Genomic DNA, 144,179 nt, shown 5'->3' on the forward strand with positions numbered 1-144,179 from the left:
GTATGTATGGTTAGCTGATTGCTTGCTTTTTAAGCAACAATGGGGAATTACTGCCCCAGTGTGGTGGATTTTGTTCTTGCATATTCCTTTAAAATTGCAGGTATTTAATTCACTAAACTTTTTTGTCACTTTTATTTTTAAAACATTTGCATGTTGATAGACTCAAACAAAGCTTTGGTTTACTTTGTGCTTGTAATTTACCTGAAACTTAGATAATAGGTTCACCTATTAACTAAACACTAGTAAGCAGCTTCTACAGTGCCAAACTTTGCTTTTTTGTTTAAGAAGTCATGCAGATGGAAGGGTCCGTTTAAACTGCGAAGGAAATATAAACAGCTCAAAACATATTTTTCAGAAGGCTTGAAACTGAAAATTTTTTTTGTGATTTTCTGCAGTTTGACCATTCAGTCACTGTGCTCACTGAGATGTTAGTTCCACTCAACACTGTATTTTTTTGGGTTTTTTGATGGATGTTTCTCCTGAGTAACATGATTGTATCATAGACACATATCACTAAAAGCATGTGCATTGGCACATTCTGTGCATCATTGCTGGCCTTAGATGTCTATAGTCCTTACATCTGTGTAACTAATTAAACCTCGTTGTACCTGACTTTGAGGCTTTTTGTCCAATTTATCTGCCTTGAGCCATGTGGAGTCAAATAAAGGCATTGTGAGCATTATAACAGTGAACTCAAGCCAAGGAAACAGCATTCCTATGTCAGGTCACTACACACTTCAGCTAGAAACATTCTTCAGCCTACTTTGGAGGTATGTGTGCCTGACCTTTTCTTAACACCAGCATCCAGATAATCCGAATGAGAGGCAGGTTTGAGCTTGAATTATGGCTCATGTTCATGCTTGGAAGGCAGGCTACTTGCACACTCGGATGCCTGGTCCCAGGAAAAGAGAGCTCATGGTTTGAGGGATACAGAGAGACCCATCAGTCCATCAGTGACTGATTTGTTGTGTTAACACTGACACCCATCCAGGTTGTTCCATTGTAAGCACTGCTATTACAGCCAAAGAAAGCAAGTAAAATATGAACGTGGCTATAAAGTTTGATTTTTATAGGGGTTGCATTGTCAGAGCTGAGGATAAGCAACCCAAAGAAAGTGTTTTGGTGTCCTCACAGTTCTGGGTGCTCCCAGCATCTAAAGAAACACCCCTTGAAAATTAGACTGTGGTGGGGGGGCCTCTGTATTACAGTAGCATTCCTGGGCTTCTTCTCTTAAGTCCTTTTTACACTGTAGATAAGTATAAATAAGAATGAGGACACTAGTTCAGGTTTCCAGAACTGAGTTTACTCAAAGAAACTTTTTTTTCCTTTTTTTAGCAAGATTTCTGGAAAGCTGATGTACCTAATGTAATTAGCCATGACTCTGATAAATGTGCTGCACAAAGATAAATAGGTTATATTATAATCATTACCCAGTCAATACATCTATTTCCTAACTGGACTTGTTAATTTAGACCTCTGGCCATGGTATAATGAGTTTATGTTGGCAGGGACAAGGCACTGCTGTGGGAAATTATTGTTATTCAAATTCATTGTTACTTAGGAGAAGAATAGATGGAGGAACATAGAAATGCATTCAGGAAAATAAAATTGTTAAAATATTTCCTTTATTGGAAATAGAATAATATTTCATGTATTTATGTACCCAGTTGTGACATTTATGGGGATGGGCTTAGCAGAAGATAGGCTTTAGTAGCAATAAAGTAGAGCCTGTTAGAGGGCCTAACAACAGAGAACATAATTCCCATAAACTGGAAAAAAAATGTGATATTGTAGAAACCACATACGTTCCTAGGTTACATCAAATCCTCTCTTTGTTCCAGACAGAAAATATGCTTAGTTTGGATTACACTAAAAAAAAAAAAAAAGTGTTGTTGAGGCTCAGTAATTAATGGCGAGTCATCAATGCTTTCATTTCCTATCATCCACATGCAGACACGTACTGCCATATGTTTTTTGGCAAAGAAGCAAATTATGCATCTAAGTTTCTCCTGAGATGTCTGGTAGCCCAATTGCTTCTGAGAGGTTGTTTGAATCTGTCTTTCATTTGGACGGCCACTACTACTTCAGTTATATTTGAACTATACTTGTTTTTTTTTTCATAATTTTTAGGACTAGAAATTTATAATAGTTATTAAGCCATGTCTTTAGAGATTCCAGAAACATTCCATTCAGGGCTCTAGGGTCCTACCCACATAGCCCTGCAGAGACTTTGTCTTAATTCAGCCCAGATTTTAACATCCCTCTTACCCACCAAGTTACCTGAACTGAGAAATAGTATCTTCCCAATAGCTGAGATTGCATTTGAAGACTAGTTTCCCAGGTTGTTTTCACATTTGCTATTAGACTGAATTTACTTTGGACAAACAACTAAAGGTTTGTATGGCAGAGAACAGCATGCATAAAGGTAATTTTCAGTCCCATTAGAAAGCTTTATTTAAATTGTCTGGGTACACAGGAAGGCAAATTAATTCTTTGTATAATGCCATTGAAGTCACTGTGATTGATTAATTTGACTTAGGGTCTGTGAAGTCTGGAGTGGTAAGAGTACCCTAATGAATTTAATCATAATTTACCTACCAGAAAGTTCAGGCTGTCTTTGCTATGGTCCGCTAAATAAGATGGATCTCTACCACCATCTGTCTTCTTCTGGCATGCATGCTGTGGTCTCCATGTAGACAGCGGGCATTACCTATCGTTACATGAACTATGTGATGTTATTTATTGCTCATGGGAAAAGCTTAGTATGACAAACTACTGGCCAGCAGCTGCTGGCTATGCTACTACAGCACTATAAAATTTATAGACATTGAAAATGATGACTTGGAATATATTTATTTCAATCAAAAGGAGTTGAATTCCTGCCTAAACCAAGTATGTAAACCAATAAAATTAAAAATAAATGGTAGGCTTAATAATTTATGTTTCAAAAGAAGTGTAAGAATAACAGAAGGGATAAACTCAGCAGAAACAGTTTACTGGAGAGGCATGCATATAGCAACCTTGCTGTGATCAAGACTACTTGTAGGTTGTTCAAGTCTTTTGTTTGATATAGTAAGGGCAGAGCTGGGATTATTTGTTCTAGAGATAATGCAGTAGAACAACTGTAGGCCTTTGGCTTGGGTACAGTTGCCTGTATAGAATAAGCAAAAGAAATTCATGTATTTGAAGCAATTCTAAGTGAGCTTGACAATAACAGTATTTGTAAAAAGTAATATTCATTTATTTTAAATTGTGTTTAGCTTTCCTCTCTCCTATCCTTGAGCTCCTGAGGAAACTCCTGAAGACCATGACACTCAACCATCCTACCAGATGTTGTTAGGACACAGAGATGGGGATACCTCATTGGGGTCAACACACTTCACATTCCCTTCACCATCTCCTTCAAATTAAATTTTGAGTAGTGACTAGAAATTTTACCCATGTGAAGAAGAACTACTTAGTTAATGCAACAATTGAATAATTTGAGGTTGAATGACCAGTTACTAAGTCAACTGGAACTGCTGGCTTTTATAGCGTAAAGCCAGTATCATGGGGATTAATTTGTAAGAGATACAATAAATGATCTAATACAGGAATTTTACTAAAGTGTGTTGTTTGAAGCTGTGAAACCATTTATACAGAAGAGCACTCAGCATAATTTGATGTCTCTCTCCAAGTAATTCCTGTCTAGGCCATGCCAAGGCCAAAGCACTGAGGTAGACCTCATTGGTGACCTAATAAGGTATACCCATTTTCTCAAGATATTCAGCTACAAATAGACTGGGCCAACACTGGGTCTCTGTGTCTACTGAAGCAATATGGCTGTATCAGTAAGCCTCGTCTCCTCAAATAAAGTGCAAAGTAAAGTATAAGATCCATTACAGATGGAAGAAGCTCACAGCATTCTTAAATGATGCTGATGTTTCTTAAATGATCCTGCAGTTTCTGAATTAGAGCAAACAGTGATGTCTGGGACAAACACTTGCATTTGAAAAATACATCAATCATTCTCAGGAGAAATTATAAATGCTTTAGCACAGCCATCCAAAGTAATCTTGAACACTTCTACAAGATGATTTGATAGCTACCTGATACATACCTGATTTTCTATTCAACAGAAAGACTGCTGTTTGTGACAGATGATATTTTAAAATATTTACTGTGTTAGTGATTTTTTTCCGCTCAAAAGTGAGTATCTCATGAGCCAGCTGCAGAGCTCCAGCTTATGACGAGGAAGTGGGGATTGAACAGTAGGGCTACAGACTGGACAGGGTCCGTGAGTATCTTAATTGGAATTTTTAGAGTTCTCATGAACAGTTCCATAGCAATGCCTTTTGCTGTGAAGACATTTATTTCATGAAATTTTCTGGTTTTTTTCCCCTGTTTCAGTGGATTATACCATTCAGGTTCTGCATATAGTTGTTCAAAGTCTTTTCTGAAAGCAAGAAGATACTCCCTTTGAGAAAGAACTAGTTTTCTCTTTTATCAGTTTCTCCGACTACTTATTCAAGCACGTTTGACAACAGAGAGCACAGTATTAAGCACTTTACATCAGTTAATATCATTTTGTCCTGGCATGAATGGGGAAGCTGAGAAACAGAGAGTTTAAATGGCTTGACCAAGGTCGTGGGAAAATACATTTATTTGTATAAAACCATTCACTAGTTGAAAGTGAGTAGTTTTTTCCTACAGTCAAAAGAGTTTTGGAGTGATTATCCTTTTATTTATGCCTTTTTTGACTGACTGCCTTTTTGACGGCTCAGAGATGACTCATTTGTTCTTCTCCTTCTGCTCCTGGCTGCTCACTTCATAGAAAAGCTTTATCTCAACTCAGACTGTCCTCTTAATAGTTTTTTTCTTTATTTCATTAATAATTTTAAATATCAGTTATTAGCTATCCTGTTTGTATATACATTTGGTTCATGATAGTTTTAGAAATATAACTTTCCTGTGAATGTGACCAAGAAAATATATTTGTGCCCCATAAAAGAAGGTACTAATTTTTGAAGTTGCAAACTGCTGCAGAAAACTTGTTTAGGACTTTGTGAAGTTGGGGTCATGTCCCTGCATTGCAGCCAAGAGATGCCTCTAAATAGAAATGTCATACCTTCACTGAGCTTATAACCCTTGCTAGGCACACACATAGCTCCTTCTCAGCAGTGATGTGTGACACATGGACCTAAAGACGGTTTTTGAAATATGCCTGCTAGAAGCATCCATGACAGGACTGCACCCTGTAGCCTCTCACATGTTGATAAAGGAGAAGCAAGATCAGAGGTGGGTATGAACCATAAAGTTTGGATAGAATTGTCCCAATTGGGAACAATGGAGGACTGAAACTTTGAAACTCAGGTTATGAAATATTTTTTTTTGGTAAGTCGGCATTGCTATAGAATGAATATTCTGCTTTGTTTTGAAAAGTTTTATACCTTTATGCCTACAGATCACAATAGCTCATAACGGCATTGTAAACAATAATTGTTTAGTGCTAGATTCCTTGTGATTTTGCCCACAGTAATTAGTCATTGCCCATGAGCAAACCCAGAGAAACCAGCAGAGACACTGTGTGCAAACCTAACAGAATATATACTCCTTGTTGTTTATAAAGCACAATGAAATATCAAAGCAGTAGAAAAGTGTTTATATGTAAAAGTGTTTAAAAGTATTGCTATTAATATCAAAATGATTCACCTCCTGAACTGTACTTGCACACTATACAACCTGACCTTTTCCAATAACTTTGATTGGAGGTCCATTGATTAGACGAGCAAAGAGTAAATGTCAAGGAGCTGAAACACAGAATATTGAAAAGGTTACAGCACAACAGGATCCTACTAAAATACAGTTGCCTGGACATAGAAAGTACTGCAAGATTGTACCTTGTGATCACTCCTACACTGTCACATTAAAGATGGTGACAAGAACAGAAAGAGAAGTCTGTTGGGTTTTTCAACAATGGAAACAAAAAACCCCAACCCAAATATTTTCAGCTCTTCAGGGTCATGTACACCAGAAAAGAGCAATGTATCATATGGGATTCCTTATCCTTCTAAGATGGTGGAGTCTGGAGGTCATTCCTCAGTCTCACCCTAGCTTTTCTTTTGATATGAAAACCTGAAGTGTGAGTATTTTTCCGTATAGAAACTTTCTAATTTATGAGTTCTATTTTCCACAGGCCAAATTAAAATTTAAGCAGGAACATGAGCATTTAGAAATAAGAAATATTATTCACACCAGGAATTTTCTAATGAATTAAAAAGTATTAAATATTTACATGAAAAATGAGAAATTTTCAACATAAGGAAGATTTCTACTGTTCTGCGAATGAGTACAGTTGCACATTATGTGGTCTATAGTGTATTAATTATAATGTTCAGCTACAAATTTCAAGCTTGAGGGATCTCTGTGAGAGTCAAATGAAAAATTTCATTGGACTAAAGTGTGTTTTGGGACAGTGCAGTCATGAGAACATGTTCTTAGTAAATTATTTGACACAGCTGCTATAGCTAAAGTACTGCCAAGATCAAACTGTATGTTGTAAACTTTACTTGAAAGACATAATATTGAAGATACATGCTCACCACAATGTACTAAAGCATGGGATATGAACTTCTCTTTATCATAAAGCTCCTGGCTCATTAACGAGAATTTAGTTGCCAAGTGCACAGTAAGTTACAGTTTTTCTCATGCTGGGGTAGATGCAGTTAATGGGTATTTTCATTTATGCCTACCCACAGTTACACTAATGAAGAAAGAAAAAATGAAATATTGCCTCAGAGTTAAGAAGAAACTTTCCTATCCATCATCCCTGGGGGATAGGTTGGATTCTTCTCGAGACGGGTAGGATCCTGCCCCTCTGAAGGACTAGCCTAGCTGGCTCTAGCTCTCCCAAGCAGATGCGTATTTGTGTTCACAGCTCTGCAGTGTATAGCAGTGCTAATTTCTGCCAGCTGTGGGGGATTTCTCACACTTCGTTATAGACATCTGTAACAGAGCTTCAGTGGCTTCTTTAGAGTAATTGGAGAGAAATGGTCATTTCTGGCATATGACTCATCTGGCCTACTTTAGTTGTCTACCTTTAGATGAAAAAAATCAAGTCTCAAGTTCTTTCTATCCACTGAATATAAACAAAGTCTAGATGAGCTAAGACATAGATGTCTTCATGGCTGGCATCTAAAATCAGATGTGCCTGTAGATCTCACTTTTAAAACCAGTGGGGTTCATTGGCTTTGCCCAGCAGTGCTCTAAAATAGGGTGAAATACAGCAGATTTTAACCTGGAATACCTGAATCTGTATATGAAACTCTGTATCTCTTATTCAGGATCTGTTTCTGTAAATCCTGAGAACCTTAAACTTGTATTGCTGTATAGCATCCGCAGTCCTCCATGACGTATAAGACTTCTTCCCAATAACGAGGCCTTATTTGGTTTCATTCAGAACACTGTGAGAAATCCTTGTGCAAAGCTTTGTTAGTTTGGGGATTTTCTTACTGCATTTTCTTCTATTCAGAATTTCTTAAGCCCTCTGATGGGCGAGTGAAGAGTTAACAGGACTGAAGTTTGTCAATTGATATGCAGAAGAACTGAGAGCACCAGAGCTGACGTGCGCAAAGCTGTTGAACAGAGGACTTAACAGGACTAAAGTCGTCTACCAACCGATATGCGCAAGGACTGACATGCGCAAGGCTGCGGAATGGCAGCATTAACAAGACTGCAGAAGTGAAGTCTGCCACCTGGAATCTGCACGGACCCCCGGGGAGGGAAGAAACAAGACGGAGGTGTTGTGGTCTTGCCTCGCTAGCAGGGTCCCCCCAAGCAGACAAACAAACAGTCCTGTGATTGTGAAACTTGCTAAAAGTCAGCAAAAGCAGTGTTTGCCCAGAGCCCCAGCCGTATAAAAAGAGACTTGGGAGCTAGGAGAGTTTGAGCAGGGACGGGAACGTGACCTGACCATCCTCTCCGGCTGGACCGTGAGTATCCCCCCCCTCCCCTTTTCCTGGGACGCTGGGTTAAGGTAACTCCTCGAGGCTGAGAGCCCTCTCACTAGGAGAGTGAACAAGAAAGCTTTCAAGTAGGGATAAGCAGTCCTTCCAATTAATAACGCAGTAATCGACGGTTTCAGGTTATCCTTTCTAAATTAGTAACTGATGGTTTTGTGTTATCCTTCCTAAATTAGTAATCGCATTATTTTAATGGATGTTACTAATCCACGAACTTGTGTGAGGAAATAAACATCTTTTTTATTATTATTATATTACTGTCTCAGTCGTTGCTATCGAACCTTCATAGCATGACAGCGTGACACCCTCTCATATTTTTTTAGTGAAATACCTTAGTAAGAACAGAAGAGAATGGAGAGGGAGAATGGATTAGGGAAGATGTCTAAGAGGTGACTGATTCTACTCACACTGTGATAATACCAGATAAAGAGATATTCAGAAAAAAAATTGATAAAAGCAAATACTTTTTCACACTAGGTCTCGTTTGGATGTTGAACCCCCTACTGCAGAAACTCTGAATTGCTGAGCCCAAGAATGGAACAAGATTTAAAGGAATAGTTAAGTAAGTAGCAAAGTTATCTTGTTATCCTAATAATTCACAAAAAAATTCTGGAAACACTTCTTCATCAAGGCTAATGTAAATCTTTTGTTATTAGAAACCAGTGGGAGAACTATGTAGAACACAAATTACCTGTTGCCTACTACAGGTTTCTTCAGACACATCAGACAAGATATTTGACCGTGAGTCTAATCCAGTATGACAAGTTCTTTGTTCCTACCGTGAAATATTTTTATGTAGAAGTGTTGCTAGAAAATTGAAATATTTTACCATATTTGTCTTACTGCTGCCTTTCAAGCAAGAGTAGCCAAAGTTTCCCAGGAGTGAAGGACCAACATATTCATACAATGCATTACAAGGTATTCTGAGTCTGGTACATTTAATTTTTTATCAGAATAATATATTTGGTATAGTGCTCATTTTAAATACTACATTGTTTGTCACACTACATTTGGCATTAGACTTCTTCAAATATATTTAACAAATTGTTCCATAAGTAATAACTACATATAAAATATCTTCATTGAATTAAAAAAATCCATATGTATTATCTTCATGAAATACAATATATACATTATGAACCTATAGTTTTAAGGTAATTCAAAATTTGGGCTTAAACAAATTCACAGTGTCCATTTTGCCTCTGTAATAAAATCTTAACTTTAAAAGTGCCTGGATCTTAAACTGTGTTTACTTACCTTGAGTGCCATTTCCTCATATTAGGTTTATGGAGATCTTTTACTATGATCTAGCACTAGACTGTGTATCCAAATTGTACACTATAATGACCAAAAAGAAAGACTTTCTCCTACTGAAAGTGAGCTTTGACTATAATTTTTACCTTGAAGTTCTGGCCAACAGATTTTCAGAAGAGCTTGTCAGAGGTGGAAAATCTGCGTTGAGATTTCTCATGTGGTCGTTCACTGGAGCTGTAAGTGCTCACTGCTTCAGAAAACCAGGGCCAAAATATTTCAAGTGGAAACTCAAAATCAGTGCCCAATTCTAGCCTAGAGAGAACTTGCTAAGGTGGGAACTTGCTAAGAGTCCAAAGTTAGCTTCACTTTGACTTCCAATGTGAGATAACCCCCAACTGCCTTCATTTTCTACACTGTGGCTGACACCAAAAGCAGAGCATTTCTGCTTTCTGCTAAGATCAACCAATAAGGTCATCTCAGAGTCTGCAGTACTCCCTGTTCATCACTATAGGAAATACTGCAGGTTATGAGGTAATGCTTTTTAATAATCAAAGGCAAGTTATTAAGTTGGCTGTTCTGTAGCCCATAGTTTTCCAGCTCAACACGTTGTAGTTTTTAATAGACGCTGTTCTAGTACCTTTGAAAATCTCATTTTTTCTCCTCCCTCAGAGGAAGAGTCCTTAAAAGTTTCTAAACCCTGAGTTCATTATGCCTGAGGCCCACAGTACGTGGCTTGTCCCACATGCTCCATTACTGGCTGAACTAATAGGCTAAGCATAAGGCTAAGAACTTCCCCAGAATCACGATAAATATCTTCTGGGAAGGCCGACCTCCACAACAACTTAGACTGCACTCCAGGCAGGACAGAACCCCTCTCCTCTATGTATTTATATGTTATCTGGTTTCAAAGACAGTTTTAACCCACTTTTTTTCCCTGAAAATACACAATGACTTCACCAACAATTTTAAAAAAGGACTCTCAGTTAATTCAGCTAGAAACTAAACTAAACACTTTAAAAAATAATCTTTTTATACCTCCAGTCTAAAAGGGAGAGGCGAAAACATTCTGACACATTCCACAATAAATAAGTTTCACAAAGCTAATTTAAAAGCAATTACTGACAAGCCATTTTTAGCCTTGTTTCCTAAACATATAAGGCTTTTACAGGTGTGTTACACATCTTGAAGTTGCTGTTAAAAAACTTCAGAGCCCTTTCACTAATTTTAACCAAATTTAAAGAGGAGTAGGAATCCCTAAAATAATATGTGCTAGGAAATACAGCAAAAGAATTGAGATTTCTCCAAAAAAAGGCCAAGGAATGCAATTCCATAGAATATTAGCTTTCATAGTCCCCACTGCTGTGGAACAACCTGTTTTCTTTTGCTAAGGACAGATTTGAACAAATTTCAACTATTAAAACAAGTTTAACTGTGAAGAAACATTGTCCCAAATGCACAATATTCCTGGAATTCAGAGTAAGGGTTTGCATCTCATGGTTTAGTTTCTTACAACTTCAATAAAAATGTTAACAGATTTACATTCAAACCTCCCTGCACCTTGATGGTTTTAGTTCACAACATAAAAGCTGGAGAAGTCTGGAATTCTTAAACAGATGAGAACTTCAACGATAAATTACATCTGAGTTAAAGGAGTTTTCTTCAGGCCTCAGCAAGAGCTTTTCAATAGACCTGGTGAAAAATATTTCTTTCTTAATGCACTACCTCCCATTAGAATCTAGGTATCTGACAGGAGAGTTCAGCAGTAACAGAGAGATAAGTAGGGAAGAGTATAACACAGTACTCTGCATATCCAACTACCTACCTCTTCAAGGAAACATTCAAATAAGTTACTTCAATATCCCGCAGATTTTGAAGAAAGGCAGTTTTTGGAGGTTTTTTTGCTCGTTGGGAATGATTTCTTTTGAAAAACTAAATAGATTTTGATAGAAATATCTAAAAGTCTGGAATTTTCCTCTTTTGCTTCATTAAACTATACGCATGAATGTCTACAAACGGAAATTTGCAAAAATAACCGGCTAATGTAGGAAAAGTTTAGCTTTATGCTTTCAGCCTTCAGTGACTGGGCTTATCAAGATTGCACTGGCATTCTAAAAGAGGTAAGCTGAATATTAGAATGAGCTAAAATTAACTCTTCTTCAGCAGGCAAAGAATAAATAAATACCTTTACTCAAGTGGTATTTCCTCTCTACCATAGACACAGAGGATTTGCCACTGTGTTTTTTTCCATAAAGAGCTGAAATGATTTAATTTCTGAATCTGTTGTAGAAATGTGAGCTAGACTTGAGAAAAACAGAAATATGGCTTTAAGTGAATTGTTAACGTTTTGTTGCATTTCTAAAATGTTTAGGCTATCTCCTGCTTTCTTCTTCCTTAGAGTCAATTGACAGTTTTTCCCCAAGCTTCCTTATGAGCTCTGCCAGGTCCTCTGAATTTTGAGTTTTTTCCTCAAGGAGTTCGTAACGGAGACTCGAGATGTCCTGTTTAATTTCCTTCAGTTCACCTGTAGGAAACAACAGATCACACTGTTAAGGAGCGAAGGAAAAAATAGCATATCTAGTCTCACAGTTACCATAGGTTATTTCTGTATTTCTTTGCTGAACCAGAGAAAGTGAGACGTTTTGTGGCCCGCTGGTGAACAGTGGCTTATGGATTGGACTATGAAGATGCAGTACAGGACACTGACAAGTCTGAAGGCTTGTCCGAAGGGGAGAGATTGCACCAGTTCACCAAGCTGCTGCAAGAGAGGGTGAGCAGCCTGCTGGCATGCAGGAGCCTATGGGTGCTGAGTCCCTCTGGCCAACAGCAAGGCCTCGTGCTGTCAGGAATAGAGCTGTCCTCTGCTTTTCCTGCTGCACTCAGTGTTTCTCCAGCATCGGAGGGATGCAAACAGAAGAGAACATTTTGTGAAATGCATTCACTGGGGAACCGTGAAAGGTGCCAATTCTGTGCTTCCAGCTGATAAACCACACCAAAAAGAAGGCTGAAGTATTTGAATGCTTCCCTTATAAGCACACATGTCCACACAAGGGAGAATTCATTTGGGAGTGCTCCCCAAAAGTCCTCAAAAGCCAGAAAGACTGCATTAAATGTAGCCCCACTATAGGATACACATGGGTATTACTCGAAGGGGCAACACTCTTGACATGTGGGCACCAGGCTGGTGATAGCTTCTGGTGGGACAGCAGAGATCCACAGCTGCATCTCTTCTTTAATTTCAATTTCACATTAATTTTACATCTTCCACTTGTAAATATGTCAAGCGTATTTATAACCAAGTATTTTGAAAACATGTTTTCAGGTGGCATATGTAACTGTGTTAAGTAGTTTGTTTTGATTTTCTGATTAGATATAAACATGCAATCATCAACAAGCTCACCTTCATTGACTTCATCACTTTCTTTATCTATCTGAGCTTTCAGTACATATCTTTTAATGAGACGCTTCATTATTTTCTGTGGAGAAGAAAGAAAGAAAGAAAGAAAGAAAGAAAGAAAGAAAAAAAGTTTTCCTAGCTGGACTTTCCAGTGTTGCTATGAAATTTCATAATATGAGCTCTGTATTCTTCTCCTGCATTCAGATATTTCAGTCTAGCATTTGCCCAGGTAAAGGAATATTTCATAAAAATCTCTGCTTTCATCTACACTAGATATTTAAATTTTATTATACAAAATATATACATGTATATTAAGCTAGAAAACTAAACATATCTTACTATGATTAGTATTTGTAAGCTTAATTTAGACCACTACTGGAGTCTATGAGGATGATTAATATCAGTTGCAGCTTGGATCTCCATGCAGGTGAAAATATCTAGTCTTTATTGTTATCAGAAGATGATAATGACTTTCATTGGCAGTGCTAATTACTAAATCTTTTTGCAAACAGTTTAATTTATTTATCCAATAAGTTATTTTTTCCCAACGTGAGGCTTAGAGAAAATGGGACCCACATTCTCAGAGTCATTTAGGCACCTCAGCTGGGACTCATCTGACCAAATACAGATACTTTATAAAGTCCATATCTATGGCAGTCACCTTAAACTCCCTTTATGGACACTTGAGAGCACAATTCATCTCAGACACCTAAAACTGATCAAATAAAGCACACCATTTGAATGTCTACCCCCCTCCACTAATAAGGGGGACCTACGCCAACCAGCTCAGGTGTAAATTTTTACCATTCTAGGACAGTTGAATCCTGCCCCTAATTCTGCCATTAGTTCAAATTGCTTGAACAAGGAACAAGATATCTAACTACCTTTGAGGATCTATCTCTGGTTTTAATAATTTCGTATGGTGTAACCCATGACAACACAATATTTTCTGTTTTTCACTACGAGATAGAAAATATACATAGGTTCATGTGTCTGCTTTTGTCTCCACAGTAATAGACCTGACCAGAGGTCCTTGTGAGGTGAATCATCTTAGATTAGTGGTTCCAGAGCATCATTATAGTCATGTTTGCAAGGTCAATAGCTGTCCTGTTTATTCTAATAATCTGAAAACATTTCAAATACAAAGCCACACATCCTCATGATTATGGGCTAACTTTGTAATCTTAATATCTATCACTGCACCATAACGTAATTGGCTATGAAAAAGTCAGTTTTTGGAATAGGCCTGTACAGACACTGCATAATGTAAGAGCGGTGCAGAGCTATCCTGCCCAAGAAGGCAAATGTTTTTTATCCTATGGTTAAAAAAGACATTGATACTTAATTCCACACTTTTTTCCATACCCTTTTGCAGGATTCAGATGGACCTATTCTACTGACCAAGCAGCTCTTGCTTGTTCCTTCCCACCTGCTTTGTAGTACTATGAGAAGAAGGAAAGAAATAGCCTCTTGGCCAGAGTAGCTGGCCTTTCTGCGGGCTGTGCTGGATCTCTTTACGCCCTCACGCATAGCTGTGCAAAGGCACCTTGCATGTGTGCCAGTATCAAAAAGGACTGCAGAGAAACCAGGCTGCAAATTACCTGTAATTTTGGGGTGTTGGAGTATAGAAATGTGGCACAAGAAGCTAAGCTGCTTTAGCAAATTCACTGGGAAAAGATTTTTCATTGGTTTTGGGGTTTCTTAATTTGTACTGTGCAGTTGAGGACTGAGCCTATGAAAGTAAAATATCTTTTTCAAGCTCTTTAAAATACTGCCTTATGAGGGTGGCATTTAGGAAACAATCAAGAAACAAACAAACAAAAAATTGTACCGTAAATACCTAAGTCATTGCATTTATTCTTGATATACACAAAGTCTGTGCATCCATTCTCAGTTCACATTAACATAAATTCAAAACAGTCCTCGTGCTGTCAGTTTGACCCATCAGCTGTACTACTTCTTTATTTTGTTTAAAAATAAACATTAAATTAAATAAACAATTTAAATGTTAAACGTTAAAAATAAACAATAAATTTTACCTGGTACTGTCTTGGAGGATTGTTTAAACTGTTTAAATGAATTTCATCTGAGCTTCTTATACTTGACTGCTTCCTTTGACCAAGCTGAAATAGAAACATTATTTATAATAAGAAATAAATACAGGAAAAATACATTTAAATTACCTCATGCAAATATTTCAAATATGATAGAATATTAACTTTTTTTTTTTCTGGAAGCATTCAATGATTGTTCTAAAGTTTTGTACCTTTGCAGTCAGAATTTCATCGCGTGAGTTCAAATGAACTCCTTCAGACTGTGACGTAGCAAAATCAGGAAACGGGCAGCTTTCTTGCTCTGCATGACAAGCACTGCTGCCTCTGTCCGTGCGCAGAGGAGCAAGAGGGAGCCCTACCTCATCTCATGGCCGTGCCGGCCGTGCCGCGCTCCTCCAGTGCTGCCACGGCGCAGCTGCGGGAGACGGGGTCAGCACAGGGAGTGCGAGAAACCCGGGAAGGGAAGGAGAGGTGGCAAAATCGCCCCTTTTCCTTCTTTCTTAGCACTTGCCTGTAATGAAGGTAACCTCCCCTACCACAAAATACATGAGCTTGCTTCTCCCCTCACTTGCACTAATGACTGAAGGTTAGTGCGGTTCATGTCAGCAACCACCAAATCAGCGGATATTTTTGAACAGCATTTTCTTTACTACCTGTGCTGAAAGGAAGGGACATCACTCTGAGATGGAGCACAGCGCATGTACTAGCTAGGACTCATTACTGATTTACAGCTTTGAGAAGGACTATAGCATCACAAAATGATGAACTGAGACTCAACTGCAATGGTTTGCCTGCAATAAGAGTCAATAGTAACTGTCAAAATGAAATGGATCATATTAGTTTTGATTGATATGAGGCCAGTTCAATGAACAGCATTGCAAGAAATAATAAAAAAAAAAAGTGAAATATAAATCATGATTGATCTGGATGAGGAATAAGTGGGACCGCCATCAAAAAGTCAGTCCTCTGCAATTTTACATGGCACAATAAAATTATTACTTTTTCTAAAAAGGTAGGGCTATGATTGCAGTGTCTCAGATCCTGTGGGTTCCTCTTGTACTTCTAGTGATGTTTTCTGTATTGGTTATGCTTCTGTTTTACTGTATTGAGCACTTAGAGCTAAGCAAACTGGAGCACTTGGGAGCTTGGTAGGTAACAGCAGGGACACGCAGGGGTTTGGCTGGGTGGGGAGGGAAGCAAGGGAGGGTGAGATACTCATGCAGCCGCACAGCCATGGCACGATGCAGGAGCCGGCGCTACAACGCCTGCTACCAACGAAAGCCTGCAGCTTCCCTGTAGCCATTCCTCCTACGACTCCAGTCATGATATCCTCCTGATGTATAACTGGAGTTTGCCTGTGGCTGAGCTTTGAGAAGAAATGGAAATAGGAATATGGAATATATGATAAATATACACCTCATGTCAGTTAGAAAATGATAAAAATAAATGTCTAAGCAGAAGGCTTTATTAGAGTTTAGTTCTAATTTCCATTACACGTACTAATACAAACCAAAGCTAAAAATCACAGATTTGGGAATTGTATAGGTACAAAACTGCTGAATGAGCCATCAGATGCAGTCCCTTAATCAGCATCAAGGACATAATTAAAATTCTCAATTCTCCTAGGTCCTGCGGAGAGTCCTCATTAGAAGTTTTCCGGTTTTCTAGATTCCAATGACTTTATTTTCACTTTTACAGTAAAGCAAATAAGACCAATAAATAGTCTTCATAAATCTCCAAATAGGGAGCAATTTAAATATTTTTTCAATTCTGTTTAGTATTTGTACTTTGATTGTTTTTCCTGAAGAAAAGATTACTCTTATTGGTGAAACATATTACATTGTAATTAATGTAAAATTCACACTGAATTTGGAAATTCTTTGTTCGTTAGAAAAGATTCACAACTTTTATACAAACGCACTTTTAAAATCATTATATATCTATTCATATTACATTTATTTGAAATATGCAAAAATAATGACTGAAGATATATACTACTTGATTAATATTTATTCCTGACATATTAAGCTGAATTTGGATGAAAATTGAACTAAGGATGTATAAAAAGAGCTATTTATTTTTGTTTTTTATTGCTTGAATAAAGCTACCTTAAACGTTTTCAACCAGTATTGGAAAAAATAATATATTTAAGTATGCTTTCTAACTTAACCTATGTTTGATTTATTTTTGTAAAGTAGTGGGTAGCGAGTTAACATGACTGTGTAATCACTAAGTCTTTCAGGATTTCAGAATTCATAAATATCATTCTCTTGGGCCTCCTGTTTTCTTCTGCTCCTGGTGTCTTAACTGTAAATGAACTATTTTTGGAAATAATATGGTAGAATAAAATGAAGAGTATGCTTCCTCTGCAGAAGAAGAGTAAAGTCTTCCTGGCCAAAGTTGCCCCAGGACGTAAGCTTTGACTCCAGCAGCACAGCCAGTGACCCAGCTGTTCTGGAGTTCTAACTTTCTTTGCAATAGTGATACTATTCAATAATATGTTACTTACCACTTTACACATAATCTGCAAATGCAAGTGCAATCTGTAATACTGGCTACCAGTTTCAAATTTATTTCAAATGGGATCATTTTAAAAGTTTAACTAAAACATCTGCTTTAAATAATAATCTTGATTTTTACTTGAAACAGCAAAATCAATGATTTTCGGTGAAATAAGTAAAATGAGAAGTTGTAAACTGGCAAAAGCAAAGACATATTATAACATTCTCATTTTAACCTTGACACTTCAGAAGTCTGCATTTTTTTGAGTTGAATAATGTACTTTTAATTAACTAAGACGACTGCAATTTGAAAGTAAGCAAGTAAATCAGAAGTGTGTAACTTCATTAAATCTGCCTATGTATAGCTATAAAAGGAGAGAACCTTTACTGGACAGTACTGAACGACCACTTGGTGGCAGAGATTGCCAAGATTTCATTATAACTTTGTTTCTATACAAAATTTGTAAAGTCTCTTTAAACTTCATGCGTATGGCTTTTCCTCTCCAGAAAACTACTACAGGAGTAAACTAAGTTTGCCATATTAATGGCTGAACTGGTATTCATATTTTTAAGTTAATATCCATTGAAAATTAGCACATAAGAAACCGGAGGGAAAAAAGGTAATTTAAATACTCCAGTGATATAAATCCTAACAAAAATAAATCTCCTCCAGGAGTACTGTGAGAAAGGAGAAATGCAGTATGCATGGACCATTGCTCTTAGAAGAAAACTTTTTTGTTTCAACTTGCTTCTCATCAGGTCAGTCTCTAATATTACTTGAAAATCAATGCAATCACTTAGAACAGTCATCTGTAATTACTGTAGCTGTTTTGTGTTGCACTTTGTTAGCATTTTAAATCCAATTGTCAGAAGCAGTTGATGACTTGGAATGCCAGTAAATTGTATGGACTTAGACGAGAAGTGTGGATTCCCAGAAAATGACTCAGTTTGAACTCCCAGAACCAGAGGTCACTTGTGAGAATTTCAGCAACTGTGTTGTATATTAGGTAAGTAAAAATAACAATTTTTGTATTGTTTGAGTGAGGGTTTAGAGTGATGGTTTGAGTGAGGGATTTTTAATAATTAATTGTTCGTTATTTTTTCTGAAGGGCCATGTTTCAAGAAAATGGCTTCTTATAGGATATCTGCCACTGTTGATTTTTAGCTCAGGAGGATGAACAAGTTCTGCAGCTCTCAAACCAAAAACCTTCTCCTTCACAAGGCTGTTTTTCCATTTAGAATGAAACTCCAAATAGTTTTTTTTAAAACCTTCTTTTAAAAACCCGTCTTTTTTTCATTTATTTCTCCCCTTTTCTGTTTTAGTTTCTTGTAGGCTTAATGTGTGAAACAATAATTCTAGCCCCAAAAAGAAGAAAGCTCAAGGTTTCAAACAGCCTGTAAGAAAACATCTTCAAAACCTTTCTGCAGATATGTAGATATGTCTCGAGAGATGAGTTTCTGGTGTACTACCTTCTGAGTGCAGCCAGGTAAATCACTTGCCACTTGGCATTATCAGCATCTGGCTTTGTTTTTCTGCCTGTGAAAATCATGACAGAGCTGGCTTCAGGTGCAGAATTTCCACCCTTCCTCCATTAACTCGACTTGTTACAGTCACGCTGGTGCTGCTGCTTCCACACTGAGGGACTCTGTAGCAGAGAGACGCCAGCTGGGTCTGTGTCCATGCATGAACATTTCTGACACTGCAATGGCATTGCTTCTGTCAGTGAACTGGTAGAGTCATCCCGAGTATGACTTTGGCCAGAACGACTAGCCGTCTCCTTAAATGCTTCTACACACAGTTTGGCAACTGGAATGCTCTGGGGACAACTGTATGCAGCAACCCTACTTTGGGGGCAAAACTGTTTGAATAGGGACGAGCCATTCCCAAGTTGGCCTCGGTGCCCAGAAATGCTCCCAGGAACTTTTAATTTACTAGCATTGACAAAGCCACCAAGTCATGGGTCTGATCCTGCCGGATCTTGTCTGATCTTCACACAGGTCATTTTGCCTGCAGCAGCTCCTCACTTGAGTGTGGCCAGCTCAGAAGTCACAGCAGGATCAATCTGCTTAGCATTGTGGTGAATCCAAAGTCAAAAAAACCAGGAAGCCTGATAATGTCTTTGAGACGATGCTCCGAAAGCCCCACAACAGCAATAAACTATCAATAGCAGATCAAAACGTGGCACAAAAACATTTTAGTTGTTTTTCAGAAGTGCAAAGGATTGCATCTAATGGATTCAGGTAAGGTCAACTCCACAGCAGGTGGCACTCCAAAAGGTAAGTAAAAATGTAATCATCTGGCAATATCAGTCATTCTGCTGGAAAAGCTGAGAAATGAATGGTTGTGAGTCCAGCTGCTTTTTGGTTTTTCAGTGTAAGAGTTTTGTTTTTTTTTTAATTTGATTTGAAATTTTATAGCTACTTTGGCTGGGGAGTAAGCACATTTTCATTTAGTGTTTGATATTCTAGAATCTGCAGCTAGTGGAAAGCATTAATATAGAAGACTAAAAAGGAATTAAGAACTAATTCAGGTTTAGAAAAAAATTTGATAAACCATAGTTACATCCTCACAGCACTCCTTCAGAGATGCTCCTTTAAAACTAGACATAAACCTTACTTAGGGTTCCATCTAGAATTGGTAATTATTTCAACCTGCATCTTTTTAGCCACCTGAATTGCTAGGTTTGAATGTGATTTGGGAGAGGAATGATAAAAACCCAGCTTCTTTTCTTAGGGTGCAAGATTGGCATGTCAAGAGTACCTAAGTTACGTAGGACATAAGTTTTATTAAAACCACTCATTAAAAGTAAGGTTCTAACTTACTTATGTGCTTTAGAAAGTCATAAGTGAAATGCATAAGAAAAAAACCCCCATTGATTTGTCATTTCTCACCGTCACCCAGGTTGAAATTTTTATGTATCTCCTTAAAGTCATGACTTTTCAGTGACATGCTTGTCATCCACTGAAGTTGTAAAATCAATTTACATCAAGCAGCTTTAAAAATGTTTTGCAAATGTTGGAGTCATTAAAAACTCAAACAAACGCAGTATCACCTCTGATGAGTATTAACCACATTATTAGGATGAGATTTCCCAAATAAAATGAAGTAAGATCTGTGAAATGCTAGAAAAATTACCAGTAGTGTACACGAGACATCTGAAGTCAATAAAAAGCTTGATTTTAGTGCCAGTATTTGTAGTGTCTGTGTTTGTTTTTATAATCTATTATGTATTTAGCCAGAGGCAGAAGCTTGTAACAGGCACAGACTTTAATGTTTTTCCATATAGCTTGATTTTTTTTTCTTCTAGGATTACAACTATTTTTTTCTCTTTTAGTCTTCAATTAGTAATATTAATATACAATATGAGTGAGGACAGGGAAGACCACAGAGCAGGAATGCAGAGAAAACATGCAGAGAAGGAAAAAGAGCAGTGACAATGGATGGAAGAGAGCTAAACAGAGGAGATATAGCAGAGAAGGGACAATCTTGAATATATGTCATGGAAAAACTGCTCGTCGCATTTGTAACAAAGAACTGACACAAGCACCTAATTTCTTTACTGACCCCCAGTCAAATGACTAGAGCAAAAGACAGATACAAGGATTAGTCTACTGGCTTTTTTAACAAACTCAAAAAAATTCCAAAAATGACACATTTGATTCTGCCACCTGTATTTTTTTTTACAAACCTGTCTTTTTTTTTTCTTGTGAATGTTATGTTACCATATGCTCACTTGCCTACTTGTTTACATTCTTCCTTTATGTGTTATAATGCCAGTCTGCACACTTCTAATATCACCTAATGTGATGTGCTATGCCCTATGTTCTCACAAAGTAATTAATTTAATTTAACCAAGACACTGCAAGGAAAAGACACTCGCTATAAACTCTTTACATAAGCCTATTAGAGACAGTAATGAATCAACTCAAGTGCATTTTACTGTACTTGTCATGTAAATAAAACAGATTACAGAATGCTGCATTCTTGGTGGAAGCAGAGACAAACTACAAAGGGGGAATTTAGAGACATTGCCCAGGCATGTAGGGATGGTGTTAGCAAAGCCAAAACTCACCTAAAGCTGGCATTTACAAGGGATATGAGGGCAATAAGAACCTCTACTGTTTCATTAGTAGCAAATGGCTGAACAAGGAAAACGCAGGCCCACTGCTGAACAGTGCAGGTCATGCAGTGACAGGGGACAGGTACAGCCGAGGTACTCAATGCCTTCTCTGCCTCGGTCTTCAGTGACAAAGTCTCCCAGGCCTCTGTGCTTAGTGAAGGAGATCAAGGAGGAGGAGAACAACCAGCAGTGGATGAGGACTGAGTCAGGGTTTACTTGAAAAAACTTGACCCATGCAAATCCAAGGGACCCAACAGGCTGCATCTAAGGGTGCTGAGAGGGCTAGCTGACGTCCTCGCAAGGCTGCTCTCTATCATCTTTGAAAGATCATGGAGAGTGGGAGATGTTCCCAATAGCTGGAGAATGACGAATGTCAATCTCATCTTCAAAAAAGGCCAAAATGATGATCTGGGCAATTACCGGCTGCTCAGCCTCACTTTGGTACCTCAGAAAAAAATGGAGTGAGTCCTCTTGGAGCACATTTCTGGGCACATGGAGAAGAAGGTGTTTGGGAACAGTCAGCATGGATTTACCAAGTGTAATTCTGCTTGATCATCCTGATTGCCTTCTTTGAAAAAATGACTGCATTTGTCATTTACCTTGATATAGCGGGGCTTTTAACACTGTCTTGCACAATATTCATCTATCTATATTAGGAGGTTACAGTCTAGATGGGTGGACAACCATATGGGTAACATACTGGCTGGACAGTTGGGGTGAGAGGGTAGTGGTTAATGGGTCATCTCTACCTGGAGGCTGGTGACAAGAGGAATAGCACAGAGGTCCATTCTGGGACCTGTTCTCTTTAACATCTTTATCAATGATGGGGGAGGTGTCAGAGCATACTCCTGTCAAGTTTGGGGACAACACCAAATTGGTGGGGGACAAGTTGATAGGCTCAATGACAGGGCTCCCATCCAGAGTGAAGGATGGGGCTGAAAGGAACCTTGTGAAATTCAACAAGGACCAAAGCAAAGTCCTGCACTGGGGAAGAACCCCCTGCCACAACACTGGCTGGGGACTGCCTGGCTAGGGAGCAGCTCTGCAGAAAAGGCTCTGGGTGACTTGAGGGAGAGCAAGAAAGACGTTCAGAAACTGCAGTGAGTTCAGTGGAGGGCCACCGAGATGGTTTGGGCTGGAGCGCTTGCCCTGTGAGGAGAGGCTGGAGAAGCTGGCTTTGTTCAACCTGGAGCAGAGACAGCTTTGGGGACACCTTACAGCAGCCCACCAGTGCCTACAGGGAGGACATCAAGGAGACGGAGCCAGGCTCTTCACAGCAGTGCATGGTAGGAGGACAAGAGACACCAGGCATAAGTTGAAATATGAGAAGTTGAGACTGGATATAAGAAAACTTTTTTTTCTCTGTGAGGACAGTCCTGCAGTGGCACAAGTTGCCCAGAGAGGTTGTGCAGTTTCTGTCCTTGGAGGTTTTCAAGACTGAACTGGAAAAAACCCTGAACAACTTGGTCAGACTTCATAGCTGACTCTGCTGTGAGGAGGAGGTTGGACTAGAGACCTCTGAGCTACCTTCCAGCCTTACTTATTCTGTGATAAGAAGCAGGAAGAACTCTAAATTTGGAACAATATTTTTGAACTTAAATGATTATAAATGTAAAAACCTGTTTACATTAAAAAACAAAGTAAGAATTTCAGTCTGTTTCTACTGACTGACTTCAGAAGTGTCACTTTGGACTAAGTAGATGGGAAATTCACCAGAAAAACAGGTCAACACCAACAATGAAAAATGAAAATTGTTTTTGTCTTTTAAAATTAGCATACGCACTATAAAGTTACCTTGTTCATCTCTGCATCTTCCTGAAAACTTTTCTTTTGGCACAGAAATGGTTTACAGATCCATTTTTTGATTCTCAGTAAGAGATACAGCAAAGATTTTGGGCTTGGCACTAAGTTGAAGGGTACTGGAAGAGTTCTCCCTTCTTCGAAGTAAGAAAACCAAAGTTTAGCCCTTGCAAATTTCCACTCTACATCAGCATCATCCTGTAAAACCGAAACATTGCTATTTAATACAATGTCAATACCATTCTGACTATTGAAGAAGCTGCAGGTAAATTTTATGCAGGTTTTGAATGGAATTGGCTGAAGTTAATCTTAAAAAGATCAAGAGCTTGTTTATAATCTAGGAAAACCAAACTTCAGTGAATGGAACTTTTTTATTAATCCATATAAAGTATTGCAATCACAGTAGAACAAAGTGGATTTGAATTAAACATTTCTTACTCCAGAGTGAGTGTTATTAGTCTGCAATATAGGATCACAAAGGTAGACTTTTTGTTTGGTGCTCTTTGTAGGCAGACTGATAAGAACTAAGGCTCTAACTTATAGGCACACAATTCAATGCCTGATGTAAAGCTTGATGGGAACACTCAAACTCATCCTCTAGTGCTTCTTTGACTAGTCACATGCTTTGATGCTGTCTTGTTCAGTAAAGAACACGTAACAATTCTTTGTTAACATAATAGAATGTAAATGTCTCTTTGAGACTACAAGCTCTGATTTCTTATCTTTTTGTCTTTTCTGTCTCAATTCATTTCCTCCATTATCTTTATGAAGAAGACATAGCATCAGATTTTTAAATAAGAATTTTGGTCTAATATTTTAAATATGAAGTTAAAAAAGAAGATAGTCAGATGATTCTTACCTAATTCTTTTCACTTGCTGAAATATATGATTAAACCAGGCATACTGTCATCACCATGCTTTATCTTAAGCATTTACGATGGCCAAAGCACTGATTTTATCCCTCCCTGTAAAGCTCAAGAGGGTTTTCTGCAGAAAGGCCTGGGGTCATGCTCAAGGACATGACTCAACATTACTGTAACTGTTTTTAGAAGCTGTTTGTATTCAGTCACTAGATTTTTTTGGCTAATAGCCTGGTTTTTAGAGCTCTGAACCTGATTGGTCATTCTGTGGCCTCTTTGGTCAGAAGAATCTGAACCTCCCTGGAGAACGTGCTGTTCTTGCTCAAGCTGGACGACACTGTGGTTCCAAACCAGAGCCCAGAAGCCAGGACCAGAGCAGTGTCACACAACCAGAAACCTGATTCTGCTGCAGTGAGGCAAGGGCATGCCATTGGAAAGGTTGGGATGGCCTGAGGTTCTGAAGATCTGCTTCCTTCTTCTCTAAACAACGATATGATTTAGCCCTTTTTTCCCCCACGGCATACAAAAGTTCATACTGATTTCTGTGTCAGATGATAAAGTTTTATTCACTGTAGAGGACCAGAGCAATGGTTGTTTAAGTGAAAAAAAAAGAAAACGGTATATTTAAGATTTGCTTACAAGGTCAACGCATAGGAACGAGAACATCCTTGCAGCAAGAGGGACACTACTCAAATAATAACTACAAATGAGGCATAGGAAAGATTCACAAAGTCACGTAATGCAGCACATCCCTGTTGGGAACATAATATAGTTCCACAACAGTCTCTTACAATAAAAATGGACAGTGGGATTAATATTTTTTGCTAATCTACTCCAAAAGCCTGTGGTATTTTTCTCAAAAAGTACATTCATAAGATGACAATAAAAAAAAAAGATTTAGTCAATTAGATGTAATAGACTAGACTGGACTAAGAGACAAACTGGGTTTCTTTTTTTATTATTTCATCACAAATGGAATTTTTACCTCAATTTCCTGGAATGAACTGTTGATCATTGCGATGAGCATGTTCAGTAAGACAATGACCATGGTAACATTATAGACTCCATAAAGGACATAACCGATATTTTCAATAAATTTATGTTTATAATTGATGACAACTGATTTAACTTCTGAGAGTCCAAATATAGCCCAGAACAATGTCTTGAAACTTTCTTCAACACTAAATGGAGAAATTGAAAATATGAATATGTTACTGAACAAAAGTTGCATATTATTATTGTATAAATTGCCAGTTACCATTTTTATATAATATACAAATGTTTGTTTTATCATAACATTGAATTCTATCACAGTGATATTGTGCAGAGTGAGTATATTACTTAATTTCACATATACTGGCTATTTCATAATATAAGACTCTAAACGCTTAGGACTGACAATAAAAGCATCTCATTCAGTTTAGGAATTACACTGTACATCCTCAAAACAACATTACAGTGATTCACTTATTAATTACTTTAAACTACATCCTACATGCTTACCTGCAATGTGAATGTAAATTACAAAAATAACTAACTTGTAAATACTTTATTATAATTGTACTATTAGTTTACTTAGTATGAACTATTTTACCATTAGCATGAAATAACATTCTGAAATTGTGAAGGAGACAAGATTACTGAGTTTCAATCAGCATTTTGCAAAAAAATCAGTCTTCCAGACCCTAATCCTCCAGCTGAGTATTCACTATTCCCACACCAATCCAGGGTAAAGGTAATAAGCCACAGGGTGGTGATGTTTAATTTTTCAGGTTAGTTCCTTTAAATATATACAAATATATTTCCTCTTTATCATTTTATATGTATAACTTCTAAGATATCTTTTCCCATTTTCACCCACTTGCAGGCATATTTTCTTTTGCTTTGATGAATAGGTGTCAATTCCCCATGACCCAAATGCAGTAACATTGTAGAGCACGTTTTTGATATTATTGCATTATTGTTAAGAAAAAAACATTAAAAGAAATTTGTCATTTTGTAGTTGTGAAGCTATCTCTTTGCTTATGATTTATTCACAGTCCATCAATGAATTCAGTTTTAGGTACTTTACATATTATGTGAACTAATAATAATGAAAGCAATAATTACTTTTTTCCTTCCTGGCAAAGTTTGTTTTCCTGGCTAAGTATGCTTCATAACAACTGCTGCTTGAACACCCTGACAGCCAGAAATTAAGTGGGAAAGGGCTGTAAGGCATAGAATAGAGTGAGTTTCCACTCAAGTGATTTATCTTAAAATTACAGCTAAAAAGGCAAGGCATAACAAAGTATACCAAATGACTTCTGATAGACAGAGAGAGTAGATTCAGAACCTCTGTTCTTATGGTGGGAGAAGAACGAACAATCAATGAAATTAAGAGTAAAAAAAGTAAAAAACTGACAAAAAGGAAATATATTTTTTTTCACAAGGTGTAACAGTTCATTGTTATAGGAAATTACAGAGTCCCAGAGCTTAAAATAGGGATTAGACATTTTTTTGGCTAGTAAGAATATACAGAGTTGTCTTAAATGAAACATTTTTAATGAGATTTTTTCCCTCATATGATGGCACTTAAGCCTGCTTCAATTACACATAACAGTGACACTTCATGAAGAAATCAGACTTACTCCCACATGCTGCTGACTGCTCTCACTGGCAGGACGTTGTCCTGTAGGCCCAGACCCAGCCTATGTCCCCAAATTCCTGAACAACCCCTTACCCATGGAGTGCTAAATTACACTTAAAATTAAAACATTAAAAAACTAAAATTTATATGTTTGAGGATCATCTGACATATGTACAGTGCTGTATAAGGGGTTGGAAGTGCATCTCTTTTTTTTATAAGCCTCTCCAGCACAAACATCTTGACACCAGGCTGTGGTACCCTTCAGGAGCTGTAAAGAAGTCACCTTATTCTTGTGGTAGGAAGCTGCCAAAAAGGCTGCCTAAAAGAAGCATAGTTTATAAATATAACATTGAGACTTGGGTCTTAAGAATCTCACTGGCTTCCTCTTCCCCACCCCACAGGCACTCCAGATTCTTCACAAAATCACTGAATTTTTGGCTGTGGTTTCCCTAACCCCATCCTTTCATGCTTGGACAATGTCTCTGTACGCCTCCAGGGTCACCTGTCCCTGCTTCCACCTTTCATATGCTTCTTTTTTATGCTTGAGTTTAGTTGGGAGCTTCTTGCCCATCCATGCAGATCTCCTGCCACCTTTGCTTGATTTCCTGCACATCAGGATGAACCAACCTTGAGCTTGGAGGTGATCCTTGAAAATCAATCAGCTCTCCTGGATCCCCTTTCCCCCAGGTCCATATGCCATGGGATTCTTCCAAGCAGGTCCCCGAACAAGCCAAAGTCGTTCTCATGAAGTCCAGGGTTGTGATCCTGCTATTTGCTTTGCTCTCTTCTCTCAGGATCCTGAACTCCACCATCTCATGGTCACTGCAGCCACGGGTGCCCCGACCTTCACATCCCCAGCTGGTTGTTTGCAAATGTCATGTCCAGCAAAGTGTCTCCCATCGTCAGCTCCTCAGTCAGCTGTGTGAGTTATACACTCCAGTAACCTCCTAGGTTGCTTGTGCCCTGTTGTGTTGTCCCTCCAGAAGATATTGGGGTGGTTAACGTCCCCCATGAGGACCAAGGCCTGCGACTGTGAGGCTTCTTCCAGTTGTTTGAAGAAGGCCTCATCTACTTCTTCCTGATCAGATGGTCTGTAGCAGATACCCACCACAACATCACCCACCTTGATCTGCCCACAAGTCCTGACACATAAGCTCTCAACTGGCTCATTGTCCATCCCAAGGCAGAACTTCATGCATTCCTGCTGCTCTCTCATATAAAGAGCAACTCCTCCTTGCCTCCCCAGACCATCCTTTCTGATTTATCAGTGTTGCTGGGATCAAGAGCTCATTCTCTGACTTCAAATATATCATGTGAGCACCAGAAGAAGAAAGACAATTACCACTTGATCCAATAGGAAGGGATTTTATAAAAGATGCAAACCTTATATAACAATTAGTAAAATGAATACATACAATACAAGCAACTGACTTTCCATAAAAGTAGCCCATGATCACTGCAGTTGTACTTACGTTGTGAATGCTTCATTTTTTTTTGCTCCCAGATAGTAGGAATAGAGATTAAACATCCCTATCATGAAAGCCACAAACACCATGATAAATATCACCATGAACTTGAAGATGTCTTTCACAGTTCTGCCAAGTGATATCTGCAGAGGTCCAAAGCTTTCATTAGCTGGCAAGATGTAGGCTATTCTGGAGAAACTTAATACTACTGCAATTGCATACAGGCCTTCAGATATGATCTGAGGATCAGATGGATCCCAGTTTATCCTGGCTAGAAACAAAAGATGAGAATTTCTGTCAGATTTCCATGCCCACCTTATGTTGCTCACTTAAGTATACCTTTTTGGTAAGTAACAGAAGAGTAAACTGGAGACAGCGTAAATTGGAGTTGAAGGCAATGGCAGACTGCAATGTATATGCACACACTAAATAAGAGGTTCAGCTCTGCTTAACTGCAAAACAGAGCCACTACTCACGACTAATGTCAACAGAAACTGCCTTGCTAGGTGATAAAATATTGTGTTGCATAAATGAGATAAAAGACTAGTGCTTGTCATGTCCAGAAACTGTGAACATAAACAGCAATCCCTGTTTGCAAGCTTTTCAAGAGGGTATTATTTAAAACTGAACTAATATTTAACTAGATGCTTTATAACTTTCTATCTGAAATTCTAAATTAGAAAGCAAAATTTAGAAAATTGCAATTTAATGAGTTTGGAATATTTATTAATTGCTCTGCTTTTTCTACAGTCTGGATAATGAATACTACCAGAAATAGTATTTGAGGTATTGGTATAAATTAATGTAATGCAATATCTAGAGAAAACTATTGGAAGAGAAATGTGTCTGTGTGAGCACATATAAACAGAGCTCAACCTTTTCTAATTTGGGTTTTATAGCTTCTACTCATTTCTCCTATATGCCGAGCAAGTTTATTAACATTTTTATCTCCTCCTGGCAAAGAGAATAGTTTTCAGAAATATTAAAATAGTATAATGGAGTGTCTAAGTAAAGAATTAGGCTGTAGTTAAAAGATACATTGGTTCTGTTGGCAAGGACAGTTTACGAAGTTCCTATGTCTCATTGCTTAGGTCTGTCTCTGCATTACAGTACAACATGATCTCAGCTCTGCCAACACAAATGTTTGCAGGACAGGTTTGTGGCTGAATCAATGAAATGACCTGGATTAAAAAGACCTTAAAAAAGGGTGTGGGGTAAGGATGGGGTTATTTTAACCTAGATCATTTCAGTGCTTTGGTTTCTAGAATAGCCCCCCAAGAGAGATGCATGAGCATAGCAAAGGGAAGAGTGATCATATAACAGCGATGAGAGAGAGAAACAGGGGTGGGAACTTCTTAAGCAGCACATTATGGAACCACAGTGTTGGAGACTTATTAACAGAAAATCAATTCTTCTTGGTCCAAGAAGTAAATTTTAACCATGTGCAATCAACTTACCCAAAGTGTAGTATTTTATGTTGGGCTCCAGTGTGGGACTTGTCAGATCTTTCATATTTGCATCAACGAAGTTCTGGGCTCTGGATGCATGCCAAAACGCCATAAACCTTGCTATGAATGATGCTGCAAAAATTGCTAACATACCAAAATCAAGCATATTCCATAACTCAAAAAGGTATTCCTTTGGACCTTGCGACCAAATTTCTTTACATTCAGACCATATCATGCCTGTGTAAGACAGAACAGAGAAAACTGTGTTCGTTTTAGCTTTGCATTCATTTTATTTGATATTTTATTATGTATAGGATATGCCCTTGGTTGCAGTCAAACTCAAAACCACTTTGGTCAGTGGGAGTTCGAATGCACATTAAAATCCTTGGACCAGCAAATTCATATACATGCCAGTACTTCTTTCTCATGTGAGTAATAATAACAAACTTTCATAGTGCTTTTGCCTGTATAACTCAAAGAGAAGAATGGGAAGTCAGTATTCCCCATCCATTACAGACATGGAAAGAGACTGAAAGAGCAGAAATGCTGTGGCATGGTCATATAACAGTGGCAGAACAAAAAACAGAACGAACATTTCCTCATTGGCAGCATACCCTGGGTATAGTCTGTCTTACTGAAATTGCAAGTATATGTGACAAACAAGCATGTAAGTAAGAATCAGACCCATTGCTTCTTCAGTAAGGCAAAAGTTGTATTTGTTTGATTCCTACCTCTCTTGCATTAATAATCAAATACAGGAATACGATATCTATTTATTGTATCCTTTCTACTAGGCAAATCATTTTCCTTTTGAATATAAAATTTTCTTAATCATGAACTGAATTCCTAGGATTCTAAAGAGAGTTAATTAAAAACCTAAATTGGAATAATGTCACCATTTTTTTACAGTACTTAATGACATTGTCTGGAGGCCCTTTTAGTCATTTTTCTGGTAAGGCCAATTATAACATTAACTACAGCAATTAAAATGTAGTGCTACATTTGTATGCACTGAGTCACTTTTTCCAAAAATCTCTACCTGCTTATGCATGACATCATTGAAATAAATAAATATAGATTAAATCAGCAAACTAAAAGTTCTCAGGTTGAAAGATCATTATTTACTCCCTTATTAACAGATAAAATCATTGATACTTATAGAATACTTGGAAATCTAAGTACTATATTATTCCCATAATACATGACCATATTCATTTATATTCAGCCAAGTGATAAAATAAAGCCTGTCAATGTCTTTTAAAGCCATACAAATCAGTTTCCGTACAGATGGCTCCAATTTCAATTGTGGAAAGTTCATAAATCAAAAGGTTTTATATGCATAAATTCTTGAATGGAAACAGATTTTACTTAGCTTGTTTTTAACTCTCCCATATTACTGACTTAACCAAAACCCACGTCCTCAAAATATTTAGGTGCCTAAACCCTACTGGAATAAATGGAATTAGACCTGTAAATAGCAATGAGGTAGCTAAAATACTTTTGAGGATCTGTGCTCAGGTTCTTACTCACACTGAACAGTAATGCATCAGCAAATTGAACAGGTCAACTCAATACTTTTCACAGTATTCATTTCGTGCCTACTTTGGGAGAGAAAAATCCACCACTGAATACTCAAGGATCTAGATTCTGCTTCTCTTTTGTCAAATAAAAATGCATTCACCTGTATTCTATTAACTCTGAGGGAATATTTGCAAAACAAGAAAACCTTGGCAGAAAGGGACAACTGGACACAAAAAAACTTGGCCCACAATGTGGAAATCTTTCCCCTTGGGAACAGACACTCAGTCAGAATCAAGCCAACGAAGAAATTGTAGACATTTTTCTTTTATATTCATAAAACTGTATTCATTCATACTTAGCTGTTGTGCATTTCACCTATGTCCTTGACCTGAATATTTCTTATTAACTAGGCACACTGAAGGCCTACTGACACCCAGGAAGAAACACGAGGCCATGTGGGAGTGCAGCCACTTGAATAAACTGCCTTTGTCGCAGTTTTTACACATAACATTGCAATGGATTAAATAGGAGTCCAGCTTCACATGGCAAGACAGATTTAAGTGAAAAATAATCTTTACCTATTACCCAAGAAATAATGAGCATCTCCATCCATGAGAAACAGGACGTTTTCATTCTAAACAGCTGTTTTACATTGCCTGTTGTTTCATTGGGTCGGAGTTTAGTGCCATCAAATCTGTCAGCTGCATTCATGACAAGCAGACCAAGAAAAATGGTGAAAGAGGCTGCATGGGCTACAAACTTCATAAATGGTCCACGCATGATCCTCCCCAGCTGCAACACAGGTTATAAAAAACAAAGAATTGTATCACCCTCTTCCAGAATACCCATGTATAAAAAGAACAGTAACACAGAGAAATATGTATTTAGAAGACATACGTGCAGTATGACGCCATGCTGACAGCTGCCTTTAAAAGAAATATGCTAATTTCAGAGGGATAATTTTGTTACTTGATTTCACCATATACATTTTTTTTTAACTCAGTGTTTTCAGATAATTCTATAATTCTTTTGGCACAACTTTATTTTAGATAATGAAGAGAAATATTTATTTTTATTGTTAAAATTGTTTTAATTTACAGGCTAGCAACCTTTAGGAGGCAGGAAAGAAAATGGGATTTTGACGCTTATTAAAAACATTAAATTACCAGCGGGAGTAAATTATAACTGAAGTATTCTGTCTCCTGACCAACATGATATACAGCTGTTTAGTGTGTTTTTGTGCATTTTTTCCAATCTATCCTCATTTTAAAAAAATGTCAGTAGGCCTCAAAAGGTTTTGTTTATAGCTCTGCAGTATCTTGCATTCCCTCCCGACTCTTTCAGTGGAAACGTCCTCAGCCTTGTGGTGACTAAGCAGAATTTCACAATGGGGTAGCGTGACACTTAAACCCCCCCAAAGTTCCATGTAAACTCACACAAGGCTGAACTTTTAGACATTATTTACTACAGGGGATGTTTTGAGAATGCCTATATTTATAGTAAAAGTCTTAGCTAATACATTTAGTTGGCAGCTGCAGAAAAATGTTCCTGTGTTATTTTCGATGAAGACAATATCTGTATGTGACAAAAATGCCATGTGAAGAATTCAAAGCGAGTGTCAGGGATCCCCCATAAAACAGAAAACAATTTGTGTTCATTGGAAAAGGGAGGGGAAGGCAGAAAGATAATTTATTGCTCTAAGTGTTTTTGCTACACTTGTTTCAATATCAAAGTCAGAATTCTGCTGACTTTACATCCAGCTTTTACAAAAACAAGGAAGAGGATGCAGCAGAGGATGCAGTAGTAAAGTCTCAAACATGGATAACACTAAAAAACCTAGACAAATATAAAAATAAGATACTACTAAAGGAACACTGTCAAGGTAAGCAGGCCCAAAATTTGAGCTCCCTACTCTTTTACGTATTATTTTGCAAATCCATGCCATCCATGATATTTCCTCCATTTAATAAAATGAATGTTTTATTTTGTAGTAAAGAATTCCTTCAGCCTCATGAGATGATCTTCAACAACTAATTGCTTTGTGTGAACTACAGGAGAACACGTGTTTGTCACAGGAGATTTTATTTCAAGCTAGCAAGGGGTAGTCATAAACAACAGAAAATAAAGCAGAGTTGGAAAATGATGAAGTACCTTGACAGTGTCCTTTTAAATGCATTATGCTTGTGTTCACAAACGAAGATGGGTTAGAAGATAGATGCCAGAAAGAGACACAGCCAGAAAAGAAGAAAAAATATTGAAGGAAGTAATGTTAATATATCACTTATCAAAAATATTAAATCTATAAGACTGAACTCCTATCCCCCCACATCTCAAAAGAGACAGCAAAGTCCTTACTATATATGAAAAAGACTTCCTGGAAACAGGACTGATTACAGTTGAACTGATTACACAGATGCTGGAAGTTATGATGACACTGATATAGAAAAATGACCCAAGAAAATCTTGAAAGGGCAGTTTTGTAATTTTGAATCTCTTTATGGAAAAGATAAAGGTCAGAAAATATCAATCAGGGAAAGAAAGAGGAAAATGTAAAGACAAGGCACAATCTTGCAAGATGCTGAGAGTTTTCTGTAAGCTAGAGTCCCTCTTTAACATGCTCTCAGTGCACACTTTGACATAATAAATTCCCTCCCGCTACAGAGACCAAGGACATGAAGTTCTGAATGTCCTCGATCTCTTTCTGCAACATAAGTTGCTTTTTTTTTTCATGATTTCTGATCTTTTGTGCTTTAGTTTGTTATAGAGTCTTGGAGACTGTTTTATAGCTTGTGTTGTTGGGAAGGACAAGACATAGAGTAGTTATTCTGTGAATCCTTTTTATTAGTCTATTACAGGATCACCCGAAATTGAAGGGGACTGGAATCAGTGATTCACATTATTCCCCCTTCATGTGACTTTGCAGAAACATTCAGAATTATAAAATTATGGAGAATGGTATTGATATAAAACAGATAAAATACGACTCTAGGTGGCATGTCTGTCAAGAAGGAAAAAAAGGCCTAGTAACAAAATGGGTTAATGTATATACTTTTCAAGGAGGAACAATCCTCAGATCCTCATATTTTGGACATCATGGTCAATCTTATTTCCTCTGCCACAGCGCAAACCCTGAGAACACTGTTCCTGGAAGCAGGGAGGGACTGACCAAATTATTTCTTTAGGAATCCCAACCCCACGCAGTTGGGAACAGGGAAAAAAGACTGAATTTCAAATTCGGATTCCTTGTCTTGGCCATGGGCTGACTGAATTACTTATAAGTTCAGAAAGTTAAAAAATCTCCATTCTATTATTAATTATAGCTAAACGGCTCTGTCAAAGGTATTGAAGATTCTTGGAGACAACAGAAGATCAGTTTTACTCTTTCAAAATGCCATGTAGCAAAACAATATTCTAAAAGTTTGGGGTTAATTTTGTTTGTAGTCACACTGAATTATTTTCTAGAAAAAAAGAGCAAAGAGTTGACAATACTTTGGAGTGCCTCCAAGCGGAACGCTGGCCGAAAGTCAAAGCAGGGGCAGCCTTTGGTCCTCCCAGCATCCGACACTAGCGACCTCCTGCCAAATCGACTGGATTCTGTCCACAGAATGCTACCAAATTTCTTCATGATGTGAAACTCTCCATTCAGCAGCTGTGGTCCAGGCTCACATTAACTAACTGCTTCCTAAACAGGAAACTGTTTAGCAAAGCAGGTAAATGACTGAGCTGCTGTAAGTGTTCTTGTGAGGACAATAAGGCTGCTCCTTGTTTGCCTTTCGCAGAGCCATAGCATGAGAATTTAAAGAAACACATCAGAATAATTCCACTGATATTTTCACCATTAATACTGTGACTATTTTCTCTCTCCTCCCCCACTGTGGCCTTTAGTGCCAAAGTTGGAAAAAGAAAGGGCACTTTACCTCAGTAAGAGTTAGAAAGAATTAATAAAATTCCACTAATTCATACATTGGTTGGACTGTGTTGATACAGAAAGTGTTCTGTAGTGGAGCCATGGAGTCATGGCTTCTTTAATTTTCCAAGTCATATTAGATCCATCCTGATCAAACAGTGAATGTTTTTGTCTTCAAAAAACAAAAGAAACAGATTTTTGAGTGAAGCATGAGATAACAAATTGTGACTGGTGAAAAAGGTAATTAGTTTTTACATTTGCAGAATATAATGAAACAAAAAACACTCAACATATAGAGCACAGGAAAAGATGATTAGAAAGTAACAGATGATGTGACACCTTAAAGGATGTTGTCCACCGAACCTTGACAGTTTTTCCAGAAAGTAAGATCTCTTTAAATGACTTTAAGATCTAATAAATCATTGAAAAAGAACAATGACAAATAAACAATTCACTGCCGTGTTTGAAAACCAGTACCTAAACTACTGTGATTCTGAAGGCCTGTTTTTAGACAAAAGTATCCATAAATACCCTCGTCACACTATAGAAAAGCAAAAATGATTTAACTGATTTTTATTGTCCAGACTGAAAAAAAAAGAAAAACATGACCCCAAAGCCCCCAACCCTAAGCCCTCTTTCTCCTCTCACAGAACAGTAAAAAGAAACACAAAGACCTCAGGTCTCTCTTTTGACCTTCCTCTTCCCCTGCACTCTGTATACGTACATAGGACTCTTCCACCTGCTTAACACATGGACCAGTATAGCATCTTTAAAGCATCTTTATAACATCCCTTTTTTTTTTTTTTACCTCTGATATACTCTCCAGGCAAAACTTTCATCAGTGTCCACTTAAAACGGACAGTGACCAACTAAAATTGAAATTCAATACAATGTTCTGTGGGGTCAGAGATTTTACCCCATCCTCAGCGGAAGGGCACTCCATAGTCCACTGCCTCCAAATGGAGACACAGCGGTAGGATCCAAATTCAAGCACCAGCACGTTATAAATGGCTGCAGGCAAGGCTGGGTGGCTGCTCCGAAAACCTCACGGAATATAATGCACCTTAGCACTGTATTGACAACCCAGCAAGTCATAGCTGAGAGAGATGCGATCAGACATTCACTTACGCATGGCTGGAAGGAACTGCATACATTGTATTTGTGGGAAAAAAACAATGTGAGCGATTATTCTGCAGTCTTTAGAGAACTCAACAGCTTTCTTCTACTGAAGTTTTGGAAATAGACTTCAGAGAAAATAAGATACAGCGTGGCTGCAGAGGGTAGAGCTTGCTAAATTCCAGAGCATCTAATATTAAGTTACATTTAACTCCTCATCACTCCAGTGACTCCAAAACAACACAGTTCTTCCTGGTAAATGCATGACTTCTGGGAAACTGATGACGATTATTTTAATTTCTGGCATTCATGTTTCAGCAACTTGTATCTATTTATTTTAATCACCAAACATAAAGATAGGGTCAGCTTTATCACATGGAAGTTTCTAACCTGCCTTTGAGCTAATTAGAATCAACGCATAGCTTGAACTTAGTCTAGCTCTGAGTCAATGGGATATGAGGATCTTCAGCATTTGTCAGGATCAGGACCAGCTATCTTTCTGTTATTACTTTTCAGGCAGTCAGAGCATTCACAACAAAAGGGGAACCAGAGACATTCACCCAGCTTCAGAATTTAATTACAGTACTGTAAGAATTCTTAGAAAGGTAGTTTCTTACTTACAGGGAGAACATTTACTTTTTGTAATATTCTTCCTTCAGATCTAGTGGAAATATTAATTTATTTCTTTTTGATTTAATTAACATATATATCTTATTAATGCAATAACAAAATGAAGAATAGTTTAACTCATTGTTTCCAAATTACCATTTCTACAAGGCAACTCTTGATTAATCACAGTAATTTCACTTACTATTCATTGTATTTAACACAATACATTTACCTGTTTTAATTACAATTGCCAGAACATGTAATTCTGCAGCCACTCCATCATCATACAGCATTAAATTAACATGTATTACTGAAGAACATCAGTAATTTATATCCATGCTTTGTCTTTGTGAGATAGGAAACTACATGGAGATGATGTCGATGTCACTAGAAGGCCGTTACAAGATTATACAGACTGACCTTACTGCAAGGAGCAATCCAGTAAGCCATTGACAGGAACGGCAGTCCCACAGCAACAGCAAGAACAACTAGAAACTTCACTGCCATGGTCTGTTGCCGTAAACCTGACAAATTCTCATACCAGATTGAGAGAAGTTGTTGCTGGCAGTTTGGATGTGCTACAAACTATGACAAAGAAAAGGAACACAACAAAAGAACATTATTGTCTGAACACCACTTATTAAAATAATAGCTATATGGAGCGCATTAAGAATGTGGGAGTAACAACAGCTCAGCTAATATTCCAAAGAGCATCAACAAGGGTATAGGGAAAAGTTTTTTGATGAGACCAGTCTCCCAGGATGGAGGCACTTTCCTATTAGCAGCAATAAATCCTTTAATGTTAAAAAGTATGATTTTATTGACACAGTGTTCCACCACAACCTAACAATTTCCATCTAAGAGCAATTATCCATCAGCTTTACTCTGGGCAAATTCCACTGGCTTCTGACATTTATAATTTTCATGTTACTATTTCAGATGTTCTAAAATTTGAAGTCTTTCTGCTCTGCAGAGGATGCCAGATAGTCTTCAGTTATGAAAGAAAGAATCTGCCTTGTTTTCACATGCTAACGTAGAAAATACCAGGTTTTCAGCCGACATAAGAATACAGCTGTCACTACTGCAGGAAATCAGCTAAAGGCTATTTATTACTCGGTGGTTCTGGAATATTATGGACAAACATTGCAAAACTGAGAAGTTTGGCCTATAACCCTCTCTTTTGTCATAACCTCTGGAGAGTATAAGAAGCATGTTACAAAGGCAGATATTAATAGACAGCGGGATTCTTTTGCATAGTAAACTTTAAGCCTAAACCTGGAGTATTTATACATACAAAAATTTAATTGAATCCAGTCATTTTTTCCAGCATAATTCTCTGTGTTTAAAAGATGACTGGCTGAAGGTGAAAGAAATGTCCTTTTCATAGAACAGGGAGGAGAAAGTGTTCAAAGAAAGTTCACATTCATTAAGACTCAAACACTGTTAAGGACAAGGTCAATGTGACATTTTTCCTTTGAAAGTTGTTTCAGCTAACTTTAGCTTGTAAACTTAGTTTTCCAAGTGTTTGTGTTCAAATGCTGCAGCCGCTGATACAAAATGGTTTTCTTCTTCTTTTCTTCCCCTCATGAATGCAATAAATACTGCTTACATCTAAATATTTAAAATTTCACACTGAGAGGTGAACAACTGGGTTCTGGTAAAAAATCTGTAACTCTTCCCAGACAAATTGGATCTGCATATTCATTTAAGAATTCCGATTCCCTTCTCCTTTTTTGGCTAAATACGAGCTGTTTTTTGTTTTGTTTTGTTTTGCTTTGTTTGGTTTTCCCCACAGCGTTTATCTGATCCATTCCATTATGGAGGAAAGCTTTACCAAAGGTCTTGCTGCTTTGCCTGGACACAGCTCCGCTCTGCAGTAGGCTAATCTCCTTTCAAAGCATGTTCCTTTGCTGAATCCACCTCTCTCTCATTTTTACACACTTCTTCATACAAATGATTTCTCTCTGGCTCACATATGCTTCACCTGCAGCTCCGCAACCTCCCTTAACCAAAAGAAACTTTCCTGGCAATTCAAGGATCTTGGTGTAGCTCCTAACTCAGCTGGATCCTATTCACTGAGTGCATTCCAGGTACGGACCACTGGCTTAAACTGGCAATGGAAATGTAAAGTAAACCAAAGAAGGGACATGTGTTCAGTGCTGCCTGGAGCCCACTGCTCTTCAGAAGCAAGAACCTCATGTAGACTGTGACGCTGATCATCTCTGCGGAGAAATGCACGTTTCCTGTGAGCTAAGTTTTCTGGACTTTCTGAATAAGCTGTAACAGCGTAACAAAAATGTGTATTTGTACACATACAGTGCACAGGACTGCTGTGCTGTCCTCTGTTTCTTACTGAATGCAGTACTTTTCCAGGCTTCAGAAGTGGTGCAAATTTCTTCCATCTTCTTTAAAAGTAGTTTAAAGCCACAAACAAGTAAATATCTGCAAATTATGCATCTAACTATGCATTTTCTCAGAGCCAGAGTTTTCATACTCACTGCGTGCAGTATCCACCCTGCATGTCTGCTTCCTGTTTATATTGCAAGTTATCTGGGGCAAGAACTCTTTTGTTTGAAAAGCACCCTTTGCAGAAGGGCCGAAATGTTCATTCAGTGGCAGGGGCTACTGTAACATAAATATTTAATAATAGTACAGTATAACAACACCTTCACTACCTTACATTTCTGTCTGATCAACAGATTGGCTTACTTTTTTTACTTCATACTTAATGGCAAGTTTTAAGCGGCTAAGGCTGGGGCGGCCACACTCTCCATTACTATGGTTCATCTCGACGTCACCATTCAAAATTGCTTCCACTTCTTCTGTATTTCTGCACAAATCAAGGAGTCCAACTACAAAATCCTTGCATTGCATAGACAATTTCTTGTAATCATTCTGGAAAAGAAAAGAAGGAAGAAAAGGACTTGCTGAGCTAACACAAGAGAAATAATTCTACATTTCAATTTTACATTTGGGAGCATCAATAGGTTTTTTGCATCTTGTTATGCTTTTGTCTGGTAGACTAACAGCACTTTGCCATCAAGCAGCTACTTCCCCTGAGTGTTCACAAAGAGTAGGACTCATCTCACCTTGGTCACCTTGGACACCTGCAATGTCAACATTTGCATCTGACTTACTTCTCTAGACTTGCTTTATAGTCAATCAAAAGTAACAAACAGCTTTACAAAGATCGTATGACATATTTTAGCATTTATTCCAAGTTGAGATGAACAGCACAGCAGAAGTGATTTTTCTATTCACTGACTTTCACAGAAGTTTAGATAATTAGCTCAGATGTAGAAGGTTATGCTGCAGATATCTAGAACTGGACAAGACGAATATCTTACAGATAGCATGACTAAACAGTTTCTTACCCTTCTTGCAAATTAGATAAATATATTGTATTTTCTTAGGTTTTGAATTATTCTTGCAGATCTTCTCTGAACTCTTCATTTTCCAGCATCTGTTGTAGCTTGCAAACACAAGAATTTATTGCTATTTTCCAGTAATGGAAGCCAGTGCTACAGATAGCACAGTAATACCACATCTCTAACTTCAAGCCAATGTTCTCATGTTCAAATATCTCACGACAGACTTTGCTGCGTTAGCCAAAATGTTGCTTTGTGATTGCAGGTTCAGTAGCTTATTGCTTTTACTACCAAGTACTTTTCTCAGTCACTGCTTTCAAAAAGGCATGCCTCTGGCTCCTAAAGTGAGCCATACACCCCAACAAATTGAAAATACAAGTTCATATGGTCAGTTAGTATTAGACAGAGAACTGGTAAATCCTCTCCTGCTTTTTTACCATTATTAGATCATATGACTGAAAGGTTATTAATTGGCAAAGGACAAAACAAAAAAGAGATTTTGATCATCATAACCCACACTTCATTAACTACTCCTTACTTGAAGCTGTGTTTGGGTGATAAAATATTTATATGGATAGATAGATGGATAGATATAGATATAGACTACTTGAGCAGGGGGGTTAGACTAGATGATTTGCAGAGGTCCCTTCCAATCTCAACCATTCTGTGATTCTGTGATATAGATATAGATATAGATGTAGATATAACTATAGCTATAGCTACAGATATAAAGCTAAGCTACAGACTCAGACATATTGCTTCAGGCCTAGATCTTCTGAGAGATTCACTCATACACGTATCAATGACTTTTGATATTCTTATGATCTAAATTAATTTTAGTAAGTCCTAAAAAGATTGATTTATTGTAGACTTTTCCCCAAACAAAAAGATGGAAAAAAAAAATCAACCACCCATGACTGTTTATGTAATCTCTAGGTTCCTGTTCAAAGTAACTTTCTATGAATGTTTTTATTACAGCGACACATTTTCCCTTCATCCGGTCTGTTCTTCATAGCATTCTCCCTTCGCCCATTCTCAGTCTTTGTTCAGTCCCTTCTTTTGACTACTTCTTTCCTGTCATCCAATACACACTCTGGAAAACAAATCATTATCTTGAGTATACAGAATATCCTAATTTATTTGCTGAGAGGATACATCATGCATGTTTGTTCTTTATTAACCACAATAACACAATGCCAGTTTACTACCCAGGCATATTAACAGCTTGCATCTGAGGTCTACATTTCACTTCACTTAGATGAATGTAAACATTCATAGACAAATAGTTATACACACCATAGTATGTCTGCATAAACCTGTTTGTGATTTATTTTTTTAGTAATGTAATCTAAGCAAGATATCTCTGACCTGTTATAAAAGCACAAGGAATTTTAATGTAGTTTCTCTACAAAGATGACAGAAGCCAAATACTAAAATGAACAATTTCATGACAAGTTGTAAATTTTATGCATGTGCAAAGCATTTTCCCTGTCCTCAGAAGTATAGAGCTAACAAAAATCCTAACTCCTTGGCACTGCAGAAAGAAAATTTTTTTAGATTAATATATCATCTTCTGTTTGACTTACAGTTTTCTACTGTTAGATAAGATTATATTTAGCATTCAGGCATTTTAATACTAAAACGTTCTCCTCAAAATTAAAGAAAAGGTAGCCATTTGGGACTTCCAGGCAAAGGAAAACAAAGTCAAGCTTGTACCCCTGTATAATTAGGCACTACGAGCTGTTCTAAGCTGATGTCTGACACTCAGATATCAAACAAAAAAGAAATATGTTTAAATACTTTGAGCAACAAAATAATTTGGCCTTCATACATAACTGTTTTGTAATGTATCAAAATATCCATATCTTCTGGTATGAGATACATACATATATACATGCATACTCATACACACAGTCTTTAGCATTATTTTCCAGCTCTAGTGACTGAAACATGGAATGGATTTTTAAAATAGTACAGAAGAAGACTATTCGTCCACAGTGGAGTTCAACGCCTTTGGGTATTCTCAAAACAAAAGTCAGATATGCTAATTTATTCCAGTGGAGAATATAAATTTTTCTGAGTGTTCTCCTTTTCACCAAACCAAATACTGAATGGGCACTTCCAAAACAGCCAGATACCTCTGTTCACACTTTGCAGAATCATCCCATTTGAATTTAGATTCTGCGCACAGTACCACTGTGTGTTTTAGCACGTAGTAAACTCATCAGTAAACTCCACCAGTTTATTTTCTCAATTGCAGCCCCAGTAAAGGGGCCTCCCCTCCTGCGCAAGGCAGCCGCAGCTGCGATCGGTGGTGCAAGCAGAGCTGATGGCCCCCCCAGCGGAAGGGTTACAGCAGAGGAGCTGTGGGCAGCACCACCGCCCACAGCCACAGCTTCTGCCGGAAAGGGGTGTCACCCTTTATTTTATTTATTATAGAGTCAGTAGGACACAACGGACGTCACTGTTCTAGGTTACTGCTTGCTGTCTTGAGACATAGTCTGTTATGAAGAAATTATCCTCTTAGAGAAGGTCATGGAAGACAGGTCAATAATGTCTTAAACAGCTGCAGGAAGATCTGTCAGAGTCCTAATACAGGCGGAGGTGATATGGTCTAGCCTGGAAAATTAGCTTTGAAGAACTGAAGTCTCTTAGCTTGCAGAGGCTACTGCATGGACCACCTTTTGTCCGTGTTTCCTTGGTCTACTTAAATGTGTAGTGACAGCAAAAATGATTAATTTTAATACACTCTTCTCACTACTGCAGTGTCTCTCTCTCTTCCAGATACCTTCCCCTCCTGCAAATTCCTGCATGTCTCTTACCATTAAAGGGGATCAAGGAAAAAGGATAGGTTTGTTTGGCTTGATATATATATTTTTTAATTGCCAAAGGCACACAGAAAATTGCATGAGTTCTCTTTTACTGCAAGTTGTATGCTTATGAATTAAAAAAGCATTCCTGAGGGACTGGAGAAGGTGGTTTGCAATTAATAACTTCTCTACATGGTCTTAATTACCAGTTTGGAAGCTCTGTGAAGAATCAGCCCTTAATTCCACAAACAAATATTCATGAGCTTTATTTTATGCATGTACAAAGCTGGTCCAGAGCTCCTCAGCAGTACAGGAAAATTTTGCCATGCCAAGGACGAGGGAACAGTGCCGGCTGCTCCCACCCTGCAAAAGGAAGGTGACGATTTGGGGAGAGAGCGGCAGAGGGTAAAGAAGCAGGGGACCAAGACGCCGGCACCAGAGGAGGGTGGAGGTGGCAGCGGTGGTTTCTGAGAGGAGTCACCCGCCCTCGGTGGACGGGAAGAGCGGCAGCCTGTCTTAGTGTCCTGACCAAGCCGACAATATCTTGAATCAGCTCTTCGCCCTCCCTCTGACCATGTCAGCAGAGCAGCTGAACCACGCAGATGAGGAAGAGCAGTGCTCCAGACCATGCCCTGCCTCTGGTTAGGAAACTGTAGGGGCCAAGACCAAAATCAGAGGTACCCATGCATAAGGATGCAGGATTTTGCTGGGCAAGGCCTAAATGTTGCACTTAGGCATCTTAATATATAGATACACACATTATTCCCTTTACAAATATCACCTTACTCCTTTCGTGCCTCAGTTCTTCATCGCTAAAATGTGATGATAACTTTTCTCTAAGAGAGGCAAGAATGCACATAATGAAGGTTCGGCCCTGATTTCTGTAATGCAGGCTGTATGCTAATTGCAAACAAACAGAAAAACAGACCTAGAGATGATAATTTGGACTATGCTTCTCGTCAGAAAAGCAAACTTGTAAGACTTAATTTTTGGTATTAATTTACATCAAACAGTAACATATCTACACTTATCTTTTTCCGACCCATCCCACTATACAACAAAAGATTTGTTGCCATCAGAGCTGCAGGGGGGTTGCACTAAATGCAAATCTTATGCATTTTGTGAACAGTGCGGGGCCACGACTGTCCCTCTCAAAACTCCAGACCACATCTCTGCCGGACAGCATTTGTCAGATATCATCAAGATCCTTATTGACATAGTAGAGATATTAGCTCTAGGGTGGGCAAACAGTTTAAATGAAAGAAAATATTGACGCAAGCCCAAAAAATAAAAATAATTTATATACTCTCAAATCTTGTAAAGCTGCATATTTAGCCATGTGATACAGAGCTAAATTAAATGGCTTCCAGCAAATCGTACAAATTTCAAAATTACTCAACTAAGATTGAATTAGTTGTTTGCTTGCTACAGAAATATTCCTACTCTGTGCTTGACACATCTGTCTAGTTATTCTCCCTTCATAAGTCATTCTCTACTTTTCTTGTATTTATTCCTAACAAAAAGTCACTACCCATAAAGCATTTATAATAAGAACAATATCTGTAACCAAATGCAACAGCCATGCAATGCTAGATAACACTGCTACAGAGTCTTGAAACAAAGAACAGTTTATTTCAGAGAACAGTGGTCTGCTAATTACAGTACTTCCTATCTCGCATGAAACACAGTTTCATGTTCAGTGTTATTTCTAATATTAATTGCTGGTATAAGACAGGGGAAAGAAGTAATTTCTCCAGATAGTCATAATTCAACTAATATTCAGCATCAAACCTTTTCATTGCCTCTGAGAAAGATCTGGGAATCTTCCGTATCATAGGCTGCTATATGCACTCACTAGCAAGCTCCCTTGAAATAACACTCTATCAAGACTATAAAATATGTGTATTTTAAAGCAGTATATTGCCATCAAATTCAGTCTTCATATAGGCAGGGTTATACATACTTTAAATGGCTCAGGTAAACTCTAGGTGGAGCTAAAGATTTACCATGCACGAGCCAACCTATGCACTAAAAATATACTTGTTTTGATTACACTAACACATGTAATATGTTTTAACCAAAACCATATTTTTGCACAGGGACTACACTGTCTGCGTAATTGTAGCAAACTCCCAAAATAAATTAAGGGTAACAATTTCCTAAATAAAGTGCTGCAAGTAGGAATATGAGCTTGCAGGAACAAAGACAAATCTGGACTCAGTAAATGACAACCGCGGCCATTTCCTGCTGCCTGTAAATACAACATTTGTACTGTCTGCATTGAACCTAAGCCAGATACTTTTCAGTCAAGCCCCCATCCTGTCTAGACATTGTAAATGTTATCACCCATCAATAGTGTAAATGTTATCACTCGTCAACGCATGTATAAATGTACTCCTGTCTTTGATATTTATCCAGAACCGCCGTATGCTTTTAGTGCCTACAAAAAAGTTCAAGAAAAACCCTTAGGTCGTTAGCTGCCTGCTCCTGATGAAATGTTAAATTAATGGAGACTTAAATTTCTGGCTATTTTTGTGTTGCCATGTGCTCCTGTTCCTCACTGTTCCTATTCAGTTTTGGTCTACTCTAAAGAGCATGCCTGTCCCTAGGAGACCTTGGCTGATCTTTGCTCAGTTATACGGAGCTGTTTGGTCTCTTGTCTAGTCCCCTATTTTTGATGGGTGACAGCGTCTCAAAACCTCTGTTGCAATTCTTCATATATCACTATCCTAGAAGCAGAGTTTCTAAGACAGAAGCTTCTAGGATAGAAGGAAGTAGAGATTTTAGAGAAGAAAACTGAGACAAAAGAAGAACTAAAAGTCACACAGGAATGAGCCAGGTCATGCATCCTCATGGTACATAAGTGAAGGCTGGAGAAACCTGTTTTCTGAACAAGTCCATCTTTTTTCATGTGTGTCCCATTTCCTATCCTGGTGACACCAAGGACAAACTACTGTGCTCCCAGTTCATCTACCCAATTGTGCATTGCAGCATACATTTGAAGGACACTTCTTGCTGACATTTGAAGATCATGATTTTATTTACCCTTATCATAATCTTAACTTGTATGGCTCCAACTGCGGTAAAAGCAGTTATACAGTTGCTACAAATCAGACATGGTATTTAATTCAACATTGCAGTGAATTTAACAGGCTGCATTTATGAAGTATAAAAAATGTTTTTCTGTTCTGCTCTAAATTTACTTCCCTTTAAGTTAATCAAGTCCTTTTGTTTGTATCTTCAACAGCTGCTAAAGGGAAGGAAATAGAATATGTGGTGTAAATATCTTCTCTGAACCGTACATACAAACACAGAAGTCATAAGGATTTCTGCCACTGACCTCACGGTCCAGACGGTCCAAGTCTGGAGCAAGGAAGACTTAGCCTTGGTGAAGGAAGATCAGGTTAGGGAACACTTCCACAAACAGGACATATGGAAGTCCTTGGGACCTGATGCACCTACGAGTGCTGAAGGAGCTGGCCAATGACATTGTGAGGACACTCTTGAATATCTTTGAAGGTTGTGGTGAGCAGGGGATGTTCCTGAGGACTGAAAGACAGCAAATGTCCCTCCCATCTTCTGGCAGAGCAAAAAGGAGGATCCAGGGAACTACAGGCTTCACCTTGATCCCTGGGAAGGTGATGGAACAACTAATCCTGGATACTATTTCCAGACACGTGAAGAACAGGAAGGTGATCATGAGCAGTCAGCACGGATTTATGAAGGAAAAATCATGCTTAACCAACCTGATAGCCTACTACAATGAGATGCCTTGGTGATGAGGGGAAAGCAGCGGATGTTGTCTACCTCAACTTCAGTAAGGCTTTTGACACTGTCTCCCACAACTTCCTCATAGACAAGCTGATGGAGTATGGGCTAGATAAGTGGTTAGTGAGGTGGACTGAAAACTGGCTGAACTGCTGGGCTCAGAGGGTTGTGATCAGGGGCAGAAAGTCCAGCTGGAGGACAGTCACTAGTGGTGTTCTTGAGGGGTCGATACTGGGTCCAGTACTGTTTTAACATCTTCATTAATGACCTGGATGATGGGACTGAACGCACCCTCAGCAAGTTTGCAGATGATATAAAACTGGGAGGAGTGGCTGAAACACTGGATGGTTGTGTTGCCAGTCAGAGGGATCTTGACAGGCTGGAGAAATTCCTCAATAGGAACCTCATGAAGTTCAACAAAGAGAAATGCCAAGTCCTGCATCTGGGAAGGAATAGCCCCATGCACCAGAACAGGCTGGGGGCCAACTGGCTGGAAAGCAGCTTTGCAAAGAAGGCCCTGGGGATGCTGGTGGACAAGTTGACCATGAGCCAGCAATGTGCCCTTGTGGCAAAGAAGGCCAATGGTATCCTGGGCTGCATTAGGAAGAGTGTTGCCAGCAGGTTGAGGGAGGTGATCCTCCCCCTCTACTCAGCACTGGTGAGGCGACACTTGGAGTGCTGTGTCCAGTGCTGGGCTCTCCAGTACAAGAGAGACATGGACCTGCTGGAGCAAGTACTGCGAAGGGCCACAAAGATGATTAATGGACTGGAGCTTCTCTCATAAAAAGAAAAGCTGAGAGACAGCTGGCACAGCCTGGAGAAAAGAAGGCTCAGGGGGGATCTTATCAATGTGTATAAATATCTGATGGGAGGGAGTAAAGAAGACAGGGCCAGACTCTTCTCAGTTGTGCCCACTGACAGAATGAGAGGCAATGGGCACACATTGAAACACAGGAAGTTCCACGTAAACACAAGAAAACACTTCTTCACTGTGAGGGTGGTTGAACATTGGAACAGATTGCCCAGAGTGGTTTTGGAGTCTCCAACCTTGGAGATACTCAAAACCTGACTGTACTGGACATGGTCCTGGGCAAACTGCTCTAGTTGACTCTGCTTGAGCAAAGAAGTTGGACTGGATGATCTCCAGAGGTCCCTTCCAACCCCAGTTATTCTGTGACCCTGTGAATTTAGCTTGCATAAGTGACCAAACTGTCTCACTTCAGTCTTTTCTGCTTCCCCCTCCACTGAGCCAGCTTCTCCCCTAGCTGCTCAGACTGAACTTCACTAGCCACAGGGTTGAAGTTCAGGTTCTGCCTCCTTTACTATGCTGCCTGACAGGAAATGGAAAATGAGTTCACTGGCACCTTCTACCTATGCGGCACAAATTACAATCAGCACACAGCAATAAGTTCCCAGAGATTTAAATCCTCCATTCATTAAGCAAATACACGTTTATCCACATTATCTTGCTAATGTATGAAGATAATGCTGATCTCTTACTGTCCAGGGAACAGAAGAAAGACCTTTAATTGAACTTTATAACTCTGTGCCTGTCAGAGCTGGTATCCCTCTACTTACCTTAAATTCTTTTTCAATGTTGGCAAGCACCGCCAACTCATTGCTGAGTTCTAAGGCAGTCATTACTGGGTCTTCACTGGACAAAGACAGATAAGCAGGGCTGGCCAGACCTTTGTAGGCATTGATTCTGGACCTAGAATGGCTGAAAGAGTCATGCTTTTGCTTCTGATTGCATTCACTGCACTTGCAGAAATAGTCATGTGGCCTATCGATCCGAGCACCTTTCCTCAGCAGAGTGTGGACAATCTCATACTCATGGCAGTGAGCAGCCAGAATGATTGGTGTAACATCGTGGGAAAATCGTGTTCCATCTTCATCATATGCATAGAAGTCATCATGCTGGAGCTCCGACTGACTAGGACTTAATGCAAGCCTCTTGCCTTCAGCAAATGCGGGGTGATTTAGGATGGCTTCTACTATCCGAACGTAACCTTTGCTAATAGCCAAAAGCAAGGCATCCCCAACCCGAGACAGGTTCTCCTTCTTCAGCAGAAGTTCTGTGATCTCCAAGTGCTCATTGGCAACTGCCAGCTGCAAGGCGTTCTGCCCCATATAGTCCACACAGTTTACATTGAGTGAGGAGCATTCTTCCAGCATTTTACGAATCACTGGAATATTTCCATATTCTGCTGCATCCAAAAAGCGCTCCTCTTCAAGAGAAAGACTTGTTGAGCGGTCATTAAACATATATGCCGGCCCTCGACTGGCCTGCCTCCTCCCCTTCTCCCGGAGAATGGTCTGTCGCCGTAGTGCTAGTCTGTTCTCATTGCTTCGGCTGTGTGGAAATAGAAAAAATAAGGGAATTAATTTATTGTATGCCAGGGTATGTGCATTTTAAATAATAATTAATAACAACATTTACTATCATTTATCTGCTGCAGCTTTTTAATGAAGTAGGGAGACCAGAAACCCTGACTTTGCTGCACTTTGTAACTGCTATTGCTACACAGGTCTGAACCAATAGTTAACTATATCTTATTTCAACAAAAAAACAGCTAAATCATAGGTTAAGACTACACCTTTTTCATTATTTCCTCCTCCACAGCTTTTGCATAATTTAGTGAACTGAACTGGATGCTGCTTTACATTATTGCAGGGTAAGCAGGTAGAGTAACAGTTTTACGGGTAAGGCTCTTTCTCAGGTTTATACAGAGATCCTTCTCTATTTTTCTAGTACTTTTCTATCTACCTATACTTTTCACCTTCACATCATCATTTCATGTCCCACACTTCCCTCTGATACAGTCACTTCATGAAAAAAGCAATTCTTACTACAATCTGCAAAGGAAGATAACTTTAGAAAAATTTTACATGCTAAGATCTCACCTTCTGGTTAGAAAAAGAGTATTTTCACCACAAATCATTCAGCAAAGTTTGAGAATCTCTTCAGGAAGTGTGATACTACCTTTTTTTCTGGATTAATGTACTATTTTCTAAAAATATCTTTCCCAGATCTAACAAAGGTATTTTGAAGGACTTCACTGGAACAGCTGTGTATCAAAAGTGAACTTCAGATCTCAAGTTTATTGTCTAAATACAAATTTTAAATACAAAGATGGCCTTGAAATTAGTAATGAAATGAAACACATGCAATGATTGCCTCAGTCCAAAGACAGTCAGTATCAACAGCACATAGCAGTAAGAATAGCCCACGTTCCCAGCTGGTAGGAGAATCTGTCTCAGTGACCCCACACTAGTGCAGGTGTCCTCAGGTGGCCCTTTTGCCCATCACCTCCTCAGGAAGCTCTTTACTTGGTGTATTTTGGTGCTAAGTCCCTGAGATAAACCAAAGCTCAGACTGAAGACAAGTCATGGTGGGAAAGAGTCAGCAATCACCTGTGAGGGATGATGGATTGCACAACAGGCCACAAGAACATGGAAATTCTTTAAATTCACAACTGTTTCAGAAAATCAGGCCGGCTGACTTTGCTTGTTCGTATTATTCTTATTGTCATCACTACAACAATTATCTAACCTACGTTTTGGCTCATGTTTCTTCTCTTCCCCTTGCTGATGTTTTTTGACATCTATAGCTAAATTTTCAGCTACAAATTAAATCTACATCATAAAAGCATATTTCCTACAATTGTATGACATTTGCTACCTCTCGTCTCCACCACCCTTTTAATTATTACAGTTCACAGCCCTGATATCGTATTAATCCTTCCACTTAGTGGCTTGCTACTAAATCTTGCCAATTCTTGCTTTATATCTCTGAAATGTGAATTACTCTTCTGTTTCTCCTACTGAACACTCATTCACTTCTCAATCACCTTGATTATTAAAACATAAAATGAACCATTTCAACAGAGGTTGTTCATACTAAATTTGCTGAGGATAGCTGAATTATCCGCAGTGGTTTTTCAGCATAAAATACGCTACATTCTCTTTAACAAGAAGAAAATCTAATTCATCACTCAGTCAACTAGGATCCCAGAAATTCAACTGCAAATCATTTTTTCTCCTAGAATTACTCTGCGAAACTACACAATATTCACTACAACTTCATCTTTTTTCTTTTTGAATGGTTGCTTAATGATTCTTTACATACATATGCTCACATATACTTCAGTATTTTCAATATTTCCCACAAAATAATAACCAAAGGCAGTATTTTGTTCATTAAATAATACTTAATAATGAATATAAATTTAAATATTTAAATGACACAGTCAGAAAAAACAAATCCTTTGAAATGTGAATCAAAACATCTTTACAAAAAATAACGAAGTTGGTTCCCTAAACATAAATGGCTTAAATATTCAGTGAAGTAAACCCTGTGGTCAAGGATTTTAATCGGGCTTCATGCTTCTTGAGTCTTGCAGCTCCTTGAAAAAGAGGAGCCACGTAAAATCATAACATTTTGACAGAAAACGTTTATCTAGTTGAGCATCCCCAACACATTTTCTTCATCAAATTCTTTCAGGTTTCCTTATGAATAGAGTAAAATAAAAAAAAATCTTTCTTTTTATTTTCCAGAAATGTCTCCAGTTTACACAGTGTGTAGTCTAAAGTGAGCCAAAAAGTCCTCTTAACTATTTTGACTGTATTGACTTATTCTATATTGACCATAATAGACATCTGGGAGGGTGACTCAGGCAGCTTGAGCTCACTAGGGTATTGCTATTGAGCTCCGGTTACTGTTCCAGAAACACAGAATAATTCAGGTTAGAAGATACCTCAGCAGGTCTCCCATCCAATCTCCTTCTCACAGCAGGGTCACCCATGAGAGCAGACCAGGTTGCTCAGGGCTTTATATAGTCAGGTCTTGAAAACCTCCAAGGATGGAGACTGCACAGCCTCTCTGGGCAACCTGTACCACTGCAGGACTGTCCCCACAGAGAAAAAAATTTTCCTTATATCCAGTGTCCACTTCTCATATTTCAACTTATGCCTGGTGTCTTTTGTCCTCCTACCATGCACCACTGTGAAGAGCCTGGCTCTGTCTCCTCAAAGACCTCCCTGTAGGCACTGGTGGGCTGCTGTAAGGTGTCCCCAAAGCTGTCTATGCTCCAGGCTGAACAAGCCCAGCTCTCCCAGTCTTTCCTCATAGGGCAAGTGCTCCAGCTCCAATCATCTCAGTGACCCTCCACTGAACTTGCTCCATTTTATCAATGTCTTGTATTGAAGACCTCAAAACTGGACGCATTATTTCAGATGCAGTCTAATAAAAGCCAAGTAAAGGGGTATAATCACTTCCCTAGATTTACCAACTACACTCCAGTTGATACAGCCCAGGATGCTGCTGGAAAAGCATAAGTTTTCTGCGTATCTGGTGTATTTGTCAGCCCTGTCTTGGATGTTCCAGGGCACCTTCAATGGAAGTAAGTGTCATGTTTAGGCAATGAAGCTGTGCCCACCCCCACAAACTGACACACGTCAACACATACATGCAGATACCTAAATTTAGATGTTTTAATCTAGAACTGAATCTCACTCGCCATTGTCCTTGAGTATCAAAATTCTGCAATGCTTGGGAAAAAAATACATTTTTTATAGTGAAATGAACTAGAGTTACCAAAAAAACCCTCAATTCTAATTGCTTTTTGGGATCTGGGATCTTATTGGATTGGATCTTATACATCTATTACATGTATGCATCTACCAAATTTACTTAAACATGATTTATTTTTAGAGTTTTATACAAATTTAAGGTTCTCTATTGTAATAGAACAAGTTTATATAAAACAGATATCAAAAACTGAGACTGACAGTACTGTTTTAAAGACTTTTTACAAATGTGATGTCCTGACAGTTCACTGAATTGTGGATTGCCACTGCTTTTTTTAAGAGCTATTTAGAAAAGTGTACTTGGTTTAGATTGTTGTAAGATATTTCAAATTTTTTAACTATTGTTTTTGTATACAGCATTTTAATGACTGCTAATATTCTTTCTTTGATGCTTTTTACCCTTTTTCCATTCCATAGTTGAGTGTATAAATGCAAGAAGTTATTAAAAGCATTAGAGGGGGCAACCTTAAAAAAGTACAAAGAATAAAGCATGGTTTGGTCAAAAACAGCACTTTAGATGAAATACAGATAAGAAATGTGACTTTTAAAAGTGATTAAGAAGAACAGTTTTAATATCAGCACAGACAAATATAGCAAGATTACAAGATTCAGCACATGAATACAGGAAAACTAGGATACATATAACAATAAAGAACACACAAGTTTTTTTCTGAGCTACGGTTCTACAGTTCATAAGATTTATATTTATTGCTAATAAAACCAGCTTGCTTTCAAAGTAAATTTGCACTTAAAACTAAACACTGTCCTGCTGGCATTTTGTGTTATGTTTGACAGAAGAAGAAAAGTTGCTCTAATAACCATTTAAAAAAACCTATTTGCTACAAAATACCAAATAATTCAACTTTTTATTATGTATTATAGTTACATGTAGCTATAACTGTGCTTGCATCATTTTTGATTGCTTTGATATTATATAGTCAACAACTTATTTCCCATATTTCATTTTCCTACTTCTTTCGCAGTAGGAGATATAATGTGGTGTGAATTCCACAGAGTTAAGCAAGCCAGGGTAGCAAAGGGTGAAAACATCCATCTCTGCCTGAGAAGTCACCATGCAATTTGTCTCTGGATGTGAATAAACAATCTACTTTTTTTTTTTTTTCCAGACTATCAGTTGCTCAGTTTCATGTTAAACAAGTTATTTTATATCAAACGTAAGTGCTACCTCAAAAACAGAATGAAAGTTTTATTACCCAAATTAAATTTATTTCTTTTCTGTGTTTACCATGGAGTCATAGAATTTACAATTGAAAAGTAATAGCGCAACAGGTTACAGAGCAGGTAAATCACACATTACGTAAGTTTGTGTTTTCAGTTCAGTTAATGAAATTAAAGTAAAAATTCTATTATATCCTGGTCAGTTCTGAAACTATGCCACCACTTGCAGTATATTAACTCTTTCCTTACTTCATTAAGAATTTACTCTGCTCAAGTAAAAGCCATTGTAGGTGTTAATGTTTACTTAGCGTGAGTTTTGCAGCTGACTCGACTGGCAGCAGAAGCAGGCCATGACTAAAGTTAACAAGTGTCCATCATGAATTAATCTTTAATCCATTTCTTACTCTTAGCAAAGGAAAGTTTTTGAGAGATTATAGTTAACATAAACATATGCCAGCATACCAACTGCTACAAGTGCCTTATCTGTGCTTCTACTCACTCTCATCATGCTACTGCAATTTTCCTCTTGGTGGTCTCTTTAGTCTTCAAGATGTCATGACAACCACCTAATAAAAGCCATTGCAACATCTCTCACCACTGAAATCCCCAGAGGATGCACACTCTCTACTCCCTCTGTCACTCTGATTCATTCTAAAGACCCAAACAACCCTTTTTTTAAAAATACTTGTTTTGCTCCAACTGGTATCATGGTCTTGTACTTATCTCACTCACTGCTCACTCCATCAGTTTCTCTGCCATTTTTGCCTCGTGTTGCAGCTGTGTACATGAATGCTCCTCCTGCTAATATTTACTATCCACAAAGCCATCTTGCATCTCCTATATATCAGGGAAAGTGCACAAAGATTAAGTTCAGTTTAATGAGGTAATTCCTCTAACCCTTACAGTCAGTAAAGGCAAGCACACCATTAGGCAATGATTCACAGGAGGAACTTCATCACTTCTTAGATTATATACTGACTATAGGATGGTTAGCATCATTAACATAACATTAGCCATGTTGTGTTTAAGTTAGCCTAACATAAATAGCCTAAATTCCCTGTATCTTCCCAACTCTAGTGATAATAACACCTTTCTACTGCTTATCCATACCTTCTGATGCTGTCTTTTGGGAGCAACATAGGGACAATGTCTGTGCATCCAGGAATGGAGCTAGGAAAGCTAAAGTTCGGCTGGAATTAAAAGCAGCAAAGGATGTGAAGGGCAGCAAGAGGGCTTCTAAAAATATACTATCAGCAAAAGGAAGTCTAAGGAAAATGTGGGCCCACTACTCAACAGGCCAGGGGACAAAGTGATCATGCACATGGATAAGACTGAGGTACTCAATGCTTTGTCTCTTTTTTTTACTGTTAAAGCCTGTCCCCAGACTGCAAAGGACCCCAAACCTAGTAGCAGAGTGAAGCATTACCTACATTAGAGGAAGACTAAGCTGGGCAACATGTAAGCCAGCTGGATCCACAATCCCCAAATCCTGCATCCAAGGGTACAGAGGGAGTTGGCAGATGTCACTGGGAGGTTGCTCTCAACCACCTTTGAAAGTGCATAGCAACTGGGAGAGGTTCCTGATGACTACAGAAAAGGTAAACACAGCACTCATCTCCATCCCTAGGAAGTCTGTGGAGCAAATTCTCTTAGAAGACACTTCCAGTACATGAAGGACAAAATGTCAACTGCGAACAGCCAGTATTGATTTACCAAGGACAAATCATGTGTGACCAACCTGACTGCCTTCTGTGATGAGATGATGGGCTCCCTGCACTCAGGGAGAGCAGTGGATGTTGTTTACCTTGACTTTAGCAAGGCCTTCAGCATGATCCCCCACAGTGTAAAGACAGGTAAATTGGCAGGATATGGTTTGGAGAGGTACATGATAAGGTGAGTGGAACATTGACAGGACCTTTGGGCTCAAAGGTGGCAATCAGTAGCACAAAGCCCGACTGGCAGCCAATTACCAATGGTGTTCCTCAGAGAACAATACTGGAGCCAATATTGTTTAATGTCTTTATTAATGACCTGGATGATGAGTGAACAAGTTCCCAGAGGATATCAGCAGGGGGAACAGTCGATACCCTAGAGGTTGCTATTCTGGGGACATGGATAGGCTGGAGAAATCGGCTGGTGGGAAACTCCTGAAGCTCATCAAAGGCAAACGGAAAGTCCTGAACAGGGCATGGATAAATTCCATGCAAGAGGCTGGGCCGACTGGCTAGAAAGCAGCTTTGCAGGCAGGGTCTGGGGGTCCTCAGGTTGAATAGGAACCAGCATTGCTGGTAAGCTCAGGAAGTGCAGGCTAGATGAGTGGACAGTGAGGTGGATTGAAAACTGGCTGAATGGCAGAGCTCAGAGGGTTGTGATCAGTGGCACAACATCTAGTTGGAAACCTGTAGCTAGCAGCGTCCCTCAGGGGTCTATGCTGGGTCCAATCCTGTTCAACTTTTTCATCAATGACCTGGATGAAGGGACAGAGTGCACCCTCAGCACGTTTGCTGATGATACAAAACTGGGAGGAGTGGCTGATACACCGGAGGGCTGCGCTGCCATTCAGAGAGACCTGGACAGGCTGGAGAGGTGGGCGGAGAGGAACCTCATGAAGTTCAACAAAGGCAAGTGCAGGGTCCTGCACCTCAGGAGGAATAACCCCATGCACCAGGACAGGCTGGGGGCCAACTGGCTGGAAAGCAGCTCTGCAGAGAAGACCCTGGGGGTGCTGGTGGACAACAAGTTGACCATGAGGCAGCAATGTGCCCCTGTGGCAAAGAAGGCCAGTGGTGTTCTGGGCTGCATTAGGAGGAGCATTGCCAGCAGGTTGAGGGAGGTGATCCTTCACCTCTCCTCAGCCCTGGTGAGGCCACACCTGGAGTACTGTGTCTAGTTCTGAGCTCCCCAATACAAGAGAGACATGGAGCTACTGGAGCAAGTCCAGAAGAGGGCTACTAAGTTGATGAAGGGCCTGGAGCATCTATCTTATGAGGAAAGGCTGGGAGAGCTGGGCCTGTTCAGCCGGGAGAAGAGAAGACCGAGGTGGGGTCTTATAAATGTTTAAGTATCAGAAGGGAGGGTGTCAAGAGGATGGGGCCAGACTCTTTTCAGCAATGCCCAGTGACAGGACAAGAGGCAATGGGCACAAACTGAAACACAGGAAGTTCTGTCCGAACATGAGGAAAAACTGCTTCACTGTGAGGGTGACAGAGCACTGGAACAGGCTGCCCAGAGAGATTGTGGAGTCTCCTTCTCTGGAGATATTCAAAACCCACCTGGACGTGATCCTGTGCAACGTGCTCTAGGTGACCCTGCTTGAGCAGGGGGGTTGGACTAGATGATCTCCAGAGGTCCCTTCCAACCTCAACCATTCTGTGATTCCGTGATTGTGTTCTTTTGGCAAAGGCAGTAAACTGCGTACTGGGCTTCACTAGGCAGAGTGTTGCCAGCAGGTTGAGGGAAGTGATCCTCCCCCTCTACTCAGCCCTGGCAAGGCCACATCTGGAGTGCTGTGTCCAGTGCTGGGCTCCTCAGTGCAAGAGAGACATGCAGCTAGTGGAGTGAGTCCAGCTGAGGCCACCAAGCTGGTCGGGGGCTGGAGCACAGGACATATGAGGAGAGGCTGAAACAGCTGGGCTTGTTCAGCCTGGAGAAGAGAAAGCAAAGAGGAAACCTTATTGCTGTCTGCAACTACCTGTTCAGAGGGTACAGAGAAGATTGAGCCAGACTCTTCTTGAAGGTGCATGGTGACAGGATGAGATGCAACAGACACAAACTGGAACATGGGAAATACCAAATAGAAATTTACCAATACCAAATACCAAATAGAAATTTAGAAAGATTTTTTTCTCCATGAAATGAAACTTTGGGTTAGGCTGCCCAGAAGTGTTGTGGAAACTCTGTTGTCGAAGATTTTCAAAATTCTACTGGACAGGGACTCAAGCAACCTGATCTAAGCTGGCCCTTAGGGAGTTGGACCAGGTGACCTTCAAATGCCCCTTCCAACCTAAACTGGTCATAACACTCGTTGACTCTAAAATCTCATTTAGTCCCAAATAGCTGTGTTTGGTAACACTAAAGAATCTGATTCTGAATCATGTATTTTTAGGTAGGATTGTTCTAAAAAGTGCTGTAAATAAGAAAGTTTTATTATATCCACAGCCAGAAATGTAAGCATTGAACAACTGTAACTGTAACTGGAAAACTGCCAAGTTCAAAGGTTATATATACATATATAGCCTTAAAGTTGCATTTAAAAATTCTCACATCCATTATACTTATATTTGCATCCATTTACTTCCATTTCATTGATGAACAAAAATTGTTATGATTAGTCAGTATAACAGTCAGGTTGAAATTATTTAACTCAAATCATGTAAATAATCCATTTTAATTGTGATTTAAATCTGTAAGTAGAAGAAAACCTTGATTTAAATCATTAATTATAATATTGTTTGCTTTAATGTTTTTAATGCCTCTTTAAGAATCGTTCATTCTCAGTGGTTGGCAACCATCAAACCTTACCGATAAATAAGCTCAAACACTTTTTAGACTACTTAATATTTCTATTTTTCATAAGGATTACTGTATTTGTATACTTTCGTAAGGGAAGATTAACATACAGACTACTTAATATTTCTATTTTTCATAAGGATTACTGTATTTGTATACTTTTGTAAGGGAAGATTAACATACACTGTTAAAAAAAAACAAAAACAAAAACAAAAACCTGAAGTTTATAAAAGTACCTGAAATACATTAGAGTCATCAAGGGGTTAAAGCAGTTCATCAGAACTGGTTTGCACAGTAAATGTTTTGCATTTAAACACATATACATAAAAAAAGGAATATTATTACTTAGATCTGGCTAATATTTTATTCAAGGTTTTAGATTTTTTAGAATGTAGTCTCTCACAACTAATTTTTATTCATAGGAAACAGGTTTTCCCACATTTTTAGCTCCCCTGGGGCCTCTCAATTCTGAATAAGCTAATCATTGAATTGCAGTAGCAGAATAATCTGAAATGCAGAAACCATTCTATTGATCAGTATTGAAGCGAATGCCAGATCTTGGTATTTAGTCTTGAACTACTACTTCCCACACAATCTGTGCAGCAAGCATTTACTATTAAATATAATTTACATTTAAATATTTATATTTAAATTAATTTATTTGAATAGACAATAAACTCAGTGCATACCAAAATACTGCAATAATTTCCAAAACTCTCTGAAAAAAATAGATACATTCAATATAGACCATCAGATCTTATTTTAATTAAATATCAACAATGATATGATTAATTTAAAATACATATCTGCAAAATTTATTCAGTATAAAACATGATTGCGCTAGCACTGGATCCTAATACACTAAAAGGAAAAGGAACCCTTTGAGTTCAACTGGATCAAGGCCATTATTCTTGCCTGAGAGGCAAAGTTCAGTTTAAACTGACAAACCAGCTTCTCACAAACCAGTCAAAAACTTCATTCATTAAAATCTCCATCTTTCATCTTTCAAATAATATAAAACGAGTAAGTTTCTATTCCACCAATACATTCAGAATGATTTACTAAAACAAAGAGTAATCATTGCCAGTAAAGAACACTTAGAATTAGTCCGTTTGTCCAGTGGCATTTCCTCTTTCCTTGCCTGTGTTTAGAAGTAAATGATTGCTTAAATGAGAAATCAAGCCCATACATTCTCTAGACAGTAGCTCATCTTCTGGAGTAGAACTTATTACAGGCTGAAATAGAGCACTTTTGTATTGCTCACTGGAGTGTAGCATGTCTCTGATGGAGAGCTCTAGATTTTCAGTATAATCCATTTCCAATGGATTTTCCCCACATTGATGTATTTTACATGTATGAAATAAATTTCCTGTTTTGCCCATTTGCTATTATAGTTAATTAAAGTTAAGACTCTAATTAAAACTGGTTCTCATAGCAGAAGATTATAAATATATTTAATTGTAACAGAGGAAGCAAATTATACTACTTTATTATTTCTACTTAATTAGGTACATGCAGTAAATATCAATTCAGGAGTTTGTTAAGGAGCATATAAGACGTGGCTACCTCCAAGAGCAGAGAGATGAGTGTGATGATCCAGAATCTAATACTCTTACGTTCTTATCTTTATTTCACCATTAGCTAAGGCCTGTCCATTCAATTTTTTATCACAAAGATGATAGCATCTACTGTCACAGATTCTGGCCATCTACTTCTTGATGTATTTTCATTCCCCTCAGGAAACACGATGAGACACACCATTCCCTAGAACCACTCCATGGCTATACACAAAAAAGTTTGGCTTTCTGTCTTATATTAATCTATAGTTACTTATGATGCAGCCTACAAACTGAAAATAGAGACACCGTTCAATTTTGATCAGAACATCACAGCTGTTGATAACGAAACTTTTTATGACCAATGGAATCACATTGCCTGTTACCTAAGAACAGCAGGCCCCAGCCCAGCCTGGTGCTGTTACGACGCGCAAGCCTTATAGGAGTATCAAAATTAAACTTTCCCAGAATGTAGGTCTGAGTCCTTTCACATTTATGACCATGGGAGATTTGCAGAAATCATGAGGTAACATATAACTTTGCTCTCCAAAAATCTTGAGTCAAGAAATAATATTTACATCTGGACTACAGGCCTTTTTTATGAGGTAAAGTCACCGGAAAAAGAGCACCCTAAAAATAATGAAGAGGACAGTAAGAGTAGGGATTGGAGAGCAAATCTTCAGAAATCCTTGAAGGACACGAAGGGCACAGAAAGGGTGGTGAACAAATATGACAGACCCTCTGTAATCTGTGGGAAAATAAATTCTAACTAGCTTGGTATTTGCCAGAATCATTTTTAAACATAGTGTTTCTCAAAACAGCACATGTTTTAGTTGAATGAGTATGATAGATTAAGTGGAACATGGCTATAGATTTCTTCACATATGCACAGTTCTTCGGAGATTCCTGCACAGTAAATATGGCATTCGGGTATATTATAAATGCTGAAAGCAACAGTAGCACAAGTTTTCTTGAATTTTGAAAATGCTCCTATCAGGGCTGCAACATAAATGTAAAGGAAACACAACCGAAGCTATAAATTGCACAATTACTTAAGGCTAACTGAATATTGATGCAAAAGAATGCCAGGTGAAACCCCAGCCTTCCCAGACACACGGATAAACATACGTTGCAACAGATTATTAATGCACTTCTTTTGTGAATACAGTCTAAAGGACTGCATTAGTGTCTTACTAAGACCCAGCAAGACCAAGCCTGGCATACGTGCATCATTTTGGATACCATACTACAGGCAGGAGTTCTACAAAGTAAGAAATGAAACGAAAGACAGCAGTGGGGCTTACGCAGCCTCCACTATATTTTCTAATCCACATAATAATAATAACAACACATAATAAACATAATAATAATAATGCAAAATAAGCAAAATAATGAGCATAATCATGGTGATTTTGCCAATTTTATAGGGTAGTATTCAACTCATCTCACCCCTACCACAGGGAGAGTAGGATTCTAATTTAAATTAGTCATCTTAGCTGACTCTGTAGATAAAGGAGAAGCAATTCTTCTGTCTACCTTTAATATTTATTTTAGGATAGCATAACCTTTCATGTGGAACACCTACTTTTTTTCCATTGTTTAAAAAAGACCCTAGTTGATTAAGTGAGATTAAGGCCTCCTTTAATGTACATAATTTAGTAAGAACATAGAACGGAGAAGGATCATTGGGTCAAGCCCCTTACAAGAACAGATACCATCTCAAATAATTCCCATAGAAATCTCAGGCTGCCTCTTAAAGGAGACTGCTGTTGTGCTGGGGTTTTATTTTCTCTCACTAATCCTACTGAAAGATCAGTCCAGAATCTGACTGTTCTAGTGGTTAGAAACCTTTATCTAATTTGCAGACTAAATTTAATCATGGCCAGTTTATACCCATACGTTTATGAAACAGAATTGCCTTTTAAATTAAGTAGTAGTTTCCCTTGACAATGTTTACCTGCAACATGCATACAGATAGCAATGACATCCCCTCTCCACTCTCACTTTGCTGAGCTGAATGAAGCTCATCTCATTTCTTGCAACGTCCATGCAGCTAAGTCTGCTGCCGAACTAAACCGTCTCGATCAAGCATGTGTACCTGATCTACAGAGCAATCCCCTGGGTCAATGTTTGCAGTAAGACCATTAGCAACCGTTTGGTGTTAAAATGTACATCTCTGGCTATCTCACCAGTGTCTTCACATCCATGAAATCCTTTGGGCATTACTGATTTCTCTGTGAGCCCGCGAAAAGTCTTTTGCCTTAGCTGACTTTCCTTAATCAGGTATCGGAGACTAATTTATAAGTGTGCTGTGCTGAAAGAATCTATTTTGACCCTTCACTGCCCCTGAGGACACTCATTTTCACTATGAAGAGGAGTAGAGCTGGAAAAGTTTGGGAGTGGGAAATAGCTGTGAGCTTCCACAGCGGCATAATCCAAACTCAAAAGCTTTTAGGAGAGTCTGTAATAGCAATCAGAGGCTGAATGAGCTTGCGTGGGGACAGGATAGGCTCCTCCATTTTTTCCTTTATCCATGTAAAAGGGTTTATTATAATCTGAACTTCAAATACTTGAACTACATGCAACATAAGAGTACTCTGTTAATTCATTTAAACTTGACGTCTTGCTTATCTTCAAATATTTATTATCTCTGGAGGAAGACTAGGCAGCTTTTTAGGAAATTAGAACATATAAACTCACAAAATCAAATTATGCCTCTGTCTTCATGAGCATGCTTAAGGAAGAAAGAATCACACTGAGTCCTTTACTTAAGTATACTCACACATAAACAGACATAATGTAGTTTTTCCAGGAAAGAAAAAAAAAAGTGTACTCATGCATACTGTCAGCAATGCAAACCTAGGGGTTGGAAGCAAGGCTAAGGAAAATGGGGTTTGAAACTGCCAGCAGCATCTTAAAGAAAAATATTGAAGTCACAGATAAAAACAATCTCAGTGCAAAGGAAATGGAGGAAGTAGAGTATGTGACCACACTGGCTTAATCACAAGCTCCTGAATGTCCTGAAGTTCAAAAAGTTTGAAAATTGGCCAACTACAAAGCATGAGAATATGATAAGCATGCATCATCAAAAAGACATCATGAGAAAGGTACAAAATGAGACATACCAAATACAGGTTATAAAAGGTACCAAAAAAAATGCACTGCTTGGTGAAACTCAAGTAACTGGTAGAAACAGCGTCAAAGCCATTAGTAATCACCTCTGAATATCTACACATGAAGTTACAGAAAACCTGAAAAGGTCACAGACTTTTCTTTAAATAAAAGATAAAAGCTAGTGCAAATTAAAACCTTCATTTTAAAATTAAATTACCATAAGGTGTTGAAAAAACATAAATAATTAGTTATTACCTTAGAGATCAGACAAGAAGTAATACCCAAAAAGACATTCAACACCAAACACCCAAGAACAAATCATCTTGAAACAATCTAATCTCCTTGTATGACACAATAAGACGCCTTGTGAACTTGACCTAGTTCCTAGGCATGACCTAGACATGTTATATGTCCTTAGTAAAGCAAAGGCAAAGCTAGAAGGATGACACAGAAGGTATCAACCTCTGCTTTTGTATGCGTGCCTTACTTAATGATAATGAAAAAAGTCTCTTAATAACATCCACTTTGCTATAAAGATTCATGACTTGACCCTATCACTGAGATGCCGGTGCTAAAATATAAGTGGGCTAGAACTGAAGTGCTTCTGTAAATAAGAAGACAAAACTAGTCATGGACATTTACAGATTTTTTCTAATAACCAATGACAGTGACTGCTTTAGAAGTGAGAAAAGCCCATAATGAACATCCCTTAAGTGTTTCATTTTGCACTTGAATGGTGCAAATAAGAGTATTTCTACTTGCATAAATCCTGGCCAAACACAGCTTGTTATCAGAAGATCCACATCTGACATCAGGTATGAAATATGTCATCTTTAGGCCTGTTATTTGAAATTATGGTAGAAACTGATGCGTCCTCTGGGACTGCTCTGGAGGCATTTCTAAGCACTTGATTGTCTTGTTTGTTTGTTTGTTTATGTATTGGTGGGATGGGTTTTCTCCAAGCTGATTTCTTACATTGGGCAAATGGTTTTGTACAGAAACAGTTGAAAAATAATTTAATTTTAAAGAGCATTTTCTTGTCCAGAGCTTGGCGAAAGGCAGTATCTGCTGATGTGAACTTGGGCAGAATAATGGTCAAACAAACATCATCCCCAGGGAATAGCAAGATGTTTCTCTCTTCTTTGGAAAACAGTTCAGTGGCTATCTAATGATTGGTGGAGAGAAAGAGACAATCATTTCCCAGGCTCCTCATTTCTTTTATCATTCTGCCTACTTCCTGCCCTGCTCTTTCACTCCAGCAGGAAAAATGGTGGCTTGTTATTGATGAAGCAATTGTCCACCACTGAAAAAGGTATGAGGTATAAATTGAAAAGTTTAGGGAAATGATTTAGAAAATAGCATCCAGAGAGAAATGGCCCACTGAGAAAAGGTAGTCTGGAAAATCGTAACTGAGTTTGCTTAAGGGGGATTTATCAGAAACAATGACAAATAAAAGGTTAGAGAACTCTGCTCGCTTGGAGCTTTTAAACAGAAAAGGGGGATTTACATTTCTCTCTAGGAGAAAAAGGAGAGAAGGGAGCACTTTACCAGGCCAGCACCCATTATATACAACACTTGCAAGCTAAAGAAAACAGAGCAGATTAAACAGTATAGGATAGCAAGGCAGGACAGAAGTAAGAAATAGGTTGAGGCTACATAATATGGAGTGGCAAGAGGTAGCTTTTTATTTGTATCATTCTCTTATTTGGGGATCAGCGAAATTTTACGATTCAGAAGGCTACTATGGAACTGGGTTTTTGAGGAACTGGAGATCCTGTTGTGCCTGAGTACATATTCAATTTCATGCTGGCTGCTGAAAACTTTTGAGAATAAGCCTGGACATTAAATATAAGCTTAGAAGTCTAATTTTAGAGCCATTATTGAACAACTAAATTGTTATATTTCGGGTCATGATGACTTTACTCAGCATGCTGTCTGTCTACATCTGCAAAATTAGGATCCTTTATATCTACACATATCTGCTGAAACATTTTTTCCTCAACTGTAAAAACATGCTAAATGCATTCACTCCTTAAGACACACATTAATTTAAGTGCAATTGTCTAGTTTCCCAGCTTATTTGATCACCATGATACTTTGGGTTGCTCAGAGCAGGGATCTGCTTCCTTCAGAGGGTGGAAGGGAATACTGGGCTGTGCCCACCAGAGGGAACTCCTTACTAAGCTTGGCACTACCAGTCCCCACACTATTCCTTTGCAACTTTTCAACAAGTATTTTACAGTTCCAAAGTTCCCTAAGTGTGTTCAGGGAAATACCTTTTGGTGCCCCAAGACATCATTTTGTTAGATTCTCTGCCTCTCTGGAGACAGACCGTCCAAAGTTTATTGGCAATACTAAACAATAGGTAAACAAAGATCAAAAAGCCTTAATTATTCAAATTGAACCTAGCATTTTAGCTATAAGACTGGGGAAAAAAAAAAGATTAAAAGCAAATAAATATAAAGTATGACTCTGGCTTAAATTTAACAACTGGCTACCTCGCTAATTGATTTATGTTTCTTACATGAAATACCTAAGGTATGTCACGGTCTTCACTGCCATGTGTTTATAGAGGTTACCCACTTCCAGGGGATATGCTAAGTTCTGTGTCTATTCTTATAGTCTTACAGTCTTACCCATTTTCAGATGAAATATATAACTCAACCATTCTAGAGGCGAACTATATGCCCTTGGGGTTGGGGCTTACACAATCTGGATAGGTCTATGTGAGCTTATATGTTTTGCAAAATTAAATGTCCTGTTCCTTGTTGACTCCTAACTTTACCGGGCAGCATCTAGCTGTCACTATAGTTGATGGTTCTTGCTGAGATTCTTTCTGTGAGTGCTGAAAACTATTTCCCCATTGGTCCTGTTCAGCCTTCTGGTCAAGTGCTTGCTGCCCAGTTCAAACTGTGGCTTTTGCCACTGTACAGTATATATATTATACAGTATATATGTTATATATATATATAATATTATATTATATATTATATATGTTATATAGGTATACAGTATATATGTTATACAAGCACTCTGTTGTGCTTGCAAACTCTGGTGAATTACCCTCTTCCACTACTCACCCCATAACACTGTTGTAAGAAGATGACTATCAGTAGTAGTTATCACAAAGTCTGTTGTAGATAACAATTAGTAGATGCTTTGCTGTCTCAAGCAAGTTTCTTCTTTCCCTTAGCCCTCACTGGGTTTTCTGCGTTAATAAACTACTGAAGTTACAGCTCAACAAATTCAAGGTTTGACCTCATCTGAGATGATAATTTAGGGTCCATTTGCTTACCTAGATGAGAGCACACTCAACAGTTCTACTTAGCTCAGATCTCATCCCCCACTGAAATACCCCAAATTCTCCTAATGTCACTTATTTATATTTCTTTTCTATTACTATTGCTATAATAATGTTACCTATGAGAAGTTGAATTTTGCATTAAAACTATGTAAGCTAACAGGCTATGTTTCAATAAAATTAGGCTGAAGCATTATCCAGTTAGAATGATCACAATCAATATAATGGCTATAATTATAACACAAATACACGTTTTGGTTGTCTAGGACAAATATGTTTCTATAAACATAACATTATTACATTAGTAATGAAGTAGCAGACATCAACAAGATGTCTCTTGTAATTTTCTTAGAGTTCCTTAAGAACAAAGTGATAAGAGGTTCACTTAAATGTCTGCAACCATGTAGTATAGGTACTAGTGCTAGGTCCCACTGGTTATAAATAACAGCACTTAAAATAGAGCGTGGATACTGGTACCAATGTTAAAACTACACACAAACAAAGCAAACTTCTAGTATATATAAACAACCTGATCTTGGAACTTACCTGTTGGAAACTTTTTTTAAGAGAAACAGACTATCAAAATATGAATTATGGACAAGGTTCTGTGTTTCATTTCTCCAAACAAAATCTGATACAACACAAAAAGGTGATTCCAGTTGATGAAGGAACAAATACAACTTTTTTTTTAGTGTCAACAGGATTAAAACTGATCTCTGTTCAACTAAGAAGGTTAATTTCTATATATCTATAATTTATGTGAAGCAGTACTTTTGCTAACTCCTTAGTAAATTTTGCCAGGATGTAGTTTCACTTGCATTCTTCCTGAAAGAAACCCTCCCACCCTCTGCTCTCCTTTGGCCACTCATTTCTACTTTCACACCAGGCCATTAGTCATGCTGACATAAGCATTGGGGCAACTCCATGTTGACCCTAATGAAGGAGCTTATCCAAATTAAAATTAATGTTTCAGAATAAGAATGCTTACTTAGTCCAGCTCCCCAATCCAGTTTATCATACAGACACAAACACTAGTACTGACACACAGAAGAAGACAGTGTGAGACTGCGAATAAGTGGTGGGGAGTAAGGAGAGAGAATTGATTCTTTTGTGACAGAGGTTCTTCAAATCACCCTGAAGTTTAAGTGAATCTATAGACGAGGGGTAGTTAATGAAGATCTACAGTGATACTGTTCTGTGCCACAGAGACTGCTGTCTATCATACTTTGCAATGCAACTTTGTTGTTTCCTTGTGCTCCTCCTCTGCCTGTTGTATCAACCTTTTTTGGTTCATTTTGTTTAGACTGTGAGGTCTGAGTTGGCACAATGGGTTATAATAAAAAAAATAATTTTTGTCAATCAACATTTTGTATTGACTCATTAAAGATGTCTCTGTATTGTTGAAAATTAAGATATTCAGTGCAAACTTTTCTTTATTAAGAATTATTTTAAAATAAGCTTTGTATTCTTATTATGCCTATTAGAGTGGTGTGAACATCTAACAAAGGAGTTGGATGAAAAGCAGAACAGACAATGTAATATCCTGTGGATTTTCTCTATCAAACTCTGTGTTGTGGTTGCCCATGTCACAACTGCATTCACAGAACAGGAATATTATTTCTATTTAAATCAGTAATAATGGTTCCTTAGTTGATCTGCACTAAAATTTTGAAGGAATTACATCTCTAAATTCTGTGTTCTTATTCGCTAAACAGAAAACAGGTTGAAACCTATAGGACCAGAAAGGCCAGGACATTTCCTTAGCATTAGTGCTTTACTATCTGGTCACTTTCTATAGTTCAAAAATTGGAGATAATGTTGAAGTCCCCTTAACCAGCTCCCTGCCACCAGGCCTGCTCATGCACAGCTGTTTTGCTCAAATCTTTACTTCATTATAAGGCAACTGCAGAAGTTCTGCTACTGAAAATCCCAACCAAACAATCAGGAGAAGACTAGATAGAGCTAAATCCTATCTACACATGTACACATATGCACATGTTTCTTCTAGAGAGGATGTGCTGATGAACTGGCAGAACAACATATTTAAAGCTCTCTGGCAACTCAACATTGTGCTTCTACAGTGTGTATTTTTCCTTTGTAGTGCCTTCTTTTATCTTGACCACACATAGGCATGTTTTTAAACAGCATTTGGAGTGAGAGCTGCTGATGACTTATGCTGCCTGTTCTCTCTTTTTTTCCAAGAACTAGCACAGGCAGAGCCCACCACTCTTGCCTGCAAAGGAAATTCAAAAACACAGGGCAACAAGTGATAACAGCAGACAGCTGGTTCAACACAAGGAGAGGGGCACCTCCTGGCGCCCCTTCATAGTGTGTCGTTAACTTGTGGGATTTCTTGCCACAGCACACTCTGGATGCCAAGTTAACCACAGGTTCAAGGGGCAACTAGACAAATTCAGAGAATAGAAATCTCCACTGAGGGCTATTAAATACAGTTTCTGTAGTCTCTGAGCTGTTTTTTGCAGGATGCTAGGAAAGTATGGCTGTTTTCCTTCACTATACTCATAGTCTTTTGTCAACATCAACTTCTGGCCACTGCTGGAGGCAGGATATTGGGAGGGCTTTCATTCCTTTGCATGGCACTCAATGAGCTACAGGATAAGCTGCCTGACTCAAAAGGTTTTCTTGAACCACAGGAAGAACTGAGGAGAGGTACTAGGCTGTCTTTTAAATCCTTTACACTGGGCAAAAAGATTTGGTAAAGGTACTCCAAATGGACAGAGAAAGGTAGTCCTGTACCAGGAAATGCTTGGAGATCCCAGAGTAGATTCCAGCTTATTTCTGACCCCCACAGCAGGACGGAGGTTACAATAGCAGCATGTTCTCTAGGGCTCTGGGACAGTTTAGCTTACCCTGGGAGAAAAAAAACACTCCTTCAGATGTCTCATAGACAAGAAAAGCACAAGAACCTCTTCGAAACATTGTCTCTTTTCTCATTGTCTGAGCAGGACTCTAGGACAGTATGGGATTTAGGCCACTAATGGTTGTAAGTATCATATATGATGTATGCATGCTATAACAGTATAATTTAACAAAAAATCATTTGTGCATGAGTATTTTTTAACATAAACGGGTATGGATACAGATGAATAAATTAGGCGACAGAAAAGTATCAATAAAGTATCAATGTATGAAATTAAACAAGAGCTTTGAAAGACATTAACATCTGGACACAATGTATCAGAAAGATCAGAAGCTCAACCATTAATTGATTAACTCTGTAGCAGCCCAGTATTCTTCATTACCAAATTCCTGAGTTAAAATGTCAAAGTTACATGGCATGAGCTCTTTGATGCTGCACCAACAGCCTCTAAGCTCTGTAGTAACACTGCTTTACTTTACTGTCATCTATCATCCTCCATATCCAATCCTTTCCTTCTCAAAACCTTACACAGCTATGCTCACAACTGGAGAAAATCACTGATGTAAGATGATCTGATGATTAACTTCTACAAGAGTTATTAACTGAAAAAAATACAGCTGCGGAAGATTTTCCCCTGTGTTCTCCAAGAATGCCAGGTTGAAATTCAACTCATGTAAAGTATCCGCTGGCACAGCTCAGAACCTTTTCTAAAAAGTAGTTACCCTCTTCTGAGTAGTACACGTGATAACATTTGAAGCACACTTTGCATAGTGCCTTTTGACTTCTAGAGAAAAATCACAAGACACAACTACATGGCATTTCAGTGAGGTACATTTAATCCCATTTAATAGCTATTTACTACTTGCAAGGCTTCATGTTGCTGGGACTGGGTGACTTTGAAACAAAGGCACGAAAACTTAGACATCCCATTCAGAAGAACTGGGAAGTTCATGTTTGTTGGAGCTATGGTTTCAGACCATCTGCAGTCAGGGAAGTGCCAGCATATCAGTAGTCACTAGTTCATACCCCCAAGGAAAAAAGTAAGGGCTAAAGAGAGAGGATTCTGGCATGTAATTATACAGTTGTGAACTCCAGTAAAATTCCAACTGTGGAACAGCAGTGGCCCTGGCATTAGGTGAGCAGAGCTGAACATTGTAGGCAGCTGCATCATGTACAGGAGTGTCTGAACCTGTGTGATGATGGGTAAACCTTACTTAGCAGCCTCTAGTAACTTTATAATTACAGCATAGGAAGGTTGCCTAGCATCTCACAGAGTATTCTGTTTTGCTTGCTAGGATAGGCAGATCTGTGGGAGACAGCACAGACGAACAAGAAAAAGTAGCTGCTGAATTTTTCTGGAAAAAAAAAAAAAAGAAAGGAGAAAGAATAGAAAATTCAAGCTATGCTGGAGAAGGATATATTTAAGTTATGCCTCAGATATGAGGAGATATCCTATTATGGTACTGAAGCATTAGTCTTCCGATAACAGTGGAGCTGGTTGTTGAAAGATTAATTCCATTTCAGCTTGTAAAAATGCCACATTCAGAAAGACATTTTAAGAGCAGAGAAACCTCATATTCTTGCAAATGTTGCTCCTCTTCAGTTTATTTTAATTGCACCTTTCTACTTTTTATTACAGTCCTTGCTCATTCTGCTTTTTTTTTAATAAACTGAACTCTGCTTATTGCCATATGTGATAATTAACCTCATTTATGAAATGCTTCTCCCCAAGCACCTTCTTAACTTCTCCTTTATTAAGTTTTAAATCAACACTCATTTAGAAAGAATATTGTTACCTGTCATTGTCTTTCCATACTCAAAACCTGCCAGCATATACTTATGATTGCCTGCAAAAAATCATATACAATAAACTTTAAAAACAGAACAGAAACTGAAGAAAAATGATGTACCATTCTTCACAGTGCTCTGGGGTCTCTGTATTTTGTTATGCATATAATGAAAGCTCCTCAGGGCACAGATTGGCTGCACTTTACATGGCCAGAGCTTAAGAGATAGCTGTTGATAACAATCAACCAAACAAGAACATAAAGAAAAGGCATCATCTTTGGAATTTCCCTATAGAATATACACAGGGGAAAAGTTCCACAAACTTTGGATGGGAATACACTAGATTTTGCTAGCCAATTATCCGTCCAGATAATCTGGGCTAAAAATCTCTTGCCTTGTAGTTGTAAGAAATAAATGTAGAGGTTTTATCCTTCAAATCAGTTGACAATCCTAACCAGATTAGATTTTCAGCAAAAAAAAAGCTGATCTATTATTTGAATTTCTGATTCTTGGAAAGGCAGAGGATATGTTTACCTTTCCAGAGCACACTGTGTGATTTTTTCAAGATGTAGGTTACTGTTTGTCTCTCCTCTCAGTCCTATTACCACTCTTCCAACTGTCTCTCACCTCTGAGACAGAGAGAAGTCGGCAGGATAATGAAACCTCGCTCCTGGCATGAACAGCTGCCGGGCTCACTCCATTCTTAGCTCCTTTCCACTATGAAAAGATCCATCTATGGCTGTTCTCCAGTTCCTGGGAATTAGCCAATATCCTGTTTCATCTTTCACTCAACACTGCTTTACCACACTTCTTCATCTCCACTGAAGAATCTTGTCAAATTATTTTAGAAAACATAAATATGTTATCTCCAATGAATATCACTTATCCAACGCAACATTTTAATGGTACTTTGAAAGGACTTCAGAAAATTAACAGTTTTCTCTCTTGGTTTCAAGCTGTGCTGAATATTGATAGCTAAATAATTTATTTTCAGGGATTCTCCAATTCTTTGCATTAAAGAAACTTCAGAGTTTTCATGTAATAAATAATTTAATAAATTGAAATATTATAGTTGCTCTTTCACAAGCCATTCTTTCACTTCAAATAATCCAGCAACAGAATGAAAGATGGCCACTAAAATTCAAGCAGTGGAAATAACTGTAATGCAGAGCTCCCAGCTTGTGCCCAGGCAAGAAACTGGCTCCGAGCCACGCTGGCTGAAGAGAGGGTCAGATGCCAAGCTGCAAGGCTTAAAGCGGAAGGTTTGCCCAGCCATGCTTACAGGTCAGTCAGGCCAGAGCTCTTGGCAATCTAAGAGTACATGGGCTTAATCCACAGTCAATCAAATGCTTCTGAACCCATTGGACAGCCTCCCGTGCCAACTTAGGGATTGCAAACCCTCTGGTCTACCTGGGATGGGGATGCATGACCATGCAATTCTCCTTGCAGGCCTCACAAGGCAGTCTCCTTCTGGGGACAACTCCCAGGACCTAGAAAGAGCCCCAAAGAGCTTCTCTTAGCTCTTGATGCTGCTGCTCTGGGTGCCATTGCCAAGCGAGTGGCTCTCTGGCACCTGCCTTGTCTTCCCAGGAGCAGCAACCACCTACCACGCCCCTGACCCGGCCCCAGATTAACAGCAGTCGGTTCTTCTCTGCGGCTACTGCCCCAAACAGAGCTCTTCGCTTCAGAGCCCCTTGTGGCTAATGCACATGAATCTCAAAAGGCTCCCTAACAACAAATGCAAGTTTTTCCTCTGAACGTGGGGTCTGCACAAAGCAAAAGGGAGAGGGAGAGAGAAGTAGAAGAAAAGAAGAAAGGGAGGAAAGCAAGCGGGTCCAAACCCCACACCGGGGAATTTGACTCCACTCACCACAAAACTTAAGGACACGTATCTCCTCACTTTACTCATAGGAGAAAGTAAAGCTCTGTGTCTCTCACACACCCTCACACGCTTTCTCTCTTTGCTCCTGGCACTCTCAGAGACTTCTGTCTTTAGTCAGTCACTCCTGCCGTAAGTTTCTTTCCTCTAAATTGTAACTGGCTAACCTTCCAAATTCTCTCTTCCAAATTTCCTCTGCCAAATGGCAGAGGAATTCCAAGGGACAAAGTACCTATTTGATTAAATTGAGAGCTGCTCAATTAACGAAGGACTGACTGAAGGTATGATTCTTTGTTCGTAGTACAAAATCCTTTTTTACCAGCCACTGCTTTTACGGAACCCTCTAACAAAATATGCATACTGGTACATTCATGCTCCTGTATTTTATTTCTGTCAGTATGATTCAAAATTTGGACCTTAGCCTGTGCACTTGCTACCCTTGACCTTAGAGATCTCAAATGTGTAGGCACCATCTGAACTAATTTCTCTAAATCAGTTTCATTTTTGCACTCTGAGTGTACACGTGGCTCTTAGTCACAGGCAAAAGCCCTGCACGTAACATAGCACAGTGGGAACAGACACTGTGTGTCTAGGTGGACTTGCTGTATGGAGCTTGGATTCACTTTCCATTTTCAAGAATGCTAAATCTGCATTGACACAATTTATAGTAAATTTTGCCAAACTCGACCAAAGAGCAGGCTATCTTCTAAACCTGCTAACAGTTTTTTACCCCGTTAATAGGGGCAATGTCATATCGAGCCCAGTCAATCACTACATTCTAGGCAGAATAAAAAGGAAAAAAAAGAAGAACCACAACCATTATTCTTCATCATATTTCCTAAGCACCTCAAGAAATTAGTTCTGAGGACTGTTTTATTAAATTTATATTAAAAAAAAATCCACTCATCTTACTCCTTGTAAACTATTCCATTTTCTGTCTTTTTTTTTAATTGAGCTCTCAGAGATCCCTAGGGATGCAGAGAAATCAGAACATGGTAGGTCCATAGCTGGATCTCCCTGATGCAAATTCCTGATTTTACTCATCCTCCATGCACATGCAACTGTAATTGATATATAGTTGCAATAGATATGTGCAGACCAAAAAGAATCAGCTCAACACCCTCTATGCAAGTGAAAGGTAGACAAAAGTACTTTAGGTTCTGACAAGTTTAAACTTTATTTGAGGACAGTTACACTATTCCTCTCATCTCCAGCTTTGTTCTACTTAGTAGGAGATTCATTTCTGCAATACACTAAAAATGTGTCTCACAATATGAACAATAAGTCTACATGAAATTTATGTGAATCTTGATCTTCCAGGTATAAATAAAAATGTGAATTTATGCTTTGTCCAGTTTTGGTGAAAAAAATCCACAACTGAAAAAATAACGTAACAGACTTGTCTGATGTAAATGTAAATGGATGATGTTAAGGAGAATGGCATCACACTTCTGGGCCACTCCAGTGGAAGACTTTGCTGGAGCAAAAGCCAGAGAAGTCTACTTGCTGAGCTCAGAGCTTTAATTTACAGTGCTTCAACTTCCTTACGCAGACCAATCAGTGAATGGAAGATAGCCTGACATGTTTAAATGATAATGTAGAGTTCAGTGAGGGGAGAATGAGAAAAAAACCCTGTCCTTTTATCTTAGGATTTTGTGCTTCAATTCCACACTGATAAAGAGTTTTAAATTAACACACTGGACAATTTTTAGAAAGATGTCTAAAAACTCATTCAACTGCCTAGCTCATTCAATATTAGTTAAGCTGTTCAATAGCCCAGTCTCTGCCTGAATTCCCCTTCCTGGCAGCAAGCGGGGAAAGCAAATCATTGCAAAGTCTAAACTTCAGTGTGTTACGCCAAAAGCCAAAATCTCCTCACGTACCTATTGCAAGCTGCCCCCCAAAACCCCTTCTGTAGAGATATGCCTGGTACCTCCACACACAACATGAGCAACAGAAAACCATCCACTCAGAATACCAGGGTGAAAGCAGGCAAGTACTTCATACTAAAGGGGGGAAAAAAGCATCAGATGATCTCATTTGTGGCAGCAGAAAAGACAGAGGGCTCTGGTGAATTTACCTGAAAGGGAATTGGAAGTTTGTATTTGGGATAACTGTTACCCTCTCCTCACCCTGCCTCAAATCTCATTGCAGCTTGAATCTCGAGTGATATCTTTGGAAACACAGCCAGGAACTACATCTCCTTACCCCCATTTCATGTATATTATATCAAATTTCCCATTTCCTTTTTTTTTGTGTGACCTAAATAAAGAACTTTTGTAAGCAAAGAATGAGATTTTCCTTTCTTCTAAAAACACTTTACATTTTACATATAAATAAGCAATAGTGAGATGAAGCATCTGGGCCAAGTTCACTGTAAAAAAAAAAGTAGTTTGGCTGCCCAAAAAAGGGAATAGATTCATCAATGCTAGCTTTAGTTTCAGAATGGATGAATTTCTTCCTGAAGCTCCTTTTGTGCTTTGTATACCTTAAAGCTGTACAATTCCTGGCACTAACAAAAATAAATAAGGTGGATGAACTCTGGTCTCTCTCTTTTTAACCTCTGCATGCTTTTGGATGTTGTGTTTTTTTGCTGTTTTTTTTTTCTCAAAACATAGACAACAGAAGAGATTATTGAGAAAAAAAGGACAGACATTTTGAGAGAGTCTGAGAAGGAAAGAAGAGATATGCAGATGAGACTTCTCTTACCTATTAAAAGTTGAAACAAAGAATTAAGAGCAAAATAAAAATCACTTCAAGACTGTATAAAAGAAAAAGATGAAATAAAGAAAAAACAGGGGATATAATAAAAACAAAGAGATGGATACTCACTGATCCACATAAAAACTCATTCCATTTTACCTTTCTCCTGATTAACCTATTTTGTACTGAGAACAGCAGAGTGCTCCCAAATTACTCACAAATACAAAATGTAGGGACTTCGATCTCAGGCCTTCATGTACAAAGTGGATAATTTGTCCCTGCTTTCTAGTCATCTGTTTCTACATCAGTCTCTAACCCTGAACCCTATAAATCTTCTGAAAAACAGGCCACAGATTTTAATTTAATTTGTTGTATTTCATTTGACTTTATTTCATTTTATAGACAGGTCAGTAATGAGCAAAATATGCTTACATGTTGTGTCAGCCTCATCTCTTCCAAGAAAATCACTGGTATAACAGGGAGAAAATTAATTTGGTACTTTCTCTTCATCAGCAGCCATAACAACCTGCTTAATGTGGTCTAACTCTTCAATGTTCCTTTGCGTGACTTTTCATGTATATTGTGCCTTTGCTGGAACTGTTGCTTACTGTAATTGCTAGAACAATGCTGACAGCTTGACAATAGCAATAATCTGAACAAAGTGATACCATTTCCAAATAATGAACTTGTTAAAAGGATGCTAAACCTATTCCAAATTAATTAGAGAAAGAAAACAATCCTAAGATAGAGACCATATATCTCCTTTCATTACTGCTGCCCTAAGGTATAATTTTCAAGTTTTGATTTGATTCATTTCAGTTAACAAAACCCAGAAGTTTACATTAAAATGAAGTGGGGAAGGGAAAAATATTTTTAAATCAACTAAAATTTGACATGAATAATCAAAATAAATAATATCAGATATCAAGATATATAATCAAAATGACATCCACAATTTAAGTCTTGACTGGAAATATTTTCTAAAAGAAAAAAAAATTCTGAATGAAGTCTGAGAGAGTCTTCTGAGTAGGACTTGCTGGACTGGCCCATGAAAACTGGTTGAATGACCTAAAACGGTTGTGTTATCATTCCACAGCTGTATCAGGAAAGACTGCTGACAAGAAGGAAAATAATCTAAGAAATTTGACTTCTAAACATACTTCTCATGCTGGCACCTGGATTATTCAAGGCAGTTAAAAAATGACAAGATGGCAGCTGGTTGAGCCAAAGAGGAAAAATGTTCTTTAAATAGGGGAGAGCATGAGAAAATTCATGGAAAAGTTAACAGTCAGGACCTCAGGTCAGGAAATTACTCAAGAATACAAACTCAGTTTCTTGAAGTAGCATATGATTTTGGATGTTTCCTTTCAAAACTAAAATCTGTTTAAGTCAGAGATGGCCTGAATTTGGATCATACCCACTCCAGGACTGTGTACTGTCTGGCCCTTTCTGGCTGACTGTCCCCCATTCTCCTTTTGTGTCAATGAATCAACATTTTTCAACAAAGGAAAAGAAAGAAATAAAACTGCTCTGTCCTGCTCTGGCCAGACCCCATGTTTCTTGTGCTGTTTTAGGGATTCTGGTGCCCTGCAAAACTTTTCAAATGGATTTCAACACCAATGAAATTGCCTTGTCCAAACTCCTCACATTTAGGCATATGCAGAGCACAGGGAACCTTTACACTATACCACCAACCAGCTACAGAGACACAAAGAAAAAATCTCCATCCTCGTTTCCTCCATTCCTGGAGCTTCAGAGACTAGTGAGGTGGCCTAAATGTGCTTCTCCACAAGAGGAAAAGATGAAAGGATCTGCTAACATACACCTTTGAAATGCCACTGCCCAACAGCTGTGCTGTACAACGTTGTATAAAGAAATCCCTGTGCGGATGAAATGGACTGCAATAAAATGAATATACAGCTCCTGTTGGAAACTTCAGCCCTCCCTCTTGCAGAATGGACTTAACGCTGGGTCTGCTCATAGCCATTTTGTTACCAATATGGGTGTCTGTTTACAGCACAAAAAAGTAGAAGAAATAGTAGGTGGTGACACATTTTTGCAATTATTTTCCCAGAAGATCATGGGTAACCTCTATGACAGATAGGGAAACAGTCTGACCATGTCATTTTCTTGGATTTGAAAAATGCATGTCAACTTGTACTCAGGCAAGGCTTGCTATATGTATTATCACCACCAAACAAAATCTTGAAAACCTGCAAGCTGACTTCTCAGCTGAGTCAGTCCTTCAGAAAACAAAAATTAAAGAAAAGTACATTGCAAGGAAGAAGCTTGAACATGTCTACCTGGATCTGACCTGGACAGGCAATCAGCAGTTGGGCTTTGCATTTGTTAGCTGATTCTGTTTCCCTCAAAACAGTAACAATTCAAGCTAATTCTATTTCCTCAAAACAGCAGCAACTCAAATCCAAAACCTGCTGACAGCAACCAAAAATATTCCCATTGATGTTAATACACTTTGTACAGGACTAGAGGAAACTAAGGATGAAGAAGAGCACTGGAACAGGCTGCCCAGAGAGGTTGTGGAGTCTCCTTCTCTGGAGATATTCAAAACCCGCCTGGACGCGATCCTGTGCAACGTGCTCTAGGTGACCCTGCCTGAGCAGGGGGGTTGGACAAGATGATCTCCAGAGGTCCCTTCCAACCTCAACCATTCTGTGATTCTGTGAAGAATGAAGCAGATTATTTTCACTTCTGTTGTGTAATGTTCATTAGACAGGAAGTGAAAGGTTTCAGAGACTGTAGGCATGGAGCAAAAACTGAATATTAACTTGGGAATCTCTGCAAGACCATCAGTGCAAAGTTTGAAAAAATCTTAAATCATCTGCTCACGGTCAAAATGAAAGTCTATGGGACAGCACAGTTAAAATCCAGATTTGCAAGGTCACAAGCTAGTTTCCAAATTGCCATCCCCAAGTACTGGGCTACCTTAAAAGGAAAAATCAAGTCTTGTATTAGCATCTCATACTACATATTAGGAGGACTAAGATATAAAGATCAATTTCTGTCTACTTTCACTTCTGGAAACAACACTGTTGTGTAACCCAATTTCTGAGCAATAGCACACTCATCATCATTCTTTGCAAAAGCAAAACTATTAGAGGCTGAATAATTAATATCATAAAATAAATTTGGGGGAAAATACACTCTCTTAAAGTCTATGTGGCAGGAGGCACTGCTATTTCTAGGGCAGACTTTTTGCTGAACACTGTCAGAAGCTAGATAATATTTCTAAATCACCTGTTTCAGAGCTAGGATTAAATATGTACTAAATGCTGTCCTTGGCAAAGAACTAATAAACTTCCTGTGTTTTGTAAAAGCAACTCTTCACATTCTATTTCCTGTATTATTATACAGCTTCTGAAATTGCTTTCATGATGGACAGCCGTAGTTATTTGCATGACGTAGCCACATTTGGTTATGATTGTGTACACTGAAATCCTTTTTGTCACGAGGCCAGAATAAAAACTTCTATTGATTTCATGTGCACCAAGTTCAACGACATGATGAGTTATCTTAACATACTACTCATAATTAAATAAATCTCACTCTCTTCTGACAAAGGCTTTCCCCTCATCCTTTTTTTATTGATGTAGCACCTAAAATGTCCTGTTATTATTTTGCTTGGTGCTGCACAGACACCCAGGAAGCTTCACGGGAGAAGGACTTACAGGCAAATCTTGATCTGGGCCCTTCTGATAACCATCTGTCATGAAAATACCTTTTCAAACAAGACGAATGGGCAGTTCTGGAACAGCCACAGCTATCACAGCTATTAGTGGGGTCTCCACCCATCCCGTTATCCTTTGCTATCTTGCTGCAAGATTTCTTCTCTGTAGGTTTCATTTTGAGAGGTTTCGTGGAATGTTCTCTCATCTTTTGTCATTGCAATTTAAAAAATAAGTAGCTCAATTTATGGCCTTTCTTCTAAAAGGGCCAAATTTAAACTGCATATCTTAGGTATTACAAAACCTGGCAGGCACTGAGAGCACAACACATTTTGTCTAGACTGCATGCCTTGGCTACTGAAGCAGACTCTGCATAGAGCGACTCAGAGCAGGTGGCACATAACCCTGTTTCTGCACCTTTAATTTAATTCCATACTTCTCTTTTTTATTATCTTGGAGGTGTCCTTGTTATTCTCTGACTTCAGAGAGTAAAAACTGTGGTTGTGTAGGTACAGCCATGTGTGAACACCCACCAGTGCAACACGCGACAGTGCCACAAATATCTCTATGCTGAAACTTCCCTAAATATCTTGCCAAGCTACTCATCAGAGGACATTATATGCTCCTTATTAAAACTATCATATACTCACATTTTAGTCCATAAGAAACCTCAGTTCACCAATATATTCTGTTAATCTCCACATTTGAACCTTTCCACTTTGGGGCGGGGAAAACGAGCAAGTGAGTGATGTGCATGGATTTGTGTGTTACAAGGGTGTGCAGGGAGTAAATCATTGTGTGAGAATTGATATCTAAGGAATGAGTATTATAATTGTCCCCAGGGCTGAAGTCCAGACTTTGGACAATACCTTGGTAGAAATACCTAAATATATAATCAATTTCAAGTTATAATGTCAACTGAGTTTGGTATGGTTAATTTTATAAATTTAAAATGTATAAAATTGAATACATTTCATAATTTTATACATATTATTTAAAAATTACCATTTTATTTATTTATTTGTATTTTTATTTGTATAACTGAATGAACAAGTGCCTTACCACATCTTCTTCTGATTTTTTTAAATGTTCTTAATAGAATTATCAAACTACTCTTGAATCACATTTCTTTGAAGGGTTGCAGAATTTTTCAGGGACTGTTCAGATGACAGAAACTCGGTCTAAAAGGACCAAATTAGCCTTTGGTCCTCATATTGTTACATAGACGATTTCAACACACCTGAGCAGAATGGCACAGGCACTTCCGAATACTCACTGAAATGGCTCAGGATGACACATGTGGGCGTCTACTACTACAGACGTCTGGAGGGAGATCTTTTGGGCAAGTATGCTCTTTACTGTCACGTACAGTCTACTTTACTACAACAGATTTTTGTGACTTAAGCTGCACAAGAAATCCACTAATAAGAAACATACTGTGTGTCAGTATGGCATAGTAATGTTTTCTTTAAAAAATTAAAACATCAGTCACTCAGCACAGGAGAAAATAATCTGATGGATTTTAAGGGTGTGAAGATTGATCATATACTCTTGTTGACACCAAGACTGGCTTGGAAAATGAGATAATGTCTAATCATACCCATTATGTGTGACACAATCAGATGGGATTGATCTGACTAAATATAGATGTACATAATGCAAACATCTGCAACTGAGCTAGGCACCCCAAACCCCCACCACAGTCCATGGACAGAAATAAGCCCTTCCACAGTGTGATTCATCTCCTAAAGTAAATGTCTAAATTGAATTGCACATTAGAAGTGCCTTTTTATTTCCACTGATTATAAACCGAGCTAAGCATGCTTCGTTGAGATGTAGACATGTACATCTACAGCACTTAAGTTACCTAAAATGAATAAAGACCTTTTTCATGTCCTGATTCAGGTCTTCTGTTTCTGGCTATACTAATTGGTCCAATAAAAGAGATCACCTCTATCTACAAACTTTACCTTGTCAATGCTCTTAAATCATTCTGACTATAATAACACTGCCACTGGAACCTGCAGGATACTCACTTTTCAAAATGCACATCTGTCTATCAGGTAGAATACAGAACATTACGCTTGAAGTTGTACCAGAAATTAGATTTAAAGCATGGATTCCAGAGGTTTAAATGAATCAATGTCTTCCTCTTAGTTCAACTATTTTAAAACATAGTTTTCTGATATTTAATCTAAACTATTGCAAAAGATCAAATAATGCTGTGAAAATTCCCCAAGCAGTTGTATTTGTATCCTGTCAGCATAAGCCAGATAAAGCCAAACATCTTTCAGGCTCTGATCCAAGTATTACTGACTTGTGTAAGAACTGGTCTGGGCCTTTAATGGTCAAAAAGGGCTGAAAAGCCCTGTGATGAGATGAAGTAATATTATCTGATTTAAAGGGATGAATCACTATTAAAACAAGCAGCCATCTCACTTTAGTTACCACTGTACTAGAACATTTATGTTAAAAAAAAAAAACAGAGATAAAACTTTTAGTCCATCAAAGACAATAAAAGTTTTGTGGCTCACTTTAATGAGGCTGGGATTTCACTGTATGACTTTTACAGTGATCAAAATTACAACTCTCAAAAGACAAATGTGTTTTGCTTTGCTGAACTATGTAAAACAGAAGTTGGTTTGTGTAAATTTAGAAAAATTCTGCATACTGAATTTTTGGTAGAGATGCATGCTGACTTTAACCCTATAATCAAAATATAAATGTTCATGGATAACTGGAGTTTTGACAGTTTAATTGTGTTGTATTGCTTTATGAGGACATATTTTACCAGATCTCTACAAGGAAATAAAGACAAGTGAATTCCTGAAACAAAACTTAAAATTCCCAATTTATTTATTCCCATTACTAACACAAATTACCAAGAGAATAACCCTTGACAATGAAACAATCCGTTAGTACAAAATATGTTTTGCAACATTTAAAATAACTATATCCTGTCACTACTCTATTGACTCCAACATTAAAAGCCCCCTTTTTACGAACTTACTTCCTTTCATCCCATTATTTAAATGTTAATTTACTTTCCTTTCAAACTACAGTTTTCAAAAGTGGCTTATCATTTAGTTAACAATTTTCATAGGCTTTCGTGGCTGACTATCTTAGGACATTGCTTTCAGCAGGTAAGTAATTCAGTCTAATGAGAAAACTGTCCTAGATTCACCTTTCAATATCTTTTTTGACAGTAGGCTGGATGTGAATGGTTACGCCCAATATTGAATGTTTCAGGGTAATCTAAGAACCAGTGTCATCGCCACAGACCATGGGACCGAGGCAACGAGACAGATGTGAGCCCTTTGCTCCTCCAGTAAATCTGCACCTGAAAAGTGAAATGACGTGTTTCATGAACTTTCCCCCAAACCTTTTGCTGGGAATTTCATAGCACCAGCGAGATTCTGTGGTGACAGGAACACACAGTTATACTTCTTCATGCTCAGTTCAAATCCATTCTATGTTAGCAGAAAATGAGGGAAAGATCCTTGCCTACTTAAAAATGTTATACTTCGTGGAACTTAAAGAATCTACCTTCAGAGGTTACTGCTAGTAGCTTCTTGCTCTATATTAGTAAGAAATTATTTGGCATTCTCCATTCAGTTCAGCAGGTACTATTGGCATATATGCACTAAATATTTTTCCCCTTGTTGTCAGTCTGCAGAATTGGAGATTTCACATGTACAGCACAGACAGCCTGCTGCTCCTGCAGAGGACCTCTGCATGGGTACATACATGTTGTCCTTCATGCGTGGATGCCCACCAGGCCTGAACACGCGCTTCCTCAGGAGGAAACATGCTAGTGGTGCAGAAGAGCATGCGGCCAATGCTGGCACAGCGTGGCATGAGCGTTACAAGCTCTGCTGCAAGGCAGCATAGCTCAGACTGAGCTGCAAGGTAGCTGTGGTGACCCAGCTTTGCAACGAGGGGACCACCTCCAGCCAGCTTGGGAAGGCAGCAGAACGAATGCATGCCTGTAGGCAATGACTACACAGATGCAGGACTGTCACTTTTGATGTCCCTTAACGGGCCTGTCCAGGAACTTTGATGTGTCTGTTTGGATTAAAGGAGGGAAAAAGAGAATCTCAGCCCCAGGACCTTGGGACTGACTTTAACAAGCAACTCAGTGATAAAGGTGTACTCCTCTTCTGTCATTACCTTAACTATAGATAAGGCACTGAACTGTTACTTTTCTGTAATTTGTTGACTACCGTCTTTTGCCCCTACCAAAACATTCCTTTCCTTACAGTTTTTTTCTTTTTATTTTACATCTAAGAACATTTTCAAAGCCTTGTTTCTTCCTATCACTCTAATTTTCTACTCAGCCCAGTGCTTATCTTCACCAACATGCGAAAGATTGCAAGTTACCCATATAGGAAGATTTGAAAGAGCCAAAGGATCTTGAAAGGACATGAGTTACGATAAAATTGCAGTACTGTTCTTTCGGATGAAGCTGTTCTTCCTTTCTGTTTCACCTTCTACGAAATATCTTAATAAATCATTTAACAATTGTAGACTTAGAGATAATCATTGTTGGCTGATGCTTCAATTTCTTTTAATTGTTTTTAATTTTTCATTCTTCAAACTCACTTATGTTTACACAATCTAAATATCTCACTTATCCATTAGTGCAGACCTCCTCCCTTCTTTTAGTAGGTTACAAACCACCTTTTAATTCTAAAATAATATTTACATTTTTTTACATTGCAAACAGCATGTACAGAAAAATCAGAAGGCCAACTTTGTTCTAATAGGTGTAAATCTGATGAAGAGGAATTCAACAAGACTGGAAAAAAAGCTTCTTCCACTTTTTGTAGAAAAGATTTTTTTGTGGTTTTAGTAACATTATACATTCATAATTTGGCTCCAAGACTTGGGGCTTTTTTGTCTCCCTCTCCTCTCAAGTCATCAATAACATCACAACATTCTTTCCTCCTCTTTGTTTTGTTTCATTGCTTGTCTTTGGAAATACATGGGGAATAAAATCTTGTCATTCAGCCTGCCATGTTTCCTGGGATATGCAAGGTTTATTATTTGTTTTGGAAACACAGAAGCTCTATTAGGGTTATTCTTGGGCATGCTCTCTCTCTCTGTTTTTCTTGCAGGACCCAATGCGCCTGTTCAACTTTTTTTGTGAGTATCAAGGAGTTTCACAAAGCACTTGCAAAAATCAATAGGTACTGGGTATCAGAATGCAATGTATACTTAAGTCTCCCTCATAAGCCTGTTGATCGCAAAGCTACTAGGTTTCCTTACGTGTCTGGACGGTATCTCACACAAAGGGCTTCTGTTCAATCACTATAATTCTTCAGCTATGTCTGTACTAATAAATTCAGCACTACCAGGGAATGTTCCTGATACTAGAGCTCAGTCGTCTGTACTGTTAAACTGTTAGAAAGGTCCCCAGTATGTTTTTGGGCTTGGCCAACAAGAACTCCCAAATATTCCCAGGCACTGTTCAGGAGTTAGCAGAGGCCACAGAAACTTTCCACTGGGCAGTCTGAATGTTGCCATCCCATTTTGAACACTAACAGAGATTCATAAATGGACACGGGCTGTTCAGTGCCTGTTCACTTCAGTGGCCCCAGCACATTTAATTTATTAGCATAGATATAACCTTAAAGCTATTCACAGTTCCCAGATGAGCATCCCAACCATATTCTAACTCCACATCAAAACAAAACCCAAGAACTCATCATTTTCTTCAAATTTCACTCCTATGTCTTGGGGTTTCCAAAAAAAGAAACTCGGAGCATGCCAGCTGGAAGGGCATAGCGTGCTCCAGACAGGTCCTCAGTCTGGACAGTGAAAGGACTAGAGCTGTGGAGCATGCAGCAGAAAGTGCCTCCCATACTGTGTTCCTGTAGCCTTATATAACAATATGTCCCACTCTGAGCATAAAACATATTTATTTCAACTGTTTCCTGTCTTCAAAAGGAAATTACCTTCTTGTGAAATTGCTTGTACTGCAATCATTTGCAGCCTGCTGTTCTCTTCAGGACCCCTTCCCTCTGATCCAGCAACTCGTTGCACCTGCCACATGAGATCAAGAAGTGCAAACGAGCAAAACACAGTATGGCAGTATGAAAGCAGAGAAATGAATGAGCCTCAGTATAGGGATCCTCTCTATATGGGACCTCATTTTGAAAGGATCTCCAGAAGACATACTTTGCATCAGAGGCACGGCATCACAGTCTCCATCCCTTCACGTTACCAGACCATAGGACATATGTGTTTTTGAAGAGGAAGGTTGTCTAACCTTGGGGCCTGGCAGCAGGAAGGAGTCTTCCTCAGAGAGTCATCCTCAAATCTAGGATCCCTTCACCCACCACACAACAGTGGAGCCTCTCCCTCACTCCCTTCAGCCTGCACTGACCCCCTGCAGGTCATGCAGCCAGGTTAGGATTTGTGCCGAGTTCTTCATTAGCAGAACAAGCAGGAGAAAGGCAACGGGAGGGAGGAAGCCATGCATGTGGGATGAACAGTCAGCTCTACGCTCTGTGAAAGGGGCATTTTTGCTTGCCTGGGGCCCCAACTAACTCTCAGAGACCTTGCTTTGTCCACAGATCTCATATATTTGTATGGCAAAAAGCTGAGAAGTCTTAGTAATAATGGTAGTCACATATATCTCACTCTATTGTTTTTGTACCTCCTGGTAGATTTTACCTCTTTCAATTCTTCCTTTTCTTCTCTTGACCTGTAGCTCAATGACCTCTCTACTTCCTCTGTAGAATACTGTTATCTGCTCCACAGCTTTTATTAGATACTCACAATTACTATTTTCAATTTATCTTCCCATATTTCCTTCAGAAAAAGTTGCAATTTAAGTTCTGTGTTTTCCTTCTTCTCTTTTATGCTTCTATTATTGGTCTGAATTTTGATAGTGACATTGGAAGCTAGTGATTCAGCAAGCTGATAGCTTTCACTGCAGCAGTTATTTTCTGGTTATAGCAGTAGCCATCAGCTCCCCACTTGTCAGATAAATAATCTGGCAACTTTTGTATTCAATTGACTTAATTTGGTGTTCTAAAGGGACTTTTCAAGACTCATTATTCATTTAGCGAGCTTTAATAAGCTTTTCTATCCTCCAGGATCAATTAAACTTTAGACTGACAAGCCTTGCTGTTGTTATTATTTGCAGACTCTAGCTATGATGTGTCTTGACATCCCCTTATTGAAATACTTTCAGTTTTATCTGTTTTTATCAAGGGGAACATCCATAGTGTTCACAACAGTAACAAATTAGTCTGTGCTTAATAAGCAAAAATTGTCATGTGAAACTTTTGCACAACACAAAGAAACAGAGGGTATATGAGCCCCACATGCCCCTCCAGTTGTGGAAGATACTTATTTCAGTCAGGATGTGGCTGCTGCTTAAGTCTGCAGGAAATCATGTTTTACAATCATTTGCACTAAAGTTCTTTTCATTTTCTGCAACTCAGTACTTCTACACCATTACGGGCTAGATGAGCAGACAGTGAGGTGGACTGAAAACTGGCTGAATGGCAGAGCTCAGAGGGTTGTGATCAGTGGCACAACATCTAGCTGGAAACCTGTAGCTAGCAGCGTCCCTCAGGGGTCTATGCTGGGTCCAATCCTGTTCAACTTTTTCATCAGTGACCTGGATGAAGGGACAGAGTGCACCCTCAGCAAGTTTGCTGACGATACAAAACTGGGAGGAGTGGTTGATACACCAGAGGGCTGTGCTGCCATTCAGAGGGACCTCGACAGGCTGGAGAGATGGACGGAGAGGAACCTCATGAAGTTCAACAAAGGCAAGTGCAGGGTCCTGCACCTCAGGAGGAATAACCCCAGGCACCAGGACAGGTTGGGGGTTGACCTGCTGGAAAGCAGCTCTGCGGAGAAGGACCTGGGAGTGCTGGTGGACACCAAGTTGACCATGAGGCAGCAATGTGCCCCTGTGGCAAAGAAGGCCAGTGGTGATCTGGGCTGCATTAGGAGGAGCATTGCCAGCAGGTTGAGGGAGGTGATCCTTCACCTCTCCTCAGCCCTGGTGAGGCCACACCTGGAGTACTGTGTCTAGTTCTGAGCTCCCCAATACAAGAGAGACATGGAGCTACTGGAGCAAGTCCAGAAGAGGGCTACTAAGCTGATGAAGGGCCTGGAGCATCTATCTTATGAGGAAAGGCTGGGAGAGCTGGGCCTGTTCAGCCGGGAGAAGAGAAGACCGAGGTGGGGTCTTATAAATGTTTAAGTATCAGAAGGGAGGGTGTCAAGAGGATGGGGCCAGACTCTTTTCAGCAATGCCCAGTGACAGGACAAGAGGCAATGGGCACAAACTGAAACACAGGAAGTTCTGTCTGAACATAAGGAAAAAGCTTCTTCACTGTGAGGGTGGCTGAACATTGGAACAGGTTGCCCAGGGAGGTTGTGGAGTCTCCACCCTTGGAGATATTCAAAAGGCGTCCAGACAGGGTCCTGTGCAACATGCTTTAGGTGACCCTGTGTAGTGAGGATACCTGCGGAAGCCCTGGAGAGGAGTCAGGTGACTGGCAGAGCACATGACTGCAGCCCCAGAGTATGCTCTCTATGCACTTACCAAATTCCCATCAAGGCCAGGCAAGCATATTCCATTTTGTCAATAGCGTCTAGCTGCTTTGCAGCCAGTAGCTACTCAAGGCTAGCACAACTGAGATAAGGAAATAGTTCTAGTAGATTTAAGAGGTCCTTAGGCTACAATAAGGTGAGTCCTGCCTGGGCATCCAAACTGTGCGTTCAGCATCCTCCCATCAGTGACCCCTCCGGGCAGTTCCCAGGGATCCTTGTGCAGTTTGGAGTGTAAGTCCTCTATTAAATCTATCCTGTTTAAGCTCTCATGAACCTTGAGTGTCTCTATGCCAGTGTCAGACCCATTCTTTCCCACCTTGCAGTCACACTCTGCTCGAGCAGGGGGTTTGGACTGGATGAGCTTTAAAAGTCCTTTTCAATCTCAACTGTTCTGTGATTTTTACAGCCACCCTTCAATTATCAGTGTGACATAGTGCTGGGATTAACATGGATAATGGAAAAGCTGTGACAATACACAGTGCGAGTGTGGTGCAGACACACAGAGGTGACACCACACAAAGCCAGCCTCGAGCTACCACGCTTGCATGAAACTGAAGTTTCTGAGTCCATAGGACTCCTGCAGTGTTCCAGCACTGTGGGATGCACAAGAAATGATTGGTTTCAGCAGTGGAGCAGGCATGACCCAATATGTACATATCCAGTGGTATCCAGCTACTATGTCTCTCCCGTACTGCAGATGGCTGCTGAGACACTGAGATGGCTGCAGGAGGCAGCTTTGACCTGGCTTGGCTGATGAGCTCCAGTTCAGTACTAGCTACAGCAGTGTAGGATAGCTCCATGCAGATTGAGATGGGTGTCACTGCCAAACTATTTCAATACACAGATTTAAAACTCAGGATTACAAATGTAAAAATTTCATAAATAGTTTCCATAAACTTAGAGAGTGTCTACCACATACAGACAAGCTGTATAAGGAGTACCACACAGAGGAGTTCATGGAGGTATAATGTCCACTGGAAAGACTGCAAACATTATAAAACTTCATAAATTCTACTTAGAACACTGTGAATAACTCTTCAATGAAATACTATCATGCAATAAATCCGTAAGTGTTCCTCAGGCAAATTTCTCTTTTTTGTTACCATGACATATTTTGCTTTTATTACAAGGTTTCAAGAACACATTTACACTTCTGTAGTACAACTGTAAATACACTCCCATTCAGTGTATTGTCAGAGATGATTTTTTCAATGGTTGTACTGTGGCTATACTATGCAGCTGAATGAAAGTATCACAGGAGGTTTAGTTACTGAATCAAAATGCAGCACTGAGTAAACTCTAGAGAGTTATGGCTCCCTCCCAATCTCCATATCAGTTTCTTTTCCATAAAACATGAAGGTGGGGAAGGTGGAGGGAGAGAAGGAAACCACGATCTCGCCTAGTATGGCACTAGAAGCTTCCAGGGAATGTGTTAGATCCAGGAGTTTGGAAGTGTTCCTGGGCCAGTTTAGACAGTCTAAAAGCATCAGCTGCTTCTTCAGGCTTTCCTTCTTGATTCAACATGATGGAACAAACAAAATCCAATGGAAAACTTTTGGAGGATGTAAAACTAATAAAAAACAGAGGCATTGAGAAATTATACACATCACTTTGCTCTTACTAAATCAGCAACAGACTCTGTATTTACAACTTTCCCAAGTCAGGACTGGCAATCTATACATGGGAGAATACACACAAACACACAAAAAAAATTCTCTCTCATTCATTTTGTATCTTTCCTCTTTTTAAAGAAAGTCTACTTTTGCAGAACAAAGTGTATGTGTTCTACATACTGGCACTAGCTGGTACAGTGTATTTCACAACCGTAATCAATTAATTGTTTGCATCACAGGCCTGTAAGACTACTTCTTGGCTATGCCTGCACTAGTGAAAATGCCTAGGAATGTTTCAGACCTCTAAGGCCAACTGGCATCTAATAATCCAAAACTATGACTATGACCAGTTCCAGTAAACTCTCTTAGTGTTGAAAACAGAGTGGCTGCACGAAAACTGACTGCCGGGAATAGACCCAGGAACACTCTAACTCCCCAAGTGTGACAAGGAATTGTTTGGGAGAGTGTAGTTGGCTCAGGCAAAAAGCATGCCAGCGGACTTTCCAACTTGTCGATCACAAAGAAAGAACTGGTTAAAGACATGAAAGTCAAGGGCAGCCCTGTCTGCAGGGACCATGAGATTGTGGAGTTTAAAATCCTGAGAGAAGAAAGACAAATAACAGAATTACAGTCTGAGACTACAGGAGGGTAAATGTCAGCTTGTTCAGAGATCTGCTTAGCAGGATGCTGTAGGAGGGCAAATAAGTCAACGAGAGCTGGTTGATCTACCAGGGCACCCTTCTCAAAGCACAAAAACAGTCCTTTCCTCTGTGCATGAAGTCAAGCAAGCATGGCAGAAAGCTATAACGGATGAACAAGGAACTCCTGACTGACCTCTGGCACAAAAACGAAGCATACAGATTACAGAAGAAGGAATGAGCTATTCAGGTGCAATACAGGGCCTGAGTGTGCGGGGATGAAGTTAGGAAAACCAAAGCTCAGTTAAATTATCAAGGGATGTGAAGGGCAACAAGAAAGACTTCCAAAAATAAATTAGCAGCAAAAGGAAGGCTAAGGAGAAGGCAGGTTTTCCATGTCCTTACAGAGAAAAGACTTAGGTACTCAACGCATCCTTTGCCTCAGTCTTTACTAGTGAGGTTTGCCATCAAGCCCTTCAGATCCCTGAGCCAACTAGAAGAATTTGGGGGAGTGAAACATTACCTACATTAGAGGTAGACTGAGCTGAGCAACACTTATGCCAGTTGGATATGAAGAAGTCCATGGGACCAGACCAGATACACAAAAAGTTTCTGAGGAAACTAGTCAATGTCATTGCCAGGTTTCCTTTGAAAGGTTTGGTGATCATGAAAGATTCCTGATTCCCAGTGACTGGAAAAAGGAGAATGTCACACTCAACGTCAAAGCAGGGCTTGCCCAGAAGTAGGATCTGGGAAGCTGCAGGCCAGTCAGTCCAACCTCAGTCCTTGGGAAGGCTGTGGAGGAAATCCTCCTGGAAGACACTTCCAGTACATGAAGGACAACAAGGCGACTGCAAACAGCCAGCATCAATATACCAAGGACAAATCATGCCTGACCAACACAATTGCCTTCTGTAATGAGACGATGGACTCACTGCACTCAGGGAGAGCAGTGGGTGTTGTTTACCTTGACTTTAGCAAGGCCTTCAGCATGATCCCCCATAATGTAAGGACAGGTAAATTGGCAGAATATGGTTTGGAGAGGTACATGACAAGGTTCAAAGGGTGGTGAGCAGTGGCACAAAGTCCAACTGGCAGCCAGTTACCAGTGGCATCTCTCAGGGAACAATACTGGGGCCAATATTGTTTAACATACAATCTGGATGACAGGACAGAGTGCACCTTTAGTTAGTACCTGAATGATACCAAAATGGGAGAAGTATGTGATACACTGGAGGGCCAGGCTGCTATTCTGGGGACCTTGATAGGCTGGAGAAATGGGCTGGCAGGAACCACTTGAATTTCAACAAAAGCATATGCAAAGTCTTGCCTCTGGGATGGAATAAACCCATGCAAGAGTCTGGGGGCCCCCTAGCTAGAAAGCAGCTTTGCAGGCAGGGTCTGGGGGTCCTCAAGTTGAACAGGAGTCAGCAATGAGCCTTTGTGGCAAAGGCATCCAACCACGTACTGGGCTGTACCAGCAAAAGCAAAGCCAGCAGGCTGAAGGGAGTTATCATTCCCCTCTATTTATCACCTGTGAGACCACCTCTAGAGTGCTCTGTACAGTTTGGGGTTCCCTGTACAAGAGACACATGGACATACTAGAGTGAGTCCAGCAGAAGCCACCAAGCTGGTCAGGGGGCTGGAGCACAGGACATAGGAGGAGAGGCTGAGGGAACTGGGCTTGCCCAGCCTGGAGAAGAGAAGGAGAGGGGATGATCTTACTCCTCTCCACAACTACCTAATGGGAGTATATAAAGGCAACAGAGCCAGACTCACCTCAGAAGTGCACAGTGAAAGAAAAAGAGGCAACAAGCAGAAGCTGTAACGCTTTTTCATTGCGGCACAGGTCGGCCAGAGAGGTTGTGACATCTCCATCGCTGGAGACAACTCAACTGGACCACATGAGCAACCTAATCAAGTTGGACCTTCTCTGAGCAGGAGTTTGGTCTAAATGAGCTAGAGAGTCCCTTTCAAGCCACATAGTTCTATGATTTGATGACTATGAGCAGCTTACTAGTATACGACTGCATTCCAGTACCCAGGAATGTTTCCAGGCACTGCCATTTACCATGAAAGTAGAGGTAGCCTCCTATTCAACCTAGAAATGAACAAGCGGGTATATTTTGGAAACACAGAAACATAAGGAATAGGAAATGTGAGTGACCACTTACTTTGCAAATGATTGAACAGGGACCCAATCATCACAAGCAAACATGTGCGAACAATTTATTAGAGGTCAAGAAAAGATGATGTATGAGAAAAAACTGGAGGAACTGGATTGCTTATTCTTGATATGGGAAGACTTATGCTATAATAAAAGGTTTTCAGATAGGTAATGCTTCAAAGAAGAAAGAAATAACTATTCCCTTTGGACTACACAAGAAGCAATTATACAAAGAAAAATGGAAGTTAGACATTTTGAAACCAGAACTCATAACTTTATTGCCATCCATTAAACCAATTCCTTCAATTACACCAATCTTTTTCAACTTAGCAAATAATTTCCCATGTGGCATTATATCAAATGCTTTATTGAATTCAGATAAATTAACTCTATTGTCTTCCCTATTCATATGCAATTAGTTTTCTGCTAGCCTGTGTTGCACTTTATCCGATTTTTTCTAATTATTCTTTCCTTCAAAATTTGTTCTAAAACTTTGTGTACTGTTCCACTGTACCTTTTTTAAACAGGGTTAGTACATCTATCATTCATCAGTCATGAAATACCACCCATATTTGATAGTTCTATTAAAAACTGAAATGGCAAAGGAAAGTGCCTTTAGAAACCGAAAGCTTCTGTTAACCTTGGAAAAAATGATGGTAATATTTTTCTCTATTCCTTTTATAATATGTTTTGAATCAGCTATACCTACATGAAATTTAATTAGAAGAGATAGTCTTATAATTCTTGTGCTGAGCTTGTATCTGATTGAAATATAGCTTATTTTTTACTGATTGTATTTCACTAATCCATTTTATTAATGTATCTAGTTTTGTTTACAAACCAGCTGAAAAGGCAACAGGAAACTAATTTTAAATATTTCAGATTAAATTGCCTGAGTGAAGAAAAATGAGTACCGTGGCAATGAATAAAAAGGGAAATAGGTATAATACAGGAAGGAAGAATAATGGCAAAATAAAAATAGTGGATTACAGCAAGGCATATTTCAAGAAATGGAAGATCTTGGAAGAATATCTAAAAGGAAAAGATGTTAAAAGACTTAGCAATTGATTTAAAAAGAAAGCCAATATTATGGGGAAAAATATAAGCTTTCCTACTGTGGAAGAAAGATAAGAAGGTTAATAGAAGACCATCTTGACCAAATCATGGGCCTTTCTGGTACATGAGAGGAAATTACTGCAAATAAAAACTACAACAACCTGCTAAGAAACAATACAAAATACAAAGAAAAAGAGAATGAAGAAGCAGAAGCAAAAAGCAAGGGGACAAAATGCAATGCAAATAGCAAGGTGCCTGAAGAGTACCAAGAAATTATTCCATAAGAATATTAGTATAAAAAGAAAGCAACCAAGGCACTTCTGTTCCACTACTCTACCATGAGGAGAAGCTATCAGTGGAGGATTCTAAGAAGCCCCAAATAGTTAAAGTGCTGCTTGAATCAATCTTCACTAATCTTCAGCTAGAAAAGACTGAAAAGAATGAATTGCAATTGGGATTCTATAGCAATTAATAGTATTAGAAAAGAGAAGAGACTAAAGAAGACAGCAAGGATTCGTGACAAATATGTAAGGATGAATAAAAAAAGATTGCGAAGGGTTTATTTTGGAACTAATACCGTTCTGTATGTCCATTTTTGACCTGCATAATGGAGTAAAAAATGGCAGGGCTGAGCCGCCGTAGGTCTTGTTGTTCTACATGTTGAACATATTTAAGCTGTTCAAGCTTGTTTCAAGATGAAAGATAGCTTCTAATTTTCAAGGACTCCCTGGTTCACTGTTCCACCTGATCCACTGACATTTCAATATCCATGAGAAAAATGCATCGTAGAGCCTTTCTATTGTGAACTGGGAATAATTTTATGCAAGTTCAGATATCCCATTTAATTTGCCTGAAAGACGAGTTTAAACATGATTAATTTACTTATTTGAATGCTGCAGCACCATTGAAACATGCTGTGTTCTGCCATTTTTACAGAGCTATCTAAATAATATATATAAAATAAGTACAATGTGGATGGGGGCACCTAAGCTAGACCACACTGCTCACATCATAATTGCCAGAGAGACACAGGAACCACCGTGGTACAGCTCACCTAACCTATTTTTAACTATTTCAGACATCTTAGAGTTCTACATTTAGGCTGACACAAACTGTACATTAAAAATGACTATTTCTCTCTACTGACTGTAAAAGGACCTTAGGGTAACTAACTGCAACGGTTAAATGAATTGTACCCTGGGTATCAATGATCTAGTGTATTATGTACAACACACTGAAAGCTGGGGTTTTTTTTTTAGGGAAAGTGATGATGAAATTATGTCCAGTGACGATGAAAGGTCAAATCAGAGACCTGTTCTTTAAAGACATACATGATCGGTTGTACAGTAATTTAGCTCTGCTCATTGCTGCATTAACATTTCAACCACTGCAACTCTGTGATGTTTTTGGAAATGTTTTTCCTCACTGTAGTGCTTGAGCATCTTCCAGCAATTCACCGAGTGATATAATTAACATTGTCATATACCCTTCCCTCTCTTTCATCCTTGTTTATATACACAAGTTATCTGACATGATCACCATGCCGTGACTCCACTCTCAGGATTTTCCCAGGCACTGGGCGATCAGCTTACTGACCTAAGGATTATCTGCTGTTTCTGTCTCTTCCAAACCAAAAGTCCCTGAAATGTCAGTTGTATTTCTGATACTTTCAGGAGCTCCTTTAGAAATACTGTAGCTGACTTCTTAACTAGGGAACAAACAAACTTTTTCCCCTAGGAGTTACATTCAGTAGAGTGATATGTTAGGTCTGGGTCTTCCCACTGTAAGTAAAAGGATCAGAATCAGCCTTGTGAGTGAGAAGTAGCATCTACTTTAATTGAGAGCAGCCCAAGTTTCTGTGCAATAAATATTGTAAACTTTAAACAAACGCAAATGTGGAAAGATACCTCTGTGCAGCATACAGTTCACTGCTCCATTTGAATTATTGTTTCTAGTGAGATGATGCCTTTGGTGCCTAAACAAGAATTTTGGTCACACTGCAATGGGCGTTTTCAAATAAAGAAAACAGATTATAGCTGTCTCAGAAAGCTCACCCTATGATGAGGGTGTCAAAAGCATCTATTTGCTCTGAGTTGAAAAATGCCAACTATAGTAAAAAATTAAATAATAATCTCTACCTGCTTCAGAAATTCTAAAAACAAAATCAGATCGACATACAGTATAGAAATCCTTAATGAAAGTTCGCAGCTTGCAAGCGTACTACACATCTTGAGATGTAACTTCAGAGAGAGTATGAAATTGCTACCACATCAGTATTTATAATTTTCAGATTCAGTATAAATTTTGACAGAATGCAAATAAACAAAATACTGCCATGATCACACCACATCAGTATTTATAATTTTCAGATTCAGTATAAATTTTGACAGAATGCAAATAAACAAAATACTGCCATGATCACACACAGGAAAAGGTATCAAACTTTGAAGTTCACCTTAACAAATACATGAGTAATTCTCAAAATCTGAAATCTCATAAATCCAGTGACGATACTCAATGAAAAGCTTTTTATTTTGACAGCAGCTGTAAGTTCATCATACCATAAACTCCTCACACTAAATGTGATGTTATAAAATGAATATCCACAAAGAGAAAGACTAGTCCTTGAAAATTTAAAACAAATGCATTATTTGAGGGCTTTACATGTATGAAAAAATCCTTTTCTTAGTTCACAAGAATTTGTTTTTTAAATAAAATATTTCTTAGTGTTGTCCATCCACAGGGCTATACATATTTTTTTTTCAAACACTGTTCTCTTCCCCCAGTCAGTGCCATAATAAGGCAGACCTTCAGATGGTGTAAGCCATTCTAAATCCACTGATCTCTTCCACCTATTTTGACTTACATATACCCCCAGTATCACCATAATATTTATCTGTGCTTTACTTAATTGCATTTATGACATCCCCCATCCCACTATCCTAAGGAATTGTTTCTGAAAATTGATAGGAACTGTAAAGATAACTGCAAAGTTGTCTGAACTGTATTAAGAAAAGTGGACCACAGTAATACTAACTGTTTATAGTTTCACAAGTAATCCAATTACAAATCATTCTGCCATACTTCATTGCTAAAAATATAGAGTGTGGAAGTTATTTAAGGTTCTCAAGTCTAAAAATCAACAACAAAAACAACCCCCACCTCCCTACACACACAACAAGGCACTTTAATAAGTAAGAATGAAACAATCATCCAGGTAATCAGGAAGCTACTCAGACTTTCCATGGACACAATGACAAGATGATGGGCACTTCTGGAGGAAGTGCCTTTAAATCTAGAAGCACACTATATGTTTTATATTCGGAAAAGAAATAGTCTTACATAAGTGCAGGGTAAACAGACGGAAGAGATGTTAGATGACTAAATTAAGCTTAAGCTTATTTATCAATAATATAAAACACTAATTTCAGGTCTATTTCAGGAGAGCAATAAAAATACAGGTCTGGTGTTTGCATCTTCAGCTCTCCATAGAGAACACAGCAGCTGAAGTTCTGGCAGGAGACACTTCAACAACTGACTGCAGCCAAGACATGCTCTATGTTTTAAACACTTCCTCGGATATATTTAGGCGGCTCTTTTTTTTCAGTGCTCAAGTATTCTCATTTGGGCTTTTAAATTAAATGAGTGGTCAATTTTTTCAAGTACTCAGCAGTCCTCATTTTCAAATTCTTGTTCTTGAATGAGGTACAAAAAATTGTGATTGCATCCATTGACTCTGCTGTCAGTTAAAACCACTACCACACTGAGCTGATTACGTTTAAACTGCCTCAGACAGCAAAAAAAGCATCGGTGTCTTAAATGAATTCCCATTCTAATATCACAGTCAATAGAATCTCTTAGCAGGTAAAGTCCTATTATCAGCTATACCCAAAAAATCTTTCAATCTATGTTTATGCAAATTAACCTGTGTTTACATCTCCTTTTAAATTTGCAAAACTGACAAACACTTTGTAGCATTTGAATATCTCTATAAAATCTACATATAGAAACAAATTGGCTCTATCTATCTATGTATCTATCTATAGCATCTCTTTGACTGCCTCTCCCTCTAACATATTATATGAACACAGTTTACTAACATCAAATACTGGTACCTGAAGTTTTATGTTTGGCAATTTCTAACCCATATTATTATGTAGCAGAACAAATGACTGATTAATGTTCAAATAAATACTGCAGAAGACTTAAATCTACTTCCTACCAATGTAATATACCACAAAAAGAAAAGAAATATCACTATGATATAATGATTAAAATATGCACAATGCCACAATCATATTCAGGAATGTGATGTAAAATAGACACCAGCAAAACTTAAACATATTCATTTTAATACATTTAAAACTATCTTTTCTTTAAACTCTATACAATGAAAATACCACACAGATGTGAAACTAGCACAAAAATATCCTTGTAGGAGCAAAAAAGTAGTAGAATGCAAGAACAGGTTCTTTTCATTTCCTTTGCTTTAGCTAAAGCCTAGCTTCAGAAATAAAGCCCTGTGGCTTTCATTTAAGACTACACTTTAGTTCCATTAATACCATTAAGATTTAAGCACATGCTCAAGTGCTTCCTGAATTGGAGGGGTCTTAAATACATGTTTAACCTTAAGGATAGGCTTAGTTAATTTACATTTTCATATTACTTCTCCTATTGCTCCCTGCCCCCTTTGGACATGGATGAATTCGAAAGTAAAGGAGGTTCTACAAAACTCTGGGATTTAAGGATGTAAATCACATTTATCAAAAGAAACTAATAGTTGTTTTACATTTTAGATAAATATTTTAAATAAATATAAGTAGCCCTCATATATTTTTAAGCTACTAACAACAATCCTTTTGTGTTTTCCTAGGCAGAAATCACTTATTTTCTTGAACTGAGCCCCCCTACTCAGAGATGACCTCAAAAGTGGCAGAAGCTTCTGCAGCGCCGTCCACCCACTTCCCAGCCCAATCTTCCTTTCTCCAGAAACAAAGACATCACTGGCTGGCTCCCGAGATTAAGCAAAGTGCAGAAACAGGGCAGGCCAGATGGATACCTGTGGCACTCTCTTTTTTTACTTTAACATTATAAAGCTACTGTTGCTTTTGTCAAACTAGATTTTATCGCATGCTTCTTGGATCGCACCTTCAACACTACACTTCCATATTTAGTATGTTTTCTCCTAATAAATTCACAAGCTCTATCTCTTGTATTTGGCAGCCTCTTCATCACATGTTTATTTTCCAATATTTAAACAGTATTCAACTTTGCTTTCCTTATTAACATCGTGACCTCCCGACGGTAGGTCTCCACAGAGCCCTGTCTCTGCAGTCGTCATAACCTGGGGAGTCACATAGATAGCATCTTGTGCCAAGCAATGGAAAAAAAGTATAAAAAAATTAGCCAACATGCACGGAAACAGTGGAAGTAAAACTGATTCCAGGCTTGCAAACAAGAGCCATCTGCCGCCAACACTTGCTCAAGCCTTCCCTTTCCCAACTTTAGGCCTGGTCACCACGAAAGCTTCGGGAGCCTTCTCCTCTTTCCAAACAACGGGCTTAAGCTGACACAGTAAATATTTGCGCCTTTAGCTCTGGAAGGCCTGGTCTGAAAATGCCACGCTCAGACGCTTTGCTTATGTTTGCAGCCACTTGCCAAATGTCAGAGCGTGGCACTCGGCCACAGCATCGCAGCGACGGCGGGTGCTCTGCCGCCGAGACGACCCGCTGGGGGGCCTTCTGCGGGCTGCATCCCGGCAGCACGGCCGCGACCTCCTCCGCTCGGAAACCCTTCCTCCCCGGGGGGTCGCGCCGGGGCGGGAGACGAAGCCCCTGCTTCCTTCCCACAGCTCGCACCCACGTAAGGTCCAGCGGCGGTTTATTCCCGCAGCTCCGGCGGAGACGAGGAGGAGCGGGACGCGACGCGGACAGAGCAGCCCACGCCTGCTGCCGCGCTGCCGAGCTCCCGCTGCCCCGGGTGCTTAAAGACAGCGGTGGCGCCCGTTAATTCCATTCAATATAGGCTATTTTGAAAAGCAGGGGGGAGGAATGTGTATGAATGTGCATGCATATATGCATATGTTTACACGCATCCCAACTCATCAGGAGCTTCGAGCACGTGCTGAAACGCTGGCACAGAGCTCAGACCTATCTCGCACGCTGTCTTTTTTTCCTTCTCCCCGATCTTGCCGGGGAGTGAATTACCCCTGCTATGAATCAGACCCGATTTTCACAGCTGAACCTGCAGCACGGTTTATTATACAGAATCGTCGTCCTGGGCCCTGGGGTATGCTATCAACAAAAAGGTCAGAGAAACACAAAAAATCATCTCCACCAGAAGGGCTGGAGAGGGTTAGAAAGAGGATGATAAAAATAACTGAAAATGCCTTAATAAGGCATGTGATCCGCACAGCATTTCAGCTACCTGCTTCTTGTGCTGCTTGGTCAGAGAAATCAGGGCAAAGATAAGCTGTAAAAATAAGATACTTCTGTTCTATTTTTGCACATCTCTTTAAATTTCAGCTGTTAACATCTTTCTATTGCTTGTCCCAACCTGGGGCTACCTGATATCTTTTAAGACACATACATAAAAACTAAGATCTTCAGCAGAACGATTCTTATCTTCCATAGCACAGAGCTGACAATAAAAGAGAGTTGCAGAGTATGAATCCTAGACAAATCCTAGGAAACAGCAAGAGGACTAAAATGGTCCCAGTATTTCCACCCACAGGTGGAGGTGAAGATAGAAGAAAGTGGAAGAAAATCAAGAGGTGATGAAGTGAATAAGGGGAAATGCACAGTCGTGTGGTTTACCCATAAACCTGTGGTGTGTAACACAAAATAGTGATCCCTGAACATGGAGATGGCAGAACATCAGCATAGCTTACAGTCAACACTGAGCTAACGCTCCAGTTTAAGACTAAATTGTGCTTTATTTCCCTTGGTCAATTTCTAGATTGTTACCAAAAAACGAATTATTCATTACCTTCAAGAGATCTATTCAGTCTCTACTTATTTCTTGAAAAACTATCCCTTAACACGAGATGTAACTGAAATCAATCCAGCCAGTTCATCACTACTATGGATGACAAGTTAGTACAACTTTTCAGTCTACTGCAGATACAAAATAAAACAATCCCAAATATTATTAAGTAATACCAGAACATATGTATAGTCCATAAATTCAGGGCTCTTCATTCTCAAATATTATTCAAATCCTATTCTTTTAAAATATATACAGTATCTTTCTAGATATGCTCCTTTCAATGATCTTGACCTGTCATGGGTGAGGGCTACGAACTGAGGAAAGTTGCCAAGAAAAGAAGGATGAGAAGAAAAATGCTGAATACATGTGTCCCATAGGATTAAAGGTGAACTAGACTGACATGTGAGTTATGAGTGAAGACTACGAAATGCAAACTGTGGATAAAAAGGACTATGACATATAAGCCATGTAAATAACTGATTAGGAAAATGACAACTGACAACTTCAGGATTATTCAAGGTAAGCACTAAAGGTCTTTTAAATGTCTGAAAGGAAAATATCGATGAAATTTAATGAGTGACTAGAATTGGCTAATACAGAAATTCATTCTGCAGAAGCATGACATAAGTGTTCTGCTTAGTAGCTGCAGAAGAATGGATAGTAAAAGTCAACTTCACATTTGGCAAAAAAAAAAACAGAGGAGGATATAATTATACTGAAGACAGCAATTAGCGTAGCGCTAATTGTGTGTCCCATAAAACAGATATGAAATAATATATCAAACAGAATCCCCCCTAAAAGTGTCAGGTATGATTATTCTAGCAGTCACATTTGACTGTTTGATTAAGGATTTTAATACATTTATTCACTTATTCATTCATTATGGTCTATAACACAATTGAACATGTCCATCAGCTGACATGAATATCTTTGTCTAATACAGTATTTCTACAAAATGAAAACCCCCAGAAAAGCTTCATCTGTAACACAACCAATGACGAAACACTGAAGTAAACTAGCAATCCTATTTCAATGCAGATCTTTCTTTAAAAAATATATAAGGAATACTGCACAAATTCAGAGGAAACAATAAATATAAACCAATTTTTCTTTATTGGATAAAAAAGTTTTGCACAATTATTCAAGTTCCAGTATAGTAGGGCTTTGGGTTTTTTTTCTCTTCTGCTTTTGGTAAAAGAATTAAATGCATCCTATCTATATTCTTCCTGCATCTGTGTAAGGAAAAAGTCATTTTCATTATGCAAATGTGATGTATAGCTAATTAAATGGAAATAGTAGCAAGGCATTGTGATAAAGTCTACCTCATAAGTGCTTAAAAACAAAATGGTATTCAGCAGAAAGAACAACTGACTGGTCTTACCCCAAAGAAAAATAAAAATAATAAGAAAGATGAAACTAAATTCCATGAAAGTAAGAAAGGATTGGTTATTTCTGTAGATGTTACCAACTATCTGCTGCAAAGTAAGGTGAAGAAATACTCATTCTGTACAAAAATAACGAGAATGCCACTAAAAATGAGTGTAGTGTAACTTTAGGATAAAGAAAAGTCACTGCAGAAATGTTTTGCATTTCAGTGTGTGCTTGCAAAAGGGGGAATATAAAATGTAAAAAAAGAGTAATGACTTTGTTTAATTACTGTAAATACTGGGATTTAAAAGTAATTATTTTATAAGAATTAAGAAGCATTACTGATGCTTATTTTTCCCTGCTGTGCATAAATAAAGTACTTCACTATCCTGACTTCAGCAACAATTTCAGTGAAAACAGAATTATAATAAGTCACACAAAGAATTCCAGCATGGAAATACTGTTTGCCATTCGCAGACCTGAGAGACAATTGGGATTCCAATAAACAGCATAATTAAAATTAAAAAAAGACAGATTTGCTGCTTTAAAGAAATAAAAAGAGAGCAAAATGAGCCCTTTTACAGGTACGTTTCATTTCCTAATTCCAAATACTGTCCTGTGACATTCATTAAATTTAAAGAAACTCCCTATCAAAAAAAAAAAAAAAAGCCCTGACATCCACCAAATACCCTAAGTTTCCTTCAATCCTGCAGAACACAAGAAATCCCTGAACTAGTATATTTAACAACATCATTAGCTGTTAATAACAGTCCATAGTTAGGTAGTAATAATATACTAACAAAGGTAGGTATTTACAACCTGTTGACAAAGACTTTTATTAAATGGAAACCAAAACTTTCCATTTCACAGCAGGAAAAAAAAAAGTTTCAAACACACTGAGAAAACCCCAGACCTTCACCTATCTTTCTGAAGAAACCGGAGGAACAGACAGAAGCATGCTTTCCCGAGCTGCTGGCATTTTTCTGGGAGGTGGCAATTTTGGATTGAGATTTCTGTTCTGCCTGAGTTGAAACAAGTCTTGCAGCTCAGCCATTGACATCCAAGTACGCACCTTAACACTGGATAACCGGCTATCCTGACACAGAGAAATCAGAAATCTTCCTAAGGGGTATTTATTCAAACTGATATATTTACACACTTGTTCAGCCTTTGGAGCAGTGACGTTGTGGTACAATGGTAAATATCCACGGAAAATATCTCATGATTACTTCTCCTTGTTGCTCTCAAGAGACATTAGGTTCTTGTTTTTGCAATGCACTCTAGAGAAGAATCATAATGTAATTAAACTTTTAATTACATAGAAATATCATCCTTTATCACTTAATACTGTTAACTCAGAGAATTTGTGGTGAATCAAGGCAGGATAAGAATTTAAGGCATTTTTTTTTGCCTGAAAATCCATGTACACTCATAGAGTTTAAACCCCATCTTTGGGATGGAAGAAAACTCTTCTGCAGGAGGAATAAACCAAGCCAGGAGAAATAAGAACTAAGTGGTCTTTTTGTTTGGCTAGTGGCAAATATAGGTTCCTCAAAGCAAAAATTTTCAACAAGACTTTTTCTTGCTTGTCTAGCTGCCTAACTAGGTTTACCAGATTTTACCCAGATACATTAAATGAAGGGGGGCAGGAGAGAAGTTGCGTTGCTTGGATCCAAACCCTAGTTTTGTGGAGGAGAAGAAGGCATTCTCACTGTTGCTTTATAACCGAGCTGAAGCATTTTACTTTGCATCCGTTCCACAGAACATTTAACTACATTTTCCTAAAGAAGGCAGACAGAATTGAATTTTTGGTCACTATCGCCTCACGGGCTGGGATCCCTAGGGAGCCCCATCAGCCGTATGCAAACACACTGATACCCCCCCGGCTGAACCCTGCGGTCTGTCAAGGGAGGCATGTCACATGCCATTATGGGCGAGTGTCTGGCAACAAGCTGAAACACAGCCTTCTACACAGTGAGCCATGGGAGGCATGGGGGAATGGTTAATTTTGAATTGACTCCAAACAAATGTAATTTCCAGGTGGTTTCAACTAACCAAAATTAAACATTTTTATTTCAGGCATTTTGAAATTCCTGATCGAAAAGTAAATAGTGAACCTTTCTGAAAACAGCGTTAAGACTTCTGTTTGGAAAAAAAGTTGAAATTTTACCTTCTTTAACCATTCTAGAACGGAAACAGGCATCTGTTAGTGGTAACATGTCTCATGAACAGAAATTCCAAATTTCACTCAGCTTTCACTTTTACGTAAGATTCGGGAAAACAGGAAAACAGTGTTCATAGATACTCTTTACTGGAAAAGACAAATCATTTTGTTCTGCCAAGTCCGCAAGGTAGCATCCCAGAATGCCAGAGAAAAAAGGGATTTGCAGAGCTTGACTTACAATTTTTGTTTCCTTACAAGTTTATTCTTCCCATGATACTCCTGGAAGCGGTATATATACTCTCCAGAGTAGCAGTCAGTGTAGAAGAGAGGGAATTCAGTCTCTCTCTCATGCAGAAATAATCTCTGAGATGTGAAGCTAGCCTCGTCGATGTACCACTTCTCTGGATGCTGCACACGGGAATTGATGAAAATGGTTTCATTGTCCCTCTCCCCCGCTCTGTGAAGTCAAAATCCAGGGCACAAGACCATAGAGCATCTTCAACGGGCTTTGCTGTTTTCTGGCATTTATCTTGAATTTTTAGGGTGATGTTGATGATTTGAGACAGATGGCAATAAAAGGTTTTTTTATTATTTTCTACATCCCTGGCTTTCTATATCCCTTTGAAACATTCCTTTAAATTATATCATTTTTAGCACCTTGTGTTTTTTTCCATAAGGTACTTAGCAGTCATAAGTTGGTCCTCTGGGATTTATTGCCTTTTATGTTCTTAGAACTGATGTTTTTTAGTATACAAAGCAGCAGTAGATGCTTTCTTGTTCGCTTCCAGCTTGTGCCTTGATCTTAGGCTCAGGGGTTACTGAACAGAGCAAGAGGCAACGTGATCATATCAGTCACCAAACTTCCTGCCAAGACTACGAAGAGATTTTCAGGTTGTGCCAAAGGGGATCATATTAGTCTATTCAGACTTTAGTGGGATCTCTAATTTTCCATTTTCTATAGGGTAATAATAATAATAATAGGATGAAATAACAGCTTTCTACATTTATGCTGACAGTTTAGAAGTAAAAAACATATTACAATTGAAACCCTCAAACCATTCTCAAGGGTAACGCCTGCTCAGCTATACTGCTAAAATGTATTATCCCATTATTGCAAATACTGCAGTGGTTTTCACTAAACACACTCTATCAATGACCCATTGACTATGCTCAAGACAAACGCTGTTAGTACCGCTAAGCATGAACATGCCTAAGGAATATCACATAAAAATATGCTTACCTAGTACAAACAAGTGGGGTATATTACACTGATAAAGTTACAACACCCTTGACTGCTTGCTATTGCCATATGGCAGGGCAGTACAAACTCAGCAGGCACAGAGGCTACTTCCACTCTTTCCCCAGCGCCCGAGCTGCTGAAGAAGGACACATCTGAATTTTCAGGTGGCATTTACTGCCCTAAATGTTATTCCGTATTTCCTGCAGTGAAAAGGCAGCCAGCCATTGTGTGTCCGGATGGGTCAGTCTGGGAAGGGGCCTGCCTGGTTGGTAATTCTTTTTTAAGACAACAGTCCCTGCCTCTCCCAGTACAATATTGATATATTTAAGAGAACCATTCCAGGTAAAATAACACACATTCAGAAATGATCGTTCGCTCAAAAAAAGATGCTTTGCTGCTGTCTCTCCCATGCAGTTCTGATTCTCCAAAACCATCCTCCTGTCTCTAAATTAGGCTTTTATCTTTGCTGCCTTTCAGCGTCAAGAGGAAAATGGCATGCTATCCTATGATTAATGAAGAGCAGGATCCTTCCTTCAATTCCAGGGCAGTTGCTAGTCACTTGAAACAAAACCTATACATTTAAATAATTTGTGAATGGAGAAAAGTAATTTTGGATGAACACTGCGGTCACTGAGATATTGCAAACATACATTTTCATTCATTCTTGAACAGCAAATGTTCATGTTTTCTGTGTAGATGTCATGTAAACTTTAGGCAATTAACTCTTTAACAATTTAAAAAAATTACAGAGAAAAACCTTGGTTACAACTGAGGTACATTCTGGACCTGAGTGTGTACCAGCCTGCAGGCAGCATGCAGAAGCTTTAAATTAATTAAAGGTGACGTCAGCGAGCCATATGTATAATTCAGTGGGGAGAATGTGATCTGACATCACAGAATGTCACAGGAAACACAGCCTTAATTGTAAGAAAATATATTTTGAAACTAGGTGACATGACTACTAACAATTCTACTTTATCCATGCTGATCAACTCGTAAAGGCAGTAAAGAGAAGAACTGAAATTCTGCAAAATCTTTTGTGCCACTTCTATGGAATCCTCCATTACAATTTATTTAAAAATTAATCAGACTAGATGCCTCTGCATACTATAAGTGAATTTTTTAACTAAAACAAAAAACTACACTCTAATTGTTTGGCTCAAGTTTGAATTTAAGATTAGAAACAAAGTTAGCTTTGTTATAAGATAAAGCCATTAATGTCTACCTACAATATGTTCTTCTTCCTGCCTCTGTTCTCTAATGAAGGGCATACCATTAACATGCAAAATACCCCTCTTAATTCTCTCTTCCCCAGAAAAAGAAAGTCAATCTAAATGTTGTATAGTTCAGTAGCCAAGAGCCAGAAAATCCATATATACATATATATATATATTTATCACAATTTAGTCTTAGTCAAAGAACACAGAATTGTAGACTGGTTGAGGCTGGAAGGGACCTTTGGAGATCATCTAGTCCAACACCCCTGCTCAAGCAGGATCTCCTAGAGCACATTGCCCAGCACCCTGTCCAGACGGCTCTTGAATACCTCCAAGGATGGAGACTCCACAACATCTCTGGGCAACCTGTTCACTGTATATCATGGATTTCTCATTTCTATAGTCTGTTCCAGAGATGCACCATCTTTTCTTCCACATTTAAATTATTAATCATCAAGATACACTACAGAACATACAGTGAATCCCAAGACAATATATATTGAGGGATCTTAAAGACTGAGGATAATACTTTTTACCCAGGCATACGAATGCAAATCTCACTGAAGTCAGCGGCGGTGCATCTGCGCATTGTGAAATACAAAGCTGACATTCAGCCACACTCATTCCCCAGTATCTTAGTTACCAGGACAGCTGTCCATTTTTAAAATTCAGAGAAGTTAAGTAAAATGGGCTATAACTGCCTCCGATATTTTATTCTTCTGTCCTGCCATTAGACTGAGGGATAGACCGTTGTGTCCCTGCAGAGCTCCATTAACGCTGGTTAATCACATAGCATGAAGGTTTCAGGCACAAGCAAGATTACAAGGCTGACACCTTAATCAGTGTCATGTTGTGTCCAAGATGTTTTTTACCTCATCCTCTTCAAATTATCCAGCTTACCTAGCAATCTTATCCATTGAAACTCAACGGAGAAAAAAAAAATCAAAAGAACACACCATTTATGACAAAATTGAGAACAGTTTTAAGAATACGGATTTAAATGTGTAATTTAGTATCTCATTCTATGCATTTTACATTTTAAAATTCATGTCTCAATATCCTCACTGCCGACGGCATTTTCATATCTGCAATTCAGTTTTGTAGCAATATATGGCATACATATATGCAGCTTTTAATTAATTACAAGCCTGAAGCCTAACTCATGATTCTTGTTAAATCTCCTTCTAGAGTCAACAGAGAAGAAAATTTCTCAAATGTGCTTCACCTGTTCCTGAAACAGATCTGATGAACTACCTTTTGAAGGGGTCTATCTCTCTGCATGCACTGGAGAGGGGGCCTGACAATGCGCCAGGCTAGATGCTTCATTTCGGACAAGCCCCTGCAGCCCCTCCACCTCCCCGACACGCGCTGCTCTTCCAGCTGCCCAAGCAGCAGTCTCAAGTGCAGGGAAAAGAGCTTGAAGAGCATCACAGAGAAGCAAGCAGGTACCAGCAGGATTCCCACCTCTCAAACTCAAATACCATGTCTTAATCAAAAGCAAAAGAAAAAGGTAAAGTTCCTGACATTTGTGCTAATTTGTGCATTGTGTGGTTTGAAACCAAACCATGGAAAGTCTGCAGGGTGTGGGACTTCTGCCACTCCTACCATACATGATTCATAGCATCAACACCTAGGACCTTATCTAGAAATTCAAGAAATTTGCCTCCAGGAGAGCTAAGACACAGGAACGTGAAGCACTCAGATGCTGCTCACACATTACTGATAGTGGGAGTGCTCCCAGGTTCCTGTGCTCCTGCTCCTGCCACCCAAGCAGCAGTCTCAAACACAGGGAAAAAAGCTTGAAGAGCACCACGGAGAGGAAAGCAGATGCCAGCAGGTTTCCCACCTTTGTGCACACAACCTCAGGTGTGCAGGCACGCTGTGTTCAGGATGACACCTGGGCACGCACCAGCCCTCCCAACCCTTACTCCAGTGATGAAAAGGAAATCCAGATAGGAACTGTGCCATGCCCCAAAGAGCCCCCCTGTTGCCCCTCCTCCTCACTACGTACCTCCGTGCCTTTTCTGACCCTCTGGTTTATCAAGGTTTGCTTGCTGGGAGTAAGAAGTAGGTCTCATCACTGGCAGATGTCAGAAAAAACACCCAGATACACCACAGTGCTGCTCTCCCTGCACCAAGGACTCCTCCAAGGACTCAGGGAGACAGATCAGAAATCCTGAACCTGGTTAATCCACAAAAGATACTCTTTCCCTCTGAACCGTTAATGAATGCTTTCATTGATAATTAAGGACACTTCTGCTGTTTTTCAGATTTGATGTAAAAAGCAAGTAGAAACCTCATTAAAGATCCTTAGATCCTTAGACAGTGTTGTAAGACTAGAGCCATTAGCCTCGCACTCACTGTTAATTTCTGCTTAGATTCTTCTTTACCTTTCCCTTTTTTTTATGCATTATTTTTCAACTATGTTACACTGTTGCTGTATTTTAGCCTGAAAGTGGCTGTGCGGTAAGAAGTCCCAGGGTATATTTTATATATCAACTTGTTGGTTAAGATCATTATTATTTTATCATACAAAGCAGTGCTGAAATTTCACTATCACATCAGTCTCTGTTTAGCCACCAATGTGTTCACATCAGATGTTGCTAAATGATTAAATAGCTTTCCGACCTAATCCTCTAAAATTCCTTTCCAAACAAAAATGGAAAACATTCATTTCTACTGCTTTGTAGAGTAGTACACCAGTTCATTATGCAGACCTTCTGGAGATAATGTTATTGCTGACTTTTTTGTTAGTAATGCTCTCCAAGATGTTTTAAATAATATAAACCTTTTCTTCATGTATTTATATACCTCTTACACTCAATCTCCTGCTTGTTTTTCACACACAGATTCCTGTTCAAGACACTTACTATTCTTCTTCCACGGTATCTGCCATGTTGCCATAATTCCTAAATATTTCCTGGATATCCAGAGAATGTTACAGACAGCTACAGCTTCACTGACTTCAATGAGACTCACAAAACAGTAACACGGATTGTTGCCCAAACTTTACAGCGATTTCGAAGTTGTGTGGTTTTAGTTTTTAAGAGTCTGAAGCAAAAACACTTGTTAGGGCATCCAAAATATCCAGGGTCTGTGGAAATTTTCATCCCATTCCCACTATAGTTAATAGCTAAGTTATACTGACTAACTTTTGTTGGCATTACTGCATTTAGCTCCAGCTTTTCTGAACAATTATTGCATTTCTGAATCGAGAACACTACATTTACAGGCAGAAAGAAACATGAAACACTACATTGTAGGGAGAGAAGTAAGATCCTAAGATTCACTCGAGAAAGCTGCAAAATCTTAAATCTTCATAAACTATCTTGAGAAATTAATAAGAAACTTGTGCGAAGAGATAAAGAAGAGCCAGAAAAAGGAAAAGTAATTGCAGCAATCCCGCAACTGGCTTTTTGCAGCTGATTTGTCAGATAATTTAGTCAGAGCTGGACTTAAATGTATCAAAGGATTTTTTGGAAGTTCTACTACAAATATCCTCATGTCTTCCAGCTCACTGGAATTAATTTAATTTCTCCAGCCTGGTACAGCAGAGCATGCTGACCCTATACACAGCCTGAACCTCCTGAGTAACTGCACTAGTCTACGTGCTCCTGTGAGGATAAATCCATAGCCAAATGCACAGAGGAAAGCAAAAGCAAAGCAGACATGGTGCAGAGAGGTCCATAAACACATAGATTTGTCCCTCATTTCCAAGCTAAGAGAAATTTTGGAGTTCTCAGTGTAGTGGATTACCCTTTTAATAAATACCACTAGTATTATACAGATTTACATTAACTTACAAAAAGCCTGCTTTCCCTTATGTGTCCAGAACAAAACTGTCACAACCTCTAAAACACTATTTCAAAATCCTTCTCCACTTCACATACTTGGATCATATTAGGTTTACTGCAATTAATTATAAAGTAATAAATCTAGCAAGAAACAAAAAACAAGAAAAGTAGTATGTCTTCAACTCATGTACAATCCAAACTTTGCCAGGGCAGATAATGAACTAGAAAATGCCAGTGCTTATGATATTTCATTAATTAAAAAAAAAATTAAAAATTGAAAGTAATTTTAAATTAGCTTAAGGAAATAATGCATAAAAAAAGATTAGCAGAGTGGAACTAAGCTAATACAGAAAATCAATCATTGCATTGCAAAAGGGAAGCAAAAATTGATTTACATTCTTTGATCATGAAAAACAATTGGTTAAGAATAATATCCAAAGAGGTTCATTGCGTTTTCTAAAAGGATATCAAAATAAAGAGATCAATACAATGCATCTGATCCTACACAAATCACCGAATATGCTTAGAAACCACCAGAACATAACAGTAAATGCTGGTGCATATGAATAATGAGGCACTACTGCAAATGATTAGGGAAGAAGCCTACAAACAACTATTTTAACGAACGTCTGAATCCTCCCTAGCACTAAGGTCCCTATCTGGGGGGGCTTGCAAGTTAACACACACCTCGGTGGCACTGAGCGCTACATCCCTGCTCACGCCACCGCAAGGGATGGATGAAGGACCTCCTGCCCAAGCAGCCAGACACAGCAGACACCTTCCCACCACCAGACCCAGCTCACGTGCTCCCCTTTTGCATGTCTCAGTGAGTGCATGAGGCAAGGGAGGGCGCAGGAAGGGGGGCACTTTCCCACCCCATGACTAGCAGAAGTCGAGAGGTCTCCAGAAACGGCAATGTGACATTTGCATCATGAGTCTCAAAGATATTGGCTTTACTTTCTGAGTTTCGTCATGCCAGTTCCCAAAGCATCCTCCTACAAATTGCACCTTGGTTAAAAATATCTTCTTGGTTCAGACTAGTGTTACTACTACTGTACTTCTCCAACATGCTGGGTGCCACAGAGGTGCTGAATTGACCCAATCCATGATTCACAATACTGTCATTCAGAGAAGGACTCTCTCTGCTGCAAAGTACCTGGAGCCTGGCAGATTGAGAGGTGGCCTGTCTGCTACATGTCTGTTTGCAATGCACTTCAAGAGCCTTAGAAAAAGTGCCAAGTATCGGATTATTACCACTTGGCAGGCCTAAGACAGATGTATGCAAAATAGGCCTAACAAAGTTTAGCACTCCAATCTGGCTATGGTATTTTCTATTTTAAAAAAGGGGAGAAACAACACGTATAAAACAGCTGAGACATGTACAGCACAGTCAAAATCCTACACAAGAAAAAGAGAACATGAAATGCTTCTCAAACATGAGGGAACCACCTATTTTAAAAGGATTCTAAGCAGTCAGTCCTAATTCTTAAATTCAGTCAAAATACAGGATAGAAGAAACCCAGTTCATTGACACTGAGAATCCAGATGGGGCCAAAAAGGAAGATCAGACCCAAGTGTCCATCGGCATTAACACCAGTTGTGACAAAAGTAGAGGGGAGGTACCAGATCAGCACTGCAGCCTACCCGAGGAACCAGTCTGCCAGGCACACACCTATTTCCTAGTTATGCCAGCCTGGAGGTGAAAAAAGAAAGGGTTCAGGAAGAACCAGGACAGCTGTGTGGCCACTAACACCCCTTCCAGCCCCAGGTCTGAAGGTAGTTCCTGTTCCTGTCCAATTCACACACTGCCTACCTGCACGTGGTCGGTCCCTATGCATCATGGCTAAATCAAAGGTCTTTTCAAAGTGACAGTTCAACTGGCACAACAGGAGTAGTTTGTCCCGATCAGCAGAGATTAAACAGGGTCTGATTAGAAATATATAAGGTCCTGCGCAGCTAAGGGACTCCTACTTGTGGTATGCACAAATGCCAGTGTGCTGCAACAAAGCCAAGCGTACGTCTGCTCTCAAGCTAATCATGGATGTGGTCAGGAGGAGCTCCCGCTGTTCTTCATTTACAGCGGAAGTAAATTTGTAATATGAGTCTGCTAAACACCCTCAGCTATCCAGCAAAACTCCCACTAACTTCAGTGGGACCAGAACTTAACATGTGTGATGCCATTTGTAAGAGATGCGCTGTTTCTTTCAAGACTTGGTAATAAAGCAGCATATAAACTACATGGAAATTTCCTAGGCTGAGTCTTCTGCAAAAGTGCTAGCTCTGGATCATCTAACCTTGTGATCTGTACCTCGTTCCTTTTTTTTTAATCCCATTTGCATCAGACATGATCTTCTGGTTTCTGTATTTCATGATCCTTCCTTCTACCTACATGGTAAGACCTCATAGCTATTTAAAAAAGAAAACAAAAAGGCTCGCTTCTTTAATTTCTTCATCAAGGTAAATACTGACAGTATAACCAGCATCTAATCAATCCCTAAGGGCAAAAACAAGCACCTCAGTCACGTCCTTCTGAGCTGGCAGGGGGCAAGTTCAGGTTGGTTTTGTTTCTCATTAACGATGCATGAGAGTGAATGGTAACAGCGGTGTGACTAGGGGCATGACTGAAGGCATGTTTGAGCAGAGAGGTGGGTGTCACAGCTACTTCCGAGTGATTCAAGATTATTATTATTATTATTATTATTATTAACGCTACTGTGCGTCTTTTTTATTTCATCACTGCAATTCCACGTCAAAAGAAAGTGGGACATCCGCAACAAAGACTTCACACAACAAATCCACATTTGCAACTCTGCCATTTTGTTTGAATTAGTGATTTTTTTTTAAATGAGAGGAAATTGCGTTCAACAGCTGTACAAAGCAAGCTATTTGCACTTCCCACACAGCTTTAAGAATGCACCCAAGAGGACAATTCTTGATCTGCAGCTCCTCTACTATTCCACTTACTTGGGGTTTTTGTACCTAAGCTTACATCTCCTTCCTAGTGCCAAAGCTTATTTTTTGATATTGACAAATGCCAATTTCAGTATGTTCGGCTGAGGGGAGAATAAGGCTGTGCTGTCAATTGTATTAATGGTATGAAAAAGTGTGGTTATCTAGAAATGGATATAGAAAATACACCCAGACTTTAGTCATCTCCACATTATATTCCATCATTTCTAGTATGCTAAAAATAGTATACTTGATTATGTATTTAAATTGTCATTACTTAACAAATAATAACTATTCTACTGCAAGATAAAAATGCTAATCCATTCCAAAGAAAATTGCATGTAATTTAATTACCACTAAGCTTTCTGTCCATATTTAATTATCAAAACTTATATTTAAATACAGTTTATCATCCCAAATCCTTTAAGCCTGCTGTTGAGTAGATCATCTGTACAGGTCTGTGTTCACCAGTGTGTGTGTGTGTGCGTGTGTGTGCGCGCGCGCGCGCGGCTCATTTTGTGCGCTTCCAAATTGCAGCCCTTTGTTAAATCACTGCCTTGCACTGCATCGCAGTCCAAGGCAAGAAACCAAGACTACTCTATCCCAGAAAAGTTATAAAAAATTTGATGAATGCAGTTTAACTGCCCAGATTTTCTTTGGCTCACGTTCGCTGCGTCGAAATGCCTAACAATAGCGGGATGAGGCAGATCCATCATGCCGGTTCACCGTTATCGGGGCATACTGATACTTTGCAGGGATTCTTCAAGTAGCCAGTTATAAGCTTCAGCTTCTGCAGTGGTCCAGTGCTGCTGGGAGGGTGTTTACAAAAAATTATGCAGTAAACATCCCACACATTTCTTTCTCTATCGCTACTCCACCTTCCTCACGCAAATTTAACAAATGACTCATATTTACATGGCAACCTTCAAGTTTTACAAATTTAAGTCCTAAAGAAAGGCGACTTTCAGTTCTTCAGTAGCTACGTGACAGTGGTTTGCAAATGTACTCTTTTCTTAAGAATGAGTATAAATAACTCTATAGAATTATAAATAAACAGTCAAAGTGGATCACGAAGTTCTATCCCAGGATATCGCACAGGCTTTGTAGTTGACCAAAGGAAGTTCACTGCTACATTAGTGAACATGTGTAGTGAATATACCAGGGCTTAACAACTAAATACAACAAATCACATCACCAAAAATGAATGTATATGGTTTGACTCACCTTTGAGATGTAATTTGCAGCCTTGTACCAGTTTCACAGAAGCTCACTGTTTTTCCAACAGCTTCAAAAGCATGAAAAGATCCTGTAGAAACTCAATCTATGCAATACTCAGGCTGCTCAAGGGAGGTACAGGAACAGGTTGTTTCCAAAAAGAGCAAACTGGCTGCTACCCCTGGCCAGCATCATTCACTCTGTGGACTGAGCTGCACAGTTCTTCAACAGTACTCACTAGCAGTGGGCCTCAGCTACCCAAGATGAAATAAATACTGCTGGTCTGTTCCACTGCTCTTTTAAAAGAAACCTTTACTGAAGGGTCAAAGTCCCCCAAAACACACTTATGGTTTCTTTTTTTCTTATTTCTGATCACACAGGAAACACTAGAGCAAATGACTGATTTTTTTTTAATTAATTAACCTGTCAGGCTGGAATATCAAAAAAAAATATTTTTTTTATTTAAAAACAAAATATTTATTTGCTTTTTTTCCCTCAGACAAAAAAAGTACTTGAGAAAATAAAGCATAGCTTTAGTTCAAAGTGCAAATTTCTCTTATAGTTGCTTGAAGGAAATGCAGAGAGAACTAAAAGCTAGATTTTCTGGAACGTGGAAAAAACAGTGATGATCTTTTATCCAAGACTTCAGGGATTAAATTCAGTCACCCAAAATATGAGAGCTGCAGATCTGTTTTTTTCCTCTGCCCAGTGGGAAGTGGATCCATTAGTCCTAATTCATTGGAAAGTGTTCTAGCAACTAGGCTATAAAAGGAAATCCTCCCTCCACTAATTCTTCCACCTTTTTGTTGTCAACAAAATTATTGCAACATATTTTCAGAGGATATAGCATCTCAGTAAAGAGACTGGCAATCTGAAACACAGCTGCCACATTGCACAGTGCTCCCTGAAGAGATTATGCCTAATGAAGAGCCTGGAAGATAATTTTACAGGTCATTTCAAGCAAGATAGTTGAGGCTGGAGATAAAAATGATGCTATGTCAACAGCAGAAACTGCTATATAGCAGAAACTGCTATAATGCATGCAGGAAAAAAGTATTAAACATATTATTTAACATAGGGATTAAAAGTATGTGTTGAGTTTCATAACGTTGAGAAACATTTGATCTGAAAATTGCAGAAGCTGAGGAGTAATCTATGCCTCAAGGCAGTTATGCAGTTCAGAACCCTTTTTTCCCCTGTTTTCATCTGACGTTGTGTGCCTCATTTACTTTACAACTGACATTTTAATGCACAATTGTCCTTCCACACATGTATGAGAAAGTACATTGTTTTTCACAACGCAAACTGTTTCAAAGTATAAATAAGCAATATAACCAGATGTCTGACTGAATTAGTGTTTTCTCACTAAGTCAGTATGCTGACAATCTGTTCTTCAATGACAAATTTTCAGCAGGGAGGTGTTTTACATACATGTACTATCACTTCCAAACCCCATTGTGTATCAGCACTCATATTTGGGGTTAGACCTTAAATTGCACTTTCAATCCTCTCTTTTAACTGTAAAACCAGGCTCTTTGCCAGTGAAATACTTGCATAAGAGGAAGAATATGCCCAAATGTTTGTATTTCAGCAGGCAACGTATCTTCTGATATATAGGTGGAAATGTATTTGTTGATATATTAAGGGACAGACTAGAAGACTAGATAAACGAGGATGACTAGGAAGAGTTTTTATGTACATACCATTTCTAATTTACAACTATTAAATTCCTATCAAAGCAGCATCGTCTTTTGGAAACCATTTTATCTACAACTTTTGGAGAGACCCTGAAGTGTGTTTTTTCTGAAGATTCTGAATTCAAAGAAAAGCAAGACATTTCTGCATGAAATCCCACTAGAATTTGGTTTTGCCACATACTGCAAATAAAGGTAAGATTATTCTACCCACATACTGACAAAAAACCTGCATGATCCTATTTAGCAGGGCAGCTGAGCCCAGGCTATCATGCTTGCAAGAAAAGTAGCAGCTGCCTCAGACACAGTAAAGCTGTTCTCCAGAAGAAGTGGTACTGAACTCTTACTGATGCAGTAGGATGCACGATATTCAGTATGATGCACACTGTGAAGTGAAAGAACTGAAACTCAAAGCAAGCCTCAGATACACAAGTAAGTCTGCCAAACGATGCTCTTGATACCCACGGAGTCCATTAACATATTGACAGGTCAGTGTTTTGAATATTTTTCCAGTTCATATGTAGTTTCATAATAAAGCACACTACACTGTCTCAGCTTAATGCAAACAAGAATAACCCAGTGTTGCTGAACTCGCTGACATAAAATCAGCCCAGTTTGGTTGATCACTGAGTTATTCGGATTTTCTTTTTTTTCATTTTCTGCATTTTCAACCACGCTATTTTACAATTAATGAAACATCTGGAAAATCACCTGAAAAAAAGGGCAAACTTGGTGGCTTTTATTAAACAGAGAATCATTTGCTGTTATAAAGGAACTGTCTATTAAGGCTCAGGAGTAACATCACTGAATTAAAAGTTTTAAAGTAGCAGTGTCTGAAGGACTGGGGTTTTATTTACAAATACAAGAAATAGTTTTCTTAAAATAGTTATTTTATAATCCAGCCACTAGACTACTTCAAGGCAGTCACAAAGCAACGTATGAAAACAATGTTCTAAAAACAACACCTGCAATAAAGACAGCATATGCACTAAATTATCCCTGGAAGAAAACAGTTTTCACATTCCGAGTGACAGTTGTATTATACCACATTACACCATTAAGTGTGCTACTCCTACAGTACTGTTTAAAAGGAGGTATGCTTCAGATCCTCTGGGCCTCAGCTGTACTCTGCATTACTGTTCTGCATTAATCACCATCAAACAAGATGCTCTTAAGGCATTTTTGCACGTGCAAATGATGCATGTCTTTTTCCAATTAGTTTGACAAAATGGCAAGAAATGCTCTAAGTGAAATTTAAGTAGCTTCCGTTAAAACATTTTAATACACCTGCCAGAGGGTTATTTTAATTATCTAACATATCAAAAGCATGTTCTTGTGTTTGCATTTCATACTGTCTGCTCTCAAGGGCCATACAGTTTCGTCTCAAGGGACTGGCCCACAGACCCCAAGGTTTTTATTTTCAAAGACTGCCAAAGATTCACGCCAGGACTTTCATGAAAAAATGGCACTTTACAGTGTGACCAGCACCATAAGCTGCCACGTTTCTGGAGACGTAGCTGAAGAATAAGCACTGATAAACCATAAATGGAGAGAGTTGGGTTAGGCATGTGCACTGAGTCTAAGTGGACTCACAGCACATGGAATACTGATTTTGCATAATTCACCGTCTAGGTAATACAGGCCCTCAGCAGCGGTATGCTCAGGATCTCCAGAGACCTTATGACTCTAGAGACCCAAGGCAAGATTCACATAATGCTCTCTACCGTAACAGCATCATGAAATACTAGTCATTTGGGGATTTCCAAAGAAAATAGAGAAAAGTATTCCTTCTGCATGTAGATTACAAAACTATACAGAGTATTTCCTAAAAACGGGCCATCTGATCCTGTTCACATACGGAAGCCATGAGTAAAACTAATGGCTTCTGGCTGAAAGAGCCAGCTCCACAGAAGGTACCTAAAACATGATACAGGTGGACTTTAGGCAGTGAAATTCAAAACCTGTGCTCTGTGATCACCACATCCTGGGGGAGCCCAGACTGACTGTGTTCGTCCTGCTCGCTGGGCAGCTCTCGCCCAGGCTCTGTGGAGGGCACCAGCAAAGTGGCTCCTTTCCACCTTCTGAGGAGCTCCCCGTGGCAACTCCCCTATGCCTATTCTGCACCAAAAAAGCAGCTAGGTTCCTTAAAGCACTCTTTTTAGTAGCTATTACATAAACATGGAGAAGGGGTTCATCCCTCAACTTTATATCTGCCACTCAAACCAGGGAGCTCCTGTCTGAGAATAGACAAAGATTGATGGAAACACCTTCCCACTGAGAAGGATTCCAGGGTCCTGAGGAGGGACCTATCTGGATCACAGAATCAGGCATCTAAGCCCTTGATATGACATGACTTCAGATAAATTCCTGTATTTAATGTTAGTCTAGTTCTACAAAGTAACTTGATCTGGATGTGGTCTTTCCTTGTTGCCACTCTGAGATGATGTGAGGTAAACTCCCCACTTGTGTCCTGGATCAAGAGCTGCTAGCACAGGTTCATACTGCTGAAACGAAAATATTAGCACCCCACCGCTCTTGTGGATTTTGTTTTAAGATACATTTTAAAACACTTATGCAAAATATATCCTCTTCTAGCTGCACAACCATTCTGAATTAAGTCTACAGCAAAGGAACTTAGGAACTGAAGAGCTGACATTCATCTAGGCAGCCCTCCCAAACCTAATCAGCATTAGATTTTCCTTAGGAAAGCATTCATAGGACAGATGCACTCATATATTTTGAAATGGCGTTTACGTCCAGTGCACAATAATGTAGCTATACAATGTTACTGAATTAGTACTCTACAGTAAAGGCATATATGAACAGCAATACAGCAGTGAATTGCAACAACTCCAGTTATTCTTAAATGAGGTTCTAAATACCCAAACATACTGAGTATTGCCCGTTTCCCTGCCATTACACCTTTTCTATATTCATCTAGTCCATATGTGACTGATAAGTCCCTCAGAGATAAAATGGCATGGACTACCGAGGTTGATAGCTGGAGTTATCAGTCAAGCAGCAAAACAGAATTTGTACGAAAGAAAGTGCACATCTTATGGCAATCACCTGAGATTTTAGGACTCTTCTTGGGTTGTTTAACACCCATTTTCCCCCTCTGTGGGATGTCTTTTTCCTCAGAAACAAGTGATAATTATAGAAGTCATGCTGATAAAACCTAACCAGAGGGACATGATAAACAGTGAATGTCAACTGACCTGGTTTTTAAAAACGGCAGTTCCTGGAGCCTTTATAATTTATATGTTTCATTTAGTTTCAACTGCGAATAGTCTTACACCTTACTGATTTAAAATAGCAATAACTCTTCAGCAGAACTTAAAAAAATCAAATTACACAAAACTATACGATTTTGACAAATGTAATAATGAAAGGATTATAGTATTATGAACTAGAATATAATGTGCACTCACTGGGAACAACTGATCATAGAGGTCAGATTTTCTATAACGATTTTAAACCCACGGTGCTAATTTTAAACGGAAACGAAGTCGTTCACATCGTGCTCCACATCCAGGGGCACACGGATCGGCTCCCTTTTCCGCTCGCGCTGCGAGAGAGCCGCTATCACTGCCCATTCCTCTGAACGCGAATTGGGATACTGGACAGAGAGGGACGGCGGGCGTTTCTCGACCTTTTTACAGCCAAAGTACGCGGCTGCCCTGCAGAGCGACCCCGAGGAAAGGCGGCCAAGAGCGCCGAGGCCGTGAGCGCACGCGGCGGCAGCGGGGTCCCGCCGCCGGCTCCGCACCCCGCAGCGCAGCGGGACGCGGACGGCCCCGGCCCCGGCCCCGGCCGCGCCACCCCGCGCAGCCCTCCCCGGCCCGCGGCGGCCCGGCGCGCAGCCCCGCGCAGCGCGGCGACTCACGCGGCGTAGACGGCGTAGGGCGGCAGCGCGCCCTCCTCGCCCGGCTCCGCGTCGAGGAGCAGGTAGTCCTGGCTGTCGTTGCGCCGGGCGCCCGGCGCCGGCGAGCTGCTCCTCCGCGGCGCGTAGGGCTGCGCCTGGCTCATGGTGCCCCGCGCCGCGGCCGAGCCCGCTGCAGCCGCCGCCGGGGCAGCCGCGCCGCTCCGCGACGGCGCCGGGAGCCCGCGGCCGCACAGCGGCGCCTTCCGGGCCGCCGCGGAAGCGGCGCGGGGCCGGCGGAGCGCGTCGCGCCTCGCCGCGCCTCGCCTCGCCGCGCCTCGCCTCGCCTCGCCCCGCTGCCTCGCCGCGCCGCGCCGCCGCGGTGAGGGCCGCGGTGCCGCCGGGCCCGACGCCCGCTCCCCGGCGCTCCGCGGGCGAGACGCGGCTCCGCGCGGGGGCGGAAAAGTTTGTACAGCCTCGGCTGGGGTGGCGGGACGGGACGGGACGGACGGGGCGGGGGCGGGAGGCGCCGGGGCCCTCCCCGTCCGCCCCCCGAGGGGCTGCGGAGGGCGGCGGCGTCCCGCGGCTCCCCCCGCGCTGCCGCCGCCGCCTCCCGCGGCCGCGGCGCCCCCGCGGCGGGTCCTGCCCTGGCGCGGTGGCTGCCACAGGCGAGCTGCAGCCGCGGGTCTGCCGCGCCGGAGGCTGACTCGCCGGGTTTAGCCGTCTGGATAGAGGTGCAAATAACAAAAAACGGACAAAAAACCGCAGAGGGACTGTGTTCTAAAGAAGAACATCTCGATGCGGAAAGGTGCTTCATTTTCAACTACTTTTTATAAAATATGGTCTAAGACGATCTGAAGAAATCATATTTACAAACTCTTCAGTTTTCCAGGACTGCAAGCATGCGCATACTTGTTAACTCTAACTTTTACGAAGTACGAGCAGGACTTCTTTTTTTTTTTTAACTTAGAAATATACTGCTTATAGTACCTATATTCTTTTACAGATGCTATTGTTCATCTGTTCAACAACAAAACTAGTTTTTATCGCCTCTAGTAACTTCAGATAAGAGCAGGAATAACATATTGCCGTGCTTAGCAAAAATTATATTTGCAGTAATGACATTTAAGCAACACTCGTACCACTTAATATTGCTCTGTTCTTTTTCAGTGATAACACTTCAGCTGTTTTGACGATATTCTTATTTTACTTATGTAGACCATAATAACTTAAATGTACTAAACTAATTGCAAATTATCTTTTCTGAAAAAATGTGAGGTACTGAAGAAATAGTGTACTCTGATCCACAGGCACCTTTCACATTATTTTAATAGGCTTACCATTTCAGAAGGGGGTATTTATAACCAAATGTTGTAAATGTGCAGTTAAAACAAGTGTATTCTAATAAAATCTCTCCCTCACCCCCTGCCATCTTCACATGTCAAAGCTATTGCCAGTATTTGAATAGCATATAGCCTTTTACTGCTCAGGCATACACACCTTTTCCTAATTTGGTGATATGCTGAGAAACTAACTGTGCAAAACCCAGCACACTCCTTTGCAAACTATACAGGCAGGGTGACACTGCCAGTATTTGCCGGATCATGGTTTTAATGACTGGGCAGTGAGCCCCTGAGATTCACCTCACCTGTAAGAGGAGGAGGTATGTGAAAAGGTGCAAAGCTCACAGTAGCTGTGACAGCATTTCAGTGGCCTTTAGATCAGGTTCTGCGAGACCTGTAGTTAAAGGTAATTGCACAGTTGCTCAAAGTTTCTCAGATTTCTTTTGTCCTGCTCTTAGAATTAGACGCTAAGGGGTTTTACAGATTTTCCTTTCTTTGCAAAACATTTTTTTCCTTTTTTTGTTAAAGAACATTTTATTTTAAATTGAAGGTTTAGTAGCAATGTTACCAGTGAGTTATATAGTTCTCATGCTAATTCTTGTTTCATATTACTATAAAAAGAGATATTATAGAGCTATGTGCAGCCTCTCCATTTGACAAATATGCTGTTGATAATACTTTACATTTTTATTTTAAGAATTGGAGGGGATTTCAAGGCATTCCACTGCATTGTCCATTAAATTTTCCTTTCTCCTGTCCTACCTTACTATACAGTTCTTCTCCTTTTAGTCTTTTTCATATTTCTCTAAAATATTTACAATTATTTTTGATTTCTCCATTGTATTTCAGCTGCTCTATTTGATAGGAGGCTGCTGTCCCTCATACCCTCCCTTCTAGCTGTTCTTTATTTCACTTCTTCCTTGTTCACCCTCATGTATATTTACTCCCTTTTTAAAAACAAATGCAATCCTACTTTTTTTACGACCCTCTGGTTTATCAAATCCTTTGATTTCAGAGCCTGCTCAGCCACTTTCTCTGTTTTCTTCTGCTGTTTCCTTCAAACTTCTACTTACTGATTGCCCCAGGAGAGTTTCCCAACTCCCCTTGATACTTTTATGTCCTTCTCAGCTTCCGTCTGACATTTCTCGTTTCCCCTGCTGCTTCCCAGGTCACTAGCCTCCCTCGGTCTTCATTCTCATTTCCCCAGTGGCCGTCTCATAAGCTTCAGCATCACCCCAGGCTCTTTTACTTTCTCTCACATAACCAAAATCTTCTACAAATTCTCAAGTCACACTCATAGGTCGCAGTGGTGACTTCCATGGTTTCTTTCAGGACTTATCATGCCAGCAGCACTGCTCAGAAGTGAAAGAAAACAATACGATGTTTTTATTCATGCATGTGGAAGAACTGATATACTGTGAGAATATCAGCCAACTTAACAGGGAAGCTTGTATTATTTTTTGGGACAGCTTACTGACAATTAATCACAAACAGCCTTTGCTGAGTATTTGATATCTCAGAAACTTGTTGACAGCATTGTGAACTCTCCCTGTTCTAGGACATGGCAGTTCAGGCCTTTTGATTGTTTTTGTTAACTGTGTATGATGATCATGGGGTGACATCTGGGCTATAGGTTGCTTGTTTTGGCCCATCCATTTCATAGCACTGCTATCAAAATGAACTATAAAAAAGAGTCTTTATAGAGAGACAACTGAATTGACGCTCGAACATACATTTCCAAAATAGAAAAAGTACCTATTATCTTGGGAACAGCGAAGAAGCTTGTACTATACTGTCTTTTCTGTATTCATTATAGTGATAAATAAAATCTTCAGCACCCTTGCAAACCAGCATGCTTTGCAGGTACTAATTACCCCTAGGCAACCACCTCAAGATGGTGCAATTTTATTTCATTTCATTGAATATCATCTTGAAAGTAGGAATAGCCAAGTTAAACAATTGTAAGATAGATGATTTTCAGAAACATTGGCCAGATCAAGTCCTAGGAACAATAAATGTTCCGCATCTTTGAAGGACAAAAAGGATATGTTATCACGATCCACCAACACAGAAATATGAAGGAACTTTCCAAACTGAAACTCTCAATCTTTACAACTTGATGCAAAAAATAGGCTGCCTTTCTACATGCTGTAACAGCTGTTTAAGCTCCATCGACTGGCTACGGAGTGAAAACAAGCAGCACTGTGGGAGTGGGAAAGACTTCTGCTGGAGGGTAGATAAGCACACATCTTCCAAGGTCAGCCAGTGTTACAAGGCTCACTAACAAGAAGAGGGAAACCCTGGCCAAGGGTGATGTGTCCTGTTGCACTTACAGTCCTTCAGATCCAGTTAAAAACTAGTCTCATGTTTTGAGAGTAATTCTGCCTATGTACTAGTAAACTCATATAGCTGGCACAATGCTCTTTTCAAGAAAAAGGAAGAGAGTGTACTTCTTGTGGAGTTAAATGCAGCATATGGCAGAAGAAGGAGTGCTCCTCAAAGAATAAAGAAAACATTATGAATGGCTGAGAAGCTGGGCTGGGCTGGGCTTTTAGTTTGTTTAATATTGTTACATCGATCTTAGGTTGAATGTGTGTCTGAGAAGTTCCAGATATAGGAGGAGTGAACTTACATCTATTTCCGTACTTGGATAATGGTCTAGGGTTGATGATCCATTCCATGAGTATATGAAAGCTAGTGAGGTTACAGAGATTTTTATTTTTATTTTTTTTGTGTAAGGAATGGCAAGATGCTGGGATGAAGAAGTGAGAAATGGTCCTTTCTGCTGTGAGAGACAAGAAAGAGCTTCTTGTCAGAGTATGACTTTAGCTGTTCATTATCCTTCTTGCAGGTCTTTTCAATGACAAAATGAAATTTATTTATTATTCTGGCTTTGCTATTGCTAATGACTTGGTGTTGCTCTTGCAAAGATAAACAACATATGCTATTTTTCATTGAATTACCCATTATTGATATTTATGCAGTGTTTCATTAGAAATTTAAATTGCAAAACAAATTATAATGAAAATGCTGTACGTGTTCTAGAAAAAGTTATCAGATCTTTACTGCAGTCTTTCCCATACTGATATCTATTCTAAATCAGAGTGAACACAGAACTAAGGCAAAAGATGTATTTCTGAGCCTCTATCTATGGCTTGTACACGTATTAACTTCTCATTTTTTTAATAAAAAATCTGTAACCCTGATTGATGATACAGAAAAATTGCAATATTTCCCGGCTTAACTATTTGCACCTTTTTGTTACATAATCTGAAAATACTTCTGTCTTCTCAGATAAAGTGCACTGATGTATTCAGTGAGAAATGGCAGTGTTTGTTTAGAGCTGGCTTAATTGGTTTTATTGCAAATAGCAAGTTACAAGCTATTCCATCATCATCCACTCAACAGAATAAAGTGACTGAGACATTTCACTCACAAAGAAAAGAAAAAAAAACCCAGAAACTGGAAGCTCCTGATCACTATACAGAGGAACGGCTGAGAGGCAGAATGAACCCACACAACAAGTGACAGGCACGTTGCTTAATGTGCTGCTGGAAGCCACCCGGGTGCCATGGCAATGAAAGCTGTAAAGGAACCAGTGTAGAGCAGAACAGTGCCATGATTCAGCCTCACTTAATAATTAATATAAAGGTTATCTCCATACAGCAGAAACAAAGGTGCAATTGTATCGCTTGCCTGCAGACCTGTGCTGGCTTCATCTCAGCCTGTTCGGTAACGGAAGGAAGTGGCAGCATCAGCCTCTGCTTGTAACCAGGAATCATTCATGGACTCGGGGAGTGATGTCTAGTTGCTAGCGTTTATCTGAAGCCTTGTTCGGTGACCAGGCCGATTGCAGTAACAGCAATATGCCAGCACACACCACCTCGAGACTGAGGTCCTACCTCAAGACTGAGAACAGTGTGGAGATACACTGGTGTAACTGGGAGAGGGGCAGTCAATGTAACTGCACCACGGTTGAAGGTGATACTGCATCACTGCAAAGGGTGAAGAGCATCTATTGGAAGCACAAGATGTATGCTATACAGGAAAAGCACACTGGTTTCTGAGAGAGGTGTGGACGATGTGTTACCTGCCTGCTAGTCCTTTGTATTGCAAAGTACGGGGCACAAGAGTTGCTTTTTAAAAGCCAGCACAGGCAACCATTGCGACTCAGGAGTTTTGTTAGTCCTCTCCAGAAAAAATGGAATAACTATCAGCAACTACTAATTCTAATCACAACTAATCTCTGTCTAAATATCAATGAGGACAGAATCATGTTCTTTTCCATGTCTAAAAATTTTCCCTAGCATAGATTCTTCTAGCCATGATCCAGCCTACTGCTTCACATAATGTTCTCGTATGTCTTGTCCTTTCAAACCTGTACCTCTTTTCTTCTCACACAATGCTGCCTGGACACATGTGTGAAATTAAAGTGCTATTTATTTATTTACAAATTTTAATCCCTGTCAGAAATGTCAGCAGGGCCTTTTTTCTGCAAGGAGAGCTGGATGAGGAGGTGGGCTCAGGCAACTAGGGGGTATCGGCACCCTACTGACAGCATCCTGGGAAAGGATGCATCACAGAAACAGTAGATGTGTTTTCAAAAACTGTCCAAAATGTCTTGGCTAAGAAGACTCTGGGGTGTTTAGGGTCAGGAGATACCAAAGGACTTTTGCACTGTCAGACAGAGGGAAGAGAAGGGGGGTCTGGGCAAGAAGGATTAAATTTTCTAAAGATGTGTTCCTGCCTGGACATCTATAGCAAGACTCTAGTTTGGGGAAAGAGATGGAGCCCTGGGAGAGCCCTTCTCACTGGACTGCCATGGATACTCCTGCTGCTGCCATGTGCACATGCACACACACATATGACTTACAGGATCCCACCCAGCCATTTTTGCTGTCATAAATATACAAGTCTTCTCTATGCATTTTCACACAAGATCTGTCATGATACGTTTGGCTTATCTCACACAGGATAATTAGTTGTTGTCAATTAGTTTTAAGAATTTGAAACATGCATCAATGCCCACCTGTACTGTATCTACATTATCAAAGTCAATACAACTGAAATACTGTCATTAAATCCATTGCACTTCCATTACATGTTATTTGGTGGATTTGGGGTAAATGCTGTGTTCCCAGCCCAGCAGTCTGTGACATGCTGCTCAAAGATAAAGAACACTACTGTTCATCAACCCCTATTCCCATTACAGATAATGAGATACTCCTTCTGTATTGTGAGTAGGATGATGTTTGAAGTCAAAACTAGATAGAATTAAGTGAAAAATATCTTGCTAGTTTCTAAGGAACTGGAAAAGTATTAACCTTCCAAAAAGAGTGTATGTGTAAAGGGATGTTGGATCAGTGGGTGTGCTTGCGTACACTGTGATAAGTGAGAGTAATGTGACAGAAATCAATAGAATTACATTATGCAATCAGTATAAGCGAGATCAAAATGAGATCTATTGATTTTTTCCTGTATCTATCTTCTGTCTTTACTCACATAAAGAAACACAGTATTTTCAATAATCCTGGGTCCTTTTAATGACTTACCTGACAGCTTTTCTATGTGGATTCCATGTTCACTCAAGATAGTATCTTAACTTCTGTCCTGCTCAAGTAGTGCAGAGCATCTCAATTTGTCATCTATTTTTATCACAAGAGTTAGGAATGTGATATATTGAAGCCTTGACCAGGATGTGGTACTGATCTTGGAGGTTTGATATTAAACCCTACCAATGTTAAAAAAGATAAACAAGTATCATAAATAGTGAAAAACAAGTTAGAGCTTTGGTGAAGAGAGATTCTTTGAATTCAGAGGAGCATTGCTAACAGTTAACCTTTACTGTCAAAGAAACCTGTTTGTACAAAACAGATGTTTAGCTTGACATGATCACATACTTCCATGAAAATGTGGTGGTTCATAACTGCTACAAGACTTTCTATTTCCTTTTCTTTTCAGTTGCCGTGATCTGAATAGGTATGAAGCTTCTAATATTGAGAAAAGAATAGTAATTTTTATCTGGTGAATACTAGAGAACTTGTCTTAGCCCTGTTGGAGTAACATTCAAGTTTGTCTCTAATACATCTCTAATATTAAGAGATGACACCAGTTGTTACTAGCGTCTCATACCAAGTATCATGCCTAGAGATATTATTTTATGCTTTTAGTTTATTTATTTTTGCCCCTTGCTTACTAATGATACTAGTATAAAAGTTACCAGTTATCTGCTCAATCCCCACCAGCAGAACATAGTAGGAATTTCCTTACTCATTTGAGAAACAGATAACATATTATTCACATTTTCTGTTTTTGACAGGAAATACCCATAGAAGAGATTTGTTGTATTTAAAATCAGACTAACTGTAGTGACTGTCTCCTGAATACGTCTCACTGACTGCTAGCACAACTTTGTCATTTAGAGATTTTAACATGATGGATATTAGTGTTGTGATACTGCTTTCAGGACAGAACTCATGACCTTTGATATTCCTCTGATTTCATTCTGCTGTATTCAAAATAATAACACAGAACACTTTATCTGTCAAAGATATCTGCCTGTCTTTTCTAAGTTAACTACAAATGATCTCTTATTTATGCTTTCTCTAAATTATGTATGTGCATTGTGTTCCTTTATAGTAAATCAGTTTCTACCTCAAGACTCTTGTTAGCAAATCTCTAGGAAATAAAATAATCTGGTCTGGAGTTCTTTTGCAGTTCTGTTTCTTTTGCTCGCAGTAGATGCTGTACCAGTCTTAGCAGCACCATCTTACTCAGGGACTTCAGTGGGAAAGTAGGGCTTTAATTCTTCTTGGCATTGATTTTTTTCAGGGGATCCCACCTTCCAAAACGTAAGATGCTGAAGTTTTTTCTGATAAATCTAAGGTCTGAGAAGGTCAATGTTACAGAGAAAACACGATGCAATTTCAACTGGCACCAAGCTGAGAACACCTTTGAACTCAGACATGTCATTTTATTTGTTTGTTGACATTATACATCTCCCAACTATCAAAAGACTTTCGTGGCTGGCTCCTGAAAGTAGGCTTGTATTTCATATTTCTGCTGTGTAGTACTCTCACTGTTCTCTCCCTCCATCTCCTCTATGTTCTTGCTTCAGATGATTGGCCTGATCTGTCTTGTTTGGAAATTGGGGAAAAGTGAGCTAGGAGGAGAAAGCTGTGTTGCATGCAGGAGTTGCCACCTACAGTAGCTCCATAATCAGCTGTTTCTCCCTAGACTACGCTTTGGGTGTGCCTTAGGCCCACGGGCTCTGCTCCGTTACGTGGTGCACCATCAGCCGTCCCCTGTCAAGTGAGATAACACATTGCTAGTTCATGCACTGGAGAAGAACTTACTTGAAAATGCTGACCTGAAGATTTTCTACTAAATAAAACTCAGCAAACTCTACTAAATCCCCCACATGAAGGACAGATAATCAAGGGTCCCATAAAATCTATTTCTAGGTCATTTAGTTAATAAGGCAGGAAATCCTCCAAAGGAAAACACTGAAAACATCAGTTGCTTTAGCTCCCATCTATTTCTTGATACCCTGCAATTCCCCAGCAGGAGCCTCTCACTGTGCAGTGCAGTTCAGACCAGAAACTTGCCATCACATTACTTTTTACAACTCTTTGATCAAAAAAGGCAAAGAGAGGCTGCCTCATGCAAGGAGTGAATGGGAAGACAAACCAGGAAACACAACCAACTGCATAGGACAAACCTTAGTCCAGAATTTTTATATGGTCTAAACTGAAGAACAAGTACAAAGGAGATTCAGAACAAGGCAAAAAAATTACCAGGAAGAATAATCATCTGCTGATGCAGAAACACTGGCTGTGTGTAGCAGAGTGTTTGACAGATTTGTGAAAGCACCTCTGCAACCCCATGTCCTCACAGTGTTTGCAGATACACCATTCTCACAGGTGTTCCTACTACTTGCAAGATCCATGTTTCCACATATTTGGATAAAATACCTACCCTAGTAGTGTCACAATTCTATCCCGAGCTTCTGGATGCTGTTCTCCGTAACCAGACACTCCTTGAACAAGGCAAAAACAAGGCGCTGACAGTAAACAGCAAATAGCAGTAATTACATGACATAAATGAAGTGACTGCATCTGAGTTTTTTTTTAATACATAGCTATTAAGAAATAAAGAGTTAATATCCAAGTGGTGAACTGCTTATGTTCAGTTATAAGTACATCTGCTGTTTTAAAACATCTTGTACTTACTGCCCAACTAAACCATCCTGGTTTGAACTGAGGAATATGATTGTTATTGCTGACAGCGGAGATATGGGAACAATGCTATGCTATTCTGCAAACACGTCCTCAAATTCTGAATGACTCTGGTTCCTCTACATTTGTGGCCTTCATTATTTGCTATTCACATATTTCTAGATTAACAAGGTTTTATTTGCATACTTTTTGAGAGAAAATTCTTGTCTGTAATTGTACATCTGCAATTTCATGTGGCCCAGGTTGTTCAAGAAAGAACAATTACTTGCTGTTCCTTATTTGTTGTTTTTTATTTTCCCATTTAGTAAGTTCCAACATGCAGTCATGACAAAGAAATAATATCATAAAATTTAGATGATTATTTGCTTACAATAACTTGAAAAAAATACAGAAACAGATTTCCAGGATGAAGTTTGCTTATATAAATTAATTGCTGAAGTCTATGAGTTAAATTATAAAACTTATGTATATTATAAATGATTTAGTTCATATATATATCTTGAGAGAGAAAACAGGGCTGATATAGAAAATACGAGATGATTCAGTCTGCTGGGTAATGCGTTTGTTACAAACAATTTGAGCAGTTCTACCCAGCATTCTGGACAAAGTCCAGTCTTGCATAAATACATTCTTCACATACATCCTCCCTGTGACATCCAACAGTTCGAGCTATGGCAACACCTGACAGGATATACTTTGACAATTGATTCTACCCACCACTTTTTCAGTCTTCAATGAGCAGTCCCTCTGTGTCCTGTCACCAGACAGGACAGTCCAGCATTTAATTAGATTTTAGCTGTAGTTTATGAAACTTATATTGCATGTGGCATCAATGGGCGAACTAATGACTGTGACATGGATGCAGCACAGAAGATTTTCGTGTTGTTTGTTCTTTACCTTCTGCTTTGTGTTGTGACGTTTATGTTCATGATCTTCTCTTTTGGGAAATTGGTTGGTTGTGGTAATAATCAGCCAAAGTAGGCAGGGTCTTACTCCACTCATTCATTCTTAAAGTCCTGGTCTTGCTTTCCTCCTAGATCAGCCAGGAGGGGAAAAAAAACAGATAAATACAACTCTGGAATATAAGAAGTCAAAACATGTTAGATGCTACTGCTCTTCTCTGTACAAGTGTTGGGCTGTTACAATATTGGTTTCAGGAAGAAAATGGCATGACTTCAGGATGGAAAACTTGCACTGTTTCTGTTGATTTTGTTTGTCTGGAGACATCATGGCTGATCAGAATATTTATGTGTTCCTGGGATGGCAAATCTAGCAATTTCTACACCTCTGGGAGGGAAGTTCATCTGCCTTATTCCGTGGACACCAGCATCTCTGTTTTGGGCACCCCTGAGACAGATAAGTGGTGGAGAACAGGCGCTGCAGGACTGCCAGAGGGTGAAGGCTCAGTCATCATAACCCGAGAACGTTGCTATCCTGATAGCTGAATTTTGAGCTAAATGTACTAATACTAATTTTCACTAAGCAAAAGAATATTAACTCTGACTCCAAAAGAGCTTCTGAAACACAACTCCCCAAACCTTTGGAGAAAACATTAGGGAAATATCATTGTATGTTTGTCCTGTTTTGTACTGCCCTTAGGCATCTATTACTGTCAGATCCTGAACACTAGGTTAGGCAGATTCTTTGTCATATTGCGTATGATCTGTCTTATAACATTCAAGTATTATCACTTCTGTTGGTCACATTACTCTTATACTTAAGTAAGACACTTACGTATTGTGTCTGGCTATGCCATCACAATGTCACTAAATACTTTATACTGTGGTTGATTGCAATATTTTAGCAATTTCTTGGTGTCACAGGCCTCTGGTCTGGCTATCCCATGTTGCATAACATTTGTCTGCTACTTTTCCATTACTACACCTTAGTAAAGGTGTTCACTACTTATACAGCTTGTAAAATGCTTTGATCCAGAGCAAACCACTTACTGTAGTTAAAAAAATGACAATGAATTACACTGCTTTGTGGGATACAATGAATCTACTTCCTCTGTATGTCATGTATCCTATACCAGTATTCCTATGCTATATCCTATACCCACTTAAATGGTGGATACGTTTAAGCTTGGCACAATTTTCCCGTTCTGGAGAAAAACATCTTTAGAGTTTGGTTTTTTTTTTTTACCATTTTCTTTTGCCAGCTGATATGCAACTGATATGATCTCTTTCAATTGGTTACAATAATTAATAAAATTTAATGAAAAATTAATTAATAAAATGGTGATATTAAAATCCAGTTTAATAATTTGAATTCAGGTTTTGCAAAATGTCCATATGTCTGGTGTATCTGTAAATAGTAACAGCAAAGAAATAGTGTGAAAATGAATTAATGCATTGAATTGTTATGCTCATTTCCTTCTCAGTAAATATACAAGGATCTTCTTTTATCCCATGAGACCATATGTACCACATGTAATGACATTCTGCAAAGTATCAATATGCACGAACACTGCAGAAAGAATCTGGGGTATTCAGTTCATTCCTGACAAATGGGATTAATGAGGAATGGATAAATATGTATGCAGAAAGCAAGACTATATCACAGTTCAGTCTTATGGGCATGATCAGTGTTAAAACCCAGTAATTATACTTAATATATTAAAGAAATTCTTCCCCCCCCAAAAAAAGGCTGGTAAAAAATTTAAAGAAATATATATATATCACAAAGGAATATTATAATTTTGAATAAACTAGGCCTACTGAGAGACTAGCTATATTTATTCACTCAGTAATTCTAGATAAAGTTTAACAGATTTTTAGGTCTCTGTTTTCTTCACCAAGCTGAAGCTGCAAAACATCCTACCTGAGACTTCACAGTCCTCAGCTTCTTGCCAGTCTGCTGATTCCTCAGTGCTTAAGAAAGCAGACTGCAAGAAAAGAATATAAACTGTATGCAAAATACAGCACACAGCTACACACACATCAGTAGTATCAAGTAGCTGGAACACACTTTGTTTTGTGCAGTTCACTTCAATTCTGAGATGTTTTTTACTGAATTAGTCTTTACTGAGATCCAAAGGGAGTATATTTGTGGTAACAGCTATGTAATTGTCCTGCGCAAAATCTGCTAAATTCTATTGCACCTGTAGGGAGTCAAAGTACTGTAGTGTGTGTGTGTGTGCGTGTGTGTGTGTGTATTTAATCAAAGTACTGTAGTGTGTGTGTGTGTGTGTGTGTGTGTATTTAATCAAAGTACTGTAGTGTGTGTGTGTGTGCGTGTGTGTGTGTGTATTTAATCAAAGTACTGTAGTGTGTGTGTGTGTGTGTGTGTGTGTATTTAATCAAAGTACTGTAGTGTGTGTGTGTGTGTGTGTGTATTTAATCAAAGTACTGTAGTGTGTGTGTGTGTGCGTGTGTGTGTGTGTATTTAATCAAAGTACTGTAGTGTGTGTGTGTGTGTGTGTGTGTGTGTATTTAATCAAAGTACTGTAGTGTGTGTGTGTGTGTGTGTGTATTTAATCAAAGTACTGTAGTGTGTGTGTGTGTGCGTGTGTGTGTGTGTATTTAATCAAAGTACTGTAGTGTGTGTGTGTGCGTGTGTGTGTGTGTATTTAATCAAAGTACTGTAGTGTGTGTGTGTGTGTGCGTGTGTGTGTGTATTTAATCAAAGTACTGTAGTGTGTGTGTGTGTGCGTGTGTGTGTGTGTGTGTATTTAATCCTGTCTGGATTCTCCAAACTATCACATGAGTTAATCTCCTCTTCTGGATTAAAAAAATCCTGCTCATTGTTATAGGTAGATGAATCACTGTATTTTAACTCTACATCTTCTGTAAGATCATTTTGGTAGGTATTTCATAGCTGAAAAAAAGTGTATATAAGAAGAATAAACCAAAAATTTACCTGAATAAAATAACATCCACAAAACTATCCATCTTGTATCAAGAAGGCAAAACCCATGGTTTTACTTCATTATGTAGATTAATAACTCCAATAAACTGATACAAAAAGGGCTAAATTTGCAACCTGTTCTGTCAAAGCAGTTTGTACCCCCCAACAAGCAAATCAAAAAAGACAGAGAAAAGGGCTACTGAAGAATTACAAAAATATAAATGTGAGTCTGATCCAGACACAGTAGCTAACCTATATAATGTTAATTATATCCTGACCATAGCTGATGAAACTTTTTACACAAAACTCTTTTCTGTCAATTCTCAGCAGATCCAGCATCTCCATAATGCTCAGTTACTACATTCCTAGTTGACAGATTTCTTTTTTTCTTGGAAAGCAGTTATATCTCCAAATAAAAACAGCCAATCTTGATTTCTTCAAAATGTGTCCCATACATTTTTTGTCTGCCCTCAAATTTCAATAATTATTTTATTTATTTTTTTAATTGTATTTGAAAATCTCAAATCGGAATGAAATATTTTAAATGCTCTCAGAGTGAAATACTTCAATGAGACAAATAAACATGATTTTTTCCCAATAAATTACAGATTAGAACTTTTTTTTTATTTTCAGACAGCAACAATTATTTTGAAATTTTTTAATTACTGATAAAGGAATAAATTAAAGGTTGTCACCCTCCTTTAGTTCTAACTAGCCCACCATAAATCCAGAAGCTAGAAACTGAGGTGAAATTCTGTGCCCACTGAAATTCATGGAAATTGTGCCATTGGCTGACTACAACAGAACCAAGAGTTCATCTTGAGTATTAGCAGGATTGGGATAAAAGCTTTAAACAAATCTCAACTGTCTGGACCAGCTGAATCAGCATCTTTGTGTTAATAATAATTCATAATAATACCCCCAAACTGTCCCACAACTATGAGCCAGCCCAGAGGACTTCCATTTTATTGCTTTGGCCTTGCTTACTGGGGAATGTTGAAAATTACTTTAAAAATTATCTTTATATGAATTAAGTTATTTGCGCTTTCCATGTTATATTGTGTGATAACAGGAAGGTTCAAGGACAGCTTTCAGAGTCATTGGTTATAAATCCGGACAACAGATTCCATAGGACCTAATGGTCTGCTGTAACATGAAATTTTATGCCTAGTAATACCCAAAATGCTGCAGCTTTTTTAGATCTATTTAGGCAATCATATTCACTTTAGTGGAACTATCTACATGCATAAAGCTAAATACTTGGTCTTTTCAGGAGTGAGGGTCTTGAAAATTGCTCTCCAAATCCCATACTTACTAACGGGGTGCATCCAATTTCTGTGCTAAGGCACATCCAGTGGCTAAATGCTTTTAAATCAATCCAGCTATGAATGTAGTTTGTTCCTTTGCCAAGTGAAACATGCACTATAAGGCTGGGAACAGGAAACCTCTGTGAGAATGAGTCCTTGGGTTATGCCACTTCAGCCTTGCTCTGAAGCACTGAAATTTGTGAGAAGTGCTGTAGTTGTCAAAGCAGATAATAGTATGCTAGAAGGCAACAGTTTGCTTCAGAAGTTTGTTTTCACTGGAGACAATAAATTGTTGTGGCTTAACTGATTTATTAAATAAATACTCTGATAAAAACTCCCATAGTACTGCTGTCTGAACTGTAAAACTGCCAGTGTGCATTTCTGAGTAAAGTGTTGCATACTGAAAATTGCTGTTAAGAAACATGAGTCTTTCAGTATCTGCTTGTTTTCTTCATTCATCATCTCTTCTTCACTCATCATGTTACTGTGCAAGAGTTCTCACTCAAAAAAGTTTCTAGTCCTCTGGGTTACAAAAGTGAACTTTAAAGTAAGACCTAGGATTCAAAAACCATAAATAAATAAAGTACCTTACATGTCTTGATTTTTTTAACTTGTGATTTTTTTATTAATCTCATGGTTTTTGAGATCTTAGTCATAACAGTTGCAAGATACAAGTGGGCAGTTTGAAACTGTAAAAACAGTTTCTTGTCACCAATGAAGAAACTGTTTTTACAGTTTCAAACTGCCAATTACATCTTTCATTCCAAAAAGTAGAATCCACTCTGTATTCCTCTGGGGATTAATGTCAAAATTAATTTTGACTTCAAGTAGAGCAGGAAATGGTTCCAGTTTTCAGTATCTATTAGAGGAAAATAAAAGCAGCTGGAAAATAAGTGGTCCCCCATTTTTCAGACAGACCCGTTCTGGGAAGTTCCCAGTTCTTACCCATCAGTGCAGCAGGACGTGTCCTTCTGAGCCCTATAACAGTTCTCCAGAAGCAGCACTTGTTTCATGTAGGTTGAAATTCACATTAAATTCCACTCAGTTGCAAAGCATTGTGTTCAAAGTGAGAATACTTCTTCAAAGCCATGTCTTGCAACTGAGAGGAGCTGAGATGATCTTTTGACAAGTTTCTGGATTAAAATCAGCAGAGCAGGATGTCTAGTTAAGGAATTGTAAAGCCTTGAATTAGTCTTTGTTGTTTAGTCATTACAGATTTAGCAAATCTATGTGGTTTATCAGTAGAAAATACAATCATACAATTGTGTTTAAAATTAAATTTTAAGCAACACACAATACAATCCTGCTGAGAACAGGTAGCTGGCTGCTCAAGGAAAAGATAAAGTGTTAAGACAAATTTTTCTACATTGCATAAGATGCAAGCAGGAAATATAAGAAAAATACCCCATACATCTATCATTGTGGTTGGGATGTCTTATCTCTGACAGCTAGGAAGTCCACAATTCATATCTTCCAAATTCTGCTCTTAGCCATTAGTGAATATATTTTTTTTCCTTCAGTTTCTACTTTCTTCCTGATTTAAACAGAACTGTAATAATATGATCAAGAATTACTTTCTAGGGGAAGTGAGGGGGTAGCAGCCTCCACCATTAACACTGGCCAATGTTACAACTGCTCTCGTGCCAGAGCTGTGAGGCTGCACAGCCTCCCGCATTGCCATGGGACCTTGTCTTTCCTGGAGTAACTGAGAGCAGAATTCACCCGTTAGAGATATGTGTACTGCCATAAGCAATGAGTTGGTCAGAAGTCCAAACAAGCTCATCACCAAGCCGAGGAATGAACAGGGATATTACAGCTGTGGGACACGTTCTTATTGCTATGACTGTTTTGTGAACCCAACTTTTGCTTGCGTGCTGTCTTGTAACAGCTACCTGGAAAAGCCTTCACGAAGAGGTGTGACTGCCGTAGTCCTCATCCTCTTTCTGGACACTCACAAAGTGCTGAATTTGCGTCACAAGCTGAAGCACCCTCTTGGTGTTTCTGGGACATTTCTGGGTCTGGAGTCCCCCTCACTGCACAGACGCTTCCCAATCTGTCTGCTCTGGGCCCCAGTGGTGAGGGCAGATACCTGAAGGACTTGTGGTAGCTTAAAGGTATCCCCACAGATATCCAAACCTCTTCGCATCAAAGATTTCTAACACAATTATTGATTCTTTTGAATATCATGAGATCTAATGAAAAACATTTAAATGATGTATATTGTTCTCACCACTCAATATTATTCTTCAGGATTTGGTTGGATGCTCAGATCCCTCCCCCATGCTTGGCTTTTTCTCCAAATTTATGTAGTTTGAGTATTCGTTGTCCTATTTGTCTTGCAGACAGCAACTGGTATTATCTTGCAACCAGTATTTAACACCCAAAAAAGCCAACTGACATTTTTTTCCTGTCTTTTAAGTGATCTGCTAATCAGGCTTATCAGATGAACAAAGTCCTCTCTAGGTGATGCAGCACAGGGCCTTGTTCCTTAAGTATCTGCCACCTTTCACAATTTGGTCATCTTGCCTTAGAAATATATTGTGTTTCCAGATAGCATTTTTTTTCAGTTTTCAGTAAATTTGAATTGGCTGCTAAGTACACCCACCCATGCAAATACCATTTCTTCGCTATCACCAAGGAGAAGACCATAAAAGGCAATGTTAAAAATTAGTAGTACAACTGGCTGGGAATTTTTTGGTGAAAAAGGAAAAGACTGACCCTTTGAAATTAAACTAGGGTTCTTGACTGGAGAATAGGATTTGCTCAAAATTAGAGAAAATTAAAAAGACAAAATATGAAAGAATATGTGGAAGGGTCAAACTCAAGCTCCTTTTCTAAACAAGGAATTTGAATCTTATTTTCACACAATGCAGAAGATTTCCTAGGAGATGTAAAACTTTTTTCATTCACATTTTCATGGAAAACTTTAAAAAGCTTCATCCTTCAGCAATCAAGAAAATGTTTGAAATCTTCAAAATCCTCAGAGGCAGGAAAACTTCTGCCTATCCATCTTTAATAGGGAAAAGACAAGAACACTGGCTCATAAAAATCAAACCGATATTTGCAAGCTATAAAATTCTCCAAATTGATGTAACAGATTTTGATAATGCTGAATCTTAATTGTAATATGTCCACATTGTTGCAACAAAAAGGAGTATAATATTAAAACCCAAAGAATCAAATTTAGCTGAGTAAACTCCAGCAGCCCAAATTATAACACCAGGAAGCAGGTGCAAAGAAAGTAGAATTTATAAGGAAAAGATAAAAAGGAATTAAAGTTTTGAGGGTTTTTTTAAACAACATATCATCACTGACACTTGTGCAGCATGTAAAATGCTGTGGTTCTGTTTGTTCCAACTGACTTCATATCATTTTTGTGCATTAGCAGGACTTAGTTACTTATTGCCCTTTTTCTTCGTCATTTCCAATGTGAAGGATATCATTATTATACATTATTCTATATACCAGCTACATTACAGTTATTGTATATAAACAGTATCTTACCTTAGGTGCTTTTGAAATTTTTATGTTAATCAAAATTTTCTAACTTTCAAATTTGGAATGCAAAATTCCACTTGGAAAATCTTCTCTTGTAGCAGTTGTCCCTGAAGCGAAGGGACAAGCTGAACATGCCTATGGCAGCTCTCCATGTTATTTTGGTGGTAGTGCTGGTTTCATGTGGTTCCTTTGAACACCAACATCTTCTCTCCTTGTGACTATAAAGAATGCACTCATCTTGGGAATGACAAGCAGTGCCAAGATTAGTGACAGCCCAAATTAGAAAAGAAAAAGGTCTTCTCTACAATATTAAGGTTCAGTGTTAGGTATTGTAATTGGGTCATTACAAAGGGATCTGCCAATAGGTCTTTGACTATCCTATTTATCCTTCTTTTTCATGGGATGCACAGGGTCTCATTCACCAGCACTGAAGCAATAGCTGCAGAGGGATTACAGAGCCTCCATTCAGCAGAATTGCAGAAAAGGATTTGCTTTCTCACCTCAGTCCCTCTGAGGCCATTTATCTGGACCTTAAAACAGGAGTTCAGTAACAGATGAAACAATCAGTTGGATGTAACACCAGCTTGGGACCAAGGGAGCTATTCCCAATTCTGCCATTAGCTGCTGTGCGGCATTAAATCATTTCATTTCTCCATGCCTTAAATTCTCCATCTGTACAATACAGATAACACTGTCACGCATGCTGATAGCAAATGCTGAAAAAGAGCTAACTACCTTTTTTTCCCAATGTATTTAAGGAAAGAAAGGAGGTAACTACATTTATCTGAGTAAGAACCTGTAATAATTTAAAATACTGTGAGCTACTTCATTGTATCATTTAGGCAGAAACCTCCAGCAAATCTGAGACTGTTACAAAGGCCTAGAAATGCTGGTGATATTCCATTGTATTGTACCCTTTTCCAAACATACTGACTCTTTTTTACTAGGCTATTAGAAGTTACTCCTGATCTGCAGTAAAGAGTGAACCCATACAACAGTCCCAATAAAATGTGTTCATGTTAAATGGTATTTTTTAAATAAGGCAATATAAGTTCCTGATTAATCAGCCATTAGCAGTAAGTCATCATTATGCAATCTATGTCTGAAAATTTTGCAACACATTATTAAGCAGCTACTTGTTCAGTGTTTTATTACTCTGTTCCAGTGTTTTATGACATTGGCTTAGTGCTGGATCACGTGCACGTGCACATTAAAGCTGTCACATTAAACTCTTAATTACTGTTAAGGTATTAGAAGAGCAGCCTGGCCAAACTTTAACTTCCCTGTGGAAACCTAATTGCAGAAGTTTTGAGAACAAAATTTGTGTCTCCTCTCTTAGTCAGCAAACTCTAAATAAAACTCTAAATAAAATAAAAAAGATTGATTTTCACCTCTTCAGCTACTGCAAAATCCTCACAGAGTGCTCCAGGGTGGCCCTCACTCAAGAAAGTTTCCCCTAAATGTTTCTAATGAGACTTTTCCCTAAGTGAAAGCAGAGCAAAGATCTCAGGGCTTGTCCCACAGTATTTAGTGCCTTCTGTGTAACACACAACAGGTTTTGTTGTACATGGCTTTATACTGTTAAATCTGAATTATTCAACTATCTGTGTTAAATAATTAATTTTGAGAAATTTTAAAGTCTGATGTGCTATTATGTTTAAAATATGTCACATACAGTTATTTGCATGATTAAGTCTTTGTTTTTGTACTTCACAATCCCATTCTTGCACACTCTAGAAAATAAGACTGCCCATAGCCATATGCTCCTTGTTTTGACGTCTGACAAAATACACCAATACTGAACTGTCCCTCTTAGTTTCTACAGGATCCAATATGTATTTTTTCTTTCATGGCAGCACATACACATTACTTCAGCTAAGGACTTTAATTACTACACGAGCACCAATTAATGAATCTTTGAAGCAGCTTTGGGAAACAGAAATGAATTATGGATAAACCAAGACACAAAGAATTTTGATTTGCTAAATTTCAGTGACAAATGAGGAGCAGAATGGGCTATGAACATTCAGTGAACATCAGCTATGAACATCCAGTGTCCTAGTCATCTTCCCTACTAGCCCAAACACATTTCTGGGATGAATGGTAATTCTTTCCCAGTTTCTTCCATTTCTTAACTTATGACTATTAACCACATGGTATTAAAATCTTTGCATTGACACATGAGCCTGCTTGAAAAGAAGCTCAAAGGTATCAGTCCCCAGATGCCCCTAAACACATTCCTAGTGGGCTTCCTGAAACATGAGCATCATCCCAGTGACAATCTCTGTCATGAGAAACTCATATGAAAATATTAATAAACATGCCAGGCCTGATTCTCCTTCAAACAAAGGGCTCTTTCCACCACTTCAGCAATGTAAAATTGCGTGAAAGTGACTGCAAAAATAATTTGCATACTATTTTTACATTTCCAAAGAGCATTTGGTGGGACAAATGAGAGTCAAGCTAATTAGAAATGGTACCAAAATGTATTTTTGAGTGGTCTCTGAAAGGATAATTGTTTGAAAACCTGCAAGGGCAACATTTTCAAGGACTGTCTTAGAAACTGAAAGCTTTCTATGAAAATTCAATGCAGGTCTGTATTTTATTTCTTGAGGTAGCTTATGCTTTATGCTCATTTGGCAACCCTTTGGCAATAAGATCAATGGCTTTTACATCTTTCAGTCTTTATTGGCCAAGTCCTAAGTGCCTACATTATTCCTAAGCCAATGGTTAGCTACTTTTGTGTGAACCCACCTGCCTACTCCCTCTGAAGTTTGCACAGTGAAAGGTTGGACTGCTTTGAGAGATGCTTCTTTTTCCAGTAAAGTAATAATTGCCCATAAAAACTTTGCCAACAGTAGATATGTGTACCTGTAAACACATTTGTAATGATGCCAATTAAAATTATAAGCAATTTTCCCTAAATCTGAAAGAGAAGTAATCTATGAAAAATGTAGCTATATATACAGCAAAAGATATATATTTTAATAGCATAGACTCTCTTAATAAAAACAAAAATGAAAAAAGATTGGGTTGCCCCTTCAAAATCATTTAAATCCCAGAGCAAAGAAAGCTGTTATGCACATGTATAACTTCAAGCACCTTTGTTAGTGTGATACAGTGAAGTCTGTACGCACATATTGAAATCCTTCCTTAGACAAGCAATCAGTGTTTTAAAATGTCTGGATAAAACCAATTACTTAAAATTATTTCAATTAAATTTGAGAGACCTACTCTGGATTAGAAATTAAATTCTATCTGTTTTCCCTCTAAAAACAAGTATGTTCTTAAAACAAACCAAATAATCAAGCCAGAGGCATGCAAAACTAATTCAATTAGCAATCAACTTATGGGCATCTCTTCATCTTCTTAGTGTTGAGGAATGGCACAAATGCAGCCTTGGGGAATGAGACTCCGGCCACTTTAGGGCCATATTTGGCCTATTGGAGCGGAGGCCGCAGAATTAATCCAACTGAAACAGTGAAGTCTTGAATCATATTCTGAGGCTCATATTGCATTTTATTCCATGTCCAGATCACTGTGTAGCAGGCATCCATTTGAATACTCATCTTAAGCAAAGGAAAGGAGGAGCAAGCCAATATTTTGCTCTTTGCTTCATTTTGACCTTTCCACAGATGTGTGGAGACACACAAATCCACCACAAATCCAGGGCTCTGTGTTTTGAAGTCACTAATCTGCAATGAGCCTGGAGGCAATTCATCACTCCTACTGCTTCCCTACTAGGAGCATACAGAAAAGAGCTGAGCTACCATAGTGTGAATCCATTTCCCTGTTTCCTCTGAAATCTTTCCAGGAAAGCAACGATATTCAAACTGCCACAGGGGTTGGTTAGGAGCTGATAAAGAGACATTTGGTCCCTATGTGTGCAGTGCCAGGTGGGATGCTACTGCATCCCACAGGCCCTGGAGTGTGAGGAAAATTCTTAGGAGACTCACCTAGAATAAAACTATGCTTCAGTCATTTCTCTTCTGGGCTCCCACCTAGGAATAAATAGCAGAAAAGCATGTGACTTCGACCATGATTTTTTTTTTTATTTTCTTGAAAATAGGTATCAGTATATTCAGTAGTTAGCTTTTGAAACACATATGCACATTAAACAGTTATGTATGGAAAGATCAAATAAAACCAGATTAAGAACCCTAAAAAATTGTATTTCAGGCTTTCCTTTTTCTATTGGAGATTTACTAAGTACAGGCAAACACATTAGTATTATCTATTTTATATTATAGGAAGCAATATATTATAATAAATTATCATACAGGAAATTAATATATTAGTATATTTTATGTATGTTAAGTTTCAAAAAATTTAGACCACTTTCTGATAATACTAACACTGTTTCATTATCAGAATCTCACATTGCTTACAGACAAGACAACTGATAACTAAAGATAAAAGATGGAAAAAGATAACTGAAACACGAAGATCAGATTGAAAGTCAGCCTATCTGATCTATGTAGCCTAAAAGCATGAGTATATGAACAAGACCTGAAACATATAAAATGTGAAGCCAGGGTTGTTACTGCAGGTTACTAAACCAGACCCAAATATGAAGATTAATAATACAGAGATGTAATGCTTTGAGATCAGAAAATGAAGTCTTAATAGGAATGAAGAATTGGTGCACTGGTATCAAGAAACACTTGTAGATACAAGTTGATGAAAGAGAAGCAAACATTGGCAAGAATTAATTTTAGTCAATAAACCTAGAAAACAGCAGGTTGCAAATGCCCAGTATCACTGAGGTCTATAAAATAATGCTATGAGGTCTGCACATATCCTTCTGCCCCATTCAGCTTTTTTCTGAAGGATGCCATAATCTCTGCCAGAAGAGATCAAGCTATGAGCACTATGCAGAAAGTAATGTGCAGGAGGACTCACAGATATAAAGCCAACATCTGTCCAATTTTGTAATGCAATGCCTCATTCAACAAAAGCTACAGCCAGTCTCACTTTTCATGGGACATGACTACCTTAATTTCAACAATCCTTAATTTCAACAATGCACTTTGTAAACTATTGTAGCCTTCAAAAACAGCAGTGAGCATCATTAAAAATAATTTTGAACTCAAGAGCTGAGGTCTGATCTCATCACAGCTGCTCACGTGAGTAATTTTTTTTTCTCATTTAATGAGATTGTTCTCTTGAGAAAAAAATCTCCTTTCTTATTCAAAGTAGAAAAAAAACGCTGCAATCTTCTTAGTATGTCTAGCACACTGCCTTTATAAAAGCAACCAGGTTATTGAGGCAGGTTGCCTGTACATCACAGCATTTTCCTTCTTCCATCACATTTTATGTGGAATTTGAAGGCAGTGCCCTAAATGCGTTTTATGCTCTGGAGCACTGAAAGCAGATCTTCAAGCACAAGAAACATATTTTAGATATTTCTGAGATGTGGATGTGAAAAGGCTGGGGAAGAATCTTTGAACTTTGCCACATGTGTTTATACAAGTGTCTGTGCACGTGAGCGCGCACACACACACACACACACACACACACACAGATAACCATTACCAGTTCCTCAAAGCTTAAAAGGTCACTCTAAGTTTGTTTATATTTTATTAAATGAACTTTAAAAATACATTCTTCTAAGATAGAACTTTTAAATTGTAAATCTTGAATTTTCATTACATTTTCATTAAAATTTTTCTGCTTTCTCCTTTCGTGGTCCTAAGATTTGCATTCAGGAATGCAAGAATTAAGATTGTTCTGTTTTCATTACTTTTTCAGAGTTCCTTTCCTCTTCTATTCCATATTGATTCTGCTGCTGATGCTGCTACAGAAATAACACTTTCATACTGTTTTTTTGAAGAAATAAACATACTGGCACATTCTAGCAGTGCATGAGACCAACACAGTCATGATAGAAAGGAAAAGCTACGAAACATCCATCAGTGAGATTCATTATTGACTGACCACTGTCAAGAGCATGAAGTGAGAAAACCAAAAATGGAGAGAGGACTAGGACTACTCTTCTTGGAATATGTGAATGTATTGAATTGAGTAGTTTATGCACTATAATTGGCTGGTCCTACATGAAATTTAAATCAAAGAATTTATATGCATAAAATACCTGTATTCATTGATATAATACCATGTGAACTTTTTCACTGTTTTGCTTAAAATTGATAGTAAGTTAAATTATCAATAGTTGTACAAATTATCCTGTTTATTCTTCTCAGGTAATTCTGAAGCTTTGTCACTGTGTTCTGAATTTTCTTTTATTCCAAGACTGATTAAAAACTAAGAAGAGATGTGGAAGACCTCCATGGTCAAAATGTTTAGGAATCTCATGCACAAGGCATCCATGTCTAGTTATTTAAAATGCAAAACCTAGCAGATGCTAGTAGATGATGCTTGAAAGCTTTCATGTCTACCAACTGATAATTACTCAGTCCTGCTTATGTGATAAAAGTGTATTTCTTACTTTGTTATTTGTTGATTTCCATTCTTTATACTTCATTATTGCCAATTTTGCTAGCTTGGAGTTACAGTTCTACAATAAAACTTACCATTCCTTGAAATTCTTATTGTACAGCTGTAAAATTTTCCTTGAGAGCTTAGAGATTTCC

The 144,179-nt window shown here is 38.9% G+C and overlaps 1 protein-coding gene across 2 annotated transcripts; it reads right to left on the minus strand.

The window, feature by feature from the left end:
- Positions 1 to 8,921: 8,921 nt before the first annotated feature.
- On the minus strand, positions 8,922 to 119,519 carry TRPC6 (transient receptor potential cation channel subfamily C member 6). 2 transcript variants are annotated; one of them, XM_067289779.1, is made up of 12 exons: positions 119,377 to 119,519; positions 48,202 to 48,976; positions 39,387 to 39,572; positions 37,098 to 37,262; positions 31,624 to 31,837; positions 29,534 to 29,761; positions 28,083 to 28,347; positions 24,970 to 25,165; positions 23,119 to 23,322; positions 14,688 to 14,771; positions 12,652 to 12,727; positions 8,922 to 11,775 (listed from the first exon to the last, which is right to left on the minus strand). In XM_067289779.1, the coding sequence occupies exons 1-12, from the start codon at positions 119,517 to 119,519 to the stop codon at positions 11,624 to 11,626; spliced, it is 2,688 nt and encodes an 895-aa protein (XP_067145880.1). In that variant the 3' UTR covers positions 8,922 to 11,623. The 2 variants fall into 2 exon arrangements, with proteins under 2 accessions (XP_067145880.1, XP_067145885.1); XM_067289784.1 differs by lacking the exons at positions 23,119 to 23,322; positions 119,377 to 119,519 and having other exon boundaries at positions 48,202 to 48,837.
- Positions 119,520 to 144,179: the final 24,660 nt, after the last annotated feature.

The sequence above is a fragment of the Apteryx mantelli genome, chromosome 1 (genome assembly GCF_036417845.1).
Source record: "Apteryx mantelli isolate bAptMan1 chromosome 1, bAptMan1.hap1, whole genome shotgun sequence".
In the NCBI taxonomy this organism is placed as follows: Eukaryota; Metazoa; Chordata; class Aves; order Apterygiformes; family Apterygidae; genus Apteryx; species Apteryx mantelli.

Coding starts and splice junctions, on each gene's coding strand:
- TRPC6 (XM_067289779.1), bottom strand. CDS start 119,519: ATGAGCCAGGCGCAGCCCTACGCGCCGCGGAGGAGCAGCTCGCCGGCG. Junction 37,263..39,386: donor TTAAGTATGAAGTAAAAAAA/GTAAGCCAATCT, acceptor TCTTTGTCATAG/TTTGTAGCACATCCAAACTG. Junction 12,728..14,687: donor ATCCTCCAAGACAGTACCAG/GTAAAATTTATT, acceptor TCTTCTCCACAG/AAAATAATGAAGCGTCTCAT.